Source organism: Dipodomys merriami, unplaced genomic scaffold, assembly GCF_024711535.1.
Source record: "Dipodomys merriami isolate MVZ:Mamm:240054 unplaced genomic scaffold, mDipMer1.0.p SCAF_5, whole genome shotgun sequence".
NCBI classification, from domain to species: Eukaryota; Metazoa; Chordata; class Mammalia; order Rodentia; family Heteromyidae; genus Dipodomys; species Dipodomys merriami.
The window spans coordinates 78859498-78977136 of NW_027206068.1; the positions used below are offsets into that span (position 1 = coordinate 78859498).

The following is a 117639-nucleotide window of genomic DNA, read 5'->3' on the forward strand; positions in this document are numbered from 1 at the left end:
CAGGGCGGTCACGCGCGTTCCTTAGGCCTTCAGCACTCGCCCAGCACGCACGGGGCCCTGGGTTCGATTCCTCAGCACCACACACGCAGAAAAGGCCGGAAGTGGCGCTGGGGCTCAGGGGTAGACGCTGGCCTTGAGCTGAAGCAGCTCAGGGACGGCGCCCAGGCCCGAGTTCAAGCCCGGGACGGGGCGGGGCTGGCGGGGAGACCGGAGGAGGCAGCGACGTGCTCCCGACCTCGCCCACCGGCTGCAAAGCGTGTAAGAAAAGCGAACCGCAAACAAACGCGTCGGAGAGGCGCGCGGAGCGCCGGGTCACGCTCTGTCCGCGGGACACAGCGCACATGCGCGGTGGAGACTGACGTGCGCGCGCTGCGCACGGGTACATGCTGCCTGCGCGTGCGCGCGGAGCGCCGCGGTCACGCTCTGTCCGCGGGACACACAGCGCACATGCGCGGAGGGACTGACGTGCGCGCGCTGCGCACGGGTACATGCTGCCTGCGCGTGCGCGCGGCGGGGACGCCGCACCCGTGCACACGCCTGGGGCGTGGCCCGTTTGTGAGCGGCATATTCAGAATCTACGTGTGGAGTCAGCTGTGTGGCGCGCGCAGCCGCGTGTGTGCGGACCGCGCGTGGGCTCGGTGCGCTGAGCGCGTTATCTCCACGCAGCCCGGGTCTGAGGTGGGGGCACGGCTGCGTGTGCCGCACACTCGGCCACGCAACCCGGCACGAGCTCGAGCCTGCGCACACGGCGCCCGGCACTTGTGAGTGTGTCTGCGCGCGGGGTGCAGTCGGCTCGCGCGCCGCCCGGTCTCTAGCCCGAGCCGGCGGTGCGCACGCGCGCGGGGCCGCGCACGCAGGCGGGCGCAGGGGGCGCCGTCCGAGCGCCAAGCCGCCCGCCGAGGCGCGCCCGGCTGCGTGCGCGGGGACCGCCGGAGGAGCCCCGCGCCGTCGATAGCGGGGCCGCGCACGCAGGCGAGCGCCGTGAGGAGCGCCGCGCCTTCGATGGCGGGGGCGCGCGCGTTCTCGGGGCCGCGCACGGCGACAGGACCGGCCGCCATCTTCCTTCCGCGGCGGCTGCGGTGCGGGCGCGGGGTCGGCGGCGCCCCTCGCTAGGTGGTGGCGGGGCGTGGAGCAGGCGGGCGCGGACCGGCCGTCCGCCAGCGTCGCCGCGCTCGCGCCCACCGGCCGGCCCCGGCGTGCCGGGCCCCCGGGCCGGCGGCGCAGACCCTGCCCGCGCCCCGCGGGGCTCGAGCCCGGAGCGCCCTCCCGGCGCCGCCGCGCCCCGCGGCCCCGGAACCCCCGCGGCCCCGCCCCCGGGGCGCCCGCCCGCCCGCGCCCCGGCCGCGCCGATGGGATAGGCGGCGAAGATGTTCAGCTTCGAAGGCGAGTTCAAGACCAGGCCCAAGGTGTCCCTGGGCGGCGCCAGCCGGAAGGTGAGGGCGCGGGCGCGGGGCGCGGGCCGAACCGCCCGCCCCGCCATCCCGGGGCGTTGGGGCCGCCGCTCGGCGTCGGCTTCGCGGCGCTGTCGGCCGCGGGCCCCGGGCGGGCGCGGGGTCCGAGCGGGAGCCGGGCGCGGGGTCCGAGCGGGAGCCGGGCACGGGGGACCCGGGCCGGGGGGGGGGGGGTCCCGGCGGGGTCGGCGTCCGGGGACCGCCCTGCCGCGCCGAGGTTTCCGGGCTGCGGCCGTCGGAGGCGGTGGCAACAGAAGGTGCTAGAAGTAGTTGGGGGTTCCGTGCCGCCAGGTTCGAGGCCCGGCGCCCCCGCGCCGTGCCCGCCTCACCCCGCGGCGCGGCCCCTGCTGGGGCCTGGGGCCTGAGTGTCTTCGGTGGGCTCCGTCCTCTGAGAGCCTGGGGAGCACGCTTGGGCCTCTGACCGCGGGCTGAGGGAGGAGGCCAGGGGGAGGCTGCCGGCCGCTCCTGCGGCCCGGGCGGCCGGGGCCGGGGCCGGGGCTGGGGCTGGGGCTGGGGTCGGGGTCGGGGCCGGGGCTGGGGCCGGGGTCGGGGCTGGGGCTGAGGCTGGGGCTGGGGCTGGGGCCGGGGTCGGGGCTAAGGCTGGGGCCGGGGCTGAGGCTGGGGCCGGGGTCGGGGCTAAGGCTGGGGCCGGGGCTGGGGGCTGGGGCCGGGGTCGGGGCTAAGTCTGGGGCCGGGGCTGAGGCTGAGGCCGGGGTCGGGGTCGGGGCTGAGGCTGGGGTCGGGGTCGGGGCTAAGGCTGGGGCCGGGGCTGGGGGCTGGGGCCGGGGTCGGGGTCGGGGCTGAGGCCAAGGCTGGGGCCGGGGTCGGGGCCGGGGCCGGGGCCGGGGCTGGGGCCGAGGCTGGGGCTGGGGCCCGAGGCCGGGGCCTGAGTCGGGGCCGGAGCCGGGGCTGGAGCTGGGGCCGGGGCCGGGGCCGGGGTCGGGGCTGGGGGCTGGGGGCCGGGGCCGGGGCTGGGGGCCGGGGCCGGGGCTGGGGGCTGGGGGCCGGGGCCGGGGCTGGGGGCTGGGGCCGGGGCCGGGGCCGGGGCTGGGGGCTGGGGGCCGGGGCCGGGGCTGGGGGCTGGGGGCCGGGGCGGGGGCTGGGGGCTGGGGGCCGGGGCCGGGGCTGGGGGCTGGGGGCCGGGGCCGGGGCTGGGGGCTGGGGGCCGGGGCGGGGGCTGGGGGCTGGGGGCCGGGGCCGGGGCTGGGGGCTGGGGGCCGGGGCCGGGGCTGGGGGCTGGGGCCGGGGCCGGGGCTGGGGGCCGGGGCGGGGGCTGGGGGCTGGGGGCCGGGGCGGGGGCTGGGGGCCGGGGCCGGGGCCGGGGCCGGGGCCGGGGCCGGGGGCCGGGGCGGGGGCCGGGGCTGGGGGTTGGGGGCCGGGGCCGGGGCCGGGGCCGGGGCCGGGGCCGGGGCCGGTGGACGGCTGGGCCACCGTGGGAGGGCCTTAGCGCGCTGTTTCCTGTCCCGTGTCCATCCTTCTCAGGAGTGGTCGTTAGCTCGGGGATCCCTGGCACCTGGTCCTTTGTGACTGTCTTCTCGGGCTCAGCTCGGGTCTGACCTGGGTCTATCCACCTCTCTGTCACACTCACGGCAGAGGCCACCTCCTAGGGTCTTGGCGGGCTTGGTCCTGGCCAGGCCACGAGGTCCCGAGTGCTCTGCTCTGGCCCACCCTTGGCCCCTGGCCCTGTCCTTTTAACGCAGCAGTTCTGGTGGGATGTGGTTTTCTTGTGGTTTTGCTTTTGTTTACTGGTGCTAATGATGAGTTCATTTTCCTGTGATTCTATATAGGCCTTATTGAAAAACAAAACAGGAAGAAATTATCTTATTGTGTGTGCCTTTTTTTTTTTCTGCTAGTCCTAGGCTTTGAACTCAGGGCCCGGGCACTGTCCCTGAGCCTCTCCTTGGTCAAGGCTAATGGTCTACACAGTGCCACTTCCAGCCTTTTTTTTTTTTTTTCCTGTGTATGTGGTACTGACTAATCAAACTCAGGGCTTCATGTATGCTGGGCAAGCACTGTACCCACTAAACCACATTCCCAGCCTTCGTGTGCGCCTTTTGTTAAAAAGCATTGACTCTTCTCATTTGGACCCGTAAATTAACTAAAAGAAGACGTAAAATGGGGCTGGGAAGGTGGCTCAGTGGTAGAGTGCTTGCCTCCGATGCATGAGGCCCTGGGTTCAATTCCTCAGCACCACATATACAGAAAAAGCCTGCAGTGATGCAGTGCTCAAGTGGTAGAGCACTCGCCTTGAGCTGAAGAGCTGAGGAACAGCGCCCAGGCTCAGAGTTCACAGGCCCAATGACCTACCAAAAAAAAAGAAGACTTAAAACTCAGCACACCGGTTCTGATTTGTATCTCTTTTTGCTCTTAGCCATCCTCTCCTATAGTCATCTGGATTCCAGAAACTGATGGATGCTTATCTTGTCACAAGTTTTGCAGGCAGTCACTAGACTGGGGATTGAACCCAGGGCCTTGCTGGTGTAGACTAGCAAGTGTCTGCTATTGAACACTTTTTTTTTTTAAAGACAGGATCTCCCTGTATAACCAGTGCTGGGCCTGGTGACTGGCCTCCAACGCAGGATCTTCCTGCACAAGCCTCACAAGTGCTGGCATGGGTGGGCAAACCTAGCTAGCAAGACTTCCTTACCATGACAGAGCTCTTCATGCCAGTCCTGAGGTAATGATCAACCAGACCACCTCGCTAACCAAGGATTCTTAAGAGTATCTGCCTCTTGCCCCAGTGCATTTTTCTCTGTTTACACGTAATGTCAGTACTTAAAGGCAGATATACAGCCACTCAGGCCCTTGTTCTTTCTGTGGGGCCCTATTAAACAGACGCTTCTTGTCTGTCTTGTCGTTCGTCATCATTGCATTGAGCATACTTGGACCATGTTTTCAGTCCAGGGCTTTTTCTCTAGAATTCCAGTAACACATGTCCTTTTTTTGTTTTTCAAATTCAGTGAATATTTTTAGTGTTTATTTGTAAAAGGTCTATAGGAAAAGTCAAGGCTTGTTTATAATTTTGTCAGAGTATTAAGACTTCCACCGTGAGCAGTTAAGTATCCATAAAGGAATAGCTAGCTCCTGATTCCCTTAGGGCAGGGTTGGCCTGCGTCCTGAAGGATGGGTCAGCCAGGCTGACGGGAGGCTGGGCGCTGGGGAGTAAGGAGCTGCTGGACTCGGTTGGTTCAGATGTACTGGGTTTTCTCAGCATTTCTGATGTTAGGGTGCATAGGCATGGCAGTGTGTAGTTCAATTGGCAGTAATTACCCAGAGGAAAATCTTCCAGGGTTGACAAAAGTTCACGAAGCTAGCTAAAACAGGCACAAAACAAACAAAAACCCCCATGTTTATGAGAGAAAGGATGTTATCTTCGAGAACGCAAAGGTCTGAATCCAGACACCAAGTTGTCAGTCAGTAGGAAGGTGTCCTGAGACAAGTCTCCTCTCGACTGTCCTGTGTGTTCCCTTCCCAGGGGGTGGTGGCTGCAGTTGACTTCTTTTGACCTTGGTTTGGGTGCTTTGAGAGTCACTGTGCAGAGGGGGCACCACAGCCACAGGAGGATTGGATTCTGGTCTGTGAGGTGGAGAAGACTTGAGGGAGTGGGGCTGTGGGATGAGCGCTTGGCTGGCGGAGTGCAGATGTTGGGCTGTCAGTAGACTTTGTTCCTTGAGGAGAGCACATGCCGCTTGGGACAGGGAGGGGTCCCACAGACTCAAACCCAGACCAGGGCAAAGTGGTGTCGGGGAGCTAGTCTGGGAGAGAGGCCTCACCCACAGGGCCTGGACATGAGTGTGTCCCACAGCGTGGTAGGAGTTGGAAGTCAAGCCTGCCCCATGCCCAGAGGGGACATAAAATCAGGCGACTAGGAGAGTGAGTATATTATTTGTGTGTGTGTGTGTGTATGTGTATACCACCATCTTGGGGCTAGAACTCTGGGCCTAGGTGCTGTCGCTCAGCTTTTGTGCTTAGGGCTCTACCACTTGAGTCACAGCTCTGCTTCTGGTAGTTAACTGGAGATGAGAGTCTCAAGAGTGCTGGGAATGTGGCTTAGTGGTAGAGAGCTGGCCTAGCATGCACGAAGCCCTGGGTTCAATGCCTTAGAAAAGGCCATGAGTGGCGCTGTGGCTCCAGTGGTAAAGTGCTAGCCTTGAGCAAAAGAAGCTCAGGGACAGTGCCCAGACACTGAGTTCCAGCCCCAGGACTGGCAATATATATATATATATATATAATAAAACTATCTTTGAAAATGGTATTTGTGGGATTAGAATTTGGCTATCTTTAATTTTTGGAGAACATAAGATAGCTTCTAATGCTTGCAGAGCAAATAGACTGCTGCCATTTATTGATGTTTACAATTTTCTTTTTTTCTGTTTTCTTTTTTCTCTCGGTTTGAGGCTTGAACTCAGGCCTGGGAGCTGTCCTTGAGCTCTTTTGCTCAAGGCTAGCCCTCTACCACCTTGAGCCACTGCTCCTGTTTTTTGAATGGTTAGCTGGAGATGAGTTTCATGGTCTCAGTCTCTTGGGGTAGCTAGGGTTACAGGTGAGCACTTAGCTCCCAGCTGGTGTTTACCCTTGAGGGATGGTGGGTGTCTCAGCTGGGGATTCTGGGAGAGATTAGCATGAAGGGAAGAGGCTTTGGGAGAGGTTCAATCACTGAAAACACAGTGTGCTTTTGTGAAATGGCTATAACTGCTACTCAGAATCCCTCACTCTTCTAGACCTGCAGAATTTTAAAAGTACAAGATATCTTCAAATATGAGTAAAATAAATTAAAACTGAGAACCTTGAGCTGCTACACTGGTTCCCCACCTCCACCCCTTGAATTCAACCTCAAATTTTTGCTTGACTTGTTTGCTCCTGGCTGGCACTCTGCCACTTGAGCTGAGCTGGTTTTGAACCTCAGTCCTCCAGATTTTATTCTCTTGTAGCTAAGATGACAAGCATAAGCCCTGGACACCTGGTGCATAAACTCCAATTATTTTTTGTTGTTGTTGGTCATGGGGCTTGAACTCTGGGCCTGGCGCTGGCCCTCAGCTCTAAGCAAGCGCTCTACCAATTGAGCTACAGCGCCACTTCCAGGTTTCTGGTGGTTTATTGGAGCTAAGAGTCTCATGGACTTTCCTGCCCAGGCTGGCTTTGAACCATGATTCTCAGATCTCAGCCTCCTGTGTAGCTAGGGTTACAGGCGTGAGCCACTGGCTCCTGGCCTAGGCTCCAATTCTTAATAGTTAATATTCAGATTTTGGTTTGGATTTTACATAGGTGCTCAGAGTTGTATTCTGGGAGTATAATTATGTGTATTTTCCTTGTTTAAAACATAGGTCAGGGGCTGGGAAGTTGGCTCAGTGGTAGAGAGCTTGCCTCGCATGCCTGAGGCCCTGGGTTCGATTCCTCAACACCACTTAAGCAAAAAGAAAAAAGCCGGAAGTGGCGCTATGGCTCAAGTGGTAGAATGCTAGCCTTGAGCTGAAGAGCTGAGGGACAGCACCCAGGCCCAGAGTTCAGGCCCCACAACTGGACCCAAAAAAAAAAAAAAAACCCACATAGGTCAGGACATATTGAGCCCTGCTGTGCCTAATTCAAATGTGTTATCTGTGGGTTAAATTCCAGAATGAATCTGTTAGGTCAGAGGCAGCTCACACTTTGAACTCATGCGTATTTCCAGACTACCTAGAGGAGGTTACGTTGGTATGTGAAGGTAGTGGCAGTTCTGTGCCCTTCCTGAGCATTGCTGTCTTTTCACGTTTGCCAAATCCGAGAAATAAGGTAAAGGCCTTATTTCAATGTTCTTAATGCATTCTCTTCTTTAAAACAATTTTTTTAATGTGGTACTGAGGAAACAAACCCTGTGTCCCATGCATGCTAGGCAAGCACTCTACCACTGAGCCTCCTTCCCAGCCCTGCATCTTAAAATGAGTAAAGTTGACTTTTTTTTTTTTTTTTGGGTCAATCATGGGGCTTGAACTCTGGGACTGGACACTGTTCCTGTGCTCTTCAGCTCAATGAGTGCTCCACCATTTGAGCCACAGTGCCACTTCCAGTTTTCTGGTGGCTAACTGGAGATAAGAGTCTCACAGACTTTCCTGCCTGGGCTGGCTGTGAACTAAGATCCTCAGATCTCAGCCTCCTTAGTAGCTAGGATTATAAGTGTGAGCCACCAAGTGCCCAGTTAATTTGAAGTTCTTGGATTGATATTCCTGTGCACTATTTATATCTTTTGCTTTTATTCTTTATCTTTTCACATTATTAACTGCCTTATAAATAATCTTTTTTTGGGGGGGGGTCCGGTCATGGGGCCTGAACTCTTGGCCTGGGTGCTGTCCCTCAGCTCTTCAGCTCAAGGCTAGCGGTCTACCACTTGAGCCACGGCGCCACTTCCGGCTTTTTTCTTTTTGCTTATGTGGTGCTAAGGAATCGAACCCAGGGCCTCATGCATGTGAGACAAGCACTCTACCACTGAGCCACCTTCCCAGCTCTATTTCCACTTCTTGAATAGATGTTAAGGGGTGAGCCACCCCCACCCCCTAAGGTTGTTTTTTCACAGACTGATGGAGTCAGCCTGTCCCTTTATGCTCCTAAATTCTAAGATTAAGCTATCCATGCATCCCACCTAAGGAAGAGCTGATGTTAAACCCTGGGAGCAAGCAGCCGAGAGAGCCTGCCCAGCCACAGAAGGGGCGAAGCAGACGCCAGAGCCCATGTCTGAGCTGAGGCTGCTGTGTGGCCAAATGGGGACCACTGCTGGTGATGATCAGTGACCCTCAAACAAAGTGGTGGACTAATGACTGCTCATTGTCCATTTATTTATAGATGTAGGGTCAAATGGGTGGAGCAGCTGTTGTTGTCCCGGGAGAACAGTGGGTCTGTTCTCTGGAACCGATTGCTGAATCCACTCGTGCTTTGGGTTTATAACCGTGGGCTGGGTAACCTCGTCTGTAGCGGTAAATGAGAGGAAGTCCTTTAAAATGTATGGCTGACTTCACAGCCAGTGGGACGGGCTGGGCAAGGCAGAGGTCGTGTGTGGGTTTACTGCAGAGATTGCATCCGTGTGTTCGTGCTCTGGAAGCTTGGCGCAAGCAGTCTCCTCCTTGGGTACAGAAGCAGTCTGGCAGGGAGCTTGACTTGCCGCTGCTCTTGGGAGAAGCAAGCCATGACCCAGCCGAGTAGCTGGCTGTGTGAGCCAGTCCCCTTCATCCTCAGGTCGAGCCTGTGTCCAGGGGGTGGGCACGGGCAGCCTTTCACCATGAGACACACCTCCACCTGGGGAAAGAATTGTGAATACATGGAAAGTGCGTGTTTACCAGACGGGCCTCTGAGAGTTTTCCTAAACCAGCTGGCAGTGGAGGCAAGAGGAGCGTCCGCCCCTCGCCTCATTGCGCGCATGCCACTGCAGAAAGGGCACAGGCCGAAGAAGTTGCCCTGCAGGGCTTCCTGAGCAGAAGCTTGAGGCTGCTCAAACCCTCCTGTGGCTACTAGCACTGTTCCCCTGGTCCTGCTGTAAACACCAGTTAGGTTCTCTGTTGGCTGATGGGAAAGCTTAAAAAAGGCAGGGCTTGCTACTCGGGAGGCTGAGATCTGAGGACTGCGGTTCAAAGCCAGCTTGGGTAGGAAAATCTGTGACGCTCTTATCTCCAATAAACCATCAGAAAACCAGAAGTGGCGCTGTGGCTCAAAGTGGTAGAGCATTAGCCTTGAGCTGAAGAGCTCAGGGACAGCACCCAGGCCCAGAGTTCAAGCCCCATGACAGGGAAAAAATGCAGGTCTTGATGTCATCTTCATAACCTAAGCCTTGAGGAACCTACATTCAGAATAGAGTATTTACCAATAAGTGTCTTGTAATTCAGTATTTTAATTTCAAATGTAATAGAGTGTTTGTTTATGACCAGCCTTCACAAGTATAGAAGCTTCCCCTTGAAATAAATACATTTACATTAAAAGGCGTCTTTGGCAAGAGTACCAAAATGGTCTCCTGCCTCCTCTGGACTGTGCCAGGTGCCTCCTGACCTGTTGGTTGTGTTTGTGGGAAGGTTGCACTGATGGCTTGGTTGGTGACTGCAGGTTTCTCCTCTGTGAATTTACTTTCTCTTGGTAGTTGAAAAATACCTTGAGGGTGATACTTTGAGGCCAGGTAAATGCTGATTCTCCGTGAAGTTTTGCCCACCAGTTTGAGTATATGTTACAGGATCTCATCTACAACATTTAGTGCTATGGCTGTGGGTGGTTCTGGCCTTTTCTCTCTCCTGTATTTATACATTAACTGGGTTCAGCCAGGAGATTTTCCCCTTACTTATTCAGTTGTTTACATACGTGTGTATGAAGCCATGGAGTTAGATATAAATCCTGTGGGTTCAAATATAGTACTGTTACTGTGTGATCATAATCATGAAAGAATGTGGAAAATTCCAAGTTGAGGGACACTCCCATGACATCAAAGTTTGAGGGAAACACTTAGAGCAGAGAGGCCAAGCACCAGGGACTCACACCTGTAACCTTGGCTACTTAAGAAGCTGAGATATAGAAGACGGTCATTTGAAGCCAGCCCAGGCAGAAAAGTCCACAAGATTGTATCTCCAGTTAACTGGCAAAAAGCTAGGCTGGTGGTATTGCTCAAGTGATAGAGTACCAGCCAAGCAAGCGAAAATCCCTGAGTTCAAACTACTAAGAGATGGAAAAAGATGAGGCAGTAGTAACTAAGACTGTGTCTTACTATGTGGAATTCTAGAACTCATGCAGGCTGAGTTTCTAATAAAGTGGGTGGTGTAGTTACTAATGCTGCTGATAATTGTATCTAGTTATGGATGGAAAGAAAGACTTGTACAGGATTAGGGAACACATTTTTGTAGCTTTTCTTTGAACTGTTTAAAAAGCCAATTTAAAGAGCAATGTTTAGTAAATAATGGGTAATCTTTCATTGTGAAACAAGTTGGCTTTGGTATGCTACAGTGGGTGATTTTCTTTCTTTGGCTCTTCAGGTTCACTAATCAGCTTTTGCTCATACTTTGCTTGGTTTACATGTCCGTGTGTAATTATAAATTGGTTGATTCTCTTCCGTTGTGCTTTGGTTTTGTGCTGGTCCTGGGGCTTGAATCTAGGACTTGGGCACTGTTCTTGCTACTGCTTGAGCTGTACTTCCACTTCTGGCTTGTTTGGGTGGTTAATTAGGGATAAGTGGTTCACAGGCTTTGGGCTGGCTTCAAACCATGATCCTCAGATCTCAGCCTCCAGAGTAGCTAGAATTACAGGTGAGCCACCAGCACCCTGCTGGTGTGTCTATGAGATGGGTCTAACTGCCAGTGGGCTTGGGTATAGCTTAAAAATGATACTATTACTTTTGGAGATGGATTCTCACATCTAACTCCAGGCGGACCTGGAGCTCATGAGCCTCCTGCCTCAGCAGGAGTTCTGCAGTTTCGAATATGCACTGTGCATCTAGCTATGATCGGTGTATGCAGCATCTTGGACTCTTAAATTTACAAAAAAAGAAGTCTGGGGCTGGGGGTGTGGCTTAGTGGTAGAGTGCTTGCCTAGCATGCATGAAGCCCTGAGTTTGATTCCTCAGTACCACATACACAAAGCCAGAATGGTGCTGTGGCTCAAGTGGTAGAGTGCTAGTCTTGAGCAAAAAGAAAAGCTCAATAACAGTGCTCATGCCCTGAATTCAAGCCCCAGGACTGTGCGCGCGTGTGCGTGCACGCGCACACACGCACACGCACGCACGCACACACACACGCACACACACGCGCGCGCACACACACGCACGCACACACACGCACACACGCACACACACACGTGCACACACACACGCACACACACTAGAAGTCTGTACTGAAGGTTGGACCCGTTTGGGAAGAAGAGGTGTGTCTTTTAGTATTTTTCCTTTATTTGTCTCAAAAATCTCCCTTTATTCATTTCTTTCTACAAAGTGTGTTATTCAAAAATTTTGCTTATGGTGAACATTTTCTTAATTTACTACAAGCCGTGGGTTTCCTTTCATTAACATTCCCCTTGAGCAGCTATGGGGGCCAGAGCCGCGTGTGCCGGCCCACCCTTCAGGGTGGTGGTTTGTAGAACTGTGCAGTGGTGATTGGTTAGATCCCAGTTTTCCCTGTGCTCGTGTGCGTGTGTGTGCGTGTGCATGTGTGCGTGTGCGCGCGCGCACACACAATTCCCCATCAGCAGGTGTGCTTAGAGAGCTTCTGAGTGCTGTAAGTTAGACCTGGAGCACTCCCAGCCTGGGATATCTTGTCTGGTGCAGAGTTTGATTGGAGGGTCTGCAGAATCATTTGGGGGCCAGAACATTCTATAAACTTCGGTGGGAGTGTTTTCAAGTTTAGTACTACAGCCTTCCTTACATTTTCTTTTCTTTTTTTTGCATTTAGGAAGAAAAGGCTTCTCTTTTACATCGTACTCAGGAAGAAAGACGGAAAAGAGAGGTAACAACAGCTTTGTGATAATCTTGATAAATGATCATTTACATTTCAGCTGGGCGCTGGTGTCTTACACCTACACCCTACCCATTCATGAGATCTGAGTTTCAGTTTGAACTATGTAGGAGGGGGCAATCCTTAACTCTTTATCTCTCCCCCTCCCAAAAATGAAATAAAATAAAGCCAGAAGTGGAGACATGCTCATACAGTAGAGTGCTAGCCAGGAGGCCCCGGGTTCAAGACCCACTACTGCAGAAAAAGAAGTCTTGGCTTTGCTCTATCTGTGTGTACCTTCACATATGGCGGGTGACAATGTATCTTCGTGTATGTACTTTCTAGCTTCTGCAACATTTCTGGATGTGACACCAAGTATATGTGCATGCAGTTAGAGTTTGCAACATTTGTAACATAATTGTGCACACATGGGTTTTGCAACATTTCCAGATGTGCTCAGTGTTAATTCTGTAACCCTCTAAGAAAAGATAGGCTTGAAGGGCTCAGTCCAGGTTTCAGAAGATTATGGGTTCTTGGTTGTGTTTCTTTCTAATAAGGTTTCTAGATAATCTAGTATAGTGTTCACATTTTATCAAGCAAGGTGTTAGAGGCTTGTCACCACAACTGAGAATGAAGAGAACTTCTTAGGGCCTGCTTTTCTAGATAAGAGTTAATGCTTTGTTATTCTAACAACGCACTCTTGGATTTAGCAGCTTTTTGAGAGCTTTACCTGTGTTGGGCAGACCACAGTCCTGCTCTGAGGTGGGTGTTAGTGGGCAGCATGCGCTAGTGAGGTAGCACTAAGCGCTGTGGAGGCACGCGGCTCTGCTGGGAGCAGCCGTGGAGAAGGGCTCTGTGGACTCGTGGAGGGTGAGCAGATGCCCTTTGAAGAGCATTCCAGCAGCAGGGTCAAAACAGCTACTCATCATGGTGGATGCGTGGACCCTGAAGGTCCACTGTGGCTGGGGGCTGTCCTTGCCTGGAGGACACCTGGCCTCATCCCTAGATGCTGGCAGTACTTCTACCGGGCAAACCAAAAGGGCAGTGCTCATCACTAGTGGTCTCCTGTATGGAAAAGTGGCCCTCAGTGAAGAGCCACTGCAAACCAGGGGCCTTGTGCTTGTTAATGTTCCGCATCTGTTTTTGGAACATTCTTAGCCATTCTCACTACCCTTCCAGTAGTGCTCTGCGCTGCTCTCCCTCTTCGCAACTCACTCTGAAAACATGTCTGTCCCTGGCCCTGTGCCCCATGTATCTCTTAGGCTCCTTCCTTCCTTCCTTCCGTCCTTCCTTCCTTCCTTCCTTCCTTCCTTCCTTCCTTCCTTTCCTTCTTCCCTTCTTCCTTCCTTCCTTCACTCCCTCTTGAAAATTGTACTATTAAGTAGTTGTACAATTCCATAAGTCAGGTTATGAGTACAATGCTTCATGATCAGTGTCATTCTTTCTGGTGTTCCATTTTCCCCTCCCCTCCTTATCTTCAAGTTACGTAGTTCAGTTTTTACATAATGTACATTGAATATACTGACTGCTTTTTTTTTTTGCTTACCCCTCTGGGCGCATGCACAGAATAGGAACATCTATTGCACAAGAATTAGATTAATGGTGGCAAATAGTCAGGGAAGAGTGCTGGTTGGCACAGGGTTTGGACAGGTGGGCGATGATGAAGAAATCCTGAAACTAAATTGCGATGCTGGTACATGACTTGGAATATACTGAAAATAGATTCAGTGGATGGCATACTTTATTGAATGAATTTTATGGTCTGAATTCTACAGCTAGGATTTTTTAAAACCTGACTAGGTGAAAATCATCTTCACTAATTCGGACCAATTAACTGCTTTCCTCCTTACTCCATTATTCAGGAGGAAAGGCGAAGATTGAAAAATGCAATAATTATCCAGTCATTCATTCGAGGCTACAGAGACAGAAAACAGCAAGTAAGTTTGTTTGTTATTAGTTTACATTAATTATGAGTGTGTATTTCACTGTTATATTTCCACACATTTGCAATAGATGTGTGTGTGTACATGTCTATGAATGTGCATGTCTTTTAGGTCTGGCTTCCACGTATGAGTGAAAACATAGAATATTTTGTTTTTGAGGCTTGTCTTGCTCAATGTGATATCCTCCAATTGCATCAGTTTTCCAGCAAATCACATCATTTTATCTTTTTTTTTTAATAGCTGTGTTTAATATAGTTCCAAAGTTTTCTTATTTTTATTATACAAATGAAATACAGAGGGGATGCAGTTAGTTATGTAAGTCAGGTAAAGAGTACATTTCTTTTTTTGGACAATCATAGTTTATCTTTAAAACTAAGAAAGAACTAGAAAGTCAGCCCATTTTAAATATGGTAGTGTTCTTTTTTTGGGGGGGTCTGATCGTGGGGCCTGAACTCTGGGCCTGGGCGCTGTCCCTCAGCTCGTCAGCTCAAGGCTAGCGCTCTACCACTTGAGCCACAGCGCCACTTCTGGCTTTTTTTCATTTTGCTTATGTGGTGCTGAGGAATCGAACCCAGGGCCTCAGGCATGCAAGGCAAACGCTCTACCACTGAGCGACCTTCCCAGCCCCTATGGTAGTGTTTTTATAAATGGCATCTGTTTTTCTTATATTTTGTATACCTGTTTAGTGAAAGTTTTCCCTGGTTAAGTAATTTATATTTACATTAAGGTTTATACACAGATGAGTTTTTAGGTGATTTTAAAATCATGAGATGGGGCTGGGAAGGTGGCTCAGTGGTAGAGCGCTTGCCTTGCATGCACGAGGCCCTAGATTCGATTCCTCAGTACCACATAAGCAAAAAGAAAAAAGCCGGAAGTGGCACTGTGGCTCAAACGGTAGAGCGCTAGCCTTGAGCTGAAGAGCTGAGGGACAGTGCCCAGGCCCAGAGTTCAGGCCCCACGACCGGACCAAAAAAAATAAAAAAATAATAATAATAAATTAAAAAAATTATGAGATATAAACACGGGCCAGACCACAGCTGATAAATAGCAGGAAGGGTAAAAGGTGCTGCTTAGTGAGTGTTAAGATCTTGTTCCCCAGCAGGAGTAAGGTTTGCTGAGGTTCATTTAGACCTGTCGCTGTGTCTGGATTGCACGTTTACGCGTCCCTCCCTTTGCTTGCAGTACTCCATTCAGAGAAGTGCGTTTGACCGCTGTGCCAGCGCAGCCCAGGCTCGCGGCTCCTCCGTTGCAAGTGCTCCAAACCTTACCTTCCTGGTACGGCAGCTTCTGTTCTTTTATAAACAAAGTGAAGACTCCAAGCGCCTGGTGAGTGCTCCCTCAGATTTTACTTGTCTTCTGTTTTTAGAAGACGCTGGGGGGAGGGGAACGAGGGAGAGAAATGAGGGGAGGGGTAACAAGTTAGACTGTAGCCCCTCTGTACATCACCTTGACAATAACATTTAAAAACAAGAAGAAGCAGCTGACTGGCCCCTCCCTTTAAGTGTTAGTGAGCATTTCCTTTTCCTCAGCCAGCTGCAATAGGCCACCTCTGGGCTGGTGTGTTTTCTTTCATCTTAAAAGTGAGATTTTCATTTTCTTTTTCCTTTTTCTTCTTTTTCTTTTCTTTTTTTTCTTTTTTTTTTTTTTTTTTTTTTGTCCTGGGGCCTGAACTCGGGACCTGGGCGCTGTTGCTGTCCCTGAGCTTCTTTTGCTCAAGGCTTATATTCTACCACTTGAGCCACAGAAGCTACTTCCAGCTTTTTCTGCTTATGTGGTGCTGAGGAATGGAACCCAGGGCTTCATGCATGCAAGGCAAGCGCTCTACCACTGAGCCACCTTCCCAGCCTTCATTTTCTTTATTATGGAAAATTCCAAATGGTTAAAAAAGTGCAGGCCAAGTGCTGCAGGTGGCTCCTGCTGACAGTCCTGAGGAGACCAGGATGGGAAGGGTCTCACTTGGAAGCCAGGCCAGGCAGGAAAGTCTGAGTGACCCTAAGTCCAGTTAAGCAGCGAAGTCTGGACAAGTAGACTGGTGGAGGGCTCATTGTGAGCAAGATACCCAGGCAAGAGTGCAAATCTCTTGAGTTCAGGCCACAGTACTAGCACACAGAAAGCTTAAGTGAGCTGGCGCCTGTGGCTTATGCCTGTCATCCTAGCTTCTCAGCAGGCTGAGATCTGAGGATCGCAGTTCAAAGCCAGCCTGGGCAGAAAAGTCCCTGTGAGACTCCTATCTCCAGTTAATCACTCAAAAATCAGAAGTGGCTCAAGTGGTAGAGCTCCTAGCCTTGAGCACAGAGAGGCTCAGGGACAACACCCAAGCCCTGAGTTCAAGTCCTACAACCCACCAAAAAAAGCTAACGTGTGTGGTCCAATCCTTCCCTTGTGCACTTAGCAGTCTGCAGTCAGCCAGCACCATGTTCTTCTGCAAGCAGCCCCCACAGCTTTTAGATTGGTGAGAACTTCATCTAAATATTACTTCAGTGTCATTCTCCAAGCAGTGGGTCTCTTTACATCTGACACATATTTCTCTACAAATTTCATAGGCTTTTATCTTATTAGTGGAGCAGCCATGACCATTAGTGGTGGCAGACACACATTAAACTGAACACGGGGCTCTTGCTAGCTCTAATAGTTGAGCCTCACCTCCAGTCAACAGTTTTGTTATTAATTGGAGATGCAGTCTCTTAGACTTTTCTGTCCAGGCTTGCTTTGAACTGAGATTTCAACCTCTTGAGTTGCTAGGATTACAAGCCTGGGCTACTGGTGCCTGGCTTGATAATAATAATATATATATTTTTTTATTTTTATTTTTATTTTTTTTTGCCAGTCCTGAGGCTTGAACTCGGGGCCTGAGCGCTGTCCCTGAGCTTCTTTTGTTCAGTGCTAGTGCTCTGCCTCTTGAGCCACAGTACCACTTCAGCCTTTTCTGTGTATGTGGTACTGAGGAATCGAACTCAGGGCTTCATGCATGCTAGCCAAGCACACTACCACTGAGCCACCTTCCAGCCCGGTAATAATTCTTTTTAACATGTAGTTTGTAAGCTGGGCACTGGTGTCTCCCACCTACAACGCTGGGTACTCTCCAGATACTGTCAATGCCAGCCTAATTAGACATGCCCATTAGACTCCATACCCAAAACAACTGGCACAAAAGAGATGGAAGGGTGGGGAACCAGCAGAGCAAGCAAGCAGAGCCAGCCAGAGGCTGAGTTTACACCTTTTCCCTGAAAACAGAAGCTTGTTAGCCTTTTTTTCCAGGAAATATCATGAGACTAGTGTGTAATTGTTAGATGAATTACATACTTGTAGATATATTTTTTGATAGACAAAAAGGGTAGAGAGGAAATCTTCCTGGCTACAAGCCATGTCCAGTAAAATAGTCTGCCGCACAGTATGCGCAGAGGACAGAGGGTTGCTTTACTGCTGTCCAGTCCTACAGCTAAGCCCTGCTAGACTGGGATTTGGGAAGGGCTTTCTGAAACTGGAGCTGATCTAGAAGCACAGCCAATTCATTTCCCCTCAGTTTGGCCCATGGACAGCTCTTTCTAGGTTTCCTGTTTGAAATTCAGAAGAAAAAGAATTAGAAAGGCACAACAGCAAGCCGTCTCTGTCTTCGTGCCTTCTAACATTGCGATTGAAAGGTTTTTTGTCCAAGAGCAGAAGTGTGCCGGTGCTGTGGGCGTCTTTGAAGCACCCATCTCAGTGTACAAGGTCTAGACTTGAATCTGATTTCTAAATTGGAGTTTAGACTTGCTTCAGAAAATGGCAGTGAAACGTTTGGAGGTAAATGTGTACTTTGGCTCTAGGCCTTAGGCACCTAAAAAGCAAAAGTGTTCACATGCAAATTCTGAAATTTTAAGTACAGCGTCTGAAATTTTAAGTAGATTCATTTAAGAAAAGTAGCTGGAGGCTGGTGGCTCACGTCTGTCATCCTAGCCACTCAGGATACGATACGATACAATAACCGTGGCTCAAAGCCAGCTTAGGCAGACAAATGCAAGAGTTCCATGTCTGATTAACCAGCAGAAAGCTAGAAGTAGAGGTGTTGTGGCCCAGGTGCCAGCCTTGGAGCATGAGACCTTGAGCTCAAGTCCTTACAGTACTGGCACAGAAGAAAAGAAAGAAAAATGAACTCTATTCAGTTGGCTAACAAATGCAGGAGGGCTGGGAAGGTGGCTCAGTGGTAGAGCACTTGCCTTGCATGCCTGAGGCCCTGGGTTCGATTCCTCAGCACCACATAAGAAAAAAGCCAGAAATGGCGCTGTGGCTCAAGTGGTAGAGCGCTAGCCTTGAGCTGAAGAGCGCCCAGGCACAGAGTTCAGGCCCCACGACCAGACCCCCCCCCCCCCAAAAAAAAAAATGCAGGCGTAGTCATGCCAAGAAGTCCCCTGCCTATGGTCAGGTTCCCACTCAGAAGCAGCCATCACGTGACCCTTGATGGTTCTTCAGAGATAGCCTGTGTAAAAATAATCACACGGAACCATGCGCTCTCACATGCAGCCTTGTTTTCTTGTGATTATTTTAAGTACAGATCTGTTGCTCTTATTTCTTTCACATGTAGTTTGCCTTTCATTTTTCTGGAGTAAATCCTTGCCTCACTTTTTTACTTTTATTTATTATTTTTGGGAGTTATGGTCTTGAACTCGGCCTGGGCACTGCCCCGAAGCTCTCTTGCTCAAGGGTAGCACTCTACCACTTGGAGCCACAATGCTACTTCCAGTTTTTAAGAGGTTAATTGGAGATAAGAGTCTCACAGGGACTTCAAACCACAATCCTCAGATATCAGCCTCCTGAGTTGGCTAGGATTACAGGTGTGAGCCACCGGCACCCAGCTAAATGGTTATTATTAAGGGGTTATAATTCCAAACTCAGGTTATGAGTTTAGTTTCTCCATCCCCACCCACAGGTTGCATAGTGTACATTAAATACAATGACTGTATCTGCTCCCCTTTCCTTCCTTCATTCTTGTGCTCTTCCTTTTCCCACCCCCCAAAACAGATCTCTATTTCCTGTTCTGATAAATAATACTTGAGTTGTTCAGAGGAGTTAAGCCTTTGGATGCCTCTCCTACGTATATCTCCTTTAGTCAGTTCTGTTTGTGTATAAATGCATAGAGCCCTGGATATGTCATCATGCTTAGTTGTATTTTAGATCTGGCTTCCATGTGTGGGAGAAAACTTGGTCCATTTGTCTCTCTGGGATGGCTTAACACGATGTGTTCCTAGGTCCACCCATCTCCCTGCAAATGATAGATTCTTTCTAATGGCTGTGTAAACTTCCACTGTGTACAGGTACCCCTTTTTTGGATCCACTCATCTATCGTAGAACATTTGTGCTTAGCTGTTGTGAGTAGTGTAGTACTGAGCATAGACACGCAAATGTCTTTATGGAATCCTGGCTTGTGATGATCTGGGTGCCCAGCAGTGGTATGGCTGGATCATAGGGAAAGTCTATGTTTAGGAATCTCCAAACTGCTCTCCACAGTGGTTAGACTAGCTCGCATTCCCACCAACGGTGGCCACCTCTTGGCCAACATGTTATTAGTTTTCTTGATAATGGCCATTTTAAATGGGTAAGGCGGCATCTCAGTGTTGTTTTAATTCGCATTTCCTTTTTGGCCAGAGATATTGAGCACTTCTTTATGTGTTTATTTACCATTCTTTCTTTTTCTTCTGAGAAATCTTTATTTATTCCTTTGCCCATTTCTTGATTGGATTATTGATTTTGGGGTGTGTATGTAGAGTTTCTTGAGCTCCTTGTGTATTTTGTCAGATATAGTTGGTAATGATCTTCTCCCCTGCTGTTGCTATCTTTCTAGTTTAGAAACTGTATCCTTTGCTATGCAGAAACTTTAGTTTGATGTGATTTCGTTTGTCAGCTCTCATTTGTTGTGCCCCTGGGATGCTCTTAAGAAAGTTCCTGCCTATGCCGATAACTTCTAATGGTTCTCCTACATTCTTGTAGTACTTTCAGAGTTTCAGGTCTGAGGTCTCCATTTTGAGTAGATATTGGTACAAGGTGACAAACAGGGATCCAATTTTAGTTTTCTACATACGGATGTCCAGTTTTCCCAACACCAATTATTGATGACTGCCTCATTTTTTTTCTTTTTTTTTTTTTTGGGTCCAGTCGTGGGGCTTGAACTCTGGGCCTGGGCACTGCCTCTCAGCTCTTCAGCTCAAGGCTAGCGCTCTACCACTTGAGCCACAGCGCCACTTCTGGCTTTTTCGGCTTGTGTGGTGCTGAGGAATGGAACCCAGGGCCTCAGGCATGCGAGGCAAGTGCTCTACCACTGAGCCACCTTCCCAGCCCACTTCCAGCTTTTTCTGTATATGTGGTGCTGGGGAATGGAACCCAGGGCCTCATGCATGCGAGGCAAGCGCTCTACCACCTGAGCCACAGTGCCACTTCTGGCTTTTTCTGCTTATGTGGTGCAGGGGAATTGAACCCAGGGCCTCAGGCATGCAAGGCAAGCGCTCTCCCACTGCGCCGCCTTCCCAGCCCCACTGGCTGCCTCATTGTTTAACGCATGGTTTCTTCCAGCAGCCCTGTGCTCCATTCCCAGTGGACCTGTCCATGCTGTCCAGTGCTGTCTGTCCCCGCTTGTGTGTTCTTGCAGGCCTGCCGTTATCCTGGGAAGCCTTAGCTTTTCTTAGTTTCACACTCTCCTTTCCTGACATCTCCCTATTGTTGATTTCATTCTTTGTGTCTTTGATACATCCAGATTTTCAGTTGAGCATTGAGACAGGGTAAGAGTAGCTGGGGGACTGGAGATGCAGCTCAGTGGCACGAGAAGGAGTGGAGTAGCATTTGCAAGGCTTGGGTTCTGTCCTTAGCACCAAAGAAAGCCAGCCACCTTCCACAGACAGCAAAAAGTGAAGCAAAGCAGAGGTTTCATGCACTGTCGTGATTATAAAATCTAGTAGGGTCCGATTCCAAGAGTTTGTCTTTAGCTTTTTTTTTTTTTTTCATCTTTTTTTTATTTGGGGGATTGGATCAGGACACCGTACTTAGTTCTAGGCAAGTGCTTTGCCACTGAGCTACATCCCAGCCCTGTCCTTTGGCTTTTTGTGGTGTATTATCATTGTGCATCTTCTTCATTTGTTAATAAATAGTATAGACTTGAAGATGCACAATGTTTCATACATGAATTCGTTTCATGTTGGTTCCAAGAAAATATACAGGTCACTTCAGACATCTCAAAAAGATGGTGTACACAGGCAAGTTACGGATGTGTATAGCACATTTGTAACTATCTGTAGGAATGAGGATATCTTATATTCCCATCTTACTGGAAATGGGTCTTACAAAATTTTAAAACAATACCCGTCTGTTTTATAAAATAGAAAAAGCAGAAGAGAGTCCTTGTTTTGAGTTTTCAGATCCTTTTTTGGCAGACACATCCATACTACATAAAGTTAGGCCTCTTGAATACAAGAGACCTTACAAAACTCATCTGCTAGTCATCTGGGAGAAGAGCCCTTGGCCAACCCGTCCATCTACTTGATCCTTCCTTGTGTTGAGGGTAGTGGAGCCACATGAATGCCTTTCTTACCAAAGGTGTAGGGAAGCCGGGTGCCCATGGCTCACGCCTGTCATCCTAGCCACTCTGGAGCCTCAGATCCGAGGATTGCAGTTCTAAGCCAGCCCAGCAGAAAAGCCTTATTTCCACTTAAGCACCAAAAAGCCAAAATGGGGCCATGGTTCAAGCAGTAGAGTGCTAAACCTTGAGCACAAAAGCTCAAGAGAATGTGCCCAGGGCCCTGAGTTCAAGCACCAGGACTGGCATCAAAACAAGAGTAAAAAACATGCAAGGGGCTAGAAATGAAAACACAGAAGAAAAAGATGCTAGAGATGTGTGTACAGTCCACACATGTACGGAAGGAAGAAATATATGCATTATATATTGCTGATTTTTTTGCAGGTGAACTTACTGCTTCAAGCTTTATGAAGCTTTGTTTTAGTACCCTATTTTAGTAACTAATGGTAAGGTTATTAAGATGGGGGAAAGTAATGCTAAGAAAATCTTGTTCTAGGAACTTTCTCTCTCTCTCTCTTTTTTTTTTTTTTGTTTTAATTTTTGCCAGTGTTGGGGCTTGAACTCAGGGCGGACATTCCCTAAGTTGCTTTTTGCTCTCTATCACTTGAACCACAGCACCATTTCTGGCTTTTTGTGTTTATGTGATACTGAGGAATGGAACCCAGGGCTTCATGCATGCTAGGCGAGTGCTCTACCTCTGAAGAGCCACACTCCCAGCCCCTCTAGGAACTTTCTTAGCAGATTTTGATTAGGCTTGCATGTAAGAGTCCACTTTGGATTCTTTAGTATTCTGTAAACTAGCAATGGGTTCAAAGTTGCATTTTTTGTTTTGCTGTTCCAGATATGGCTGTATCAGAACTTGATTAAACATAGCTCTCTGTATGTCAAGCAGTTGGATGGATCAGAAAGGCTGACATGCTTATTTCAGATAAAGAGGTTGATGAGCCTCTGCTGCAGGTGAGTTTGCGCGGTTTATGGAATGTGCTGGTCATCTCTGGTGCCGGCAGAATTCATGTTTGGGATATGAAAAAGGAGGAAAGGGAGATACAAGATTTGGGAGAAGGCTGACTGTGGAGAGGTGGGGGTGGAGGGAGGCTTGAACTCACCCTGGGGCACTGTTCCTGTTCCTGAGCTTTTTCAGTCAAGGTGACCACTTGAGCCACAGCTCCACGTCCAGTTTTATTGGTGATTAATTGGAGGAAGAGTCTTCCTACACGAGTTTGCTTCAAATTGCAATCCTCAAATCTCAGCCTTCTGAGTAGCTAGGATTGCAGAGGGGAGCCACTGGTACCTGGCTGTGGTTGCCTTTTTTTTTTTTTTTTTTTGTCGTTAGTCTTAGGGCTTGACCTTTGGGCCTGGGTGCTGTCTCTCAGTTCTTCAGCTCACTTGAGCTACAGTACCACTTCTGGTTTTCAGTGATTAATTGGAGATAAAGTCTCCTGCCTGAGCTGGCTTTGAACCATGATCCTTAGATCTCAGCCTCCTGAGTAGCTAGGATTATAGGCATGAGCTGCCGGTGCCCAACTGTGGTTGACTTTTTTAAATGTGGCGGGCAGTCTTATGAGGTGGTGGTATGGGCAGGAACGACACACGGTTTGGTGCGCTGGCTCCATCTGGGGTCAGAGCCTGCCTGGAGGGTAGTGAGAGTCACCATGCACCCTTTAGAGGATTCAGCTTTATTCTGAAGGGAACAAGGCAAAAATAGAGTTTGGAGTACAGTACTACAGCCTGAGTTTTCTTCCCCATCCTGTCAATTTTTAGTATGACAGGCTTAAGCACCACAGAAGAGAGTTGGCAGTTCCCCACATCGTTGACACTGCCCTTCCACGTTCGACCTCACTCCCCAGGTACTTCTGTGTCCACCTCTCAACGACGTGCTCCAGCCAGAGAGTGGGTGGCCCCTGAGAGTGACTGAGAGTGCTGTGAAGCTGGCGCGCTTACAGTCCCAGCCACTCAGGTGGTGAGGTCTGAGGGTCACGGCAGACAAGTCCTCAAAAATCCAGGACTAGAGGTGTGGTTCAAGTGGTAGCGCTCCAGCTATGAGCAGGAAAAGCTGAGTGAGGGGGAAGGCCTGCGTTCAGGTCTCAGTACAGGCATTTGCAAATAAAAAGTGGTATTCACTAATCCCTGGAAGCTAGTGAGCAGATGGGCAGTCCCTGGGATGGAGGTGGGCTCGATTGAAGTTTCAGCCCATTTTCAGATTTCCCCATTTTCTTCACAGTGTGTTCTATGCCTTGAACTCTGAGCTTTTGTGTTCAGGGCTAGCACTCTGGCACCTGCCACAGCTCCACTTCTGGCTTTTTTGTGGTTAATTGGGGATAAGACTCTCACAGACTTTCTCACCCAGGTGGCTTCAGATCTCAGCCTCTTGAGTAGCCAGTAGTACCTAGCTCACACAGTACATTTGATGTCTTAATTCTCCATCTAAAAGTGCCCTCCCCACACCTCCAGTTCAAGTGTCAGTGGACCCTGTCTTGTGTACTGGACATGACCGTGAAGAAGGGAGAGCAGAGTCGGGCCAGTTAGGGACGAGGCCAGGCAGAGCCGGACAGGAAGTGAGACCGCGGCTGGGAGCTCGGAGAGGCCCGGCCTGTGTGCACGCGAGTTCTCAGTTTGAACGCTGGAGTAACTTAGTCTTAGAGACTGGAAGGACCTAAAACTGGAAGGGCTGAGCAAGCTAGAGGGAACACAACAGAAGCTGGGTCCCTAGGGGCCTTTCTCTTCACACCACGGAAGACATGTACAGAAAGGAGGACAGGACAGGCCCTGGCAGAGCCGACAGCCCCGGGGTGTAGTCAGCACAGATGCCAAGAGTGGAGTAAGCTGGCTGGGGCTCCGGAACCTGTGTGAAAGGCTTATTTATCATATTGTTCCAGTGAAACTCTATGATCTGTTCAAATGAAGGTTTGCCTCGTGACAGCTGTATTCTCTTCTAGGCAGAAGCCTTTGGCTTATGAGGAGCAGTAATAGCTTGTGTAACAGTACTGGGTGGGAACCCTAGGCTCCACTCGGCTTACTACATCCAGACACACCACTCTGTCGGCAGCACTGAGGTGGACCTGGCCTAGGCCTCTGGAGGCTCCCCTGAGCAGCGCTCTGGCCCCTTGGCGTAGGGGTGAGGCTGCTGCTTTCAGGGACCAGCAGGGAGATAGTGTGGAGAGTTGAGAGCTGGTGCAGAGGAGGGCAGAGCAGTGAAGGCAGTGGGGTAGCACTGTTCACAGCAGGCCTGAGGAGGGGCCTCGGCGGGGGAGGAAGCCGTGCCAGATGAGAAGGAGGAGGGCAGGAGGTGCCCAAGAGACGGGAAGCACAGGTGAAGCGGCTAACAGCCCCGTTAAAAATTGGGCGACATGCCAGGCGCCGCTGGCTCTCGCCTGTGATCCTAGCCACTCGGAAGTCTGAGATCTGAGGATTGTGGTTCAAAGCCAGCTCAGGCAGGAAAGCTTGGGAGACACTCTTAACTCCAATAAACCACTCAGCAAAAGCTGGAAATGGCACTGTGGCTCAAGTGGTGGAGCGTATCCTTGAGTAAAAGAAGCTCAGGGACAGCACTCAGGCTCTGAGTTCAAGACCCAGAACTAGCACAAAACAAAAACAAAATTGGGCAGCATATACAGGCACATAGTTTTGAAAAGGAGAACACTTGGGTGACTGTTGCACACTTAACACTTGTGACCTGTAACCAAGGAAATAGATCATACCTGCAGGCCCACTAGAAGGCTAAATGTCTAAAACTTCATCACCAGGTGTCAGGTGGGGAGTAGCAGGGAGTCATTATGTTTCTTAGGAATGTGATGGTTTTGTGTAGTTATCCCCACATGCATGGCTCTTCCACACTGAGGACACCGGTCCAACAGTGTAGGGGCCGTGGGGGCTTGGGGGTGTGGTACCTGTGAAGCTTCCTCACCGTGCCAGGGCCGGAGCCTTACGGTTAGGGAGGGGCATGTGCTTATGCTTACACCTTGGGTGGCTGGTACGGTCTGTCAGTTGCAGGGTATGGCCACTGGTTGGGTGCAGAGCATTCTGGTAACAGTAATATGGTTACAGTTAAGAGAAGATACTCACTACTGGCTCACCCCTGTGATCCTAGCTGTTCCAGAAGCTGACATCTAAGGATTGAAGTTCGAAGCTAGTCAGGCAGGAAAGTCTGTAAGACTCTTATCTCCAGTTTATCAATAAAAAGCAGGAACTGCCAGGGGTGGTGGCCCACGCCTGTAATCCTGCCTAATCAGGAGGTTGAGATCTGAGGATGCGGGTTCAAAGCCAGCTGGGGCTGGTAAGGCTGTGTGACTCTTATCTCTAATAAACCACTAGAAAACCGGAAGTGGTGCTGTGGCTCAAGTGGTAGAGCACTTGCCTAGAGCTGAAGAACTGAGGGACGGCGCCCAGGCCCAGAGTTCAAGCCTCATCACACACACACGCGACACAGACACACACACACACACATACACACAAACACACACGAGGCTAGAACTGGAACTGTTCTTCCAGTGATAGAATGCTGGCCTTGAGCAAAAAAGTTCAGGGACAGCCCTAGGCCCTGAGTTCTAGCTTCATTGCCAGTACAAAAAAAAGGTATTGAATGATCCTCTGTAACACAAGACTAAACTAGTGATAGCAGAGCCTCTGCTGGCAGGAGTGAGGCTCTGCTCTAGGTGGAAGGCTGTGTTCCGTCTGTTTTCCTTCCATTTCTATACCATTAGTGACAGTGACTTGACATGGTAAGCACTCTTAAGTCTAGAGGACATATTTGATCCCTTGGCCTTTGAGTTGTGCCTGTTGTCAGAGAAACTTGGCATTAAAAACCAGGATAGCTGAGCTTCTGAGCTCGGTGACTAGGAGGAATTGGGGAAATCTGATAACTTTGGATATGCATAAGTATGGCCTTTTCATTTTTACAGGCTGCTGCAAAACTGCAATGATGACAGTTTGAATGTTGCCCTTCCTATGAGAATGATCGAGGTGTTTTCATCTGAGAATACTTACCTGCCTGTTTTGCAAGATACTAGCGATGTGGTGTCAGTGATCGAACAGATTTTGCACTACATGGTTCACAGTGGTAAGCGGGGGGCGGGGCAGCTAGGTGGGCATCATCATGGCAGGGGTGGGGCCTGTGCTGCTTGAGCAGCTGCTCTGATCAGCACACCGAGGCCTTCGGAGCAGAAGCAAGTGTGTCCTGTGAGTCTCACTGCAGTCAGGAGCTCCGTTGCTCTGCAGCTGTGGAAATGGGTTGGCTCTATGAGCATTAGGGTCTCTTAGCTTGCCAAGGACGATGGTGGACTTGTGCTCACAGCTCGCTCCAGGCACTTGGGGGGGGGGTGTCGGTCGTGAGGTCTGAACTCTGGGCCTGGGCACTGTCCCTCAGCTCTTCAGCTCAAGGCTAGTGCTCTACCACTTGAGCCACAGCACCACTTCCAGCTTTTTTTTTTCTTTTTGCTTATGTGATGCTGGGGAATCGAACCCAGGGCCTCATGCATGCAAGGCAAGCGCTCTACCACTGAGCCACCTTCCCAGCCCCCACATTTAATTTTAAGACCTCTAATGACTGGCTGGACACTAGCTCACAGGTAATCCCAGGCTGGAGGCTGATATGGGGAGGATCCTATCAAGGCTAGCCATGCAAAAAGTAAGATTCCATCTGAACAAAAATGTGGCATGCTCTTTACGCCTGTAGTCCCAGCCCAGGCCAAAAAACATGGTATTCTGAAAAAAATAAAAGAAAAAGGGAGGCTGGCACTGGTGGCTCACACCTGCAGTCTTAGCTACTCAGGAGGCTGAGATTTGAGAATGGCAGTTCAAGGCCAACCTGGGCAGGAAAGTCCGTGAGACTATCTCCAATTTAGGACAAGAAAACCGGAAGTGGCGCTGTGGCTTAAAGTGGTATAGCGCTAGCCTTCAGCAAAAGAGCTCAGGGAACAGCGCCCAGGCCCTGAATTCAAGCCCCGTGACCAACAACAAAGGGGGAAGAGGAGTGTAGAGTGCCTGATGAATAAGCATGAGCTCCAAGTTCAAACCCTAGTACTTCAGAGAGAAAGAGAGTGGCAGTGTTCTTTTGCCAGTCCGGGGGCTTGAGCTCAGAGCCTGGGCACTGTCCCTGAGCCTCTTTGCTCAAAGCTAGTACTCTATACCACTTGAGCAACAGCACCACTTGCTTTTTCTGAGTAGTTTTTATTAGAAACAAGAGTCTCAAGGATTTTCCTAGCAGGCTGGCTGTAAAGCTCAATTCACAGACCTCAGCCTCCTGAGTAGTGAGAATTATAGGTGGGAGCCACCGGAGCCCTTTGTGTTTGTTTTGATAAGTAGTGTTTTGATGGTCAGTGAGGTCACGCCTTTGGGTTCCTCACCTGAGGCTTGGCCTGCTCTCTTTGGCTGAGGGAGGCAGCTCTAGGGTTTGAGATTACTACCGGGCAGATGCTCTGCCACTTGAGCCATGCCTCCAGCCGCAGAATGCTACTCTCCACTGAGTCTTAAAAACAATCAGAGCACACCACTGACAAAGAAAAATAAAGAATCGGGGCTGGGAAGGTGGCTCAGTGGTAGAGCGCTTGCCTTGCATGCCTGAGGCCCTGGGTTCAATTCCCCAGCACCACATAAGCAAAAAGAAAAAAAGCCGGAAGTGGCTCTGTGGCTCAAGTGGTAGAGCGCTAGCCTTGAGCTGAAGAGCTGAGGGACAGCGCCCAGGCAGAGTTCAGGCCCCACGATTGGACCCAAGAAAAAAGAAAAATAAAGAATCATAGCACACAACGTGAACTAACAATATGAACTATAACAAGGGATTTTCAAGCATTTTTATTTTCAGACATAATTCAAAAAACACATCGTTTTTAAAAAGTTATCTTCCTAATACAGTACTTGTTTCTAAAAGCAAACAGGAAAAGTAAATTTCTCATCAGATGGTTAATCTCAATGTTGTTATACACAAGACACCAATTCAAACAAGGGGTCACTTGTAGCCATGTGGTTAGGTTTATTAAAATCCAAGCCAAAGTGACAGTTCTTAGTTTCAGTTAGTCTAGGACTAAACAAAAAATTTCTTAGGCTTTTATCAGTAATTTAGGACATTCTAGGTTTCTAGGTATCCAAAGCTCCTGGCGTGACTCATCTATAGTTCTTTCTTTTCTTCACGCTCTGGGCCTGGAGTTCTCCTCCTGGAGCTTTTTCCCTCAAGGCCAGCGCTCCACCCTTGGGAACCGTAGCTCCACTTCCTCTTTATAGTAAACAAGATAGTTAAAGGCTTAAGGACTTTCTTGCTTGTGTTGACTTTGAACCATGATCCTCAGATCTCAGTCTCCTGAGTAACTAGAGTTGTAGGTTTGAGCCAACAGTGCTTGGCTACATTTTCTTTCTTTTTATCTAAGAACAGGACTTGAACTTTAAGTTTGGGGGTTTTGTTGTGAGCCCTGGCTGGCCTAAAGCAGTTCTGTGAAAGTCGTTCTATTAATGCAGCCCTGGGCTTCAGTGGTTGAGTAATAGCTCAAGTGTATGGCTTTGTAGGATTATCAAAATACTCCAGGCACCGGGTGCCAGTGGCTCACGCCTGTCATCCTAGCTACTCAGGAGGCTGAGATCTGAGGATTGCGGTTCAAAGCCGGCCCAGGCAGGAAAGTCTGTGAGACTTTTATCTCCAGTAAACCACTAGAAAACCAGAAGTGCCACTGTGGCTCAAGTGATAGGGTGCTAGCCTTGAGCTGAAACACTGAGGGACAGTGACCAGACCCAGAGTTCAAGCCCCATGACCGACAAAAAATAATAATAATCCTGGATTGTGCTGTCTAGAGAGTCTGGATGTCATTCTTACTGTTAAATCAAACTGAGCAAATATTCCTAAGAGAAATGTGATTTGGGTCGTGGGTTTGCTATATATCCAAAAATCCCACCAGATGTTTAGGGAAGTTTACTTCCTTCCCCCCACCCTTTGTCCAGTCCTGGGCACTGTCCTTGAGCTCTTCTGCTCAAGGCTAGCACTCGGCCACTTGAGCCACAGCATCACTTCCAACTTTTTGTTTATATGGTACTGAGGATTGGAACCCAGGGCTTTGTGCATGCTAGGCAAGCACTCCACCACTAGCCACCTTCCCAGCTACGGGTCACTTTTTTTTTTTAATATATTTTTTTATTGTTAAAATACTGTTCAGAGGGGTTACAATTACATGGGCAAGATAATGAGTACATTTCTTGTCAAGCATTGTAGCCTTCTCCTTTGTTTCCCCTTCCCATCCCTTCCCATCCTCCCTCCATCCCCCCCACCAAAGTTGTAAAGTTCATTTTTCGACATAATGACTTGTACATCTCATTGTTGCAATGGGTCCCCCTGTATCCCTGTTTTAACGATTTGTTTTTTCCCTTCCCCTCCACATATACCAACATCAAATACAGTGAAAGCAGGGGTTATACCATGGGGGAGGGACATACAAAGCAACAAAGACATAATCTTATAAATACCTTAGAAACAATCGCATGAAAAATCTTTTTTTTTTTTTTTTAAATCAGTTGTGGGGCTTGAGCTCTAGGCCTGGGCGCTGTCCCTGAGCAATTCAGCTCAAGGCTAGTGCTCTGCCACTTGTGCCATAGCACCACTTCTAGTTTTCTGGTGGGTTTTTTTTTTTTTTTTTTAATTGTGGTTAAGTGATTACATAATTTCCCAAATTTCACAGTGTTGTGGGATAGTGATGCTCATTTAAAGTCACAAACTCATTCTAAGTTTCCTGGAGCAAATTGTCTATCACAGTTTATAACATATAACAGCGTATACATATACACCATACATGTGATCAGCAGCATGGGGTTATTTAGTAGTGGTTCGACCAGATGAGTGGAAGTCCTTTGTTTCTTAAGTCCTGCTAATTTTGTCATATCACCTAGCATTTTGGGTTTAACATCCACTTATCAGGGACATGATGTACCGTTTGTCTCTTTGCTCTTGGCTTACCTCGCTCAACATGATTTCTTGTAGCTCCATCCATTTCACTGCAAATGCCATTATTTTGTCATTTCTTTTTTTTTTTTTTTTTTTTTTTTGTCAGTCATGGGACTTGAACTCTGGGCCTAGGCGCTGTCCCTCAGCTCTTCAGCTCAAGGCGAGCGCTCTACCACTTGAGCTACAGCGTCACTTCCGGTTTTCTGGTGGTTTATTGGAGATAGGAGTCTCACGGTCTCTCCTGCCCGGGCTGGCTTTGAACCGCGATCCTCAGATCTCAGCCTCCTGAGTAGCTAGGATTACAGGCGTGAGCCACCAGCTCCCGGCTATTTTGTCATTTCTAATGGCTGCATAATATTCTGTTGTGTATAGATACCACAGTTTTTGGATCCATTCATCTGTGGTGGGGCATCTGGGTTGTTTCCATATCCTAGCTATTGTGAACAGTGCCGCAGTAAACATGGAGGTGCACGTGTCCTTGTATACTGGTTCCTGTTGTTCACTAGAAGTGGCATGACTGGGTCGTAAGGGAGGTCAATCTTTAGCTGTCTGAGGACCCTCCAGACTGCTTTCCACGGGTCACTTTTAAATCAGTAATTTCCATAACACCCAGGATGTGGTTTCCACATGACAGACCACACTCAGAACAAGACGTGAGATTTCATCCATTGCGTGGGGACACAGGGCTGGCGGTGGCCACTGGGCAGGGCGAAGACGTGTGAGGAGAGAGCTGAGTGTGGGAGGGCATCAGTGTGGACCCAGGAGCTCAGTGTGATGCTCACGAAGCTCTTGGCACGGATTGCGCTTGGTGCCTAGAGAGGTTCAGGGCACCGTGTGTGGGCCTCATGCTTGTTCAGTTACTAGCTGGAATGGACACTTGCTCACTGGCTTGTGAGGTTCAGGGCACCGTGTGTGGCCTTCATGCTGTTCAGTTACTAGCTGGAATGGACTCTTGCTCACTGGGTTGTGATGGAAGGAATTACTGTACGGGGCGTGTGTGCCCGTGTGGGCTCAGGTGCACACACACACCAGTCCTGAGGTTTGAACTTGACCCTGCCACTGTCCCTGAGCTCTGTTACTCAAACCACGTGGGCTACAATTCACCTCTGGCTTTTTTTACTGGTTAATTGGAGAGCAAAGTCTCACGAGCTTTTCTTGCTTGGCTAGCTTTGAATAACAATTCTCAGAGCTCTGCCCAAGTAGCTAGGATTATAGACATGGGTATCCAGCTGATAATGATCTTTTTGAAAGATTCTGGCAGCTGGGAAGGTGGCTCAGTGGTAGAGCGCTTGCCTTGCATGCATGAGGCCCTGGGTTCCATTCCTCAGCACCACATAAGTAGAAAAGAGCCGGAAGTGGCACTGTAGCTCAAGTGATAGGGCGCTAGCCTTGAGCTGAAGAGCTGAGGGACAGAGTTCAGGCCCCGTGACTGATTTTAAAAAAAGAAAGAAAGAAGGATTCTGACTTTATTGTTTTATGCCAAACTAATGACTTCCTGTGTTTTCTTCTGTATGAATGAGGCGAGGCTAGCTGGAGTTGATGGTCGTGGTGCTAAGTAGTGGCATATTAGTTTATGTGTCACTAGTTCTTTCTTTCTTTTTTTTTTTTTTTTTTTTTTTTTGGTCGGTCATGGGGCTGGAACCCTGGGCCTGGGTACTGTCCATCAGCTCAAGGCAAGCACTCTACCGCTTGAGCCACAGCGCCACTTCCAGTTTTTATTCTACTTTCCTACCCTGGCTGGCTTTGAACTGCGATCCTCAGATCTCAGCCTCAGATCCTCAGCCTCCTGAGTAGCTAGGATGACAGGCGTGGGCTGCCAACGCCTGGCAGATCCTTAGTTCTTAGCATCCAGCTTTCCTTAGAGAAGAACCCAGCCAAAGTTGGACCTATAGAAGATTGTAAAAAAACTTAAATTGACTGGAGAGGATAGGCTTGTAGTAAGAAAAAGCTGTAAAAACTTAAAAGGCATTTTTTTCTTCCTTTTAGGATATTATAGGTCTCTCTACTTGTTAATTAACAGCAAGCTTCCATCAAGTGTTGAATATTCTGATTTATCTCGAGTTCCTATCGCAAAAACATTGCTGGAGAATGTCCTCAAACCACTGCACTTTACGTACAACTCCTGTCCAGAAGGCACGAGGTGGGCGAGGGGGGACTGGCCGGTCTCAGATTTGCACCTCATTAGGTGGCTTTTTCATAGGAAAATCTAAATTTGTAATTCTAATGACGTGCTTTTATTATTTTTTGGTGATTGTCAAGATCCACCAATTTGGTATAACTGTCTTACTTCTAGGAAAAGATAAAACTGAGATTTAATCATCAGACTAAATTGAGAGTACATTAAACTTGTTTCTAGTTGCTATAGTATATGTTAAATGGCAAAACCTTTAATTTATGGATGTAGATGATCTACTTAGAAGCATTGGGGGCGGGGGGAGACCATGGAATGCAGTCCTGGGTCCACGGGTTTGAACTCAGGGCCTAAACACTGTCCCTGAGTTTCTTTTGCTCAAGGCTAGCACTCTACTACTTGAGCCATAGCACCTCTTCCAGCTTTTTCTGAGTAGTTAATTGGAGAAAAGAGTCTCGTGGGGCTTTCTTGCCCCAGCTGTCTTTGCACCCTGACCCTCAGATCTGAGCCTCCTGAGTAGCTAGGATGACAGATGTGAGCCACCAGTGCCCCGCTGCATGATATGTTTTAATTCTTTTTTAAACTTTGTTTTCCAGGCAGCAAGTTTTCTCCGCCTTCACAGAAGAGTTTCTGACAGCACCTTTCACAGATCAGATCTTTCATTTTGTCATTCCGGCGTTAGCAGATGTACACACTGTTTTCCCCTATGAGCCCTTTCTGAATGCACTGTTACTGGAGAGTAGATATTCAAAAAGGAGCAGTGGCGCACCATGGCTTTTCTATTTTGTCTTGACAGTTGGCGAAAATTATTTGGGTACGAACCTCAAGATAGAATTTGTCTGTACTCCTACATAGGTGGCCTGAGGAGCCCAGAGGAGGCCTGACGTGGCTGGCGGGCGGCAGGGCACCTGTGGGAGGGTGTCCTTGCTGAAGGGCTGATCTGGGAGGCTGCAGGCAGGCAGCGAGGAAGGCTGCCAAGGGCCCAGGTTTTAGGATACAGTGAGCAAGCTAGCAGATTGAAACGGAGTCCTCTTCTGATGCAACTGGATACTTGCAGTGTGCCTCTTCCAGAGTTTCCTCTTCCTGGAGGCTGTTTTAGCATGTGCACACGTGAGCTCTGGGGCAGCCAGGTTGTTTGCCTACTCTGCACTACCACCTCTGACCAGGGCGGTTTTTTCCCACTTGTAGCAGTTCAGCAGTCGGTACCACTGCGTGTCTTTGCTTAGTGCTTAGGTTGGCTTTCTGGGCAGGGTCAGATCTCACAAGGCGTGAGACTTAGGTGCTGGCTGCATAGATTGTCACCTGTGCTTTTCTGACCCAAGTACCAAACGTTGGAGTTCACACAGCCTCTGTATTGGGCTCTGTAGTTCACCACGGTGGTTCACAGAAACACTTAGGTTTACCGGTTTGTTCTGGAGGCCGTGGCTCCTGCAGCCAGGCGTGAGATGCCTCGGGATTCAGGGAGAGCCTGGGGCCCACGCACCTCTCTGATTACCACTAGCCACTGGTGCTCAGCCACTCAGGGCCTTTGGGGCTTCTTTTCCTCCCTTCCTCAAAGACTGCAGAGTGTGCTCAAAGTTGAAGCCTGCTCGTCCTGGACATTTTTGGATAGCAGCCAGTCACCTCTAGCAAGAACATAGCAGATAAAGAACATGGGGCCTGGCTTCTACCTCTCAGGTAGCCTCTCCCTAACTGTGTGCTGCTGGTTGTCTCCCAAAGGGGTGCTCTCGGAAGACGGCCTGCTGGTGTACCTGCGTGTTCTCCAGACCTTCCTCTCCCAGCTCCCCGCCTCACCCACTGGTGCCAGCCACCGGGACTCGTCCAGCGACTCTGAGGATGAGCAGGAGGAGGCGGACCAACGCACCAGCCCTGTAAGCAGAGGTGCAGAGGCGGCCTGTCCGTGCTGCCGCCCTGGCTTGGCCAGGCCCGGAGCCCCTGCCACACACCCCGTCCTCCTCTCTGCAGTGGACTGTATTCTTCTGCACCTTTCTTGACACTGTAGTATGAGTGTGGAGATGCCTAGCTTTGTTTTTTATGTAGAATTGGGTCATACTGCATACTAATTTCATTGTAATGAAATTATTAGCCCAGACAATTAAGTGCCTTCTTAACCTAGCCTGTTGAAATGAGTAATTGCTACTTTTTTTCCTCTCTCCCTCTCCCTCCCTTTTTCTTCCTCTCCCTCCCTTTACCCTTCCCTCCCTCCCCTTTCCCTTTCCCTCCCTCCCTCTCCCTCTCTCTTTGATGGTGCATCTCACATGAAGCAAGTGCTCTACCACTTAAGCCAGACCCTAGTCCTTTTTTTCTGTCAATATTTTTCAGATAGGCCTGGGGCCAGCCTTGGACCACAATGCTCCCACCTATGTCTCCTGCATAGCTGGGATTACAGGTATGACCCACCACACTTAGCTTTTTGTGAGATGAGAGGGGCCTCACTGACTTTTTTTGGGGGGCCATCCTCAATCTCTGACCTTGCGGATGGCTACCTCCTTGGTAGCTGGATTACAGGCTTCCCCCGCAGTTTCTTCTACTTTTACAGAAGCTGAAGGTTAAAATTTACTTCGAAATACATCCTCAAATTATCCTTAAGTACACCTCCTTTTTTCTGTTTTTTTCTCTGCAGTGCTGGGATTGAACCCACGGCCTTGCACATGTTTGGCAGGTGCTTCTGCTCAGCTCCTCATTCTTAATGTTATGAGTTTACTGCATACCTCAAGGAATTTAAAGAGCCCTTGCAGTTATGTACACATCAATTTATGTGTTTTGCTAAAGAGATACTGCTGTTGACCTTTTTCAGTTATTTGGAATGACTTGAGGCATGTTTATCATAGGTTGCTAAATGTCAGGGGTCTTCTTGTGTGTGTACCTATGTGCGCTGGTACTGGAGTTTGAACTCCGTGTCTGCACTGGCTTGGCTTTTTCGGTCAAGGCTTCTTGAGCTTCACTTCTGGTCTTTTGGTGGTTAAGTAGAGATAGGAGTCTCTCGGATTTGTCCGCCTAGGCTAGCTTCAAACTGGAATCCTCAGATCTCAGCCTCCTGAGTAGCTAGAATTACAGAAGTGATCAATAGTCCTTTCCATTGAGGTGAAAGGGTGGGTTGTACCGGGCAGCCGTGCACACGGCTTTTTTTTTTGCAGCTTGCTAGGCACCTGGGAGGGTTCAGGCCCCCTTGGTGGACGTGTTAGGACAGGCTCTGGTAGAGCTGCCGGGATGTAAATAACCCTTACGTAAGCCCTGTAATAGCCATGCTTGTTGAGTACAGAAGGATTGTAATAGAGCACTGTTTGCTCAGACTAGTTTTCTGGTGTGTTTTAGGAGGACGGCAGGGTCTCGACCCCATACATAACTGAGGAGTGTCTGAAGAAGCTGGACACAAAGCAGCAGACCAACACGCTGTTGAACCTAGTGTGGAGGGACTCGGCCAGTGAGGAAGTCTTCACCAGGATGGCCTCCATCTGCCACACGCTGATGGTGCAGCACCGCATGGTGGTGCCCAAAGTCAGGCAGGTCTCCTCCCTCTCCACGGCACAGCCAGCACGGGCTCTTCCCCGCTCTGCACTGCACACTGAGAGTCTGAGATTGACAACAATGTATTTCATTTTGTATCTTTGAGAAGAATGCTTTTCTGGACCACTAATGCTGTTAGAGTCTTTTCCTGGCCTCAACACGTTAGCAAATCAAGTTCGTTTCTTTTTCCGTGATACCTTGCGTATAAGCATGTAAGATACTGCGCCCTTTTTAACAGTCCTTGGTTACACCGGAAAGGGGGGATTTCATGGTGACAATCTCCACAGTGTCTGCAAAGGATGCCTCGAGTCTTGTCGTTCTCAAAATAGAGGTCTTTCACTTCCTTGCTTAAATTCATACCTAGGGACCTCATTGTTTTTGAGACCATTGTGAATGGAATTGTTTTCGGATTTCATTCTCAGCCTGTTGTTATTGGTGTATAGAAAAGCTAATGATATCCTGCTGTGGGTTTTTTTGTTTTTTTGTTTTTTGCTATCTATTTGTCTATCTATTGTTGGTCATGGGGCTTGAACTCAATGCCTGGGCATTTCCCCTGAGCTCCTTGGCTGAAGGCTAGCACTCTACCTCTTTGAACCACAGCACCACATTTTGGTTTTCTGGTGTTTAATTGGAGCTAAGAGTCTCACAGACTTTCCTGTCTGGGCTGGCTTTGAACTTTACTTATTTATTTTTTTTGTCATGGGGCTTGAACTCTGGGCCTGGGCACTGTTCCTGAGCTCTTCAGCTCAAGGCAAGCGCTCTATCACTTGAGCCACAGCGCCACTTCTGGTTTTCTGGTGGTTACTTGGAGATAAGAGTCTCACAGACGTTCCTGCCCGCCCAGTCTGCCAGGCTGGCTTTGAACCGTGATTCTCAGATCTCGGTCTTCCTGTGTAGCCAGGATTATAAACAGGAGCAACTGGCATCTGGCTTGCAATTTTATTATTATTATTTTTAGTTGTTATGGTGAAGTACATAAGCCAGGTAATTAGTACATTTCTTGGACAATGTCAGCCCTTTCCTTGCTCTCTTTCTCTTTCTGTATATATTTGCTTCATTTCTTAAGGTATTTATCGTATGTAGAAGCTTTTTCCATGGTGCCTTTAGAGTCTGTTGAGTGTAGGATTTATTTATAATCTGCAGATAAGGATAATTTGGCCTTTTCCTCCCTGTTTGAGCCCCTTACTTCTCTTGAGTGCTGTGGCTGGGATTCTAGCATGTTGAAGAGGGGTGGGGAGGCTGTTGTTGTTGACTGTATATGGAGCCTGTATTAATTTTCGGGTGAATTCCCCCTATTCCTAGTTTCTTTAAGAGCTTTTCACATAAAAGGTGCTGAATTTTGCCCTCGTCTTTTATGCTATCCATTGCACTGCTCTTACATTTTTGTTGTGCAGCAGAATGGGATGTTGTACTTCATGTGCAGTCTTGGATCCAGCCACCCATGTGTGGAAAATAACTCTAGTTGGCAGTTTTTTTTCCTAATCCTGGGGCTTGAACTCAAAGCCTGGGCGCTGTCCCTGAGCCTCTTTGTACTCAAGGCTAGTGCTCTATCACTTGAGCCACAGCGCCACTTCTGGCTTTTTCTGTTTCTGTGGTACTGAGGAATCAATCCCAGGACTTCATGCCTGCTAGGCAAGCGCTCTACCCCTGAGCCACATTCCTAGCCCATAGTTGGCAAATTTTTGTTTTTGAAAACTTTGAAATAATCTTCTCCTTGGGATGAAACAAGAAAATGTGCTAGCTTTTCAGTATGGCAGATTTGGGATTAGATCATTATGACAATGATCCTGAACTATTTTCTTTCCTTCTGTTTGGAGTATACTGCAGTGGTTTCTTGAACATGTAATAGGAAAACATTTAATTAAACACTGTGTGAACCATAAAATAGGAATGCTTCTGGAACAAGGGCCTGGTGGTGCACAGTCAGACTGCACATGGTTGATGCACTACCAGCTGACGCTGCCTTGTAAACACGGTGTCACCAGCTGCTCCGGGCCCCTGGGTGGTTGTTGCTCATGGGTGTGTGGTGGTGGCTGCTGGTAGCCCCATTGGCTGCCAGCTCTCCATAGGCAGATGTGAGAGAGCTGGATGTGAGGCCTGGGCTCTGCAGCTGAGCCCGGATGCGTGGTGCGTTCCCTCTGGTTGTGTGCGCTGTGCCTAGGGTGGAGATTGCCGGACAGAAATGCACCAGTGCGCTGGCTGAGGGTTTACTGATGAGGGATTTCTAAAGGTGCTTAAAAGATAAAGGATTCTCCATGGAGCTCTATTTTTATGAGTATGGCTCCTGTATCCACCAAAAGAACTACTGGAGGGACTTTATGATTTAAATAGGTTTGAAAGTGGAGAGTGGTTTTCACAGCTTTTAAGACATTATGTAGAGTGTTGTATTCTTACCTCAGTTTCTTTTTTTTTTTTTTTTGGGGGGGGGGGGGGGTTCGGTCGTGGGGCCTGAACTCTGGGCCTGGGCACTATCCCTCAGCTCTTCAGCTCAAGGCTAGCGCTCTACCACCTGAGCCACAGCGCCACTTCCGGCTTTTTTTTATCTTTTTTTTTGCTTATGTGGTGCTGAGGAATCGAACCCAGGGCCTCAGGCATGCAAGGCAAGCGCTGTACCACTGAGCCACCTTCCCAGCCCCTTACCTCAGTTTCTTTTCTTTTTTTTTTTTTTTGATCCGGTCGTGGGCCTGAACTCTGGGCCTGGGCGCTGTCCCTCAGCTCTTCAGCTCAAGGCTAGCACTCTTACCACTTGAGCCACAGCGCCACTTCCGGCTTTTTTCTCTTTGCTTATGTGGTGCTGAGGAATCGAACCCAGGACCTCAGGGTTGCAAGGCAAGTGTTCTACCACTGAGCCACCTTCCCAGCCCCCTCAGTTTATTTTCAAGCTGGTAAATTGTGTTAACTCTGCCAAGATTCATTCCTGAAATGCTCAGCCATTCCCTTTTTTATGTTCACATTTTTGGCTCTTCAGTTTTAATTTCTGTTTAGCATTGATTGTCAGAAGTTACCTAGTTTGGTGTTTGTTTTTTTTTTTTAAGGCAGGGGTAAAGGAGGTGTGTGGGAAGCTCCTGTGGATATGGTAGGTGTGGGGAGCAGTCTTTTTACCGTGCCTTTCCTGTGATGTTTGGATTAAAGAAATGAACTATTTATTTTTTTATTTATTTATTTTTGTCAGTCATGGGGCTTGAACTCTGGGCCTGGGCTCTGTTCCTCAGCTCTTGAGCTCAAGGCTAGTGCTCTTACCACTTGAGCCACAGCACCATTTCTGGTTTTCTGAGTGGTTTATTGGTCTCATGGTCTTTCCTGCCCAGGCTGGCTTTGAACTGAGATCCTCAGATCTCAGCCTCCTGAGTAGCTATGATTATAGGCGTGAGCCACTGGCACCTGTTTTTTTTTTTTTTTTTTTTTTTTTTTTTATTGTGAACATACTGTACAGAGGGGTTACAATTACATGGGCAACTGGCACCTGGTTTTTAAGTTGTCACTTTTTCTCTCTCTCTCTCTCTTTTTTTTTTTTTTTTTTTTGGGTTGGTCGTGGGGCCTGAACTCTGGGCCTGGGCACTGTCCCTCAGCTCTTCAGCTCAAGGCTAGCACTCTACCACTTTCAGCTTTTTCTGCGTATGTGGTGCTGAGGAATCGAACCCAGGGGTTCAGCACTCTACCACTGAGTCACCTTCTCAGCCCTGCTTTTTTTTTTTAAGTTGTCACTTTTTCTTACTTTTGGACTTGCAGATCTAGATTTGGACTTTATTTTTTTCTTAGGTTAGGGGTATGTTTAGTGTGCTTGCCTGGCATGTGAGAGGGCCTGAGTTCCATCCCCAGCCACACACCATTGTACTATTTCTTCAGAAAAATGTGCTCACTATTTTAGACTATAAGTCTTAATCAGTTCCACTGTAAACCAAGGAGTACCATCCCTCTCCTGGGAGGTCCGGCACTAAGGAGGTTCCCAGGTTGTCTGTCTCGTGTCTTGTGCTATTGAATGGAGCCTGGCTGCAGTTGTGTGGTGCTTAGATAAGCTGCCCAGGCTGGCTTTGAACTGTGATCCTCAGATCTCAGCCTCCTGAGTCGCTAGGATGACCGGTGTGAGCCACTGGTGCCTGGCTCCCTCTAGAATTTTTTCATGAAAAATGTATGGATTCTTTCCCCGGGGATTCAGATTGAATCTAGGGCCTAGGGTATGCTAGGCTAGCACACTACTTGCAGAGGTGCTCTTACCCCATATCTTCTCTTACTCTATTTGCCTGTGGGTGCTGGATATCATTTTCAGCAAATAAAAACACACAAAAGCAAGGAAAAAAGGTGTGTTGGGTTTTTTTGTTTGTTTGTTTGAGGCAGAAAACCACAGCGGTCCCAGTCTGGCCTTAAACTCACAATCCTCCTACCCCAGCCTCCTGAGTACTGGGATTATATGCATAAATCTCCATGTCTAGTTTTAGAAAAAACCCTTGTATCTACCGATGTATAAACTTAGTTTCTATTAGTTAAGCATTTTAACATCTCAGGTATGTATTTTCTAATACAGCACCAGTTTCAACAGTATGCATTTTTTTACTGTTTAGTAAGGATTCTTGCCCATGCACGAAAGTGAGACTCAGTGGGAAAAAGCATAAAGAGCTGACTGAGGTCAAACGCAAGTCTCTGAGTCAACATTTGGTACCTTCGCCTCAACCTCTGAAGTATTGCAGATTTATTACAATGGCTGTTGCGAGCACACCCCGTGACCACTCCAGTTCCCAAGGAAAAGGGTGCCTGTCAGAGTCAGCCTGGGAGCTCTGGATGGTACTGAGGAGAGCGTGGATCGAGCTCCTCCAGTGAGCACCTTCCACAGACCTCTCCTCTGCTGCTCCCTGCTTTCACTCTCTTATGTGAAAACCAAATTTCAGCTATTTTTCAGCTTTTTGTCCTGACTGGCCTCAAACCACAGTCCAGCCAGCAGCTGGGAACATAGGTATATGTGCCACATGGGACGTACGTGTGTGTGTGTGTGTGTGTGTGTGTGTGTGTGTGTGTGTGTGTGTGTGTGTGTGTGTGTGTGTGTGTGTGTGTGTGTGTGTGTGGTGTGTGTGTGTGTGTGTGTGTGTGTGTGTGTGTGTGTCTAGCCAACAGCTGGGAACATAGGTGTATCTGCCACATGGGACCTGTGTGTGTGTGTTACTGTCTTGCTAACATTTTTACCCAGACCTCAAACTATAACCCTCCTGTTTCCTGAATAGCTGAGAATGTAGGCAATGTTTTTTGTATATTTTGAATTTTTTTTTTTTTTTTTTTTGCTGGTCATGGGTCTTGAACTCTGAGCCTGGGCACTGTCCCTGTGCTCTTCAGTGTCCCTGTGCTCTTCAGCTCAAGGTGAATGCTCTACCACTTGAGCCACAGCGCCACTTCTGGTTTTCTAGTGGCTTATTGGAGATAAGAGTCTCATGGACCTTTCCTGCCTGGGCTGGCTTTGAACCGCGATCCTCAGATCTCAGCCTCCTGAGTAGCTAGGATGACAGGTGTGAGCCACTGGCGCCCGGCTTATTTTGACATTTTTGTGTTTAAGGGAACTGACATAAAATGTGTCTCGAGGATCTGAGATGTTGAGTGTTGTTGCTTGCCTATGAGTAGTATTACTATTGAGTAGTGTTTTGATAGGATGTGCTGCCAGGAGAGAGCATGCTCAGCTTGTGGGGAAAAGCCCCAGCACACCCTGTGTGGAGCGGTCTCAGAGCCTCCTTCCAGCATCTGTTGAAGGCTGTACTATGCGTGCTCTTTGTAATACAAGTGACACTGTTTTAAGAGTGTGTGTTGTCTTCACGGCATGCGTTGTTGTGTTGGATTTAAGGTGTGTGTTAAATGGCCGCTGGCTTACCCTTGTGTGTCCCGTTTCTTTCCAGGCTCCTCTACAGCTTAGCCTTCAATGCCAGGTTTCTGAGGCACCTTTGGTTTCTCATCTCTTCCATGACAACGCAGATGATCACAGGGTATGTGTCACGCCGACTTCCACATTGAGCCAAGTGTACGGAAAGTCGCAACTAATGTAAAACCTTCTATGGGGTCTTTTTAAGTACTACATAGGCTTATTGTGACATGTTAGATTAATTGTTTCCCTGTTGGCCAAAGAAATTACTGCCTCATTTTGCAGTTAACTTGTATGCACACATAATTAAGAGTATGAACTTTATCTGAAAGGAAATGGGCTTTTTAAATCCTGTCATTTGGTTTGGGTTTGGGGGACGGGATCTCCTCACTGTGTGGCCAGGCTGGCCTCACAGTTGCTGTTGGGCTTCAGCCTCCCGAGCACTGGGGTTCTAGCTGCATCTCACTGTGCCTGGGAAAGCTTAATGGTGGATGGGGCTGTTCTTTTATGGATAGGATGGCTGCCGTGGTTCCATTTAATTTCAGTGAAACTTAAGTGAGTGAAGGGAGCTTTTAACAAGTACCACCGAAGCCGGTGAAACTCAGAAAGGTTGGGTCGTTTTCCGTGAATCAGTACGGAGCGGCAGAGCAGAGATAGAGACAGCTAGACTGCCGTCGCTTCTACAAAAGGAGAAAAAGTTTGGTCTTGAGTGTGTTCCATCACACTCTGGCTTTTGTTGTCCTTTACTGCCTCCTGTGGATGCCTGCCTTGGTTTTATGATCAGCACGTTTACTTGAGGTAAAGAGGTTGAAGTCACTGTTTACCCCAGCTTAGCAACAGAGGTACTGCTGAGCCCCCTGGCCATGGCTCATCTGCGCACGGTATTCGTCTGCAGAGAGCAGATGGAGGCATGAGGTGTGATGCCGTTGATTTGCATTAAATTAGTAATACTGCTTTGTAAGGAGATACGAATTTGGAAAACATTTCTTCAAAGGCAGTTGGAAATTTGAGTTCTGTCTAGTTTGTTAAACTCCTTCCAGAAACTTGAACAATGTATTAATTCCTAATATATGTTGCATTGCACAATCATTGGGAATAAGTTTAAGATGAAATGTGGCATTTTCTGAAAGTGATACAGTTTTATTCGGAGCTTCTTTAGCTGGGGGTGTGCTCCTGGTCGGTCCTTGAGGCGGGGCACACAGGGCAAGCCCTGTCTGCGGTCCCATTGATTGTAAGTGACACAGTTTTCCTGGGTTATAATGAATCGTTCATGTTTCAGTAGATGCTGGGTTTTATTTCCCATAACTAGCTTGGACCGTTTGCAGCAGGACACTTGAGTCCTTGTTGATCGCAGGAGAGTGGCTACACAGTCCTCCACCCATTTCTGGCCCATCTCTCCAGTCCCACTTTCTGTTAAGGTTGAAATGATTACTTTGCGTTCACCTCATGCAGTTAAGGAACACAAATAGTAAGTGAGTTGGTTAGTTACCAGTCTTTTCAGGGAGCTAGAATACATTGACTTGTTTTTTATGTGCTGATACTAGGGCTTGAACCTGGGGCGTTGTGCTCTTGCTTAGCTTTTTCATTCATAACTGGCAGAGTTGTTTTATTTTCACTAAAAATTTCTGGCATTGTTTCTTTTATCACTTCCCAAACTAAAACTGATCTTATTAAAATAACCCTTTGTGTTTTTTCTTGTTTCCCTCCTCAAGGTCCATGGTGCCGTTGCTGCAGGTGATCTCCAGGGGCTCCCCCATGTCTTTCGAAGATTCTGGGCGGATCATCCCCCTCTTTTACCTCTTCAGCTCCCTGTTCAGCCACTCGCTGATTTCTATCCATGACAATGAGTTCTTCGGTGACCCCATCGAAGGTGAGACCTAGGCGGTCATTTGCTGCTGCCCCCGGGGCCTGTGGGTTTTCATAGATGGCGGGAGGTTGTACATCTTTTCACTCCAGCTTTTTCGCGTCTCCAGCTGTCGGCCAGAGACGGCCATCCATGATGCCTTTCTCTCTGGAGGAGCTTGTCCTGCTGTCCCGCTGTCTGCGCGACGCCTGTCTGGGCATCATCAAGCTGGCCTATCCCGAGACGAAGCCCGAGGTGCGTGAGGAGTACCTGGTGGCCTTTCAGAGCGTCGGGGTGAGCACCAGCTCTGAGATGCAGCAGTGCATACAGAGGGAGCAGAAGCGCTGGGTCCAGCTCTTCAAGGTAAGCAGGTGTGGTTGGGGCAGGGATGCTGACTTGTTTGGGCTTGATTCATTTTTCTCTTTTTTAGAATTGTTATTATAAAGGTGATATACAGAGGGTTTCAGTTACATTTGGTTCATTTCATATGAATCAATAAGGTTTGAGCCAGGCACCAGTGGTTCATAGCTGTAATCTTAGCTACTCAGAAGGCTAAGATCAGGGAAGATTCAAAGCCAGCCCAGACAAAGAGGCTGTGAAATTCCTATCTCTAACCAGTGAAAAGTCCAAAGTGGAGGTGTGGCTCAAGTGGCAGAGAGTCAGCCCTGACTAGAAAAACCCAAGCAAAAGCATGAGGCCCTGAGGTCAAGTACTAGTACCAGCATAGAAGGTTAACAAACAAAAAAGAGTCAAAGCAAGATTGCAAGGCCCGCCGGGCGCTGGTGGCTCACGCCTGTAATCCTAGCTACTCAGGAGGCTGAGATCTGAGGATCGCGGTTCAAAGCCAGCCCGGGCAGGAGAGACTGTGAGACTCCTATCTCCAATAAACCACCAGAAAACCGGAAGTGGCGCTGTAGCTCAAGTGGTAGAGCGCTCGCCTTGAGCTGAAGAGCTGAGGGACAGCGCCCAGGCCCAGAGTTCAAGCCCCACGGCCGACAAAAAAAAAAAAAAAAAAAAAAAAAGATTGCAAGGCCCTGAGTTCAAGGTCCAGTATGTATAGGTTCATTTCAGACATTGTTTTTAAGTCGTAAAACTTTTCAGAAAAGCATCTTTGTTTTAGCATTCCCTGTTTTTATTGTTGGTGTGAAGGTGCTGCACAGAGGGAGGGGTCGGTTCCACGAGTCAGGAGGTGACCCTGCCGCCCCTTCGCTTTCCTCCAGCTTCCCCCGCCTGTCCCTGCCCACAAATTACATCGTTCAGCCGGGCAGTGGTGGCTCACGCCTGTCATCCTAGCTACTCAGGAGGCTGAGATCTGAGAATCAAGGTTCAAAGCCAGCCCAAGCAGGAAAGTCTGTGAGACTCTTATCTCCAATAAACCACTCAGAAAACCAGAAGTGGCTCTGTGGCTCAAGTGGTAGAGTGCTAGTAGGCTTGAGCTGAAGAGCTGAGGGACAGCACCCAGGCTCAGAGTTCAAGTTCCATGACCAACTTAGTTCGTTTTCCATGGAGTGTATACTGAGTACCATGCCTGCATTGTTCAGAATTGTTTGGTTTTAAAAGCCCTGTTTTTAACATTTTTTTATGCATCCTTTATAAATTGCCCCAACCACTTTCTGTAAAGTATTGTAGGTGAAGCATAAATAATTTTCTTTTAAATAAGTGTGCGTGTGTGCGCGTGTGCGCATGCACACACGTGCACGCGCCAGTCCCGGAGCTTGAAGTCAGGGCACTGTCCTTTAGCCTTATTACTAAAGGCTGGTGCTCCAGTCCTGGAGCCACAGCCCCACTTTGGCTTTTTGATAGTTACTGTAATTGGAGAGAAGAGTTTCACTGACTTTATGTGCAGGGTGGCTTTAAACTGGGATCCTCAGATGCGACTTGTGAGTAACTAGGATTATGAGCATGAGCTACCAGTGCCCAGCAAGTATACATTAACTATTTGGTGGCCGGTGGGGGTCATTGTGACATTTGTACACATGTATTCCAATCAGTCTTTCTCCTAGAAGTCTCTCTCCCTTCCTCTACCCCTTCCTAAAACTGTTCCAATAGATTTCATTGTTCTGTTTCCATCCATGGAAACAGTCTACCTCACTCATGTTTAATACTTTAATTTTTATTTTTCACTAAAAATTATATTACAGATTATTTGAACCCTTTAAAAATCAGATTAACAAAGGTAGGATGGTAATTTTTTAATAATAGGTTGTATATAAATTATTCTAAATTTGTTTATTTTTAGCCATGCAGAGAGAGGTTAAGAGTAACCATGGCAGTAAAATGCCACTGAGAATATAACTATTGAGGTTTGGAGAGACAGAGGGAGAGGGAAAAGGGTGCTTGACTTCCCATGAAAACACATCTAGTCAGCTAAAATTGCTCATTAGCAGAGTGGGAGCAGAAGAAATGCATTTTCCAAATTGAATGCTAGATTTACAGTCCGTTTAGCACAGTGACCTTGCGCACACTAATGTTCAGTGCAAGTCATCAGCTGTCCCTTCAGGTCTTTTATCACTGCTTTTGTCAAGCTATCTATTTAATTGAAAGAAGCTAATTGAATGAAAATGATCAACTAAGCTTGTATTAATATTGCTAATGGAACTTTCTTCTTGGCCATGTTTGGAAAAAGATGTCAAGCCAGACTTTAGGAAAGGCCCATTAATGCTTGCACTTAACCTGATGGGCTAATTAAGGAATGCTTATTCATTCTACAAGTCCACCAGAGTCTCTCTCCAGCCCATTCTGCCTGATTTTACAACACATTTCACTTAGGAGCATGAGCATTAGCAGCAGTGAAAGTAACTGATAATGTTTTGATTGTGTGAATACAGGACTAATGCACCATTGAATTCATAATTTGTACAGATTAATGTAATACATGTTTGCACAATTTATTTTAATTACCTATCTTTGTAATCCTAAGTAAACTTTAAAGTCATATGTTGAGTCCCTAGTATTTGCTTTCTTCAAGATTGACAATTGTGCAGTTTTTCTAAGTTAAAAATACACTATCAAGCCCATTGCTGGTGGCTCATGCCTGTCATCCTAGCTTCACAGGAAGCTGAGGTCTGAGGAACGTGGTTAGAAGCCTGCCCAGGCTGGAAAGGTTGTGAGACTCTTAATCTCCAATAAACTACTCAGAAAAAGCTAGAAGTGGAGCTGTGAATAAAAGTCACATAGCCTTGAGCAACAGAAGCACAGGGACAGCACCCAGGCCCTGAGTTCAAGTCCCAGGACCAGCACACAAAAATAAAAGAAAAAGAAGCCGTCACACCTATTCAGACTTGATTATGAGCCAGGCACCAGTGGCTCACGCCTGTAATCCTAGCTACTCAGGAGGCTGAGCTCTGAGGATCAGGGTTCAAAGCCATCCTGGCAAGGAAAGTCTGTGAGACTCTTATCTCCAATAAACCACTAGAAAACTGGAAGTGGCGCTGGGGCTCAAGTGGTAGAGCTGTAGCTTTGAGCTGAAGAGCTGAGGGACAGCGCCCAGGCCCAGAACTGACAGCAACAACAACAAAAAAGACTTGATTATGAGCTGGAGCCTGTGGCTCACACGTGTAATCCTAGCTTCTCAGGAGGCTGAGATCCAAGGATTGTGGTTCAAATCCAGTGCCCAAGCCTAAGTTCAAACCATCATAACTGGGCGGGGGGTAGGGTGGGGACTGAGGGGGGGGGGAGGGTTCAGGGCAGGGCAGATGATTTGATTATGGGAGCGTGTTTTCTTTTTGTAATTAATTAAATTCTGAGGTCTGTGCTAGCAGTGCCCCCTCATAAATGCATGCTAACAGACTGCAGGGTTGTCTTTGAGCCCCTAGAGTTGCATGATTCCTTGTGACAGGCTTGTCTTTAGGACATTAAAAATATCTGCATTGGTAATACTGCATAAGGTAATTTCCATACTGGTCCAGTTTTGTTTTGCTTACATGTGAAATGAAAATTCTGTGGAGCTAAGAGAAGTGAGACACCAGAAGCCCTTGTATAGTAAGCTGCTTTCATGTGTGCCGGGGTGACTCACTGCACTATTAATGAAGACGTTAAGAATTAGGTAAAATGGGGGCTGGGAAGGTGGCTCCGTGGTAGAGCGCTTGCCTTGCATGCATGAGGCCCTGGGTTCGATCCCTCAGCACCACATAAGCAGAAAAGGCCAGAAGTGGTGCAGTGGCTCAAGTGGTAGAGCCCTAGCCTTGAGCTGAAGAGCTGAGGGACAGCGCCCAGGCCCAGAGTTCAGACACCACAACTGACCAAAAAATAATAATAATTAGGACACACACACACAGCGCTAGACACCAATAGTTCGAAGCCAGCCAAGACAGCAAAGTCCATAAGACCTCAACTCCACTTAGCCACCACAAAAGCTGTACATAGAGCTGTGGCTTAAGGCGCCTAGCCGCTAGCCTAGCTAGCCTTGAGCAAAAAAGCTCAGGGACAATGCTCAGACCTCGAGTTCAAGCCCCAGGACCAGCACAAAACACAACACACACCATATTACACCACATACCTTTTTTTTTTGTGGTCTTAGGGATTGAACCTTGGTCCTTGTGCATGTCAAGCAAATGCTGTGCCACTCAGCCACATCTCCAGCTCTGACAGTCTATTCATTTTGTTTAAGATTGATTGGTTTAGGTTTGAAATCATATTTTGTATAAAGACCTTTGAACTTAAAATAGACCTTTTTAAAGGATTCCTGTGGTTTGAGACATAACCCCATCCCAAACTATTTTATACATACCATTGAGTTGAATCCTAGAAATAATAAAAACCAAAGCATAATTGAGGATGAGCTGTTAGCAGAATTTCCTTTAAGAAAAAAACATGATGTTTATTTGGGAAATGCTACTGGCGTACTCCATAGTGGCCCCTTGTAAGAGTGCTCCTTCATCCACCCAGACAGCGTTGTATTGCTTCTTCTGTCCCAAGATAGTGGAAACCCATGTGGTCCCTATTTATGGAGGAGGACGTGCAAAATAAAATTATTTATTTTTTGTTGTTGTTGTGGGGCTTGAACTCAGGCCTGGGCACTGTCCCTACGCTCTTCAGCTCGAGGCGAGCACTCTACCACTTGAGCCACAGCGCCACTTCCAGTTTTCTAGTGGTTTATTGGAAATAGAGTCTCACGGACTTTCCAGGCTGGCTTTGAACCATGATCCTCAGATCTCAGCCACCTCCTGAGTAGCTAGGATGACAGGTGTGAGCGACCGGCGCCCGGCCAAAATAAAATTTATCAGCAGCTTTGTATCTTACAGTGCCAACTGTGAGTTGAAGCAATCAAGATAGAACCTACCAAAAAAGGTGAAAGCATTTTGCCAATGATTTCCTGCCTCCAATTGACTTTGACAGAGTTGCAGATGATGAGACCTGACTCCTTCAGTACTGACTATTTTCATTTTCAGTCAGCGCTGGTTCTGCTGAACTCATTTGTGAGAGGCTCTGTTGGCTGGTCATAGAACATAGAATTGTAAGTGGATAGAGTCATCTTTCTTTGTCACCGTAGGAATTGAGGTCAGTTTCTGAGTCCTTCATGGACACGGCTAAAACAGTTTATGCATTTATCAAGTTTATAAACTCTCCCTGAAATGTAATTTGTATCTATAATTGCTTTTGCTCTGTGAGGCGACCGGAAGTCCTGCTTTGAGATGTCTTTGTATGCAGTTCCAGATTTAGTCGGAGTTACCTCACAGGCATGTGCTCTCTTGCCTCCCTGTCCAGTTACCACAGTGAAAGAACTCTACTATGCCAATTCTTCCTTTCTTTAGGGTTGATTTGTATTTTTCTTCTGAAGAGGGAAAACAAACCCTTGCTGGGTGCGTTACCATGCCTATAATCCCAGTACTCGGGGTTCAGGACCCTTGGCAAGACCCAGTTTTGACACAAGGACAGGGTGTTGCACAGTGTTGGATACCTGCCCTGTGTGAGACCCCAGCTTCTGCCCCTGACACTACTAAGGGGAGACTTCAACCTTAAAGCCAGGAGGTGCAAAGCACTGTACCCGTGTTTCACGCAGCCTTGCCTGGGTTGGGGTTTTTGCTTGTCTGTTTGCCTGGATGTCTTTCGGTTGTTTCTTGTTTTGTTTTGTTTTGTTTTTGGCAGAGGTGAGTATCCTTTCTTTTATAATTATTAAGATATGATAAACTGGGAGCCAGTAGCTCATGCCTGTAATCCTACCTACTCGAGAGGCTAATATGAAGATCTCAATTGAACCCTGAGCAGAAAAGTTCATGAAACTCTTAACCTCCAATTAATCACAGAAAAAACCAGGAGTGACACTGTGGCTCAGTTTGGTAGAGTGCTAGCCCTGAGCAAAAGGAGCTTAGGGACAGTGCTTAGGCCCTGAGTTCAAGACCCATGACCAGGGAAAAAAATGGAAATAGGGGCTCATGGACTTTTCCTGCCCAGGCTGGCTCTAGACCATGGTCTTCAGACATCAGCCTCCTGAATAGCTAAAATTACTGGTGTGAACCTCCAGTACAAGGCTAGAAGTCAAATGTTTAAAAGTATTCTCCCAGCTGGGCGCTGGTGGCTCAGGCCTGTCATCCTAGCTACTCAGGAGGCTGAGATCTGAGGATCACAGTTCAAAGCCAGCCCGGGCAGGAAAGTCCGTGAGACTCTTATCTCCAATAAACCACTAGAAAACTAGAAGTGGCACTGTGGCTCAAGCAGTAGAGCACGCGCCTTGAGCTGAAGAGCAGAGGGACAGCACCCAAGCCGAGTTCAAGCCCCACGACCGACAAAAAAAAAAGTATTCTTCCCTCATGTACTTATCACATTCCCTACCTTAAAGACCCATGAATGACCCAGGTGTGTATTTGTGTGAGTGTGTTTAGTACCAGTCCTGGAGCGAGCACTATCCCTGAGCACTGTCCCTGGGCTTTTTTACTCAAGTGCTCTACTACTATGTATCGACTTTTAAGTTACTGTGAAATTAAACATTGAAAAGCTTCAATACTTGTGTATTTTGATATCATATCTATAAGCTTTCCATATAATTTCAGATAAATATCAAATCTTGAATTCTAGAAAACCATAACATTAAAAAAATTTAAGTAGGCTTGGGAATTCATGACTTGCCTAGCATGTACATGTGACCCTGGGTTCGATTCCTGGTACCACATAAACAGAAAAGAAAGAAAGAAAATTAATACAACTAAAAAGAAAAAAAAAAGTCGGGTGCCTTTTCACTTGTTTGCCTGATTTCTTACTGGTTCTTGTTTTTATGGTTATCATGTGAAGCATAATTATGTTTTTTTAGTTTGCAATTTATATGAAGTTCCAGCTTATCTGACTAGACTCCATATTTTCATTTGCTAAATAAACAGGACAAGCCTACCTCCTAACCTTGGGGTTTAACCAACTTTCTTCCTTCCAAAGGCCATTAATAGCACGTTGTGTTAGTGGTACTGCTTATGTTCTATGAAAAGTACTAGTTTTATTGAATTTCAGCTGTGCGTTGCATTTGCCTTGGTGGGGCCAGACCAGATTACTTCACAGGCTTTGTAAGACCTGTGGGGAAGATACTTTCCCCCTTTGCCCTAAACCAATTCCAAGTAGTTTTGTTTTGCTTTGAAATGTCAAAGACCATACTTTAGAATTCAACTCGGGTGCTTTGTGTACAACTAAGATGCTTTAGCATTTTTCTTCATTATGTAAAGGAAAACACAAAATTTAATAATGAAAGTTTGACTGGGTTCATTTTGTGAAGTGAAAAGTAAACATGTTTATTTTTCTCAGATTCACTTTCAGTGTCAAAAGTTAGTAGTAGAATACCTGCCTAGCAAGCTCAATGTCCAAGTTCAAATACTAGTACTACCAAAAAAAGCAAAACTTACCCACACTACAAATATATGAAAATGGAATGTCTGTGTAGATAAGCTTTAAAAATTAAATAAACTAGCCAGGCACTGGTGACTCACGCATGTAATTGCAGCTACTCAGGAGGCTGACATCTGAGCATTGTGGTTCAAAGCCAGCCAAGATAGGACAGTTCTTGAGACTGTTACCTCCAATAAACTACCAGAAAACTGGAAGTGGTGCTGTGGCTCAAGTGGTAGAGCACTTGCCTTGAGCTGAAGAGCTGAGGGACAGCGCCCAGGCCCTGAGTTCAGGCCCCACCACCGACAAGGAAAAAAAAAAAAAGATTATGAGAACATTGGGCACCCGTGGCTGTCACCTGTCATCCTAGCTACTCAGGAGGCTGAGATATGAGGATCATGGTTCAAAGGCAGCCCAGGCAGGAAAGGCCGTGAGACTCTGATCTCCAATTAACCACCAGAAAACTGGAAGTGGTGCTGTGGCTCAAGTGGTAGAGCACTAGCTTAAGCTGAAGGGCTGAGGGACAGTGCCCAGGCCCAGAGTTCAAGCCCCACGACTGACAAAAAAAAAAAAAAAAAGATTATGGGAACATGAACAGCTGAAATCATAATTTTAAACTGGTGAGTGGATGGCTAGTTCTGAATATAGATGTTGACTTTATCTTTGGTAAATTTTATCAAAGCTGGGTGCCAGTGGATCACACCTGTAATCCTAGCTACTCAGGAGGCTGAAATCTGAGGATCAAGGTTTGTAGCCATCCCTGGGAGGAAAGTCTGAGATTCTCATTGCAAATTAGCCATCAGAAAAGCTACACGTGGAGCTATGCTCAATAGTAGAACACCAGCCTTGAACAAAAAGCTTAGGGACAGCACCCAAATCTGAGTCAAGCCCCAGAATCTCCCCCCCCCCCACACACACACACAGAGTTAACATGGAAGTGAAGTTCAACTGGTAGAGAAGTCTACCTACCTAGTAATCAGAGTGCTGAATTCAAACCCCAGTATTACCTTCTACCCCTTCCCCCAACAAAAAAACATAACACAACAACAAAACTGTTAGAAGCATAGAATTGAGTAGAAGCACAGAACATCACAGTTAATTCTTCAAGGGGCTCCTTATTCTGTACAAGACTCCACACAAAGGACACTCTTAAATACAGGAGGGTAAAGGAGTAGCATTGGGGTGGGCACGTTTTACTTCCTGTAATTGGGCAGACTGCCTCTTGTCTGTGACCGTGGTCAGGTTCAGTGTCTGTGGCAAGGCTTTGTCTCCTGGGTGGTAGTCTCACGCAGATGGTCAGATTCTGTGGGGTAATACAACAAGCAAGAAACCTAACAGTTCCTAGAAAACACAGCCTTTGTTAACAGTGTGGCTCTGTGAACAGGTCACATTTCAACACAGTGGCTAATTATCTGAATGATCGATTGATTGATTTTTGGTTGTGGGGCTTGACAACTCTGTGCCTGGGTGCTGTCCTTGAGCTCTTCAGCTCAAGGCAAGCCCTCTACCACTTGAGCCACAGCACCACTTCCTAATTGTCTGATTTAAATACCTATTTACTGTGAAAATGGACAGAAGCCATGACATTTCAGTGAGGTTCTTCCCTAAACAGAACATGTCTGTACTGTTCTAAGATCCAGTCTTTGGAAACTTAAAGCTAACTCTCAAGAACTAAGTATATTAGGTACCACTTAAACAGAAAGGGCCAGAAGTGGTACTGTGGCTCAAGTAGTAGAGTGCTAGCCGTGAGCAAAAGAATCTGCCCAGGGACAGTGCTGAGGCTGTGGGTTCAAGCCCTAGCTCTGGCCATCAAAATTAAAATAAAAATTAGAAAAAAATGTCAGAGTGGCATTTTAACCTCAGATGAGCTAATTCTAAGTTTTAAATATTTCAAAACTTGACCACCATCTCCTCTACAGGTAATAAAAGACCATTATGTGTGTATGCTGGAGTTCACTTTCCTTTCTTTGTTGGCAGGTAATTAGTTTGTTCTTGCAGCACACTCTTGTGATTGCGGAAGGCAGGGAGTGCTCATTTTGTGTGTATGCTGTTCCTGGGGCTTGAACTCATCCCTTGGACACTGTCCCTTTGCTCAAGGCTAGCTCTCTATCACTTGAGCCACAGCTCAACTTCTAGCTTTTTTGGTAGTTAATTAAAGATAACAGTGTCATGGACTTTCCTACCTAGGCTGATTTTGAACCTCAGTCCTCATATCTCAGTTTCTTGAGTAGCGGGGATAAGCCAGTGGTGCCTTGCTGTGAAGGTCTCTTACCTACCCTGGTTTGGGAACGCTTGAGCCCTTTTTTCTTTTTTCATTTTTAGTTGTTTTAATCAAGTAATGTAGCTGTTTGAAACAAACTTAATACAATATAGAACCTGTAAAGAAAATCCTGCTTGTGTGAATTTGAATTCTACTGAAATTTGGCATCAGACTTAACATGGTCAAAGCCCAAACCCTTTCCTTAGAGAAGCATTGAAAATTCCAACCATCAGTCTTGGAGCCCTGTTTCCTTGAGGCGTCTGAGTGGCGCTCCAGCTTTTGTGCACAGTGCTTCTGTGATATGGATCCGCCCTTCTCTACAGGTTATCACCAACCTGGTGAAAATGCTGAAGTCCAGAGACACAAGGAGAAACTTCTGTCCTCCGAACCACTGGCTGTCAGAGCAAGAGGATATTAAAGCAGATAAGGTACTGCTAAACGACCCTTGTGATGTGCTTCCTTCAGAATGGTTTTTCAGTTCTCGTCTTTCAGGAGAGTACATCCCTTGAAATTGTTTGAGTTATTACTTATTTTGTACCTCATTACTTTAGAAAAAAGCAGTGATCTTGTAGCCTACCCCTGTCACAGCCATTCAGAGTGGATTCTGTGCTTTTCTTTCGGTTACAGGTGTGTTGTAGCTATGGCCCATCTCAGTCTGTGTACTTCAGTGAGGTCTGAGGCCCTCACAGTGGGTTGCTGACCTGAGCTTAAGCTAGTGCCCAGGAAATGAGGGCTGGTGCCAGATAGATTTCATCCTTACTCTAGAAAGTTCACCACAGAAACCACACACTGGTAGCTCATGCCTGTAATCCTAGCTACTCAGCAGGCTGAGATCTGAGGATCATGGTTCAAAGCCAGCCTGGGCAGGAAAGTCTGTGAGACTCTTACTCCAATTAACCACCAGAAAACTGGAAGTGGCACTGTGGCTCAAGTGGTAGGGCACTCGCCTTGAGCTGAAGAGCTCAAGGACAGTGCCATTGCCCAGAGTTCAAGCCCCATTACTGAAAGAAAAAAGAAGAAAGCAAGCTCACCACAGAAGAACATCAGTGACATAGTTCACATAGTTACACCTGTAGTGCACTCTGAACAAATTTATAAGGATGCTTTCAGTATGGTTTGTTTTGTAAAGCCATTGTATTATTATGACTGTTTGCTATGCCCTGATACTGTTTATTATTGAATAAAACAGTCATTGGGCTGGGAATGTGGCTTCGCATGCATGAAGCCCTGGGTTCGATTCCTCAGCACCACATACACAGAAAAGGCCGGAAGTGGCGCTGTGGCTCAAGTGGTAAGAGTGCTAGCCTTGAGCAAAAGAAGCTCAGGGAAAGCGCCCAGGCCCTGAGTTCAAGCCCTAGGCCTGGCAAAATAAGGAAAAATAAAAGTTATCAATTCAGTTTAAAAATTGAATCAGCATGGGCTGGGAAGGTGGCTTAGTGGTACAGTGCTTGCCTTGCATGCATGAGGCTCTGGGTTCGATTCCTCAGCACCACATACACAAAAAGAAAAAAAGCCGGAAGTAGTGCTGTGGTTCAAGTGGTAGAGCGCTAGCCTTGAGCTGAAGAGCTGAGGGACAGCGCCCAGGCCCAGAGTTCAGGCCCCACGACCGGACCCAAAAAAAAAAAACAAAAACAAAGAATCGGCATAGGAGAAGCAAGCAAGTGCAGACTGGAGAGGGCCAGTTCACCCAAACAGAAGCAAGGCCCGCCTGTCTCGCAGTATGGGAAGCCCAGCCAGGGTCCTGTGGGTCAGAAGGAGGTGCTGACTCCAGTTTGGTCCCCTCAGGTCACCCAGCTCTACGTCCCTGCTTCCAGGCACGTCTGGAGGTTCCGGCGGATGGGCAGGATCGGCCCGCTGCAGTCTGCTCTGGAGGGTGAGCCCACCGCACCTCCCGGCGGCTTCCGGGAGCACCTCTGCCCGCTGCAGCTGCCGCACCTTTGAGCCTGCGCTGCCGCAGGGTTGGGTCTTGGCCCCATGAGCTAGTCTCATCACCCACAAAAAAATGGCCTGCTGCCCTGCCCTTGCTGTTGTGGTACCGCTCACATGACCAGGAAGACTGAAAAACGTTTAGGTTGGGTCTGGGGCGCTGGGGGTAGATAGCTGCGTTAGACTGCTGGGGTCTGTCTGACAGTGAGTGTGGACTAATGAGCTTCTAATATCGCAGTGGGTCTGGAGTCCCCGCCACTGTCCGTGTCTGAGGAACGGCAGCTTGCCATCCTGACAGAACTGCCTTTCGTGGTTCCTTTTGAGGAGCGAGTGAAGGTATGTAAACAGCTAATGCCCCAGACTGGGTATGGAGGGTTCTTCCTGTAGTCCTGGCTTAGTGGGAGGCAGTCCTCAGGAGGGTCCTGGCAAAAAGTGTGAGCAACCCCATTCCACCAGTAAATACAGAGTGATTCACATACTTGTCACCTCAGCTAAACTAAGAGTCTAAATAGGCTTGCCGTTCCAGTCAGCCTTGGCATAAATCCGAGACCCTGTGCCTACCTAGCAAGTGTGAGGCCCTGAGTTCAAACCACACCCACCACCCCTCAAAACACCAGCCAGCAGAGCCCTGACGGTGTCTAATCTGTGTTCTCAGTAGGTTGTAACAGCGTTCAATAGTTGATGAAACAGCAGGTACCTCGTGGCACAAACGGAAAGGTTTCCCTTAGTTGCAGCTGGCTGAGTGGCCGGCCTGTTAGATGAACAGATTGCTGATCGTGGATTCTAAGTGAATTTGTTACTGAGAATGCCACTTTTTGTAAAGGTATGTTCCATTCATTCGAGTGGAAGTGGCATATCATGAACACTACTTTATACAAAATAAAAATGAGCAGATACTGTACCTCCTTGCCTGGTGATTTTGACCCACATACCAGAATTTGTTTGTATCTGTTCCCAAACATAATCTAATGTGTTCTATTTGCAATCACTTAACTTATATGTAGTTTTTTTCTAGGAATTTTTGTAAGAATTTTTGGTGTTGGTTTCAAGAAGTATTGGTTAGGCCTCCTCAATCCTGGGCATTTGCTTTAGAAACTGTTGGCATTTTTTCTTCAAAAACTACAAATGGCAACTTCTTCCTGAGTTCCCTATGCTTGATTTTCACAATCAATAACCTGTGAATTATGTCATTATGGAAGTGTTCCCACTAGATCTTGTAATAGGACTTTTACAATGAGCAGTTTTTGTTTTTTGTTTTGTTTGGTTTTTTTTTGGTCCCCGGTCCTGGGGCCTGAACTCTGGGCCTGGGTGCTTGTCCCTCAGCTCTTCAGCACAAGGCTAGCGCTCTACCACTTGAGCCACAGCACCACTTCCGGCTTTTTTATTTTTGCTTATGTGGTGCTGAGGAATTGAACCCAGGGCCTCAGGCATGCAAGGCAAGCGCTCTACCACTGAGCCACCTTCCCAGCCCCAAGAGCAGTTCTTTTTACCTCCTGGATTTTTATGAAAGATTTGTAATGAATATAGACTAAATAAAGCAATTGATTTTCAGAATCTGTTATAAAATGGAAGAAAACAGTGACATTAAAGTCAACATTTGATACCATGACTATTTTATTTACTGAAGCCAGACACCTGTAACCCTAGCTACTCAAGACGCCGATACCTGAAGATTGTAGTTCGAAGCCAGTCTAAACAGGAAAGTCCATGTGATGCTTACCTCCAGTTAACCACCAAAAAAGCAGCAATGAAGCTTTGGCTCAAGCAGTAACCTTGAGCAATAGAAGCTCAGGGATAGTGCCCAGGTCCTGCGTTTAAGCGCCAGTTCTAGCACCCCACCCCCTACCCCCAGTTCTTTTGATTGCTTGTGTCTACAACAAGTTTGTTGTTTATAATAACCTTGTAACTTCCCTTGTCAGATCTTTCAAAGGTTAATTTATGCAGATAAGCAAGAAGTTCAAGGAGATGGTCCATTTCTAGATGGAATAAATGTCACAATAAGAAGGAACTATATTTATGAGGATGCTTATGACAAACTGTCCCCAGAAAATGGTATGTGTACTGCTCTCTATAGAGGTATATATGGCAGGGGAGGCTGGGAAATTATTTTAGGAGAGAATCATCTACAAAGTCCTCTGCTTGTTTGTTTTTGAAATACTAGGGATCTAATGCAGGGCCTTCCACATACATACAAATGTTTTACCACTGAATTGCATCCTTGGCCCTTTGAAATGACGTTTTTGTGGTGGTGACACTGATTTTGGTTTTTGGTTTTGTTTGGTTGGGGTGTTGGTGGTTTGTGGTGTGTGTGAGCGCGTGCGTGTGCACGTGTGCTCAGACTCTTGCTTGGCTTTTTCTTCGCTCAGGGCTGGTGCTCTGCAATTTGAGCCATACCTCTACTTCTGGTTTCTTGCTGGTTAGAGATAAGAGTCTCACAGACTCTTGTACCCAAACTGCCATCCTCAGATCTCAGTCTCCTGAGTAGCTAGGATTGTAGGTGGGAGCCACCAGTGTCCTGCTGGACATTCCTAATTTATCCTTAGAAACAAGTGGTGTCAAGATACCTATAAGCCTAGGTTTCCGGCAAGAGAAAAAGCAAAAGAAGCTCAGGACTCTGCCCAGGCCCAGAGTTCCAAGCCCCAGGTCTGGCCAAAAAAAAAAACAAAACAAAACATAGTATTGTTACTATCTGGCAGTTTTTGAAGTACTATATATATCAAGTAACTTCTTGTATTCGGTCTTAAAATTAGATATTCAGAAGTCAGATGCCAGTGGCTCACACCTACAATCTTAGCTACTCAAGAGGCTGAGATCTAAGGATCAATGTTCAAAGCCAACTGGGGTAGGAAAGTTCATGAAACGCTTACCTCTGGTAAACTACCAAAAATAGCAAAGTGGAGCTGTGGCTCAAGTACAGCACTAGCTTTAAGCAGAAGAAGCTCATGCCCCGCACTGGTGGCTCACGCCTGTATCCTAGCTACTAACAAGGCTGCGATCTGAGGATCATGGTTGAAAGCCAGCGTGGGCAGGCAAGTCTGTGAGACTCTTACCTCCAATAAAACGCCAGAAAACCAGAAGTAGTGTTGTGGCTCAAGTGGTAGAGCACTATCCTTGAGCTCAAGAGCTCAGTGACAGCACCAGGCCCAGAGTTCAAGCCCCAAGACTGACAAAAAAAAAAAAAAGAAGAAGATAAAGAAGCTCAGAGACAGTGCCTACACCTTGAGTTCAAACCCCTGGACTGTCACCAAAAAAAAAAAAAAGATATTTGGAGCTGGAGATATGGCTCATGTGCTAAAGTGCTTGCCTACCAAACACAAAGCCCCAAGTTCAAGGTTGTCCATTAAGATTAGATGTTCAGGGGCTGGGAAGGTAGCTCAGTAGAGTGCTTGCTTTGCATGCATGAGGCCGTGGGTTCAATTCCTCAGCATTATATAAGCAGAAAAGGCCGGAAGAGGTGCTATGGCTCAAGTGGTAAGGCTAGCCTTGAGCTGAAGAGCTGAGGGACATCGCCCAGGCCCAGAGTTCAGGCCCACGACCAACAAAAACAAAACAAAAAAGATGAGATGTTCAGGTAACAGCTTGATATAAATGTGAAAACATGTTCTCTTTTCACTGTTTTGTGCCAGTACTAGAGTTTTAACTTAGGCCAGCTCGGGCTGTAGTCACTGTCCCTGAGGCTGGTATTCTATAAAAATCCCCTGGACTTTCTTACCCAGACTGGATTCATGCCATGATCCTCAGATCTCAATCTCTTGAGTAGCTGGGATTACAGCCATAAGCCATTCATGGCTGGAGCAAATACATTTTAATGTTTTTGTTTCTGTTTAGCTGGCGAAATTTCTTTTTGGAATTTTATCTGGAACTTAGTTTGAACATGTTTTGTAATTATATGAACCAAAATTGAGATGGGATTGTCAGTGAAAGGATGTTCTTTATCTTGAGTATGGTTCCAACTTCGAAAAAGTATGTTTAAGAATAGTACCTCAAACTGAGCACCAGTAGCTCATGGGGCTTGAACTCTGGGCCTGGGCTCTGTCCCTCAGCTCTTCAGCTCAAGGCTAGCGCTCTACCACTTGAGCTACAGCACCACTTCTGGTATTCTGGTGGTTTATTGGAGATAAGGGTTTCGCAGACGTTTCCAGCCAGCTCTGGCTTTGAACCGAGATCCTCAGATCTCAGCCTCCTGAGTAGCTAGGATTACAGGTGTGAGCCACAGGCACCCGGCTAGTGAGAGACTATTATCTCCAGTTAACCACCAGAAAACTGGAAGTGGTGATGTGCCTTGAGCTGAAGAGCTGAGGGACAGCACCCAGGCCCAGAGTTCAAGCCCCATAATCGACAAAAAAAAAAAAGTGATGCGTTAGCTGTGTGATGGTATTCATGTTTGCAGCTGTTGGAGTGTTAGTTTTGCTCAATTTTGTCCTGCAGATGAGTGTGGTTTTTTTAGCCTGGGGCTGTTAAGAGATTTCAGTAACATACAATCCCCAGTATATATTCTAGCTGGGCATGATACAGTAGCTGTAGCCCCGAAGATATAGGTCTTTGCCTGACTCCCACAGGGGATGTGGTCCCTGGTGTCGGGTCACGTGGCTCTCCTCATTCTGGGCTCTGTAGTGTCACCTTTGGCAGTGTTCCTGATGATAACTGCTCTAGTCTCTCCTTGTGTCCCTAGTTTTATTCCCCTCCTCTACAGGCATTTCAGTCTCCTCTGTCATGCAGTAGGTGACATACTTTAACTTTCTCCTAAATGCTGCTCACACGGTGCCCGTCTGGAGAAGTCAACAGAAAGAGATTTGGGGCTGGGTGTGATGCTGCATTCCTGTAGCCTAGTTACTCTAGAGGCACCGGCCTGGGGTCTCAACATTCAAGGCCAACCTGCTGGATAAAGTTAGCGAAGAGCAAGTGAAGGGCTTGGGAACACGGCTCAGATGAAGAATGCTTGTCTAGCATGCCGAAGCCTTGGGCTCCCTACTATCGCAAACCTTTTCCTGCAGACTCCAGAGAGGTGGTTTTTATTGTTTGCTAGTAAGCTGAAATGGGCACTTTTATATACACAAGCTTCTGGTTTTGGACTCTGTTTGCTTATTTGTATTTATGTGGATGTCATGGCATTGTCCCTTTAATATCATTGCTCTGCTGAGTCATACACGTCAGTACTCTACTATCTGACCTCCGCTAATGCTTCCTGCATTGCCCTTGCTCTCACTGCTTTCTTTTTTGACTGTTTAACGCCCTTCCCTTTTCCTTAACAGAACCAGATTTGAAAAAGCGGATCCGTGTGCACTTGCTCAACGCCCATGGCTTGGATGAAGCTGGCATCGATGGTGGGGGTATTTTTCGAGAGTTTTTAAATGAACTACTAAAATCCGGATTTAACCCCAACCAGGGATTCTTTAAGACCACTAATGAAGGGCTTCTGTACCCGAACCCAGCTGCCCAGATGCTTGTGGGAGATTCTTTTGCCAGACATTACTACTTCTTAGGCAGGATGCTCGGAAAGGTAACACGATCTTTATATAAAAACGCATCACAAAATATGTCACTCGGTGCTTCTGTATAGTTTTGTTCTAAATTTCATTGATGAGTTTTATTCACAGTTGTTACTGTTTTAGTATTAATTTACATAGAAGTTAATTTCGTCATTTTACATCTCATGAGCAGTAATTGAAAACAGTTGGTGTAGTTCAGGGAACTTAGGGAGCGTGGCAAGGCTCTGTGGCAGCAGGCTTGCCGTGCTTGCTGCGGGCACAGAGGTGTACGTGCCTGTGAACTGACCTCTTCACCTTCTCTCAGTAGCTGCTTTGCCAGAAGTGTTGAATGTGCTCTGAGGAGAAGACCACACTTGCTCTGCAAGGTTTGTGTGTGCTCTAAACACTTTAACTGATGGTCTGCTGCTGATGCCGTAGCTGCCAGTGTGCTATACTTGATACCTATTGGTACAGACTAGATAACACCTACCACTCATGAATGCACACTACACAATACGTGCCATCCATACAGACTAGACAACACCTGCCACCCATCATCCATACAGACTAGACAACACCTGCCACCCATCATCCATACAGACTAGACAACACTTACCACCCATCCAAACAGACTAGACAACACTTACCACCCATCATCCATACAGACTAGACAACACCTGCCACCCATCATCCATACAGACTAGACAACACTTACCACCCATCATCCATACAGACTAGACAACACTTACCACCCATCATCCATACAGACTAGACAACACCTGCCACCCATCATCCATACAGACTAGACAACACTTACCACCCATCATCCATACAGACTAGACAACACTTACCACCCATCATCCATACAGACTAGACAACACCTGCCACCCATCATCCATACAGACTGGACAACACTTACCACCCATACATCCATACAGACTAGACAACACCTGCCACCCATCATCCATACAGACTAGACAACACCTGCCACCCATCATCCATACAGACTAGACAACACCTGCCACCCATCATCCATACAGACTGGACAACACTTACCACCCATCATCCATACAGACTGGACAACACTTACCACCCATCATCCATACAGACTGGACAACACCTGCCACCCATCATCCATACAGACTAGACAACACTTACCACCCATCATCCATACAGACTGGACAACACCTGCCACCCATACATCCATACAGACTAGACAACACTTACCACCCATCATCCATACAGACTAGACAACACCTGCCACCCATCATCCATACAGACTGGACAACACCTGCCACCCATACATCCATACAGACTAGACAACACTTACCACCCATCATCCATACAGACTAGACAACACCTGCCACCCATCATCCATACAGACTAGACAACACCTGCCACCCATCATCCATACAGACTGGACAACACTTACCACCCATCCATACAGACTAGACAACACTTACCACCCATCATCCATACAGACTAGACAACACCTGCCACCCATCATCCATACAGACTAGACAACACCTGCCACCCATCATCCATACAGACTAGATAACACCTGCCACCCATCCATCCATACAGACTGGACAACACCTGCCACCCATCATCCATACAGACTGGACAACACTTACCACCCATCCATACAGACTAGACAACACTTACCACCCATCATCCATACAGACTAGACAACACCTGCCACCCATCATCCATACAGACTAGACAACACTTACCACCCATCATCCATACAGACTAGACAACACCTGCCACCCATCATCCATACAGACTAGACAACACTTACCACCCATCATCCATACAGACTGGACAACACCTGCCACCCATACATCCATACAGACTAGACAACACTTACCACCCATCATCCATACAGACTAGACAACACCTGCCACCCATCATCCATACAGACTGGACAACACCTGCCACCCATCATCCATACAGACTAGACAACACTTACCACCCATCATCCATACAGACTGGACAACACCTGCCACCCATACATCCATACAGACTAGACAACACTTACCACCCATCATCCATACAGACTAGACAACACCTGCCACCCATCATCCATACAGACTAGACAACACTTACCACCCATCATCCATACAGACTAGACAACACTTACCACCCATCATCCATACAGACTGGACAACACTTACCACCCATCATCCATACAGACTAGACAACACCTGCCACCCATCATCCATACAGACTAGACAACACTTACCACCCATCATCCATACAGACTGGACAACACCTGCCACCCATACATCCATACAGACTGGACAACACTTACCACCCATCATCCATACAGACTGGACAACACTTACCACCCATCATCCATACAGACTAGACAACACCTGCCACCCATCCATCCATACAGACTAGACAACACTTACCACCCATCATCCATACAGACTGGACAACACCTGCCACCCATCATCCATACAGACTAGACAACACCTGCCACCCATCATCCATACAGACTGGACAACACTTACCACCCATCATCCATACAGACTGGACAACACTTACCACCCATCATCCATACAGACTAGACAACACCTGCCACCCATCCATCCATACAGACTAGACAACACTTACCACCCATCAGCCATACAGACTGGACAACACCTGCCACCCATCATCCATACAGACTGGACAACACTTACCACCCATCATCCATACAGACTGGACAACACTTACCACCCATCATCCATACAGACTAGATAACACCTGCCACCCATCATCCATACAGACTAGACAACACCTGCCACCCATCATCCATACAGACTAGACAACACCTGCCACCCATCATCCATACAGACTGGACAACACCTACCACCCATCATCCATACAGACTAGACAACACCTGCCACCCATCATCCATACAGACTGGACAACACTTACCACCCATCATCCATACAGACTGGACAACACTTACCACCCATCATCCATACAGACTGGACAACACCTGCCACCCATCATCCATACAGACTAGACAACACTTACCACCCATCATCCATACAGACTGGACAACACCTGCCACCCATACATCCATACAGACTAGACAACACTTACCACCCATCATCCATACAGACTAGACAACACCTGCCACCCATCATCCATACAGACTGGACAACACCTGCCACCCATACATCCATACAGACTAGACAACACTTACCACCCATCATCCATACAGACTAGACAACACCTGCCACCCATCATCCATACAGACTAGACAACACCTGCCACCCATCATCCATACAGACTGGACAACACTTACCACCCATCCATACAGACTAGACAACACTTACCACCCATCATCCATACAGACTAGACAACACCTGCCACCCATCATCCATACAGACTAGACAACACTTACCACCCATCATCCATACAGACTAGATAACACCTGCCACCCATCCATCCATACAGACTGGACAACACCTGCCACCCATCATCCATACAGACTGGACAACACTTACCACCCATCCATACAGACTAGACAACACTTACCACCCATCATCCATACAGACTAGACAACACCTGCCACCCATCATCCATACAGACTAGACAACACTTACCACCCATCATCCATACAGACTAGACAACACCTGCCAACCATCATCCATACAGACTAGACAACACTTACCACCCATCATCCATACAGACTGGACAACACCTGCCACCCATACATCCATACAGACTAGACAACACTTACCACCCATCATCCATACAGACTAGACAACACCTGCCACCCATCATCCATACAGACTGGACAACACCTGCCACCCATCATCCATACAGACTAGACAACACTTACCACCCATCATCCATACAGACTGGACAACACCTGCCACCCATACATCCATACAGACTGGACAACACTTACCACCCATCATCCATACAGACTAGACAACACCTGCCACCCATCATCCATACAGACTAGACAACACTTACCACCCATCATCCATACAGACTAGACAACACTTACCACCCATCATCCATACAGACTGGACAACACTTACCACCCATCATCCATACAGACTAGACAACACCTGCCACCCATCATCCATACAGACTAGACAACACTTACCACCCATCATCCATACAGACTGGACAACACCTGCCACCCATACATCCATACAGACTGGACAACACTTACCACCCATCATCCATACAGACTGGACAACACTTACCACCCATCATCCATACAGACTAGACAACACCTGCCACCCATCCATCCATACAGACTAGACAACACTTACCACCCATCATCCATACAGACTGGACAACACCTGCCACCCATCATCCATACAGACTAGACAACACCTGCCACCCATCATCCATACAGACTGGACAACACTTACCACCCATCATCCATACAGACTGGACAACACTTACCACCCATCATCCATACAGACTAGACAACACCTGCCACCCATCCATCCATACAGACTAGACAACACTTACCACCCATCATCCATACAGACTAGACAACACCTGCCACCCATCCATCCATACAGACTAGACAACACTTACCACCCATCATCCATACAGACTGGACAACACCTGCCACCCATCCATCCATACAGACTAGACAACACTTACCACCCATCATCCATACAGACTGGACAACACCTGCCACCCATCATCCATACAGACTAGACAACACCTGCCACCCATCATCCATACAGACTGGTCAACACTTACCACCCATCATCCATACAGACTGGACAACACTTACCACCCATCATCCATACAGACTAGACAACACCTGCCACCCATCCATCCATACAGACTAGACAACACTTACCACCCATCATCCATACAGACTGGACAACACCTGCCACCCATCATCCATACAGACTGGACAACACTTACCACCCATCATCCATACAGACTGGACAACACTTACCACCCATCATCCATACAGACTAGATAACACCTGCCACCCATCATCCATACAGACTAGACAACACCTGCCACCCATCATCCATACAGACTAGACAACACCTGCCACCCATCATCCATACAGACTGGACAACACCTACCACCCATCATCCATACAGACTAGACAACACCTGCCACCCATCATCCATACAGACTGGACAACACTTACCACCCATCATCCATACAGACTGGACAACACTTACCACCCATCATCCATACAGACTGGACAACACCTGCCACCCATCATCCATACAGACTGGACAACACCTGCCACCCATACATCCATACAGACTAGACAACACTTACCACCCATCATCCATACAGACTAGACAACACCTGCCACCCATCATCCATACAGACTAGACAACACCTGCCACCCATCATCCATACAGACTGGACAACACTTACCACCCATCCATACAGACTAGACAACACTTACCACCCATCATCCATACAGACTAGACAACACCTGCCACCCATCATCCATACAGACTAGACAACACTTACCACCCATCATCCATACAGACTAGATAACACCTGCCACCCATCCATCCATACAGACTGGACAACACCTGCCACCCATCATCCATACAGACTGGACAACACTTACCACCCATCCATACAGACTAGACAACACTTACCACCCATCATCCATACAGACTAGACAACACCTGCCACCCATCATCCATACAGACTAGACAACACTTACCACCCATCATCCATACAGACTAGACAACACCTGCCACCCATCATCCATACAGACTAGACAACACTTACCACCCATCATCCATACAGACTGGACAACACCTGCCACCCATACATCCATACAGACTAGACAACACTTACCACCCATCATCCATACAGACTAGACAACACCTGCCACCCATCATCCATACAGACTGGACAACACCTGCCACCCATCATCCATACAGACTAGACAACACTTACCACCCATCATCCATACAGACTGGACAACACCTGCCACCCATACATCCATACAGACTAGACAACACTTACCACCCATCATCCATACAGACTAGACAACACCTGCCACCCATCATCCATACAGACTAGACAACACTTACCACCCATCATCCATACAGACTAGACAACACTTACCACCCATCATCCATACAGACTAGACAACACTTACCACCCATCATCCATACAGACTGGACAACACTTACCACCCATCATCCATACAGACTAGACAACACCTGCCACCCATCATCCATACAGACTAGACAACACTTACCACCCATCATCCATACAGACTGGACAACACCTGCCACCCATACATCCATACAGACTGGACAACACTTACCACCCATCATCCATACAGACTGGACAACACTTACCACCCATCATCCATACAGACTAGACAACACCTGCCACCCATCCATCCATACAGACTAGACAACACTTACCACCCATCATCCATACAGACTGGACAACACCTGCCACCCATCATCCATACAGACTAGACAACACCTGCCACCCATCATCCATACAGACTGGACAACACTTACCACCCATCATCCATACAGACTGGACAACACTTACCACCCATCATCCATACAGACTAGACAACACCTGCCACCCATCCATCCATACAGACTAGACAACACTTACCACCCATCATCCATACAGACTGGACAACACCTGCCACCCATCATCCATACAGACTGGACAACACTTACCACCCATCATCCATACAGACTGGACAACACTTACCACCCATCATCCATACAGACTAGATAACACCTGCCACCCATCATCCATACAGACTAGACAACACCTGCCACCCATCATCCATACAGACTAGACAACACCTGCCACCCATCATCCATACAGACTGGACAACACCTACCACCCATCATCCATACAGACTAGACAACACCTGCCACCCATCATCCATACAGACTGGACTAGCCTTCACAAGAATGAAAGGGGAAGAGTTAGCTGTTTAACAAATGGAAACTTGAGAGATGTAGTGCTCCTATGGAGTCGAATCTAGAGCAAAACAAGGGCACTTTGGCCCTACTATACTTAGCTCACTGGACTCCCTCCAGGGAGTCATGCGACTCTTATCGATGAAAAGTAGTAGTTACTAATGTTTTCATACAAAACTTTTGCATCCAATTTTATATATGTAGCTAAACTTTATTTTGTTGCATTTTAAGTGAAACAGTTTACATTGCTATTTCCAGGATGTAGCTGGCCGTTACTCCAGTAAAATCAGCTAAACCTTACTTGTAAAGTGTCTTCAGAGAGGGAGGAATCACCTGAGCTGCTCTCATGGGGTGGGGCCAGCTCTGAGAATATATCTAAGGGTTCCCAGCACCAGGCTCTGATTCCCAGTGCTCATGGGAACGCTTTAACCCTGAGCCCTTGGTCAGAGTCAGAGTCCTGTTAAAGGTGACTCAGCGCAGAGTGCAGGCAGTTCACAGCACCCAGCACTGCTGCTTCTAGGAGCAAGTCTCGCTTTCAGACTTATGCCCTAGCTTGTTTTCATTTGGGGAAATGTTTCTTGACATGTAGAAGAAAAATGGAACTTGATGCATAAAGCATCATTGTGTAGTACACACAACGTAACGACTAGTGAGCAGTTGTGTAGTACACACAACGTACCGACTAGTGAGCAGTTGTGTAGTACACACAACGTACCGACTAGTGAGCGGTTGTGTAGTACACACAACGTACCGACTAGTGAGCAGTTGTGTAGTGTATACAATATACCAACTAGTGAGCAGTATGTGTAGTACACACAGTGTTCTGGCTAGTGAGTGGTTGTGTAGTACACACAGTGTTCTGACTAGTGAGTGGTTGTGTAGTGAGTGGTTGTGTAGTGAGCGGTTGTGTAGTGAGCGGTTGTGTAGTGAGCAGTTGTGTAGTACACACAGTGTTCTGACTAGTGAGTGGTTGTGTAGTGAGTGGTTGTGTAGTACACACAGTGTTCTGACTAGTGAGTGGTTGTGTAGTGAGTGGTTGTGTAGTGAGCGGTTGTGTAGTGAGCGGTTGTGTAGTGAGTGGTTGTGTAGTGAGCGGTTGTGTAGTACACACAGTGTTCTGACTAGTGAGTGGTTGTGTAGTGAGCGGTTGTGTAGTACACACAGCGTTCTGACTAGTGAGCAGTGCCATCCATGAATCTTCAGTAACTGTATTTCATATTTGGTGAAATTCATTAGGGTGTTTTCAATAACCTGGAAATGCCTTTTACTTTGTGCCAGTCCTGGATGGGACTTAAAGTCAGGGCCTGGGTGCTGTCACTGAGAGTTTTTTGCTCAAGACTGGTGTTCTACCACTTGAGCCACAGTTCTACTTCTGACTTTCGTTGTTGTGGTTGTTGTTTTGTTTGTTGGTCTGTGGGGCTTGAACTGGGCTGGGCATGTCCCAAGACCTCTTCTTTGTGTTCAAAGCTAGCGCTGTATCACTTAAGTCATGGCAGCATTTCTGCATTTTCAGGTTAACTGGAGATAGTAGTCTGGCAGGAACTTCCCTGCCTGGGCTGGGTTCAAATTGCGAGCCTCAGCTCAGTCTTCGGAGTTGCTAGGCTTTGCGGGGATGAGCCACTGGGGCCTGGCCACCTTGCCTCCTTGGTAGTTAAGGGGAGATAAGAGTATTCACGAGCATTCGTGTGACTCGGGGGGATAAAGCATTACCCTAGAGCTGAAAAAGCCCAGGGACAGCACCCAGGCCCTGAGTTCAAGCCCAGGACCCAGGCTGGAGTTGGGAGGGGGGAGGGTCATTGGAGCAGGAGAGACCCGAGTTTGATCCAGACTGATCCACATAGTGAGGCTGTTTCAAAAAGAAAAGGCCGAGAAGCTGGGTGCAGCCACGGGTTGTGCAAATCCAGTTTAGTGAGCGCATGACTAGGACGGTCATTCCCAGTACTGCATTTCTAGGTGAGGTGAGCAGGCTTCCCTGAAGGGGTCCCAAGTACAAAAGCTGAGGTGTGGTCTCTTGAGTGAGGCGCAGCTGAGGGTGGACCGGGTCAGGCCTGTCCAGTAGGCCGGGCAGCGTCTGGCTTGTTAGGAATGTCTTCTCACAACTCCTGAGGTACCACCATCCCCCGCACCCCCCCCCCAGCCGGGACGAACACCTCTGTGGACTCTGTACTGCCCACCGATAGTCCACTCTGCCGGTGTGGGCTCCTCGGTGCCTTCTGCAAGTCGGCCTCTTCCAGCCATTATACAATCATATGGTATATGGCCTTTTCTTCTCTCTTCTATTCTTTTTTTTTTTTGGTCAGTCGTGGGGCTTGAACTCTGGGCCTGGGCGCTGTCCCTCAGCTCTTCAGCTCAAGGCAAGTGCTCTACCACTTGAGCTACCGCGCTACTTCCGGTTTTCTGGTGGTTTATTGGAGATAGGAGTCTCACAGTCTTTCCTGCCCAGGTTGGCTTTGAACTGCGATCCTCAGATCTCAGCCTCCTGAGTAGCTAGGTTTACAGGCATGAGCCACTAGCGCCCAGCTTTCTCTTCTCTTTTCTTTCCTCTTCTTTTCTCTTCTTGGTCAATTTTGGGGCTTGAACTCGGCTCAGGTGCTTGAACTCGGCTCGGGTGCTGTCCCTCAGCTCTTCAGCTCAAGGCAAGCGCCCTACCACTTGAGCCACAGCACCACTTCTGGCTTTCTCTGTGTATGTGGTGCTGAGGAATCAAACCCAGGGCCTCATGCATGCGAGGCAAGCGCTCTACCATTGAACCACCTTCCCACCCCAAGGCGTACTTTTGTAGATACTTTATAAGATCAGTGTGTTTAGTGGTTCAAGGACACAGCACCAGCATTGACTGGCTCTTAGGAAGACTTCGTGGTGGTGGGAGCATGCGCCGGAGGCCAGCAGGAAAGGCCAGGCATGCAGGTGGTCCTTCCCCAAGTCCCCACCACAGGAACTGCCCGAAGACAACAGCCAAACCATAGTGGGCCTCCTCTCTGGCCAGGGACAGCACTGGCTGTGGCCTGTGTGTCAGGTGGCGGCTGCTTGGTGGACACGTTATTGCAGCCCGCTTTAGCCTCCTCTGGAAGGCCAACTTTGAAGCTCAGTTCATGAAATCCTTACAACATCCTGCCAGGCACGAGTGGCTCATGCCTATAAATCTTAGCTACTCAGGAGGCTGAGATCTGAGGATTAAGGTTCAAAGCAGCCCAGGAGGTCTGAGAGATTCCTATCTCCAAGAGCCAGCAAAAAGCCAGAACTGGAGATGTGCAAGTGGTAGAGCTTCAGCCCTAAGCAAAATAACTGCGTGAGAGCATGAGACACTGAATTCAAGCCCCCCAGTACTACACTAACAAAAAGGAAAAGGACACTTTTGTCCTTTGAATCAAATATAAGCCCCAAGGGCCTTTAGAGTTAAGGATAATAAAATAATGAATACAAGTAAAGATAAGCCTTTATTTTCCCACACTAACCTGAAATGTACTGTAAGCCCAAATTTTCTCATCCAGTGCAATAATAGTTTTGTCTTAAATGAAAGTACAGTGGTGCACTTCTATTCCCTGCACTTCAGCCAAGTAGAGCACTCTGCTGAGGCAGGAGAGTCATAAGTTCAATGCCAGCCTGAACTGTATAGCAAGACCCTGTCTCAAAAGCCAGGGACTGGGGCTGGGAAGGTGGCTCAGTGGTAAAGTGCTTGCGTTGCATGCATGAGGCCCTGGGTTCAATTCCTCAATACCACATTACACAGGAAAAGCCAGAAGTGGCACTGTGGCTCAAGTGGTAGAGTACTCGCCTTGAGCTGAAGAACTGAGGAACAGCGCCCAGGCCCAGAGTTCAAGCCCCACGACCAACAACAAAGAAAAAAAAGCCAAGGACTGGTGCTGTCACTTAGTGATAGAGTGGTTGGCTGGTGGTGTGAACTTCTGGGCTCCATCTCCAGAGCCAATGTAGTAACTTTAGTTTCACGTTCCTAAAAACAAGTCATCGCAGCATGTTAGTTAATTTAGCTCCCCATATTTAAGATCCTCCTCAGAGTTTTCGGTGTGGAAATCCCTAAGGGAGTACTAGTAGCTAAAACATACGTTATTATCCTCTGATTATATACGGTTAGCTCTGTACCAACATGCTAAAAATTGTCTGTGTCTAAATAAATGTAATAGTATGGCACTAATACTGAGGTGTGTGGGCCTTAAATCTTTAGGAGAAGAAAACTGTATACAGATTGATGATGGTATTTATTGGGTCATAATGTATTTAAATTTTCTTTAATGCACATGTTAGTGATTGTTTACTGTGATGAAAGCAGGAGGGCGGGCCTCCAGTGGAGGCGGAGAGCCTCCCGCACAGCTAAGAGCTCCATTAGCAGATGGCTCCTGCCCGTGGAACGGGTCACAGTGACACTTTATCGCCTGTAAATCAGGCCCAGACGGGCTGGATAAACAGCCCAGGATGCGGTCATGGCATGGTGGGTGTTTTTACAGATGGAAGCACCTAGTCCATTTAGGCCAATTAAGTTCAGAATATTTATTGAAGCAACTCTTCTGTCATATCTGAATTTCATTTGAAAAGACCTTTTTTCATGCTTCAGGATATTGATCTAATTGGACCAGAATTCCCATTAATCAGGTTATTTGGTAATCTCTTGAACAGTTATTTGAAATCTTTAGGAGTCTGTGTAACGTCAGCATGGTCTTTGGTTGTGCATTTCACTAGACTTCAGTTTGCATTGAGCATCTCATAAAAGGAGGCACTCAGCTGGTCCCGACCCTTCTGAAAGTCGGGAGAATTTATTTGTGCCTTTGGAATACGCTCACTTTGTCCTGTGAAGGCTTTAACCCTGCAGAGTGGAGGTGATGCTGGTCACCTTCTGGGTCTCCTGCTGGTGTCCTCCTTGCTGCTCATCATGAACTCCGGCTCGTGGCTGACCCCAGGTCTCAAGAGTGGGCAGTCTCTAGGGGTAATTGTGGTTCTTCTGAGTGCCCTACCTTGGCAGTGGCCACTTCCTTGAGAATTCAAAGATAATCAGTTTGCAAATTACTTTATTTGAATTTTACTCCTTCTGAGAATTGGACTTGATTCCATTTATTTTGTTTGTTCTTTTCCCCCCTCTCTCCTCTTCCCCCTTTCTCCTTCTCCCCCAATTTCTCTCCCACTCCCACTCTCTCCCTCTCCTTTCCTCTCTTCTTCTCTCCTTCTTTTTCTCCCTCTTCCCCCTCTCTCCCTCCCTCTTGTTCATGGTACTAGGTTTGATCTCAGGGCAACTAAAGCAGTGGTGAGGAGAATGAAAGAAGAGTCAGTGTTACATGGAGACCATATTCCCGTTTCTATGCCATTGTGGGTGTTGGACGCACCCTCTCCCTGGACCTACTTGAAGCCTGCTGTTTCAAAGAAACAGGCCCAGGGACACGCTTCAACATTAATAAACCTCAGAAATCATAAGCCACTCTGCCAGGCACAGGTGGCTCACACCTATAATCCTAGCTACTCAGGAAGCTGAGATCTGAGAATCACGGTTCAAAGCCAGCCTGAGCAGGAAAGTCTGTGAGTCTCTTATCTCCAATAAACCACTTGAAAACTGGGAAGTGGCACTATGGTTCAAGCTGTAGAGCGCTCACCTTGAGCTGAAGAATGCAAGGACAGCGCCCAAGCCCAGAGTTCAAGCCCCATGACTGACAAAAAAAAAAAATCATAAGCCACATGACACACCTGTCACAGTGGATCAGATGTTTGACTCCATTTATATGAAGTGTCCAGAATATAGATGCAGGAAGACAGGTGTTTGCCACATGCTGACGGCATGCGGAGTTCCTTTGTAGAGACAAGTGTTCAGAATTGGATGTGGTAGTGGTTGTCCAGTTGTGGCTATGATAAGAGCCAGTGCCTTGGTTACTGCCATCCTTCTGCTTCTGAGGCTTGACCTTGTTTGTGGTCAAGCGTGTGCGCTCTACCACTGATCCTCATCCGTAAATTATGGAAATCCGTGATGTCTCTCCCAATAAAGCAGTTAGAAAAACACTGCCACAGAATTGTAATAGGTCTGATGTGGATGGGATCCACACGTGTTACGTTGAGGCTCGTGGAGGAAGGTGGTCGTTTTACAGCTGAGGGAACCGAGACGGTGAGCCTGGTGGGGACGTGGTAATTGACAGTGTCCTGTCAGGGCCTTGGTCTCGGCAGGTGCTGTCTGACAGACAGCAATGGCAGCACTTCTGAACCCAGCAGTTGCTTGCTGCATGTGGTTGTTGGAGTAGCACTTGCTGGCCAGGGCCCTGGCAGGCCCCGTGGCCCTTCAGGAGCTAAAATGCCCTGGGCCAGAAAGAGCTGTGGGTTTTTGTTTTTGTTTTTGTTTGCCAGTCGTGAGGCCTGAACTCTGGGCCTGGGCGCTGTCCCTCAGCTCTTCAGCTCAAGGCTAGTGCTCTACCATTTGAGCCACAGCTCCACTTCCAGCTTTTTCTGCTGATGTGGTGATAAGGAATTGAACCCAGAGCCTCATGCATGCAAGGCAAGTGCTCTACCACTGAGCCACCTTCCCAGACCCCTCTGCAAACCTTATGGTCCAGAATACAGGGTTTTATCTCTGAGGCATACTTTTCTGGGTGAACTCAGTTGTTTCTCTGCAGAGCCTAGATCCTGTCCAGCAGTGTACTCACCATTCCTAAGCTTTCCTTTTTCTATTTTTGTCTTTCTTTCTCCACTTGAGCCACATCTCCAGTCTAGTGTTTTGCTGGTTAATTGTGACTGGAGTCTCTTGGCCTTTTCTGCCCAGGCTGGCTTTGAACCCCAGTCCCTCAAGTCTTAGTCTCAGAATAGGATGGATTATAGGCCTGAGCCAGTGATGCCAGGGTGGCAGGGATGTTGATGACAGGCGTAGTGATGTCAGGGTGGCAGGGATGTTGATGACAGGCGTAGTGATGTCAGGGTGGCAGGAATGTTGATGACAGGCGTAGTGATGTCAGGGTGACAGGGATGTTGATGACAGGTGTAGTGATGTCAGGGTGGCAGGGATGTTGATGACAGGCGTAGTGATGTCAGGGTGACACGGATGTTGATGACAGGTGTGATGTCAGGGTGACAGGGATGTTAATGACAGGTGTAGTGATGTCAGGGTGACAGGGATGATGACATGCGTAGTGATGTCAGGGTGACAGGGATGTTGATGACAGGTGTGATGTCAGGGTAGCAGGGATGTTAATGACAGGTGTAGTGATGTCAGGGTGACAGGGGTGTTGATGACAGGCGTAGTGATGTCAGGGTGACAGGGATGTTGATGACAGGTGTGATGTCAGGGTAGCAGGGATGTTAATGACAGGTATAGTGATGTCAGGGTGACAGGGGTGTTGATGACAGGCGTAGTGATGTCAGGGTGACAATGATGTTGATGACAGGCGTAGTGATGTCAGGATGACAGGGATGTTGATGACAGGTGTGGTGATGTCAGGGTGACAGGGATGTTGATGACAGGTGTAGTGATGTCAGGGTGACAGGGATGTTGATGTCAGGTGTGGTGATGTCAGGGTGACAGGGATGTTGATGTCAGGTGTGGTGATGTCAGGGTGACAGGGATGTTGATGTCAGGTGTGGTGATGTCAGGGTGACAGGGATGTTGATGACAGGTGTGGTGATGTCAGGGTGACAGGGATGTTGATGACAGGTGTAGTGATGTCAGGGTGACAGGGATCTTGATGACAGGGGTAGTGATGTCAGGGTGGCAGGGATCTTGATGACAGGTGTAGTGATGTCAGGGTGGCAGGGATGATGATGACATGCATAGTCATGCAGCATAATTGGGAAGAGAAAGAACGATCCTCTTTGCAGATAAATGGGTGAGTGTATCAAACGACACTCAATAAATATGTGGACATCTGTGGTAAAGACCTGCTAAGCAGAGCAAGGTGATGTCTCCAGGGCGAGGTCAGGGGCTGTTGGCTTCCATTATGGGTCTTAGCCACACTGCACAGCCTGCTTCTCTCAGTACACACACCCTCTCTCAGTAAACACACCTCCTTATCTGACATTTCCCTTTGGTTTTTTTGTTTGTTTGTGTTTGTTTTAAGCAGTGTAGTTCGAATGATTAGAAATAATTAAAGTTATTATCTGCTTGCTCAATTAGGATGGCTTTCAAGCAAGACATCATTTCATATAGTTTTTAGATTAAGTTATAAATGTTCACTTTAGAACTTCCTGAAGATTGATAGAGATGCATTTGAAAAGCATTATTTTTTTTATTGATTCTTAATGTAGTAAATTACTGAAGTTACTTGGCAGCAAACAGAAGTGGTCTGTAGTGTGGCTCACATTTATTCTCCTGATAGAGCCACAATTTGCATTAATTACATTGCAACTGCACTTACTTATATTAAAAGGCTTCTACCATAATTAATCCTTTTTATTTCAAATCATTTTGGCACAATTTCTAGCCATAAACACTCATAAAGGACAGACAGTTGAAAAATATGTTACAGGATTTTTCCATATACCTAGTGCTATTTTTTTCCTGACAGGTAGTTATTGATAAGCTTGAAGGGACAAGTGTAGCACAAGTGACTGGAAAAATGCTAAGTGGATTATTTTGCATAAAAAATAGGCCATTTTGAAGTTGTATAATTAACCTGTTTAGAAAATACCTTGATTTATGCTTACATTTGTATCTCGGTCGCATACATTATGGAAATTTAATTTATAATCCATTTAGCTGATGCAATCATAGTTTTTAGTGCTATCATTTATTAGTGCTTGTATATTAAACACTCCAAAGGTTTAAACCTGCCTTATGTAAAAAATTATACCTATGCATTTACATTTTATGAGTCACAGTGGGATTTCTGTTTAAAATTCAGGTGGCTCTGATACATTTAAGGAATTTCTCTGGATTATTGTTACTAATGCGGAAATGGCAAACAATGACCTTACATATTGAACACCGGTGATTTACACCTCCAGCTTACGTTTAAAGTCACGGTGCAGATGAACACCTGGGATCCATCAAGTAGCTGGATGCAGAGTGTGCTCCCAGGCTTGAAGCTCATCATTCACTTGGAAGTGATGGTGCCCATAAGTGCTCCAGGCTAATAGTATTAACCATTCCTAACTTAAGCAAATTGTGGCTTGTTGGAACAAGTCGTTATTTACATTATCAGCAGATGCTAAGTGCTAGTTGTCATTATCTTACCCAGTTTCTCTTTAAGAAGTTCTTGATTGCCATTCTTTCAGATTAATTAAGAAGTCATTGGTCTTCACATCACAAGTAAAGCACAAGGACACAGTACTGAGCCTTCTGGCTGAGGCTGCCACGGTCCAGAGAGAATGCTGTCTGTGCTGCCTTGGGACCTAGCGCAAGTGAACAAGACACCAGTGGCACATGAAGCGTTTATTTGGGAGACTGTATTACTGGCTGTTTTCTAGCGTCCTCCTGTCATTTACAGAGGGCGAGACCAGGGGATCGGAGGCTGCGTTGGTGGGGTGTATAGATGGATGGCAGTGAGCTCAGGTACAGCCGGCCAGCAGAAGTTGGGAGATGGATCCGTGCCCAGAGCAGCGTAGACCTGGTGCAGGCCCGTCCAGCTTGCTCTAGCTTTTCAACTCCCGCCTCAGTTTACACAGACCTGTGTGCCTGGACAGTCTGGTCTTGCCCCGGTGTGTATGGTGTGGTCTGGTAGTAGGTTTCCAGTGGGAAGAGAATCCTAACCACCCTGGAGATGATGTTTGGATTGTGTCTGGACATGGCGTGTGTCATGCTAAACTGTGGGGCAGAGGGACCTGGCAGTGCCTGGGCCACGCTCCCACAGCCTGGCTCAGTGCAGCACTTAGAAGGTGGGCTGAGGTCGCCCGGCCAGACGTGGGGGTGGGCCCGGCGTGGGGGCCATGGGGGATGGGCCCAGCGTGGGGGGGGGGCCTCTCTTTTTGTCTGTCTCTGCCTCTGTGGTTGATTTTCCACAAGCCTGGGCAGCAGTCCCAGTTCTCCATCTCTAACGTGGGAAAGAGGGCCCCCCCTCTTCTGGAAAAGGGGGTTCTCGCCGACCAAGCAGGGTGCTCGCACCCTGTCCTTTGACCGCCAGCAAGGGTGGGAGTTCTTACATACCCTGTGTAACAGAGGAACCTGCTCATGCCCAGTCATGTAAAGGTCTGATACTGATGCCAGGCCATGCAGCAGGGTTTGCCTGAGGGCCTGGGGCCTTCTGTGAGTGAAGGAGGCCCGAGGCCCGACCTCCGCAGCCCTTGCCCAGGACTGCCAAGTGAGAGTGACCGCTGTGAGCTGTCACTGCAGGTTACAGGAAGTCTGAGTGGGTGTGGCCTTGTTACGTCGGCATGCATCGGAATGCTTGGATAGCGAGGAACAAGTAACTTGAAGTAATGCATGAGACTCTTAAGTAACCACCACCCAAAAAAAGCTGGAAGTAGAGCTGTGGCTCAAGTGGTAGAGTGGCAACCTTGAAAAATTTTAAGGGGGCTGGGAAGGTGGCTCAGTGGTAGAGCGCTTGCCTTGCATGCCTGAGGCCCTGGGTTCAATTCTTCAGCACCACATAAGCAAAAAGAAAAAAGCTGGAAGTGGCGCTGTGGCTCAAGTGGTAGAGAGCTAGCCTTGAGCTGAAGAGCTGAGGGACAGCACCCAGGCCCAGAGTTCAAGCCCCACGACCACCCCCCCCCCAAAAAAAAAATTAAGGGACAGCTGGGTGCCAAAGGCACACCCCTGTCATTCTAGCTACTCAGAAAGATGAAATCTGAGGATCGAGGTTTGAAGCCAACCTGGGCTGGAAGCTCCTTGAGATTCTTTTTTTTTTTTTTTTTTGTTGGTCGTGGGGCTTGAACTCTGGGCCTGGGCACTGTCCCTCTGCTCTTCAGCTCAAGGCGAGCGCTCTACCACTTGAGCTACAGCGCCACTTCCGGTTTTCTGGTGGTTTATTGGAGATAGGAGTCTCACGGTCTCTCCTGCCCGGGCTGGCTTTGAACCGCGATCCTCAGATCTCAGCCTCCTGAGTAGCTAGGATTACAGGCGTGAGCCACCAGCGCCCGGCTAGCTCCTTGAGATTCTTATCTCCCATTAGCCACCAAAAAGTTGGACGGGGAGCTGCGGTTCAAATAGTAGATCACAAGATCATGTGGTAGATCACACAAAAGTTCAGGGACATCATCCAGGCCCCGAGTTCAAGCCCCAGAACTGGCACCAAAAAGAAAAGACCCTCCAGCCTCAGCCTCCCAAGTGCTGAGAAGAAGCATTTCCTAACGTGTAAAGCTCATGTGGTATTGTGCATGCTGTCAGCCGCTTCTGCACTGCAGAGCCGGTAACTGGGAAAGATGGCCTGGCCCGTGTTGAGGCCCCAGCATACCCAAGAGTGAATACAAGTGTCACTTGGAAACGAAATCCTTATAGATTTGGAGGAAGGATTCCAAAATCCAGGGACCAGACTGCTTGTGAGGGAGAGGAGAGAAGCCGCACAAAGCAGATTCCCAGTAGAGCCACGTAGCTGAAGCTAAGAACAACCTAGCGCTGGAAAGGCTGGGCGAGAGCCCTTTACTTGAGCCTTCAGAGGCAGCTTTGTGTTGCCACGAGTCTGCCATTCGTGATGACTCGGTGCAACAGCCCAGAACACTTGCAAGCTTGAAACACTGCAGGAAGACGCTTGCTGGCCTCTGTTGCCGCCCGAAGGGGCCCATCTTGCGTCCACACCCTGTGGCCTGTCCCCGGCTGCCACGGGGCTGTCTGCACGCAGAAGGCATGGCAGCCTGGCTGTGGCAAGCCCGGTGTCTGTCTGCAGGAGGCAGAGGGAAGCTGGCGCGCGCTAACCCCTGTCCGCTCTCTGTTTAAAGGCGCTTTATGAAAACATGCTCGTGGAGCTGCCCTTCGCAGGCTTTTTCCTGTCCAAGCTGCTGGGGACCAGTGCCGACGTGGACATCCATCACCTGGCCTCCTTGGACCCCGAGGTGTACAGGAACCTTCTGTTTCTCAAGAGCTACGAGGAGGATGTGGAAGAGCTGGGGCTGAACTTCACTGTGGTGAACAACGACCTGGGGGAGGCCCAGGTGAGTCCCAGACCCCGGGCTTGCGCCCACTCCCGTCCTTCATCAGCCCTGAGCCTGCCGCCTGCCCTGAGCTGTGGCCTGGGGCTCAGTGAAGCCCAGCCTCCTCCAGCCTCCCACCCGCAGGAGTCTGCTAGCCACCCTTCCGCCTGCCGCCTGCCTGACCGCTCCTGCCCTGACGCTCCTGCCCTGACGGGGGCCTGCTAACCAGCCCTCCTCCTTACCCCCCTCCCCCCCCTCCTTGCCCCCCTGTGTCCTCCCTCCGCTCCCTCCTCCTTGCCCCTGCGCCCTCCCTCTGCTCCCTCCTCCTTGCCCCCCGTGCCCTCCCTCTGCTCCCTCCTCCTTGCCCCCCCCCCCGTGCCCTCCCTCCGCTCCCTCCTCCTTGCCCCCCCCCGTGCCCTCCCTCTGATCCCTCCTCCTTGCCCCCCCCCCCCCGTGCCCTCCCTCCGCTCCCTCCTCCTTGTCCCTGCGCCCTCCCTCAGTTTCCTCCTCCTTGTCCCTCCTCCTTGTCCTTGTCCGGTGCCTTCTGTGCCCTCCCACTGCTTGTGAGGATTTCTGTTCTTTTCTTTTTTTTTTTCTTTTCCTTTTTTTTTTTTTTTTTTTTTTTTTGCACAACTCTATTGGAGTTTCAAACTTTTCTTTTTTGAAAAGAGATACCTATATGTAACCCAGGCTGGCATCAAACTCAATCCTGACTGCCTCCCAAGTGCTGGGATTACAGGGGCGAAACACCACAACCTGTCTCCAAACCAATTTTCTGGGTGTGGGTGGGTGTGTGTCGGTCGTGGGGCCTGAACTCTGGGCCTGAACTCTGTCCCTCAGCTCTTCAGCTCAAGGCTAGCGCCCTACCACTTGAGCCACAGTGCCACTTCTGTATTTTTCTGCTTATGTGGTGCTGAGGAATTGAACCCAGAGCCTCATACATGCAAGGCAAGCGCTCTACCACTGAGCCACCTTCCCAGCCCCAAACTAATTTTCTTAATAGCAGCTTTATTGCAATTGAATTCACATGCTGTAAAACCTACCTGCTCTGAGTGTAAAGATCAGTGCTTTTAGTATACAAGAATATATAATACAGCTGATAGAGCTGAGCCATCACCACAGCTAAATGTAGAATGTGACACTTCTATCCTAGACCTCCTAAGCACCCCTGCACAACATCCTGTCAGCTTACTCTGTGTTTAAAAGTCTCACCACTTGCAAAGCCCTGAGAGACACAGAGGCCGGACACGTGGGATGCCTCACTGCCTCCAGCTGCACAGTTACGTGGCCATTCCCCAATTTCACTTCAGAAATTGCTGTTTGCACCGTGACTGCCTCGTTTTCAGTCCCACCAGCAAGGCAGGAGGCCCCCGTTTTCCCAATACTTCCTCCTCCTCCTCCTCCTCCCCCTCCCCTTCCCCCTCCCGCTCCCCCTCCCCCTCCCGCTCTCCCTCCCCCCTCTCACTCCAAGAGAGGACAGTCCTGCCAGTACTGGTAGAACTGAGGCAGTAACTCAGGCAGTTGCTCTGAGTCTCCCGTTGCACAGATCTGGTTCGGCACTGTGCTCTGTATTTGTGCATGCACACAGTACTCAAGGTCTCCATCCCCTGCCCTGCTGTCTCTGGAGTGGCATCGGCACAGGGCACAGCCTCCCTGGTTAGACCATAGGCTCTGAAGCACAGAGGGCTGTGGCTGTGGGTGTTGCTCAGCGCTCTGTCATGTGTTTCCTGTGCACAAGTCCCAGATGTCCATCTCCATCAAACCCACACTCCCCCACCCCCAGCCAAGAATACACACGCATGCACGTGCACACACACACACACACATTTGAATATGCAGATGTCTAAATCGTCTGGTTATGGCTTTAAAATTATCCTCTTTTCAAACGTGAGTTTTCAGTCTGTTTCTCAGCCTTTAAACTCACCTATTACAGAAATAGGTTTGGATTAAATCCTAGGTTGGAGTAAAGAATCAACACTGCTTGAGCAGTGTTATTTGAACTGACAACAGTGTCATGAATCAGGACTGAGAGAGGCAGGGCTGAGTTTAACTTAGTTGCAGCTTGGTTGTGTTTGGTTCAGTGTGTTGTCGGAAGTGTAAAACTAGCTGGAAGTTGAAGTGGGACTGGAAGGCAAACGTTGTTGTCCTGTAGACAGTGCTGTGTGCTGCTGATGCCCTGTACCTCCTGGTGGTATGCTAGAAAGCGGAATAACATTCTAGAGCAGGTCACAGCAGTTTTAATGTGTAGCATTTCCCAGCAGGCTTCAAGCCATCAGCCTCCTGAATAGCTAGGATTACAGGCCTGAGCTACCTGCACTCAGCTAGGATTTCAAATTAAAAGTAGGATTTTAAATTAACAGTGGCTCACACCTGTAATCCTAGCTACTCAGGAGACTGATCAGGTTCAAAGGCAAAGCCAGCCCCAGCAGGAAAGGCCATGAAACATTTATCTCTTGATTAACCACCAAAATCCTGCAACTACAGTTAGGGCTCAAGTGGTAGAGCCATAGCCTGGAGAAATAAACCTGAGGGCTAGGGTCCAGGCACTGAGTACAAGACCAGTCCCCTCCCCCCCCCCCAAATTTTTTAATCCAACCATTTTAAAGTTATTAGAAATATTCATTGTTTCTGATTAGCTTGGAATTGGAGCTTTCAGAATTCCTTTAACTGAAAACTTCACTGGTCCTTTGCCTTCCAAGTCACACCAGCACTCCATCATTTATTACCTGCCTTAATCCACTTAAAGGACGGATGTTGTTTTTATGTATGGAAGTATAATAGCTAGCCTCAGGAGACCTAGTAACAGATGGACTGTCCCCAAGTGCTGGCAGAGGAATTAAGGTAATGAACAGTCTTTACTCAGCCCAGAGACAATTGTTTGAAAGCCCATTGTTAGATTAGATGGTTCCAGAATTTAAAAAGGTAAATTAGTAAAGAAGACCAAATTATCATTAAAAAGGTGAAGGCATTCAGGAGACTGAGATTGGTGGATCAATTCAAAGCCAACCTAGGCAGGAAAGTCCTTGAGCCTCTGATTTCCAGTTAAGCACACACAGAGTCAGAAGGGGAGCTGTATCCCTAAGCAAAAAGGTTCATGGACTGCACCTGCGTCGGGAATAGAGGGAGGGAGACAGAGCCAAAAAAACTTGTGAAAAGTACACTCTAGTTCTTTATGTCTCTGGTGCATGCTGGCACTACTGTGCTCCTTGTGTTTTCTAACCCTCTTGTACACTCACAGATTCTAAGTGTGGCTGTGTCCTGAAAAAACTACTCTTCTTTCTCTCGTTCGGTTATTTTTGAGATAAGGTCTTACTGTATAGTCCAATCTAGCCTTGACTTTGAAGTGTTCCTGCCTTTCTTCCCAACTGCCCAGCTTTGGTTTTTTTTGTTTGTTTTTTTGGGGTCCGGTCGTAGACCCTGAACTCTGGGCCTGGGCGCTGTCCCTCATCTCTTCAGCTCAAGGCTAGCGCTCTACCACTTGAGCCAAGCGCCACTTCCGGCTTTTTTCTTTTTGCTTATGTGGTGCTGAAGAATTGAACCCAGGGCCTCAGGCATGCAAGACAAGCGCTCTACCACTGAGCCACCTTCCCAGCCCCCAGCTTTGGTTTTGAGATAGGGTCTCATACCTTTTTGCTCAGGCAAGCCTTGAATTCTGATCCTCCCTTTCTCTGACACCCAAGTAAATGGAATCACAGGTGAGCTCCACCATCTGCTGCCTCTGTGGAAATAGAAGTGTGAGGGGCTGGGAAGGTGGCGCAGTTGGGCTGGGAAGGTGGCGCAGTGGTAGAGCGCTTGCCTTGCATGCCTGAGGCCCTGGGTTCCATTCCTCAGCACCACATAAGCAAAAAGAAAAAAAAAATGTTTTTAATAAAAAATAAAAAAAGAAATAGAAGTGTGAGGAGCCAGGCACTGGTGGCTCACACCTGTAATCCTAGCTGAGATCTGAGGATCACCATTCAAAGCCAGCCTAGGCAGGAAAGTCCTTGAGACTCTTATCTCCAGCTAACCACCAGAAAACAGGAAAGTGGCACTGTGGCTCATAGTGGTAGAGTGCTAGCTTTGAGCAAAAGAGCTCAGGGACAGTGCCCAGGCCATGAGTTCAGGCCCGACAACTGACGACCAAAAAAAAAAGTCTGAGCCGTGCAGTAACTGAGTTACTGTCTTTCCACAGCCTCAACGCTTTCAGTTACATTTTCTCCAGAGTGAACATCTTTATTCTCTCCTGGCTTAAGCTCATTTGTTTAGAGTATTGTCTTTGCCATGTGCCAGTGGTTCATATCTGTGATCATAGTTACTCAGGAGGCGGTGATCTGAGGTTGTGGTTCAAAACCAGCCCAAGCTGGAAAGTCCATGAGACTCTTTAAGTGACCAGCACAAAGCCAGAAGTAAGGTATAGCCTAAATGGTAAAGCACCAGCCTTGAGCAGTAAAAGCTAAGGGACTGTGCCCAGAAATAGTACTGGCACAAAGAAAAAAGTTTCTTTTTAATAAATTTGCTATTGTTTGGGGGGGGGGGTGTCGTTTTTTTGCTACTTGAACTCAGTGCCATGTTTGCTTATTACTGGTGCTTTGCCCCTTGAGCCACACCTTCAACTGGCTTTTTATTAATTTAGTTGGAGACACAATCTCAAGGACTTTCGCTGGCTTCCAACTGTGATCTTCCAGTTTTCTTGAGAAGCTGAGATTACAGTGTAAACTCGGAGTGCCTGGCTTGGGAGTCACCTTTGAACCTGCAGTGTTGTATCCTGGTTGTACTGTTTTTTATTAGTTTCTTTGTTTACTATTATCCTACTCTGGACCTTTGGTTGTCCTGTGCTTCATCCTCTAAGGTAGTTGAGCTAAAGCTTGGTGGGAAAGATATTCCTGTCACGGGTGCCAATCGCATTGCGTACATCCACCTGGTAGCTGACTACCGGCTGAACAAGCAGATCCGCCCACACTGCCTGGCTTTCCGGCAGGGCTTGGCCAACGTCGTCAGTCTGGAGTGGCTCCGGATGTTTGATCAGCAGGAAATTCAGGTACACTCTCTCCTGACCATTGGGGATGCATTGTTTCAGGAAATGGAAAGCTTCCTTTAAAATAAAATCTGCCTCCAATTTTACAACTTTATTTTTTAGGTATTAATTTCTGGCGCACAAGTTCCTATAAGTCTGGAGGACCTAAAATCCTTCACCAACTATTCAGGTATGTTATAGCCCAACTGAATATGATTCCTGAGATGTTATAGGCAGTCAGGTCTCCAAACCAGCTTCTAGTGGAATCTTTATGTGTGTAATTAATGTTGCTTAAGAACCAGAATGCAAGCCGGGTGCCAGTGGCTCACGCCTGTAATCCTAGCTACTCAGGAAGCTGAGATCTGTGGATCACGGTTCAAAGCCACCCCGGGCAGGAAAGTCCAATTAACCACCAGAAAACCGGAAATGGCGCTGTGGCTCAAGTTGTAGAGCGCTTGCCTTGAGCTGAAGAGCTGAGGGACAGCACCCAGGCCCAGAGTTCAAGTTCCACAACCAACAAAAAAAATGAACCAGAATTCTAGAGGAGGCAAAAGCAGTGATGCATGGGTGGGTGGGTGGGTGGACGGATGGATGGACAAACAGACAGGTAAGTAGATACATGAATGCATGGATTCATGGATGCCTGCTTGAAGCCACTATTCTCTGTGTCCTGGAAGGTTTCCTCTTTTCTCCAGTAAAGTCAGCCTTGAGCTGAAGAGCTGAGGGACAGTGACCAGGGTCAAAGTTCAAGCCCCACAACCGACCAAAAATAAACTTTTTTGGGGGGGGAGGGGCGTCCGGTCATGGGGCCTGAACTCTGGGCTTGGGCGCTGTCCCTTAGCTCTTCAGCTCAAGGCTAGTGCTCTACCACTTGAGCCACAGCGCTGCTTCTGGCTTTTTTCTTTTTGCTTATGTGGTGCTGAGGAATTGAACCCAGGGCCTCATGCATGCAAGGCAAGAACTCTATCACTGAGCCACATGCCCAGCCCCATAAATAATATTTTTTAAAAAATTTGTTATTGCCGGGCGCCGGTGGCTCACGCCTGTCATCCTAGCTACTCAGGAGCCTGAGATCTGAGGATCATGGTTCAAAGCCAGCTGGGGCAGGAAAGTCCGAGATACTCCTATCTCCTATAAACCACTAGAAAGCCGGAAGTGGTGCTGTGGCTCACGCAGTTTGAGTGCTAGCCTTGAGCTGAAGAGCACAGGGACAGCGCCCAAGCCCAGAGTTCAAGCCTCACGACCGACAAAAAAAAAAAAAAAGAAAGAAAGAAAGTGCCATCCCTTGAACAAAATAGCCAAGTGAGGTGGGGCACTGGTGGTTCACACCTTAATCCTAGGAAATCAGGAGCCTGAGATCTGAGGATTGCAGTTCAAAGCCAGCCTGGGCAAGAAAGTCTGTGAGACTCTTATCTCCAGTTGACTGCTATTAGAGCTAGAAGTGAAGCTGGTAGAGCTGACCAGTCTTGAGTAGAAAATACTGGACAGCACCCAGGCCTTGAATTCAAGCCCCAGTACCAGGGTGCACACGTACACATAGGAAACTGGTTGTGCTGATCATTGTGAATTACAACCCTGAACTGGTGTTTTGAACTGTTTTAGAATTGAACTCAAATCTTTATATATACGGGCAAACAATACCTAAAGTCACACTCAAGTCCCCACACTAAAGTCTTAAGTATGAGGAAATGGAATCAGTCTGACCTTTACTTTGCCAAGAAATGGACCTGATTATTTGCATGACCCAATTTGCACTGAAGGCTTATACCTTTAATGATCTTAGCTATTCCCGTAAATAGGCTTACTTAAGATATTATCATAGTCATTTTGCTTCTAATTAGTGCACTTCAGATACTTTATTGATGTTATTTCTATAGTGTATTAACAATGAGGGAACAATATATAGCTATTATTTTAGTTTTAGGGAGCATTTAAAGAAATTAAAAGCTATAAGTAGCAGATAGTACATTTTAGAATTAACGGTCTAGTCACATGCAGGGCTGGTTGTTGGCCATGCTCTGCACTTTATTATCAGAAGGAGAGGTGATAAATTAACACAGATACCAAGACCTCGTTGGCCAAATTTCTGGCTCTATTAAAATAAAGGTCCCAGTTTCTTCCATTCTCCAGCCGTACGGTCATGTGTGCGGACACCTCCGTGTCTGCTTGGGGATGGTGACTTTGGGGTGCTTCTGGCCAGACTCAGGGGGCACACACTTATCTAGCTGGCTACTCCAGAGGCGAGAGCTGAGGATCATCGTGGCCCAAGGCCAGCCTGGGCAGGAAAGTTCATGAGGCTGGAAATGGTGCTGTGGCTTAAAGTAATAGAAGCACTAGCCCAGGGACAGCGCCTAAGTCATGAGTTCGAGCCTCAGGACCAGCACACACACAGAAAAAGAAGTCAGACTTTGTGAAGGACCTGGCTCTCCATGCCTTCTTTGCAAAGTAGCCGGGCATCGGGGCTCATACCTGTCATCCTAGCTACTCAGGAGGCTGAGATCTGAGAATTGGGGGTCAAAGCCAGCCCAGGCAGGAAAGACTTGTGCGATTCTTATCATCAATAGCAGAAGTGGTGCTGTGGCTCAAGTGGTAGAGCACTAGCCTTGAGCTGAAGAGCTCAGGGACAGCGCCCAGGCCCAGAGTTCAAGACCCACAACTGACCAAAAAAACTTTCAAAACTAGCAAGGGCAGGAGAGACCTGAGAACCCTCATCTCCAAATAAGGGTGGGGCTGGGGAGATAGCTCTAGAGCTCCCTCCCTCCTGTGACAGGTACAGGGAAACGTGGGAGCGGTTCCCCGATTTGGGGCCTGGTGCTTGTCAGAGAATCCTCTTCGATATTGTTTGTAATGCAGTTTGTGCATTTTGTCCCAGGAGGCTATTCTGCCGATCATCCCGTCATTAAAATCTTTTGGAGAGTTGTAGAAGGCTTCACTGATGAAGAAAAGCGCAAACTGCTCAAGTTTGTGACCAGTTGCTCTAGACCTCCTCTCTTGGGATTTAAGGTACGTAGCTTTGATACAGTTTGCTTTCATACCAAGCTCAGTCGTGGTTGGTAGCTGGTACCTGTATCTCTCCTTGGGATTGCTGTGTGCCACAGCACTGACCCAGGCATGTGGTTGAACACACTTGTGTTGGGGTAGAATCTGGTCTCCTGAATCCACCATGCTTTTACTTATGAACTGAAGAAATCGCAGTCTGCAAATGTTGGTCTGGTGTATATGAGCAGAAGTAAATTGTTGTTCTAATTGTCTCTATTATGTTCTGTGGCATAACCTTATTTCGTTGCTTCTCGAAATTAATGCTGATCTCATATAGCTTGGTGTACACTTATAATTGCTTGAGGAATAATATTTCTTAGTTATGAAATAAGATTAAGGGCTAGGAAGGTGGCTCAGTGGTAGAGCGCTTGCCTTGCATGCATGAGGCCCTGGGTTCGATTCCTTAGCACCACATAAGCAAAAAGAAAAAAGCCGGAAGTGGCGCTGTGGCTCAAGTGGTAGAGTGCTAGCCTTGAGCTGAAGAGCTGAGGGACAGTGCCCAGGCCCAGAGTTCAGGCCCCACGACCGGACCCAAAAATAAATAAATAAAAAGAAATAAGATTAAATGATGTCTCCATACTTGAGGACACAGTGGTGGGTGGTATGATACAGAATAATACTGAATTGGAAAAGCCTTTTGTATTACTTACATTACTTTATCTATGAAACATTTACAGTTCTGAGTGAAGTTGCTTCTTAACCTTTGCTTTAGATTTATCTTAAATGGTCAGGTGCTGGAGGCTCAGACTTGTAATGCTACCTAGGATTACAGGAGGCTGAGATCTGAGGTCGAGGTTCAAAGCCAGCCGAGGCAGGAAAGTCTGTGATACTGTCATGTCTAGTTAACCACCAAAAAGCGGTAAATCACCAGCCTTGAGCTATAAAGCTAACCGTTCCCAGGCCCTGAGCTCAAGCCCTAGGACCAGCACACACACACAGAGATAGAATTGTCCTAAACATACAGAAATGTTTCGGGTCTTTTTCTTTTTTTTTTTTTTTTTTATTATTGTAAAGGTGATAAACAGATGTAACTCAGATAAAAAGTAATTATTTTGTCAGTCACAGGGCTTGAACTCCAAGGCCTGGGCACTGTCCTTGAGCTCTACACTTTGAGCCACGGCTCCACTTCCAGTTTTCTGGTGGTTAATGGGAGATTAGAGTTTCACATTAGCCAGAAACTAGTGTCTCTCACCTGTAATCCTAGCTACTCAGGAGGCCCTGAGTTTTATCCCCAGTTAACCAACAGAAAACTAGACGTGGTACTGTGGCTTAAAGTAGTAGAGCGCCAGCCTTGAGCAAAAGGGCTCAGGGACAGTGCCCAGGCCCTGAATTCAAGCCCCACAACCAAATAAGTCTTAGATTCTTTCTTGTCTGGGCTGGCTTTGAACCAGGATTCTTAGCTCTTGGCCTCCTGAGTAGCCACCAGCGCCTGGTGCAGCTTACACAGTGTACATTTCTTTCTGGACAGCGCTGTCCATGTCTTCTGAGAGAGCGTCAGTGGGATTGGACAGCGCTGTCCATGCCTTCTGAGAGAGCGTCAGTGGGATTGGGTTTGGGTTTTATTTTGGGCTCTAGATTGAGCAAGTACTTACTAAGAACAGGTACACTCTCTTTAGGACCCACAATCAGGGATCTGGTTTGGTTCATTGGTGGCAGATGGATGCTCTCCACCTCTTAGTTTACGGTGTGGCCCCGGCAGCAGCTCCGCTGCCCTGGCAGGTTAGAAATGGACCTTCTGGGTGTCTGCAGCTCTGACCATGATTTGGGCAGTAAGATGGTCGCCTGCCCTCCATGCTCTGGAGCATGCCGACGTGCCACCACCCGTCCCCTGCCATTGTGTGGAACGCCCCTGCCCCTGCCTTCCCCGGGTGCAGCCCTTGACGGTGCCACTGGTACAGCAAGTTCTCCTGGGAATTAGCGCCCCCCGCCATTGAGCGTTTGCTGGGGCAGGTCACTCCTGCCCCGGCACCCACCTGCATGTGGAGAGCTGCGTTCTTCTGAGGGCCCGGGCTGGAGCCAGGCCAGACAGGTGACAGCCGATGATGGACTTCCACACACAGCACAGCAAGCATGAGCACAGAGCCATGGCACCAGTGGAGGAAGGGGACACCACTCAGTCTAACGCGTCTGAAGTGCAGAAGAGCCAGTCTGTAGCTTTTTGGGTTTGGTTTGGGTTTTTTGTTTTTGGGGTTTTTTTTTGGCCAGTTGTGGGGCTTGAACTCTGGGTCTGGGTGCTGTCCCTGAGCTCTTCAGCTCAAGGCTAGTGCTCTACCACTTGAGCCACAGCGCCACTTATGGCTTTTTCTGCATATATGGTGCTGAGGAATCGAGCCCAGGGTCTCATACATGCGAGGCAAGCACTCGACCACTGAGCCACCTTCCCAGCCTGCTTCTGTAGCTTTTGGAGGATGTAGAAATGTTCCAAAACTGGTTTGTGCAGATGATTCTATTCATCTACAGATGCGTTGGAATTACTGAGTTGTATGCTTTAGCAGCTTACCGGAGGTAAATTACAGCCAGGTGCCAGTGGCTCACACCTGTCATCCTAGCAACTCAGGAGGCTGAGATCCTCGGATCACAGTTCAAAGCCAGCCCTGGCAAGGAAGGCCATGAAACTCCCCCTCTCCCCTCCTCTCTCTCCCCTTCTCCTCTCCTCTCCTCTCCTCTCCTCTCCTCTCCTCTCCTCTCCTCTCCTCTCCTCTCCTCCCCCTCTCCTCTCCTCTGTCCTCTCCTCTCCTCTCTCTCCCCCTCTCCTCTCCTCTGTCCCCCCCTCTCTCCCTCTCCCCCCCATCCCCCTTTCACCCCCTCCGAGCTGCAGTGCTGCAGGGGCGAGGCAGTGAGGCAGGCGAGGCAGTGTGCAGCTGTCCGTGCTTGGCCACTGCAGAAGCTCAGCGTACGCAGCAGATTACAGGTTAACATGTTTATTGAACGTGACTGTTACAGACCAAAAAAGTGCCATGGAGAATTGTTAAGTTCCATCAGCCATGCAATAAATAAATGGATGGTTTTTCTTCATCTGAATTAATGCAGGTTCCCGTTCTGTATTTAATTACGCACAAAATGGTGCCTGTGACTCAGATTTCAGTGAAGAACTTCATCTCACTTTAAAGATTTTTAAGTAAGAAATTCAATTAGCATTATTTTAAAAAAAAAGTGGAATTTCACTAGACAACGCTTCTCAAGCGTTGGGGTGGCTCAGCGGCTTGGCCGGCCTCCCCGCAGCCAGAGCCTTTCTCTCCCTCAGAAGAGCATGCGTCCTGCCCGTATTGGGGTTTGAGCGTGTGCCTCCTGCTCATGGTCCTGGGGAAACGTGCCCCTGGCCCACCACATGTGTGTCTCATATTTAACAAAGACAGTCTGAAAATAGGAAGTCTAGTTTTGTCTCTTTTCAGCTGTGTTTATCTGTGGTTTATGCGTGTGAGTGTCCAGTCCTAAGGCTGCGCTCAGTCCTGCGCTCCTGGGTTTTGCTTCTTCACTCAAGGCTGGCAGTGCACTGTTTAAGCACACCTCCACTTCTGGTTTTTGGCTGGCTAATTGGAGATAGGAGCGTTTGGATTTGTCTGCCCAGCTGGCTTCAAACCATAATACTCAGATCTGAGCCCTATGAGTACCTAGATGAAATTTGTAACTTTTTTTGTGTGTCCATGCTGTCCAGGGGCTCGAACTCAGGTCTTAGTGCTGTCTCTAAGCTTTTTTTGCCCAAGGCTACTGCTCTACTTCTGCCTAAGAGTCTCAAGGGCTTTTCCGCCTGGTCTGGCTTTGCACTGTGGTGCCCCTGAGTGGCTAGGATTACAGGTGAGAGTGACAAGCTCAGGCTTAGGAAGTTTTTCTGTTTGTTGGTTAATTTGGGGGGCTTTGTACTTGCAAGCCAACTGAGCCACACGCACAGCCCTTTGATTGGTTGTTTTTGTTTTCCATTTATGCATTTTTGTTTGTTGGGGGCGGGGGGGGGAGTTATAGGGCTTTAACTCTAGGCCTGGCGCTGTCCCTTAGCTCTTCAGCTCAGAGCAAGCACTCTACCACTTGAGCCACAGTGCCACTTCCGGCTTTCTGGTAGTTTATTGGAGATAAGAGTCTCATGGAGGGGGCTGGGAAGGTGGCTCAGTGGTAGAGCACTTGCCTTACATGCATGAGGCCCTGGGTTCAATTCCTCAGCACCACATCAGCAGATAAAGCCAGAAGTGGTGCTGTGGCTCAAGTGGTAGAGCACTCACCTTGAGCTGAAGAGCTGAGGGACAGAGCCCAGGCCCAGAGTTCAGGCCCCGTCACTGACAAAAAAAAAAGTCTCATGGACTTTCTTGTTCAAGCTGGCTTTGAACCTCGATCTCAGCCTCCTGAGTTGCTACAATTATAGGTGTGAGCCACTAGCACCCAGCTCTTCCATGCATTTTGATTGGTAATATAAAGGGGATGGACAAGAGGGTTAGTTTCATAAGTCAGCAATAACAGTGTCACTCCTTCCCTCACCGGTCCACAGCAAGGTGTAGAGTTCATTTTCAACATGGTGTCTAGTGAGTCCCACTGCTGCGTTTGCTCACCCGCTGTCCCTCCATTTCTGCACCCTCCCCTCGTGCAGTATTGCCGAAGGGTACAGGGGTGAGGCTGTGAGTACCGTGCATCTTGGTCAGTGTCGCCGCCTCCTCCTGCATCTGATGTACGTGGCTCAGTTTTGAGCCAAGGTCTTAGAGCTGCCTGGGCTGGCCTCAGCTTTGACCCTCCCACCCCTGCGTCCTGAGTAGTGGAGCGGTCCTGCACCACCACACAGACGAAAGCTGTTTGTTTTCGGATAAAAAGGGCACGTTTATGCCTGCAGTCCATCTGGGGTAGAATCTCCCCACGCGCTTGGCAAACGTTTTCATTTCTACAGTCAGTCTGGTTCCTCTCTGCTCATGTGTTAGTTTTCGGAATAAGGTACCACCGGGTCTTGAACTCAGGGCTTGGGTGCTGTCCCTGAGCTTTTGTGCTCGAAGCTAGTGCTCTACCACGTTGAGCCACAGGGCTATTTCGGGCTTTTTAAGAGTCTCATGGACTTTTCTGCCCTGTGTGTTGGCTTTGAACTGAGATCCTCAGATCTCAGCCTCCTTAGATCTCAGCTAAGATTACAGGTGTGAGCCACCAGTGCCCAGCTTTCACGTCAGTTTCTTGAGTATAAGATACAAAACCCGCCAGGCGCTGGTGGCTCACGCCTGTAATCCTAGCTACTCAGGAGGCTGAGATCTGAGGATCGCGGTTCAAAGCCAGCCCGGGCAGGAGAGACCGTGAGACTCCTATCTCCAATAAACCCCCAGAAAACTGGAAGTGGCGCTGTAGCTCAAGTGGTAGAGCGCTTGCCTTGAGCTGAAGAGCTGAGGGACAGCTCCCAGGCCCAGAGTTCAAGCCCCATGACCGACAAAAAAAAAAAAAAAGATACAAAACCCTTCCAAGGCCCTAATCATGGAAAGTACTGGTTGGCATGGACTGAAGTCAGTCCTCTGGCCTTGCCACAGCCCGAGTGTGGCGAATCAGAGCCAGAGTGGCTGTGGGCAGCGGAGTTGGCAGCCTCGTGGTGCAGGGAGAGGGCAGTGTGGTGAACTTGCCGCCAGACAGTAACCGCGCCCTGCGCCCTGCCCTGTCTTGCAGGAGCTGTACCCTGCCTTCTGCATTCACAACGGAGGCTCGGACCTGGAGCGGCTCCCCACAGCCAGCACCTGCATGAACCTGCTCAAGCTCCCGGAGTTCCACGACGCGTCCCTTCTGCGAAGCAAGCTGCTCTACGCCATCGAGTGTGCCGCCGGCTTCGAGCTGAGCTGAGCTGAGCTGGCTGGGCCGGGCCAGGCCGAGCTGGAGCAAGCCTGGGCTGACCCCCGCAGCCAGCACTGCCAGACCCTGGAGTGGGGTGCCCAGGCCGGGCCGTGCTGTCCTGCGTCTCCCTCTGGCATTTCTCCCCTCCATTTTTAGATCCTTTTTATTACAACATGGCCACTGAACTAGTTGGACATTGCTTTTCAGATAACTTGAAATCTCCATTGTTATGTGCCATGTGGCTTCGTAATTTTGCCAAGAAGAGCACAGTTTTTAGACTAGAGGCAACTCAGTGAAATGAACCAAAGATGACACTTTGGCCTTGCCGACCTTTAGCATGCGTCCTGAGCTGCCGCCGGGCCCGGGCCCCGCAGGCCCCTGTGGTCTGCAGAGAGGGAGAGGGGGCTGCAGAGCGGAGCCGCGGGGCCACGGAGCCACGGCCACCGCTTCCGTGTGGTTGAGTGTTTACAAGCCTAATTGTCACAACTAAAGGCATTATTTCCTGCTGCCTTTTCCCAAAGTGGTTAGGTTTGGAAAATAGAAACAATAGTATTATTTTTATTTTATTTGTGCTTTTCAAGCCATTCTCCCCCAGGCGGGACTCGCATGCTCGTGGTTACCCCTGGCCCGCGCCATGCGGTCAGTCGGACGGTTGATGTGTGGCTGTGCAGTGGGTTCTCTGCTGTTCCTGTCTGCTTTGGGCTTGGAGAGCTGTCGAGGAGGAGGAGGAGGAGGAGGAGGAGCACGCTCCCCAGGCCGGTGTGTCACCTGCACCAAGGGACGGGTGAGGAGCGTGGGAACTGCAGCTTCTATTAAAGCCGTTTGAACCAAAGTGGTGGGCTGCGTCTGTCCGTGACCCCCGGCCCCGGCCCGGCCACGCCGCCACCAGCCTGGGCGTCCTGGGGACCGTCCGGCTCGGCACCCTCTGCTGCTGCTTGGCACATGCGGCTTCCCCAGCACGCGTCAGAGAAGATCCGGGTGGGTCTCACGTCGGCACTTTACAGAGCCTGGGAGCGCTTGCCAGGGACTGTGTCCTCCACCAGCGGAGTCGCGCGGGTGAGCCGCGGCCCCGCACGCGCGGGTGAGCCGCAGCCCCGCACGCGCGGGTGCACGCGCAGCCCCGCACGCACGGGTGAGCCGCGGCCCCGCACGCGCAGGTGCACGCGCAGCGTCGAGGCCTGGCGTGGCGGTGCCGAGAAGCGCGGAGCCCCGGCCCCGCTGGGCTCGCGGAGCTGGCAGACCGCAGCTAGCAATATACTTTTAAATGTGGGAAACCTGAATGACACTTTGAAGATAATGACCATTATCAAAACAAAATGTATAATTTCTTAATTTGAGTAATAAATTAAGTGTTTAAATGCTATTTGTAGTCTTCATATACAGAGATAGCATTTCTTGGATTTTCTTTTTTCTTTGGGGTTGATTACATTGAATGTTCTACGTCTTTGTAGGTTTGTTTTTGTATCTTCCACTGAGCTGCCTTCCCAGCCCTGTTTTTGTATCTTACAAGTGTTTTTTAAATGGAGTGTGAGACACAAAAAACAAACTTGGAATTATCCTTGCTTGTTCTTCCCCTCGGCTCTCCTAGCTTCTTTACTTAGGTGTGTGTTCTAATGACTGAATGCTTGTATTACACTTTCCCCAAAGACGACGTAGCCCAGGTCAGTCTGGCGGTTTATTCCCTAGTAGAGCGCCGCCACACAGCCGGCGCCCGGTCTTGGCATTCCCCGTCAGCCGACAGTGCCCAGACCTCCCTGTGGAGAAGTCTCCCTGCTCCGGGCCTGGGCGCTGTCCCTCAGCCCTTCAGCTCAAGGCGAGCGCGCTACCACTTGAGCCACAGTGCCACTTCCAGCTTTTTCTGCTTATGTGGTGCTGAGGAATTGAATCAGGGCCTCATGCATGCTAGGCAAGCGCTCTACCACTGAGCCAGCTTCCCAGCCCACCCTTGCCTTTCTCAGTCGTGCTTGTTTTGGTGGCAGGCTGGTGCTCGGTCCTCACGGCCGTCACTGCTCGGAGACGGAAGCTCTCCGGTGCTCTGAGGCTCGCAGAGCTGCTGCTGGGCAGCCACGGCGCACGCACCAGCCGGGAGCTTGCACACATTGCACACGGTGCTCCCACGCAGGCCCACCGCGCCGGCCGCGTCAGCCCAGGTGTGGCGCTGCTGATAACCCTGCACGGGGCTCGACACCCTGGTCGGAAACCTGAGGAGATGGTGGTGAGCTTGGATTGATACGCTGTGCTTCAAAGAGAAATGAAGATGGGGCTGGGAAGGTGGCTCAGTGGTAGAGCACTTGCCTCGCATGCATGAGGCCCTGGGTTCGATTCCTCAGCACCACATAAGCAGAAAAAGCCGGAAGTGGCGAATGGCTCAGGTGGTAGAGCGCTCACCTTGAGCTGAGGGACAGTGCCCAGGCCCAGAGTTCAGGCCCCATAACTGATAACAAAAAAAGAGAAATGAAAAGCAATCCGAGAGGAAGACACTGTGGGCCACACCACGTTGCGTGTTGCCGCTGTGCGGGACCCAGCCCCACGCAGGGCAGCACCACTGGGAGAGTCTGACTGGCCTCCAGTCTCGGGTGCTGAGTGGGAGAAGCTGCGGGCCTGGGCCCTGCCTGAGGAGGCCTGTGCCGCAGGAGCCCCCGCCGGACGCCCCCTGCCCCGCGGCCTGGCGCCCCGCGCACTGCCCGCAGCCAGGCTCGCTGGGGTCCCGCCAGATGAGGACCACCTGCCACCCCGGGCTGTGCCCCGTTGTCCTGGGAATCTCAGGTAAGTGAGCTTGTTCCGTGCCGAGCGGCCTTCCTCTGTCTCTCCTGGGCAAGCCGGGCTAAGCCAGAAAACAGCCCCAGAGTGGCCCGGTTGGTACTCCTGGCATAGCCTCCAAGTCTCCAAATGCAAAAAGCCCTTCACTTCTGGTCAGAAATTAGAAACAGCTGGTTTAGTAGCTCAATGGTAGAGTGCTGTCCTGGCATTTCTGAGAACCTAGATTTGGGTTTTGTACTGCAGAAAGCGGCCAGGAAAAGGGGAGAAGCTAAGCAAAGCAGGCCTGTTGCGGACGCTGAGCAGCGAGAGCGGGCCTCGGCCCCGTGCACGCGCCCTCCCTCCCCTGCCCCCATGAAGGCGGGAGGGGAGGGGATGCTGCGGGCTCTGGGGTTGGAGGAGAGGAGTCGGCGCTGTCTCCCGTGCAGAGCAGCCATGTCACTGAGATAGGAGCCTTGCAGTTCAACGCCAGTGCAGGCAGGAAAGAACCACGAAAGGGCTGAAGTAGAGCTCTGACTCATGGGCCTCCTAACGAGCCTTGGACAAAAAGCTCAGAGACAGCACCAGGCAGTTGGCTCAAGCCCTGGCACTGGCACCCTCAAAACGCCACTCTAGGATGAATCGTGTGCCTGCGGTCCCAGCTGCTCAAGAGGCTGTGAGGGGGAAGATCTCTTAGGTGCAGAAGGTCAAGGTCAGCCTGGGCTTCACAGCCAGACTCCTACCTCAAATCAAAAAGCCCCACAGCTGCTCTGGCCCCAACACCTCCCTCGAGTTCATCTGCATCTGCACAACCAGTTCCCCTAGGTAGACCATGCAGTTTGCCAGGTGTGTTTGCCCTCTTCCTACTGTAAGCTTTGCTGGGGAGATGTCAGTACTGGGGAGAGGTGAACGTTGCTGAGTATCCAGAACCTGCTATGATACCTAGCACACAGTAGGTCGGCCACAATGACAAAACGTACCCCTGACCCACCCGGAATCCTCCACGTCTGGCCGGGGAGTGGGCGCCCCCTACCGGGTCGGGTGGGGATCTGCAGCCTGGCCTGCCCAGCTCCAGAGCTGCCCGCCGTCCCCCTTTCTGGATGGCAACCAGTGCCCATGGTGACATTTTCTATCTGTTCCCAGGGTCAGCAGCATCCTGTGTGTCCCTTCTGGACAGTGCTGCACGGTGGGAAGGTCAGAGCAGCCTTCTGGCCAGCAGCCCTCCACACAGCGCCCCTGCGTGCAGCCCACAGAAGTGTGTGCCCACAGAGACAGCCAGCGGCGTGGTGCGTGTGCGTGTGTGTGTGTGCTCACAGCACGGACGTGTGCCCTGGAGCAGGAGCCAGGGGCGTGGTGCGTGTGCGTGTGTGTATGTGCTCACAGCACGGACGTGTGCCCTGGAGCAGGAGCCAGCGGTGTGGTGGTGGTGCGTGTGTGCTCACAGCATGGACGTGTGCCCTGGAGCAGGAGCCAGCGGCGTGGTGCATGTGTGCTCACAGCATGGACGTGTGCCCTGGAGCAGGAGCCAGCGGCGTGGTGCGTGTGCGTGTGTGTGCTCACAGCACGGACGTGTGCCCTGGAGCAGGAGCCAGCGGCGTGGTGCGTGTGTGTGTGCTCACAGCACGGACGTGTGCCCTGGAGCAGGAGCCAGCGGCGTGGTGTATGCGTGTGCGTGTGTGCTCACAGCATGGACGTGTGCCCTGGAGCAGGAGCCAGCGGCGTGGTGCGTGTGCGTGTGTGTGCTCACAGCACGGACGTGTGCCCTGGAGCAGGAGCCAGCGGCGTGGTGTGTGCGTGTGCGTGTGTGCTCACAGCACGGACGTGTGCCCTGGAGCAGGAGCCAGCGACGTGGTGCGTGTGCGTGTGTGTGCTCACAGCACGGACGTGTGCCCTGGAGCAGGAGCCGGCGGCGTGGTGCGTGTGCGTGGTGCGTGTGTGCTCACAGCATGGACGTGTGCCCTGGAGCAGGAGCCGGCGGCGTGGTGCGTGTGCGTGTGTGTGTGTGCCCACAGCACGGACGTGTGCCCTGGAGCAGGAGCCAGCGACGTGGTGCGTGTGCGTGCTCACAGCACGGACGTGTGCCCTGGAGCAGGAGCCGGCGGTGTGGTGCGTGTGCGTGGTGCGTGTGTGCTCACAGCACGGACGTGTGCCCTGGAGCAGGAGCCGGCGGCGTGGTGCGTGTGCGTGGTGTGTGCCCACAGCACATGGCCTGTAACGAGGAAGCATAATAAGGACCCCACAAGGCTCTGGGCTCCCAGCTGGGGCTGCGCCAGCATCCAGGTGCGCAGGACAGACGTCGATGCTGCTACGTGACGGTGCAGAAGGAGCCAGGCCTGGGGCAGCCGGGCACACGGTTACCGGCCTTGGGGACATTTGGTGAGGCTGTTCTGGAATTTAGGTAGTGTTTAGGGTTATTGTGCAACCTTGAAAATACACTTTACAAAAGCACTGGGAGCTGGGCGCCGGTGGCTCATGCCTATAATCCTATCTACTTAGGAGGCTGAGATCTGAGGATTGAGGTTCAAAGCCAGCCCAGGCAGAAAACTCCGTGAGACTCTTTTTTTTTGGGGGGGGGGCGGTCGTGGGGCCTGAACTCTGGGTCTGGGTGCTGTCCTTCAGCTCTTCAGCTCAAGGCTAGCGCTCTACCACTGAGCCACCTTCCCAGCCCCCCCTCCCCAGACTCTTATCTCCAATAAACTACTAGCCAGACCCAGAGTTCAAGCCCCACACCAGACCAAAAAAAAGTCTCACAGACCTTCCTGCCCAAGCTGGCTTTGAACCTCGATCCTCAGCTCTTAGCCTCCTTGAGTATCTAGGATGACAGGCACAGGGCTGCGGGTGGCTCTGGAGGCCCAGCCAGCCGAGCCCAGCTGTGGAGCTGGCATCATGCTGTGCTGCCCAAGGCCAGGGTTGGTCGCCTTTGTGACATCAGGGGTAGGAGATGGTCAACGGGAGCGGAAGATGTTCGCCACAGCACAAGGCCAAGGCTGGACAAGACCCAAGCGTCACAGGGTCACACTGGTGGCAAGGGCACAGGCTGCACCACCCCTCCCCGCACCTCCCCAACCCCGGGACCTCACCCCCCGCCCGCCAGCCCCCCGCCCGCCAGCCCCCCGCCCGCCAGCCCCCCCGCCCGCCAGCCCCCCCCGCCCGCCAGCCCCCCCGCCCGCCAGCCCCCCCGCCCGCCAGCCCCCCCCCGCCCGCCAGCCCCCCCGCCCGCCAGCCCCCCGCCCGCCAGCCCCCCCGCCCGCCGCCCCCCAGCCCGCCGCCCGCCAGCCCCCCGCCCGCCAGCCCCCCCGCCCGCCAGCCCCCCCGCCCGCCAGCCCCCCGCCCGCCAGCCCCCCCGCCCCCCGCCCGCCAGCCCCCCGCCCGCCAGCCCCCCCGCCCGCCAGCCCCCCCGCCCGCCAGCCCCCCCCCGCCCGCCAGCCCCCCCCCGCCCGCCAGCCCCCCGCCCGCCAGCCCCCCGCCCGCCAGCCCCCCCCGCCCGCCAGCCCCCCCCCGCCCGCCAGCCCCCCCCGCCCGCCAGCCCCCCCGCCCGCCAGCCCCCCCGCCCGCCAGCCCCCCCCCGCCCGCCAGCCCCCCCCGCCCGCCAGCCCCCCCGCCCGCCAGCCCCCCCGCCCGCCAGCCCCCCCCGCCCGCCAGCCCCCCCGCCCGCCAGCCCCCCCGCCCGCCAGCCCCCCCCGCCCGCCAGCCCCCCCGCCCGCCAGCCCCCCCGCCCGCCAGCCCCCCCCGCCCGCCAGCCCCCCCGCCCGCCAGCCCCCCCGCCCGCCAGCCCCCCCCGCCCGCCAGCCCCCCGCCCGCCAGCCCCCCCCCGCCCGCCAGCCCCCCCCGCCCGCCAGCCCCCCCGCCCGCCAGCCCCCCCGCCCGCCAGCCCCCCCCGCCCGCCAGCCCCCCCCGCCCGCCAGCCCCCCCGCCCGCCAGCCCCCCCCCGCCCGCCAGCCCCCCCCGCCCGCCAGCCCCCCCGCCCGCCAGCCCCCCCGCCCGCCAGCCCCCCCCGCCCGCCAGCCCCCCCGCCCGCCAGCCCCCCCGCCCGCCAGCCCCCCCCGCCCGCCAGCCCCCCCCGCCCGCCAGCCCCCCCGCCCGCCAGCCCCCCCCGCCCGCCAGCCCCCCCGCCCGCCAGCCCCCCCCGCCCGCCAGCCCCCCGCCCGCCAGCCCCCCCCCGCCCGCCAGCCCCCCCCGCCCGCCAGCCCCCCCGCCCGCCAGCCCCCCCGCCCGCCAGCCCCCCCCCGCCCGCCAGCCCCCCCCCGCCCGCCAGCCCCCCGCCCGCCAGCCCCCCGCCCGCCAGCCCCCCCCGCCCGCCAGCCCCCCCCCGCCCGCCAGCCCCCCCCGCCCGCCAGCCCCCCGCCCGCCAGCCCCCCGCCCGCCAGCCCCCCCCGCCCGCCAGCCCCCCGCCCGCCAGCCCCCCGCCCGCCAGCCCCCCGCACGCCAGCCCCCCGCACGCCAGCCCCCCCCCCGCCCGCCAGCCCCCCCGCACGCCAGCCCCCCGCACGCCAGCAGGTGGCAGCAGCAGCCTGAAAATGCCTCCAAACTGCTCTGAATGAATTTTTTAAAGTTTTGGTTTTTTGGTTTTTGCTTTTTTTCAGCCGTGGGGCCTGAACTCTGGGCCTGGGCGCTGTCCCGCAGCTCTTCAGCTCAGCTCAAGCACTCTACCACTTGGGCCACAGCTCTACTTCTGGCTTTTTAAAATTTTAAACTTTAAGAAAGATTCAGTGTTGTAGGGCTGGGAATGAGGCTTAGTGGCAGAGTGCTTGTCTTGCCTCCATGTCCGTAGCCTGTGTTCAATTCCTTAGAACCACATAAATAGAAAAAGCTGTAAGAAAGCCGGGTGCCGTGGTGGTTCACGCCTGTAATCCTGGCTCAGGAGGCTGAGATCTGAGGATGGTGGTTCAAAGCCAGCCTGTGTAGGATAATCTATGAGGGTCTTATCTCCAATGAACCACCAGAAAACCAGATGTGGCGCTGTGGCTCAAGTGGTAGAGCACTAGCCTTGGGCTGAAGAGCTGAGGGACAGCACCCAGGCCCCGAGTTCAGGCCCCACGAGTGACAAAGAAAAGGGAAAAACCTGTAAATGGGGCTGTGTCTCAAGTGGTAGAGCGCTAGCCTTGAGCAAAAGAAGTTCAAGGATAGTGCTCAGGTCCTGAGTTCAAGCCCTCCAGTGGCTATCGGGACCAGGCCCAGTTGGCTGGTGCCACTTCCCGCAGCTTCCTCCCCCCCCACCCCGGCGGACCCCTCCTGTGCGGCGGCTGTGTGCCCCACATCCCACAGGGCAGGGCCTGGACGCGGCCCCCTGCAGCCCAGGGCCTCACTGGTCACAGGCCAGCTGCCTGAACGGTGACTTGGCAAATGGCGCCTTGCATGCAGGTGCCCAGCCTGGGATCCAGGTCTAAGGCGAGGTGGCCCCGCAGGGCCAGCAGGGAGGGAGGGGAAGGGACTGGCCATCGGGGCCATGCTGTCCAGTGGGCCAGGGAAGCCTGCCCTGTGCTGGGTTCATGGGCCGCTCGCCACCTGCAGGGGCGCGGGGTCCCCGCAGACCGCCCTGTCTGTCCCTGGGGGCCGCGCCGGCCCCGGGAGGTCACTAAGGTGCCCTTTGCAGCCGTGCCCGGTGCCCACACAGCTGAAGGCGCAGCTGGGGCAGCCTGGGCTCACAGGTGAGGGCAGCGCGCGCTGGGTTTGCTTGTGCTTGTGCTTGCGCCCGTCCCACCCCGGGCTCCCTCCAGACCCTGAGGAGCTCGCGGCGCCACACCTTTGCTTCGGTGTTTTGCGGTGCGTTGGAGGTAAGAGTCTCAGGGACTTTGCTGCCCAGGCTGGCCTTGAACAACAGAGAGCCTCAGATCTCAGACTCCTGAGAAGCTGGGATGACAGGCAGGAGCCACCGGCACCGTGACGGGCTCCCTGCCTGAAGCCTGAAGCTTGAACTGGCCACACGGCTGTGGCACAAGCCCCTCCCCAGCCTCCCCTGGTTGCCGGGACCACGGGGGCCGGGCCGGGCCGGGTGCCTGCCTTCTTGGAGATGCTTAGAAGCTGCTGCTGCGGACAATGTCCAATAGCCACGAAGTGCGGATGGAGGCCTGGCGGGGCTCCTTCACTTCCCGCTCCTCACTCTCTGCCTGTCTCCTCTCTGCCAAGGCGTCCTTGGACTGGCAGAGGTCACCAGGCCAGTCCTCAGGCCGCCAGACAGGGGTGAGGGGTGAATCCCTGGGATGGAAGGAAAGATGGAGACGGCTCCTGAGCCCAGGCCCAGAGTTCAGGCCCCAGGACTGGACCCAAAAAAAAAAAAAAAAGAAGAGTTTCGAGGACTTCCCTGCCCAGGATGAGCCACCAGCGCCGGCTACTAGCATGATAGCTCTGTTCACCACTTATGGGTCCTCTGGTTTCACCCATGGTGTGTGTGTGTGTGTGAAGGGCTCATGTTTTCACCCATGGTGGGGGGGGGGGCTCATCAAGTCCTAACAACCCCCTGCAGCCACTTGGTCACTGTTACCCAAATCCTGGTCCCTCGCGGAGGCCGGAGGGAGCTGTGTTGTCTCCGGTACTGTGTGTGGTGCGCCGGCCGCTGCCTGGTCCTGAGGCGGTGCGCACCGTGTGGTGGGCTGGGTCTGTGCCAGCTTCCAGGGCAGAGGCCCATGGTGCCAGCAACCCGGCGGGGCCGCCCATGGGCTGGGCCGCAAAGCCTGGCCAGGTCTCCGGGGCAGGAGCGCACCGCGCTGGGATTTCCACCCAGCACCAGGCCTGCGGGCCTTGTCCTGCACCGCCTGCCCAGTCCGCCCGGGCCGGGAAACCAGGCCTTCGGGGCTCACCGTGCCGCCTCACTGGCTTGGGAGTGTGGGGTGCTCCCAGGTGGCCGGCGGCCCCTCCTGCAGCCCCTCCTGCAGCCCACCGAGGAGCAGGGAGAGAGCCAGGCCCCACCCCAGCCGCGCCCTCCCCACAGCAGCCCAGTGCACCTGACTGGATCGTCGGGTATTTAAAGAGGCTGGAAGGGGGAGGGAGGGCGGTGGGGAGGGGCGCGGTGGGAGGTCCTGCCCTCACCCCTTCACCAGCAGCCCAGCGCCCCTGGCTTCCAGCAGCTCCCCTGAGTGGAAGCCGCTGTCGCCTGAGGCCTTGGTGCAGCGCCGCGGCCACCAGTCCTCCCCAGTCCTCATCAGTCCTCATCAGTCCTCCCCAGTCCTCATCAGTCCTCCCCAGTCCTCATCAGTCCTCATCAGTCCTCCCCAGTCCTCCCCAGTCCTCATCAGTCCTCCCCAGTCCTCCCCAGTCCTCATCAGTCCTCATCAGTCCTCCCCAGTCCTCATCAGTCCTCATCAGTCCTCCCCAGTCCTCCCCAGTCCTCCCCAGTCCTCATCAGTCCTCCCCAGTCCTCATCAGTCCTCATCAGTCCTCATCAGTCCTCCCCAGTCCTCATCAGTCCTCCCCAGTCCTCCCCAGTCCTCATCAGTCCTCCCCAGTCCTCATCAGTCCTCATCAGTCCTCCCCAGTCCTCTCCAGTCCTCATCAGTCCTCCCCAGTCCTCCCCAGTCCTCATCAGTCCTCCCCAGTCCTCCCCAGTCCTCCCCAGTCCTCATCAGTCCTCATCAGTCCTCCCCAGTCCTCCCCAGTCCTCCCCAGTCCTCATCAGTCCTCATCAGTCCTCCCCAGTCCTCCCCAGTCCTCATCAGTCCTCATCAGTCCTCCCCAGTCCTCATCAGTCCTCCCCAGTCCTCATCAGTCCTCCCCAGTCCTCCCCAGTCCTCATCAGTCCTCCCCAGTCCTCCCCAGTCCTCCCCAGTCCTCATCAGTCCTCATCAGTCCTCCCCAGTCCTCCCCAGTCCTCATCAGTCCTCATCAGTCCTCCCCAGTCCTCATCAGTCCTCCCCAGTCCTCATCAGTCCTCATCAGTCCTCATCAGTCCTCCCCAGTCCTCATCAGTCCTCCCCAGTCCTCCCCAGTCCTCATCAGTCCTCATCAGTCCTCATCAGTCCTCCCCAGTCCTCATCAGTCCTCATCAGTCCTCCCCAGTCCTCATCAGTCCTCCTCAGTCCTCCCCAGTCCTCATCAGTCCTCCCCAGTCCTCCCCAGTCCTCATCAGTCCTCATCAGTCCTCCCCAGTCCTCCCCAGTCCTCCCCAGTCCTCATCAGTCCTCCCCAGTCCTCATCAGTCCTCCCCAGCCCTCACCGCGGCCGACAAACAATGGAACCCTGTGACTCCCCCTCCCTGGATGAGCCACCACAGCCTCGATCCAGACTCCACGTTCCTACCGCTTCCCTCTAGGGAAAAGTACCGGGTTAGGGACACGGGGACAGTCCCTGCATCCCTCCCTCCCGGGCTGCGCCCGCCACAATTCCTGTCTGTTCCAGCAGATCTGCTCCTCAGGCCTGTGGTTTCCCCGAACCGCAGGTCAGATGCACCAGGGCAGCCAGGCAGAGTCTGCAACTGCTCCCGGAGCTGATGAAGGCCAAGGGCGCGGTGGAGAGTGCGGGGGGGGGGGGGGGGGGGGGGAGGGGGGCGGTGGAGAGTGCGGGGGGGGGGCGGTGGAGAGTGCGGGGGGGGGGGGAACCTCCGCACTTTTTAAAATGGGTGCCAGTTCCAGGGCTTGAACTCTGGGCCTGGGCGCTGTCCCTCAGCTCTTCAGCTCCAGGTGAGCACTCTACCACTTGAGCCACAACACCACTTCCGGTTTCCTGATCAGTTTATTGGAGATAAGAGTCTCACAGGGACTTCCGTGCCCAGGCTGGCTTTGAACCGCACACAATCCTCAGATCTCAGCCTCCTGAGTAGCTAGTGTGAGCCACCGGCGCCTGGCGGAGACCCCTTTTTGTGAGACACCTTATAATACTTTTCAAGAATGTTTCTTTTTTTTTTTTTTTTTTTTTTGTCGGTCGTGGGGCTTGAACTCTGGGCCTGGGCGCTATCCCTCAGCTCTTCAGCTCAAGGCGAGCGCTCTACCACTTGAGCTACAGCGCCACTTCCAGTTTTCTGGTGGTTTATTGGAGATAGGAGTCTCACAGTTTCTCCTGCCCAGGCTGGCTTTGAACCGCGATCCTCAGATCTCAGCCTCCTGAGTAGCTAGGATTACAGGTGTGACCCACCGGCGCCCAGCTCAAGAATGTTTCTTGAGGGCTGGGAAGGTGGCTCAGTGGTAGAGCGCTTGCCTTGCATGCCTGAGGCCCTGGGTTCCATTCCTCAGCACCACATAAGCAAAAAGAAAAAAACCAGAAGTGGCACTGTGGCTCAAGTGGTAGAGCGCTAGCCTTGAGCTGAAGAGCTGAGGGACAGCGCCCAGGCCCAGAGTTCAGGCCGCACGACCAGACCCCCCCCAAAAAATGTTTCTTGAGATTTGCGTGGATTCTGGGGGCTGAGGCTGGATATAAGGCTCAGAGTGGACCCAAAACTGAGCCTGAGGTTCAATCCCTAGTACACACACACACACACACACACACAACACACACACACCTTCTTGGAAGTCCTTCCTTGGAGCAATTCTCAGAAACCTCACCTGTCCAAACGTAAACCTGGCTCTCAGGGGAATCTTTTGTCTCCGCTGCCTTGTCTGACTGATCTTAAACCGGGACCCCACTCTGCCTGCCCCTCCCATCTGTGTCTCCCACCTGCTCCCCACTGCCCAGAGGCCCCTCCTCGGTGGTGCTTGTAAGGGATATGAAGTAGGTTTCATTAGGTAGTGGATGAGGAGAATGCCACACGCTACTCAGGCAGAACCGCTGCCCCCACCACGCATGGTGGAGAGGCGGGGCGGAAAAGGCAAGTGGGGGGGGGAGCGATCAGCCCCTGGGCCAGGACTTTATCTAGGCCAGGGACAGGAAGAGGTGTGGCCAGGTGGGGGAAAGGTGTGGCCACAGTGGATGTGGATGTGGATGTTACCTCTGGGTCTGGGACCGTCCTCAGATCAGACGGAAGGCGAGTGATCAGAGGTGGCCCAGGATGTGACCTAGCAGGAGGGGGAGGTGACTGTTTCCAGGTCAGCCATTTACCTAGGTTACAGATCCTGGGCAGGAGGGAGGGCTCCCTGTGCCAACCTTACAGTGGTCCTGACCTCATCTGTTGAGGTCTTTGCCTTCTTTCTTTCCTTCTGATCTTTCCTGACGACACACCCAAAGAATGCAGACCAAGCCAGGCGCCACTGGCTCACGCCTGTCATCCTAGCTACTCTGGAGGCTGAGATCTGAGGATCATGGTTCAAAGCCAGCCCGGGCAGGAAAGACCGTGAGATTCCTATCTGCAATAAACCACTAGAAAACTGGAAGTGGCGCTGTGGCTCAAGTGGTAGAGCGCTCACCTTGAGCTGAAGAGCTGAGGGCCAGCGCCCAGGCCCAGAGTTCAAGCCCCATGACCGACACACACACACACACACACACACACACACACACACACACGAATGCAGACCAAGCTTGTGGCCTCCTGCCAGCCCCACCCTGCTCTTGCCCAAAATCCCAACTGGGGTTCCCCCTGCCCTAGCCCAGGACTTCCTCTTCCAGCAGCTTCCTCCTCCTCCCCGCACCCGTGGAACTTGGCGAGCTGGATTGGGGGGGGCGGGGTGGAATGTTACCAGCCCAGACATCACCGGCACTTTAGGTCCTTCAACAGCCTCCTATCGGATTGAACATTCCCCAACCAATAAAGAAGCTCCCCAGGGCCTACCTGTGAGCCTCGCCAGCTCCCGCCCCGAGCCAGTGCTCAGATAAGATCTGAAACGACACTGGAGATTCCTGGCTTTCCTGATCACCTCCTGACTTTGGACTTTCTCTTCTTTTAAATTCACTTTACCTTGTACCAGGAACACTGGCTACTTGGGGGGCTGAGATCTGGAGGGCCGAGGCTGGGGCAGCTGGGGGGGAGGGGGCTGTTAGAGTATGTTAGACTTTGCCAGAAAACCATGCAGACCTCCAGTGGGGAGAACAAAGAAAGCCTTACTGCAAGACCCCTTCCCCCAAGAGAGGAATGAGAAGCACGGGCCACGTCTGAGGTGACCTATATAACCTAGGAGGGGCTGGAAGGGTCTAGAAGGCAGAGACCCTGGTGTGGACGTGCGGGCCAGGGGCTTCATCATGGCGGACTAGGATAAGGGCCCTGCAGCTGCCCGGGCCTGAAGGCCACTGTCAGGGGCTCCTGCTGCCTTCTGTGGTGGCAGGTGCCCCAGGTGGCTGCCACACCAAGGTAGAGGGGCTGGAGGCTGATGATGTACCGCCTTTACTGCAGGGCCCAGTGCTGCCTAGGAAGGGAAGGGCGCGGCTGCGCGGGGGAAGGGGGAGGCGTGCGCTGCGCCGTGGGAAGGGAGCTCACGGGGCTCACGGCCGCTGGAGGGGACCTGGGGAGACGCAGCATACTCTTAACCGATTGAAACCTCTTCTCAAGCACTGAGTGTGCGGTCGCCCGGCCCTCGCAGGCCCCAGGACACCTCCCTCCCTCAGGGCTAAGTCTCCACCCAGTACCTGTCTCTGAGGTAACCGGCAGACCAGGAAGTCACCTCCCCGAGCTAGGTCACACCCTGGGCCACCTGTGGTCACAGGCTTCCCAGGTGACCTTCCAGGGTCCCAAACTCGGGGGTCACATCCGGATCCAGTGCGGCCACCCCCTTCCCCACCTGGCCACACCTCTTCCTGTCCCCGGTGTAGATACGTCCTGGCCCAGGGTGGGTTGCCCCTTCCCTTTCAGCCATGCCTCTCCGCCAGCCAGGCCCAGCGTGGGCTGCTGTTCGGTTAATAAACTTCTGCCTGAAAAGCTGTGGTGTCTTCGTGGGCCACCTACTTAATAAGCCTCACACTTAGTAATGAAAGAGGACGGGGGAGGGCAGAGAGACGGGGCCTTCACCCCAGGCTCAAGTCCTGGAGTCTCCAAGTTAGGTCTGGCCACGCCCCCCGCCCTGTGCCACTTAAAGGTTACAGGGTGGAGAGGTTTATTCTGTCCACGGGAGTGTAGCACGGCAGGGCTGCTTCTGCCGTCTGTGGGCTGAGACACTGGCTTCAGGCTAGGTAGGGAGAAATGGGGTCCTGCAGAGTTGGACGGACACAGGTGTGTCCCAGAGCTCCCCTGAGCTCTGGCCTGGGCGCTGTCCCTCAGCTCTTCAGCTCAAGGCCAGTGCTCTACTACTTGAGCCACAGCGCCACTTCCAGCTTCCATTTTTGTTTGTTTTGGGGTGTGTGTCCCAGTTGACCGTGATATCAGGCTGTTCTTGGAGGAGATCTGGAGAATTGTTCTCACTTCACCATTGAAATGGGAACAAACTGCCCAGCCACGGTCTCCCGATCTTTCTTTTTGTGCTGGTAGTGGGACTTGAATTTAGGGCCCCACACTGTTTCTCAGCCCCCCCCCCCCACCAGCTGGCCACTGGAGCCCTACCTCCACTTCCAGTTAACTGGAGATCCAAGTCCTTTGGATTTGTCTTCCTTGGCTTGCTGCTAATGGAGACCCTCAGACTGCAGCCTCCTGAGCACTGGGATTGCAGGCCCGAGCCGCTCAGGCCCAGCTTCTGGCTGCTTTAAGAAGTGTAAGTTTTTGGGTTGGGAAGGTGGCTCAGTGGTAGAGCGCTTGCCTTGCATGCCTGAGGCCCTGGGTTCGATTCCTCAGCACCACATAAGCAGAAAAGAAAGAAAAAAACCCAGAAGTGGCACTGTGACTCAAGTAGTAGAGCGCTAGCCTTGAGCTGAAGAGCTGAGGGACAGCGCCCAGGCCCAGAGTTTAAGCCCCACGACCGGACCAAAAAAAAAAAAGTGTAAGTTTTGCCACAAGGAGACCACCATGTGGTTCAGGTAGAAAAGAGCAAACTGCCGGCTAGTCCCGAGTGGAGGGTCTGCGGGAGAGGGTGGAGGCTGGAGGTGGAAGGTCTATTGGAGAGGGTTGGAGTCAGGTGGAGGGGGCAGGGGGGAGTGGAGCCCCTGGGGATGCTGGGTCTGAGAGGTGTGCTGCTCACCTGGGTAAAGCAGGTGCTGGGCAGGTTGGGGTGTGAGTTCTGGAGAAGGGCAAGCCATCCTGTGTGGAAAGCAAAGGGGAGCCAACGTCCACGTGCAGACAGGCATGGAGGAAAGCTGGTCCTTTCCTAGGCAGGCCTACCCAGACGCTTTGCCGCTTGAGTAGTGCCTCTATGCAAGGCACAGATTAGTGAATTTTCTCTTCTCTTTCCTGGAGGCCAAGGTGATTGCAAAGGGACCACAGTGGAGAACAGCTCCAGCAGGGGCACAGATAGGAGGCTGGGGAGCTCAGTCTATCTTAGTGTCTTGGCAGAAAGGTTAGTGAGCATGCGCTCAGCAAGGAGCTGCACCACTGGCTCTACACCGGCTAGCAGGGTAGGCCTGCCGGCACACCCGATTTCGCTGCACAGAGGTGAGGCTTGGCCCCTTTGATAGAGTAAATTAGACTCGGCCAGAAAGCACACAGACCTCCAGGTAGGAAGGACAAAGGGAAGGTTTAGCGCCAGAAAGGGGACGGGCAACACCTGTCTCACCAGGTGAGAGGAAGTTGTCTCTGGTGACCTTTTAGAGCCTCCTGGGCTTTGGGGGTGGGGTGAGGATCTTGCTGCCGTCTACGGTCACTGCTATCCCCACAGGGGGCTCTATCGGGGAAAGGGGGGGAGGGGCTGATCTTGTTCTGCCTTTACTAGTTGGGCCTAGTGTTGCCTTGGGGAAGAGCAGGCTAAGCCCTGCGGGGGGAGGCTTCTGGGTTAACGCCCTTAAACATAGAAACCCTCCACTTAGCGTCCTTGACCTTGGTTGCAGAATAAGAATTTCTGGACAAGTCACCAAGGTAAGAAGCCTTGGCAGGGCTGGGAAGGTGGCTCAGTGGTAGAGCGCTTGCACTGCATGCGTAAGGCCCTGTGTTCAATTCCTCAGCACCACATAAGCAAAAAGAAAAAAGCCGGAAGTGGCGCTGTGGCTCAAGTGGTAGAGCGCTAGCCTTGAGCTGAAGAGCTGAGGGACAGCGCCCAGGCCCAGAGTCCAGACCCTGCAACCGACAAAAAAAAAAAAAAAAAGACTTGGCAGAGCTTTATTGAGTAAGTAAACAAGCTGGCAAGCAGACAGACAGACAAAAAAGCAGACAAACAGAAGGGCAGGGCACACTAGCAAGAGTGTGGATGCTCTCCTAGGGAGTTAGAGACACAAACACCCAGAGAGACAGACCCAAAACCCACATACAAGGAGACCCTTCAGAGAAACACAAAGTTCCTTGGGCTGGGCTGGGAAGATGGCTCAGTGGTAGAGCGCTTGCCTTGCATGCCTGAGGCCCTGGGTTTGATTCCTCAGCACCACATAAGCAAAAAAGAAAAAAGCCGGAAGTGGCACTGTGGCTCAAGTGGTAGAGCGCTAGCCTTGAGCTGAAGAGCTGAGGGACAGCGCCCAGGCCCAGAGTTCGGGCCCCAGGACCGGAACAACAAAAAAAAAAAGTTCCTTGGGCTGTTGGGTTATTTATAGGGTAAAGGCAGGGGGGCTGTTGGGGTATTTATAGGGTAAAGGCAGGGGGGTCTTGGCTTTAGAGTTATGTAAAGCTAGATGCTTTGTCTTTGCTCTAACCATACCTGGTGTTATTCTCTAAGTTTCCAGGTAAGAATGCATCCTGCCATCAAACAAAGAAACAAAGAGGTGCCCTACTATCTGCATGTTGGGGCATCCTGTCATGTGGTTGTTAATCCTTGGGTGAGAAATGCATCCCTCAGGAATGAACGCATCCTGTTGACTTTCTTTGAAACAAAATGGCACTACTATGTTTCTAAATACCGTATTTCTGAATAGCCTTCACCAGGCCTCAGTTTCCTTAAGTTACCCCTGCTTCATAACCAGCAAAAACCAGGGCTGGTTCCCCTGTCCTCACTTGCATCCCCCGGGGATGCCCTGGCCCGGCTCAGCCTCCTCACTGGGCTGATTGTCGCATCCCGTGGCCCTTCCTCTGTCCTGTCCGTCCTGATGTCCAGGGTGACTGACTGCAGAGCGGGGTTTATGGCAGAGACACACAAAGTGGAGGCTGAGCTGCTACGTTTTTCTCCCACTTCTCACCTGTTCAATCACCTGTTGCAAATGTGGTTTCAGCAGACAGGAAGCAGATGGTTTGTAGGGTAGGAGGTGGGGTTTGCGTACTTCTGAGATTGCCCGCAGCAGCTTCCCATCCCCGGCTGGTCTGCAGAGCCCAGGTCCCCAGGGAGGCAGGAAGTGGATCACGGTATTCCCCAGGGCCCTGTGATCTCCTTCACCTGGTTTCCTTTGCACCCTGCTCTCCAGGATCAGCTACTGTGCTCACCTCACCAGGGGAGGCTGAGAGGCTGAGGCCAGCTGGGCACACGTATGTCACACACCTGCTTGTCTTGGGGGACGTCATCATAGTCAAAGGAGTGTGGAGCAAGCCGCTCTGCGGAGGGCCTTGTCTTTGCAGGGATTGTCTTTGAGGACGCCTGTTCTACACAGCAGGGGAAGCGCTGCAGGCCATGGTGGTGGTGGGGATGGTGGAGGGAGCTGACTGGTTCATACCAGACCCCTCCAGGGCTTCCGAGCGAGCGTGGACGCTGGGGGAGCGCGGCCTGACAGGTGGCGTGGAGTCCCTGGTTGTTATGGGATTTGTTTCTCTAAAGTTCTGGTTTGATTTTATGGCATTTAGTAGGAGGAATTCCATCCTGGCTGGCTCTGGGCAGTGGGGTCCGGTGCAGAAAGTGCCAAGCAACCTCCCCAAGTGTTGCCTAACAGGAAAAGCAGCACCGATCTCCTTGGAGGGAAATCGCCTTTCTCTTAGCGCCACAGGATAAAATGCTTACAGGTATGGTATCTGTGCTCTCTCTGTCCCTCGCTGTCTGTCTGTCCATCTCTCTCTCAGGCTGGGATTGAACTCAGGACCTGTGCTTGCTAGTCAGACCTCTACATGACCTTCACCTCCTGTCCCCTCAGCCCAGTGTGCCCTCCTTTCCATGATTCAGTGAAGAAGGAGAGCAATGGGAGATGGGTCAGGTGGTGAGTGGAGGGGGAGGATTTACATTGCTGGTTTCAGTGGTTTCCCCCCCCCCCCTTTTCTTTCTTTCTTTTTTTTTTTTTTTTTGCCAGTCCTGGGCTTGAACTCAGGGCCTGAGCACTGTCTCTGAGATCCTTTTGCTCAAGGCTAGCACTCTACCACTTGAGCCACACCAGCATTTCTGGCTTTTTCTGTGTATGTGGTGCTGAGGAATGGAACCCAGGGCTTTGTGCACACTAGGCAAGCACTCTACCACTGGGCCACCTTCCCGGCCCTCAGTGCTTTCCTTTCACACTTTCTGTAGGCTGAATGGTTGGATAATTGAACCGTGGTCCCATAAAATAACAGACCTGGTAACCCACTGCTGACGGGGAATCTGGCCTGAGGAGATTACCGACCGTGTTCTGTGGGGGGTGGGCTGGGTATTTCCAAGGGTCGCACATTGCCTGCCTCTGGTGATACACCCTGTCAGACACGTTCCCCTCTCGGGTGCCTGGGTTTGAACTCAGAGCCTTGCACATGGTCAGCTTGCTTGCTTAGGCTGTACTGTCAGCCTGGCTTTTTGCGGGTTATTTTGGAAATGGAGTTTCAGCCCAGACTTTTCTGCCAAGGCTGGCTAGGATTATAGGCATGAGCTCTGGCCCCCGGCTAGAGGGTCTATTTTGAATTAGAATTTGTTGTTCCAATGTAAACTAGTAATAATAACAGCAGCTGAGGTGGAGACCTGCAGTGTGACACTCACACACACACTCACGCACAAATATGGACGCACGCGTACTGTACTCTCACACAAGCTCCACCTGCCTGGAGACACAGCTCCTACACCTGTTGGTGGCTGTGCAGATAGGTGTGTATGGGGTGTGTGGGGGTGTGGGTGGGATGTGTGGTGTGGGGGGGAGTGCGTGTGGGTGCCATCTCAACCACCTTGCCCGATGTCTGCAGGTTTGATTTTGATCTTGGACATATGGCTAAAAGCTCATTAGAAAGGAGAACTTCTCAGATTCCAAACTTAGACAAGGAGAAATATGAGGGGTTCTGATGGCTGGTTAGAGAGCAGCACATCACAGTCCTGTGCAGCTCTGGGCCTGAGATCAGGGAGGGTGGTCTGGGGCTTCTCTGCCCCTGTTACCATCAGGATGCTGGGCGCAGGAGGGACGGGTGGGGGGGCTGAGATCAGGGAGGGTGGTCTGGGGCTTCTCTACCCCTGTTACCATCAGGATGCTGGGCGCAGGAGGACGGGGGGGGGGGGCTGAGATCAGGGCGGGTGGTCTGGGGCTTCTCAGGCCTGCAGCTGTGCACAGCAACATTGGCTGATCAAAGCCCGCCTCCTCCTTGGGTGGCATGCTGTGGCCTAGGCCTCTTCCACCCCTTTTTCTTTTTTATTGGTTGTGGGGCCTGAACTCTGGGCCTGGGCACTGTCCCTCAGCTTTTCAGTCAAGGCCAGCGCTCTACCACTTGAGCCAAAGCGCCACTTCTGGTTTTCTGGTGGTGGTTTATTGAAGAGTAGAGTCTCACAGGCCTGGCATGGTTGCTCAGGCCTGTAATCCTAGCTACTCAGGAGGCTGAGATCTGAGAATCTCTGTTCAGAGCCAATGTGACTCTTATCTCCAATAGACCACTTAGAAAACCAGAAGTGGTGGGGCTTGAACTTTGAGCCTGTCCACTGTCCCTGAACTTTGGCTCAAGGCTAGTGGTCTTCCACAGAATCACTTCTAGGGTTTTTTGTTGTTGTTTTTGTCGGACATGGAGCCTGAACTCTGGGCCTGGGCGCTGTCCCTCAGCTCTTCAGCTCAAGGCTAGCGCTCTACCACTTGAGCCACAGCGCTACTTCCAGCTTTTTCTACTTCTGTGGTACTGAGGAATCGAACCCAGGGCCTCATGCATGAAAGGCAAGCACTCTACCACTAAGCCACCTTCCCAGCCTTCACTTCTGGTTTTCTGGTGGTTAATTGACTGTCCTGTCCAGGCTAGTTTCAAACCACTCTGCAGATCTTAGCCTCCCGAGTAGCTAGCCTTACAGAGGTGAGCCACCATGCAGCCCCTGGCTCCTGCCTGGATTGTATTTCAAAGGAAGGAGGTACAGTCATCTGCAAACTTGTATCTTGTTTCTTCCCTCAGTATTCATTGACTTGCAACTTTTTATCAGTGTTAACTGTTGGATCAATTTCCCTGGAGACTTTTGCCTGAGTTCTTCCTCTTGAGGGTTCTGTGCATGCCTGTGTGCTGCTGTATTGCTTGAGCGTGTGTGTTTGTGTGTGTGTGTACGTGTGCACTTGCCCTCTTCCGCCACCTGTGAAGAGCTCTGCTCCTTCATGCAGCGCCCATTCTGTGCCTTTTGCCTCTTGTTCTCTCCAACTCTTGTTTCTTCATCTCTGAAGTCTCTCTGGTATTCTTCCTCTGAGGTATTCTTCCTCTAAGCTGGCAATCCAAGAGCTCTGCTATGGGCTTGGGAGAAACTTTTTTTGTGTGCTAGTCCTGGGGCTTGACTCTGGGCCTGGGCGCTGTCCCTGAGCCTGTCTCTTTGTGCTCAAGGCTAGCGCTCTACCACTTGAGCCACAGCGCCACTTTCAGCTTTTTCTGTTTATGTGGTGCTGAGGAATGGAACCCGGGCTTCATGCATGCTAGGCAAGCGCTCTGCCACTAAGCCACATTCCCAACCCTCTCAATCTTCTTGAATGGAGCTCTGCTTCTCCCAGAACTGCTTAAGACACCATGACCCACTGCATGCTCAGTGGTTCCTGCCAGTTGTACTGTGGATTCTTGCTTTTGGACTGGTGTGTCTCAAGATGCAGCTCATCGCAGTGGAAGATGTTCATGTGTACATAAATGTTTTCACACATACTCTAATTTTTTAGATGGTGAAGAGAAGCTATTTGTGGCTATCCTGCCACTTGCTATTTAAAATTCATGTGTCCCCACTTCAAGATTAGTTCACAATGCCTTTAGAGACTTTCTTGAATGTGTAATGTCACATGATAGCACTGTCAACATACCAGAATGGAAACAAAGCTCCACCAACCTGCTGCAGATAGTTACAAGTGACTGTCAAGCTGGAGTGTATCTGAATGAAATTCCAGTCTTTGCTCAGATTATGATAGGTTTTGTTATGAAATAGATATATCCCACGGTAAATGCAAATATTGTGTTGTTTCCTTTTGACTATAATCTAATTTAGAGAAAATAAAGAATTGAAGCTCAGTGCCTGTGGTTCACTTCTGTAATCCTAGGTACTCAGGAGGCTGCGGTCCAGAGGACTGAAACCAATCTAGACAGAAGAAGTCCATGAGACTTCATCTCCAAAATAACTAGCAAAATACTGGGCTAGAGGCATAGCTTAAGTAGTAGAGTGCTAGCCAAGCAAGAAAGTTGAGCAAGCATGGTCTTGAGTTGAAACTCTTAATATCAGAAAAAAAAAAAGGAAAAAAGAATTGAGTCAGACTTTCTTTTTCCAATCTCAGTGGTAAACCACTCACTTGACATTCACAGCACTCTGGGCTGGGTCTCCAGTACAGAAAATGTAAATGCTATGGTGGACACTGTGTGGTAGTTTATAACCCTAGCACTCATGGTGCTGAGACAAGAGGGTGGATCCATGACACTGAGACCTTGCTCCACAAGGGCCCAAACCAAACCAAACCAGCAACAAAAACCACACTCCAGATCATACCACCCTAGGTCTGGATTGCACTGCCATCCTTGGTTTAAACACACACACACACACACACACACACACACACACACACACACACACACACACACTTATTTCCCCCCATCCCTGAGAAAAATGTTTCATTGGCTACCATTTAAAAAAATTAGTAGCTGGGCTGGGCGCTGGTGGCTCACGCCTGTAATCCTAGCTACTCTGGAGGCTGAGATCTGAGGATCTCGGTTCAAAGCCAGCCCGGGCAGGAGAGACCATGAGACTCCTATCTCCAATAAACCAGCAGAAACCCAGAAGTGGGTGCTGTAGCTCAAGTGGTAGAGCGCTTGCCTTGAGCTGAAGAGCTGAGGGACAGTGCCCAGACCCATAGTTCAAGCCCCACGACCGACCAAAAAAAAAAAAAATTAGTAGCTGGGCACTGGTAGCTCATACCTGTAATTCTAGCTTCTCAGAAGGCTGAAATTTGAGGATTGTGGTTCAAAGCCAGCATGGGCAGGGAAGTCAGTGAGACTCTTATCGCCAATTAATCACAGAAAAAGCTGGAGTGGCACTGTGGTAGAGCTGTAGCCTTGAGCAAAAGGAGCTCACTCAGAGACAGTGCCCATGCTCAGAGTTCAAGACCCAGGACTGGCAAAAAAAAAAAAAAAAAAGTTCGATATTTTTAATTCTAGAATTGGGCAACTTTGTGTGTGTGTGTGTGTGTGTGTGTCATGAGGCCTGAACTCTGGGCCTGGGCACTGTCCCTCAGCTCTTCATTTTATTCAATAAAATAGATTTTCATAGGGGCTGGGAAGGTGGCTCAGTGGTAGGCATGCATGAGGCCCTGGGTTCAATTCCTCAGCACCAGATAAGTAGAAAAAGCAGAAGTGGCACTGTGGCACTGTGGTTCAAGCGTAGAGCTCTAGCCTTGAGCTGAAGAGCTGAGGGGCAGTGTCCAGGCCAAGGTCATGGGCACAGGCCCATGACCGACAGACCCCCCCCCCCCCCCCAAAAAAAAATTCATACTGAGCAGAAGAGGCTGGATTTCTCTTTTTGTTGTTGTTGTTGTGGGGCTTGAACTCTGGGCCTGGGTGCTGCCCCTCAGCTCTTCAGTGCAAGGCTAGCACTCTACCACTTTATTTTTCTATGGTTAATTACAGATCAGTCTCACAGACTTTACTGCCCGGGTTGGCTTTGAACTGTGTTGGTCAGATCTCACATCCAGAATTGCTAGGATTACATGTGTGAGCCTGGAGTCCAGATTTGTTTTGTCAGTCAAGGGGCCTGAACTCTGGGCCTGGGCGCTGTCCCTCAGCTCTTCAGCTCGAGGCTTAAGCGCTCTATCACTTGAACCAAAGCGCCACTTCTGGCTTTTTCTGCTTATGAGGTGCTTAGGAATCGAACCCAGGGCCTCATGTATGCAAGGCAAGCACTCTACCACTGAGCCACCTTCCCAGCCCCAAGTCTGGATTTTTTTTTTTTTTTTTTTTTTTTGTCGGTCGTGGGGCTTGAACTCTGGGCCTGGGCGCTGTCCCTCGGCTCTTCAGCTCAAGGCCAGTGCACTACCATTTGAGCCACAGCGC

General features: G+C 50.4%; 1 protein-coding gene and 1 non-coding gene across 2 annotated transcripts; one reads left to right on the top strand and one right to left on the bottom strand.

The window, feature by feature from the left end:
* The first annotated feature begins 1305 nt into the window (after nucleotides 1-1305).
* Nucleotides 1306-95130, top strand: Ube3c (ubiquitin protein ligase E3C). Its single transcript, XM_069997161.1, has 23 exons — nucleotides 1306-1433; nucleotides 11834-11887; nucleotides 13738-13812; nucleotides 15001-15144; nucleotides 22200-22315; nucleotides 26257-26414; nucleotides 32259-32412; nucleotides 33000-33217; nucleotides 34123-34274; nucleotides 35719-35906; nucleotides 41784-41870; nucleotides 43459-43616; nucleotides 43720-43952; nucleotides 53979-54083; nucleotides 55441-55528; nucleotides 55820-55917; nucleotides 57501-57633; nucleotides 60834-61081; nucleotides 79763-79975; nucleotides 84783-84971; nucleotides 85071-85137; nucleotides 87820-87950; nucleotides 93606-95130. The coding sequence occupies exons 1-23, from the start codon at nucleotides 1368-1370 to the stop codon at nucleotides 93774-93776; spliced, it is 3246 nt and encodes a 1081-aa protein (XP_069853262.1). The 5' UTR covers nucleotides 1306-1367; the 3' UTR covers nucleotides 93777-95130.
* Trnaa-ugc (transfer RNA alanine (anticodon UGC)) lies at nucleotides 26794-26863 on the bottom strand. The gene has a single exon. It is a non-coding gene; the product is annotated as a tRNA-Ala (tRNA).
* Nucleotides 95131-117639: the final 22509 nt, after the last annotated feature.

What these genes read in the sequence shown, in the direction of transcription:
- Ube3c (XM_069997161.1), top strand. Translation starts at nt 1,368, where the DNA reads ATGTTCAGCTTCGAAGGCGAGTTCAAGACCAGGCCCAAGGTGTCCCTG. An exon ending in GCTGGGTCCAGCTCTTCAAG is followed by an intron (nt 43,953 to 53,978) that starts GTAAGCAGGTGT and finishes CCTTCTCTACAG; the next exon opens with GTTATCACCAACCTGGTGAA. An exon ending in TTGATCAGCAGGAAATTCAG is followed by an intron (nt 84,972 to 85,070) that starts GTACACTCTCTC and finishes TTTATTTTTTAG; the next exon opens with GTATTAATTTCTGGCGCACA.